This window comes from Nicotiana sylvestris, chromosome 9, assembly GCF_000393655.2.
Source record: "Nicotiana sylvestris chromosome 9, ASM39365v2, whole genome shotgun sequence".
NCBI lineage: Eukaryota > Viridiplantae > Streptophyta > Magnoliopsida > Solanales > Solanaceae > Nicotiana > Nicotiana sylvestris.
This window is the reverse complement of record NC_091065.1, coordinates 86818200-86962378: the sequence shown is the minus strand read 5'-3', so window position 1 is coordinate 86962378 and position 144179 is coordinate 86818200. Positions and strand designations below refer to the sequence as shown.

At 39.0% G+C, this 144179-nt stretch overlaps 3 protein-coding genes across 11 annotated transcripts; 2 read left to right on the top strand and 1 right to left on the bottom strand.

Annotated features, from left to right (window-relative positions):
- Nucleotides 1–39458: 39458 nt before the first annotated feature.
- Nucleotides 39459–100596, top strand: LOC104242093 (uncharacterized). Of its 9 annotated transcripts, XM_070156399.1 has the most exons (20): nucleotides 39459–39990; nucleotides 45153–45387; nucleotides 46189–46294; nucleotides 46387–46528; nucleotides 46691–46955; nucleotides 47247–47614; nucleotides 48763–48818; nucleotides 49225–49375; nucleotides 49599–49773; nucleotides 51640–51862; nucleotides 54253–54756; nucleotides 55480–55537; nucleotides 69148–69235; nucleotides 91533–91607; nucleotides 92610–92693; nucleotides 93228–93371; nucleotides 98476–98557; nucleotides 99656–99738; nucleotides 99891–99945; nucleotides 100085–100596. In XM_070156399.1, the coding sequence occupies exons 1-20, from the start codon at nucleotides 39714–39716 to the stop codon at nucleotides 100139–100141; spliced, it is 3228 nt and encodes a 1075-aa protein (XP_070012500.1). In that variant the 5' UTR covers nucleotides 39459–39713; the 3' UTR covers nucleotides 100142–100596. The 9 variants fall into 9 exon arrangements, 8 of the variants coding, with proteins under 8 accessions (XP_070012500.1, XP_070012499.1, XP_070012501.1 ...); XM_070156398.1 differs by having other exon boundaries at nucleotides 99656–99945; XR_011402333.1 differs by lacking the exons at nucleotides 98476–98557; nucleotides 99656–99738; nucleotides 99891–99945; nucleotides 100085–100596 and adding exons at nucleotides 94775–95008; nucleotides 95969–96380.
- Nucleotides 100597–117054: 16458 nt separating this feature from the next.
- On the bottom strand, nucleotides 117055–118802 carry LOC138877883 (uncharacterized). Its single transcript, XM_070157529.1, has 4 exons — nucleotides 118606–118802; nucleotides 117981–118419; nucleotides 117597–117827; nucleotides 117055–117279 (listed from the first exon to the last, which is right to left on the bottom strand). The coding sequence occupies exons 1-4, from the start codon at nucleotides 118800–118802 to the stop codon at nucleotides 117055–117057; spliced, it is 1092 nt and encodes a 363-aa protein (XP_070013630.1).
- Nucleotides 118803–140266: 21464 nt separating this feature from the next.
- On the top strand, nucleotides 140267–140800 carry LOC138877882 (secreted RxLR effector protein 161-like). Its single transcript, XM_070157528.1, has one exon. The coding sequence runs from the start codon at nucleotides 140267–140269 to the stop codon at nucleotides 140798–140800; it is 534 nt and encodes a 177-aa protein (XP_070013629.1).
- The last annotated feature ends 3379 nt before the right edge of the window (nucleotides 140801–144179 follow it).

Genomic DNA, 144179 nt, shown 5'->3' with positions numbered 1-144179 from the left:
TTGATTAGAAATGTGTACAAAATAGTCCCAAAGTCTCACAAGTTGTGCTTGATTGCAGATTTGATCAACAAGGTGACAAGATGTCAAAGATCAGCTCAAAAAGGAGTGAAACTTGCCCAAGTACCAAGACAAGTAAGCTCAGGAAAAACAAGGCCAATGCGGCCGCACACCATTCTATGCGGTCCGCACAAGTGAGGTTCAGAGAGTATGCAACTCAGGCAAAACATGCAATGCGGCCACATGGGATTTACTGCGGTCCGCATTGGAGTCACTGCGGCCGCACTCGATTTAGTGCAGTCCACGGAGCCAAGAACCAAAGAATTGCCAGTTTGGAGTTTGAAGCCCAATGTGGTTCACGCTCCATTTCATGCGGACTGCACTAGAAGCCACCGCGGCCGCACTCCATTCTGTGCGGTCAGCATTGCCCGACTTCAGAGATCTGGATTTTTATGTCAAGAGCCTTAGTGCGACCGCACGTGATTTTGTGCGATCTGCACTAGCCCCGAAGGGGTAGTTTTGTCCAAAATTTTCAGCTTAGTATAAATAGCTTCTTTTCCCATTTTTAGGTCATCAGATAGTTTATGTACTGAGCTGCGCTCGTGACTTCGATAGTTTTAGTATTTTGAGCAATTTTAGCTTCATTTCAACATTGAATCCTTTAATTTATCTTAGCAATTAATTAATATGAGTTTTTCTTCATCTATTTCTTTGTTTTCTTCTCTAATTATGAGTAGCTAGACCCATAAGCTAGGGTTGTGGCTCAATCCTAGTGTGGGTAATTGATGGGTCTTGTGTTTTAGGGCTAGGTTGACTATGGGTATTTGATATTTGGGCTAATTTCATGTTTAATTGCTGAATTGGTGGTTGCAAACACTAGTTTATGTTTAGTTGACTTTGGTTCTTCTTGAGAAAGAGAGCCTAAGTCTCTGAAATTGGTCCAACAAGGAATTGGGGTGTACTCAAGAGATTGATAGCCCCAATTAAAGGGTTAAACCTAGAGATAGTAATACCCGACTTGAACCTTGATTGCTTGTGCAAATTTGCATACCCAATTGGTCTTGAGAAAGTCAATTCGAGCAAAATCATTCGAACCACCGAGAAGTGTAGAGGGTGTAGAATCGTGCAACGGTTATATCATACTCTCCAAATATGTCAATCATGCCTTAGACTCAAGTATCCGTCAATTGACCACCTATGTGAAATTCACTACCCTAGTGCCTTTTAATCATTAGAACTACTCGCAATAGTTTAATCTTAGCTTACTTTAGTTTAATTTAGCATTATAGTTTTATATAATTAGAAGTAAATCAAAAACCCATAAATGTTAAGAAGTGCAATTTGGAACACATAAACAACTCTCAATTATATAGACACTCGACTCCAACTTCTAGCTCCCTGTAGAAATCGATCCCGACCTTAATCGGGTAAAATCTTCTTCGACCCTCTTTCGCTACTCAATAGTAGTGCAGGGTTGGCTTCGATTAGCGTGCACCCTGTGAATTGTGACTCTGTTGTTTCCATGGCACTGTGTAGTGATCCTATTTTGTTGATATCTGTATTTTCACCATGTGATAAAGTAACTGAACTGTCAATCATGCTATATATCATGTTTAGGCTTTATGCTGATATTGTTAGGACCCATAGTGGTCATTTTTTGCGGTCATCTTACTGATTTCATTGTTATTTTGTACTCAGTCATATTCATGCATTCATATCATTTCTCAATCTCAATTGTTGTTTATTGATACATCAATCATTATTGTCAGGCTGGTTTCATAACATTGTGAGCCCATGAATGAGACTGGAGAGATTGATGATTGTGTGAGGCCGAGGGCATGAGTGAGAGTGATACTATAGGATCGGGCTACACGCCACAGCATGATATATTGATTATATTTTATGGGATCGGGCTGCATGCCACAGCGATATAGTGCTTGGGCTAAAGGAGCCCCACTAAAGTCTGCACACCCACAGTGAGCGCAGTTGATTATATATTTATATATAGATCGGGTTGCACGCCGCAACGAGTATTATGGCTATTTATATATATGGATTGGGTTGCACGTCGCAACCAGCCTTATGGATGTTTATACATATGGATTGGGTTGCACGCCGCAACAAGCCTTATGACTATATATATGTGTGGATCGGGTTGCACGCCGCAACGAGTATTGTATAGTGTTGAGTGATTGAGTGTGCTGAGTGTTGACCACGGTAAGAGAGAAATACAAGATAGTGAGATTGAGTACTCTGAGAGTGTGAGTACATGATCTTATCACTGAGAGGCATTGCATTTGCCACGCATACTTGAGATACATGCATAGAGATGCATTTCCTTTTATTGCCCATTTTTGGTGACGTTCATGATTTTACCTGTATCTTGACATGTAGGCATAGAGATTTACTTTCTTCATGCTATCTGAAATTGAAACATTTACCTGATGAAAGGTTTTTGGGAAAAATTACAGTTTTCAAACTCACTCATATTTTTGACGATTTCGGTAAAGGATTTGGGTTTTCACTGATATACTTGACAAGCTGAACTATTTTTGGAAAACTATGAAAAGGCTGAGCATTTTATCTCTGAGTTACTTCTTTATTTAGTTTCTTTACACTGTTATGATCTACTATTGGTTATTAGTGTTGGATCGGACCCATATTTTAGCTCGTCACTACTTTCAACCTAAGGTTTGGTTTGTTACTTAGCAGTATATGGGGTCGGTTGTACTGATACTACAGTTCTGCATATTGCGTGTAGATGTTGGATGTTGTTGTTGCTGTGTTCGATGGTCGCTGGATTTGAAGGTGTAGTTGCAGCTGCCTCTTGTTCATGGTAGCCTTAGATTTATAAAACTCTATTTATGTACTTTTCAAAACAGAAGATGTATTTACTTCATTTTAGCTTTGTAAACTCTATTCTTAGAAGCTCATGATTGGTACTACTAGTTCTTGGGAAATGTATAAGTTTCAGATAATTTCTTCCCTTTAGTTGTTTTATTAATTTCATTGGAAATGGATAATTGTTAAATGGCTTAGCTAGCGGGTTGGGTTAGATGGCATCACAACTAGTTGGATTTTGGGTTGTGACAAATTGGTATCAGAGCTCTAGGTTCATAGGTTCTACAAGTCATGAGCAAGTTTATAGTAGAGTGTTACAGATCGGTATGATGACGTCCATACCTATCTTCGAGAGGCTACGGGGCATTGAGGATATACTTCCCATCTTTCTTTCCTTATCGTGCAGCATTGATTCAGCTTTAAGCATAATCCTTTGAATTCTTTCCATGTACTCGTATGCGCACATGAGCGCTCGGTATCAACTATGCATCGATGGCTTGTGATTCCATGGATGAGGTGTGAGATATGATTTCAGTGCGTTGATGATGGGCTAGTCTGGAGGACTTGAGGTCGGGTTTTGACTACAGCTTGAGCTTAGAGATGTTGATTGTGTGAGCACGTGCTTTTGGACTTATACGTCCGGTAGTGTCCCTATTAGTGGAATTTGTGGCTCGATGAGTGGTAAGATGGCTATATGATGAGTATAATGTGACTGCGGGATATGTACAGATGGATTTAGTGTGACGAGAAGAGTTTGCTTGAGATGTAAAAAGGACTATCGGATGCTTGATTTCAGTCTTGATGGGACACATAGTTTCGAGTTATGAGTATATTGGAAGGTCTTTCATGTTGTTCAATTATGGGACGAATAGGATTCTCATGTCTTGTTAATGAGTTCAGAATCAAGAAGATTAAGTGATTGCATAATGGTTACGACTGTAGAAGGGTATAGAGAGATGTCAGCTTGAGGCAAAGCATGTGGGTTATCTCCTATAGAGTGTCCTGAGGGTTGTGTGATCCCTATGTTATTTTGTAGCGAGTTCTCTTTTACCAGTGAATTATATGTGTTGCAATTTGAGTTTGGATCGCTTATGAGAGTGGGCTTGAGTGTTACAAGGGTGAATGTGAGATTTGCAGATGATTTGAAATATTGGATGGTTTGTGTTGCATGAGCTTATGAAGGATTTAGTTGAATCTCACTATGGTATTATGGCAGTAATAGAGTATGGGCATTGTGAGCTATTATATGTTTTAATCTATGGCTTTGATCCAAGTGGGGGAGTCTGCTATTGATAAGTTGATTACTGTGAGTACGTGATTTTTGCCTCACAAGAATTACTCCAAAAAGAAATCACAAATAATTTTTTCTTTGTGTGCAAGTTTGAATTTTTCGTGGCATTTTATCTATGCATATTTATTTTATTCTAATTAAAGAAAAATACAAAAAAAAATAATATGTAGGTGCATGTGCATTTAGGAATTAATGTTGCATTTTTACAATTAATTAATCATTGGTTTATATAAAAGGATAAAATACAAAAATACATTTAGGAATTAATTAACCATAATTTGGTTAAAAGAAAATCACAAAAATATGCATATGTGTTTCTTGTCATTGTGTTGATTTTATTTAATGTTTAATTTGTGTGTAATTTTATTTTTGATTTTACAATTTATTTAGGATTTTTTGTTTAATTTTTGTAATTAAAGAAAAAGGGGAAATGGGTAAAGTAGTAAGGAAATTCGGATTGGGCCAGGTGAAAAATTCAGGCCCAAAGCTCATCCCTACCCCAATCCAGACCAGCTGGTCTCAGAGACGGACGAAACGACGTAGTATGATGAAACTACCTCGTTTCGTCACCCGTCAATCTCAGCCGTTCAATCACCCAATCCAACAGTCCAAGATCCCTTTCAGTAACCCGTCTCCAACCCGACCCATTTGTCTCCGGTTCGAACCGACCCCCAACCAAAATCAAACGACACCATTCCTTTTAAGTGAATTGATCTGGGCCATTGATCTCAGTAGATCGAATGGCCCAGGATCAATTCCCTCCCCCGTATATAAGCCTAACCCATCACCCCCACGCCCCCTAGGCCATACCCCTCATTCCACCTTTGTCTCTGATCTTCAGAGACCAGATGATCCACCACCGCTTACCACCATCAACCACCGTTAACCACCCACCGGAAATCGCCTCACGACAGTTCTGGTGGTCCAAACGACCCCAGTTTAACACCCTCGACTCCTCTTGACCTCCCCATTCCAAATCCATAACCCATATCCTTCGAATCAGGCCCCAACTCTTCGAATATTAAATCGAAGGTTGGCCTGAAAAACCTCATCTTCTCCGATGGCTACCAAATTAACACCACAGCTTCTCCTGACCACTCTCGTCATAAATCTGGTAATAGTTCAGTTTGAATATTCCTGGAACTTCTCAAATCTTCATTTGAAGATTCGAGCAAAACCTAAAACTGCCCCAACCTACCCCAAAATCATACCAGTTACTCTCCTGACCTCACTCGTAACCAAACCAAGCTTGGTTTGGTTCGAATCTGCTTAGAAATGATCAAACCCTAAATCTGAGAAAAACGGAACCCTAAATTCCAAATCATGGAATCTGTCAAAAAATTAAAGGAAGGGTTGGGGTCTAATTGACCTTAATCGAAGTGTTCTCAGTTGAGAACACTTCGACTAAGGTCTGTTCGATCTCAAAGTGTCTGAATCCGAGTTTCGAGCCTAGGTCCGTATAGTTCTGGTATTATGAGGTATTTCTTCTTCTTTCCTTTGTATTTGTTCATTTTTTTAAACCTTTGTGTATCTGTTTATTTGTTGTATCGTTTTTAAAATTCTTTTGGTCAATTGACTCTGTTCATATCCAATGGACCTTTTATTTGGCCTGATTCTGTCATTTGTTTGCATTTGCTTTAATTGTTATGTGTTATAAATTGTGTAATCAATTCATAAGTTGCATCGATTAATTAACTTCTTGTTAGTCTATGATTTCGCCAATAACACTGTTTGCCTATTGCTTTGTTACTGACTTGATTAGTGTCAATTGTAATACGTAATCGATTAATTAAGCTTCGTCGATTAGGTCGTTCGTATAGTTTGAATCATTCGGCATTCTGTTATTTATAGTTTTCAAATTGTCCCTTTTATGTTGTGTTTGGTCCTTTTTCTCTTAGTTTTTCATCATCTTTCTGCATATGAATGCCTTTTATTCTCGTTCAATGTGTTTACAATATTCATATGTTTTCTTGATTAGGTTTTGTGTTAGTTTATTCCTGTATATATGCCAAGTGTTACCTTAGTTAGTTCAATATGGTTATTTCCTGATTCAATGGTCTTTATTCTGATGCTACTCGATATGATTTGAGTCCTGGCTTGAAATGTTGTTTGAATTTGATAATTTGAAATGGTTATAGCTGTTAGTCAGAGGTAGTTTTAGATAAGTATTAGATTAAACAGATTTTATAATTAAAAGTTGTAGTACAGTTGAAATTGTGTTAAGAAGTCAGTAATATCAAAGGGTTTTCAAGGGTGATTTAGAAGTGAAATAGTTAGGATTATACTTTATTGTTAGTGATTTGCTAATTGGGGTATTATTTAATGCACTAATGGGAAACAAAAGGGAATGGGGGCTGAAATTAAGGAAAAACCTTCCTTAGTGGGATTTTAAGTGGAAAATTCAGACTTAGTGGGATTTTAGTGGAAAATTCTGATTTCAATAAGAAAAGGGGGTCGGGCAGTAAGTTGAAAAGGGGGCAGATTTGTATAAAAGGGTTGGGGGACTGATTTTAAAAGAAAAATAGGAATCAGTAGAGAATAAAAAAGAATTCTGGAACAAAGAACTCTAATATTCAGAAAAATCAAAATTTGTGCATTAAGAGCTAGAGTTAAAGTATTAAGGCTGAACTTTTGCATTCAAAGTTTCAGGCTGTTTTCCTTGAAGTGTTTGATAAAAACAGAAAACTGCTGTTTCATTGGATCTGTTTGTGTTTAGCTTTGGTATTGCTGGGCTTTTCAGTTTAGTATTTCCTGGGTTTATTGGTTGTTGCTGCTGCTGTGTTGCTGTATATGCTACTGATGTGTTTCTGCACTGATCTTCCCCTTTTCTTCTTTTGTCCATACCAGGTACACTTCTACAAATCATTTTGATATACACTTTGAAGATGAAAATGAGATGCAGAATTTTAGCATGTTTTAGATAGACTTTAATTATGTTGTTAAATGAATGTTAGACATTTGTATAAGTATGACTATTTCTTCTATAAGATCATGTTATTAGCAATAAGTGATAAGTAACTTTAGATTGTGGAATTGAATTCTTTGAAAAATATGAGCATTAATTAGTATAATATGTGTGTTTAATTTGAGTAAGATGTAGGTATTTTGAACTCTTTAGTCTCGCGTGAGTTTCATAGTTAAATAATGTCATTTTGTTAATGTGTGTCATCAAATACCTTAGTTCGGAATCATTTGGGCAAATAATCCATGTAGGATATCAATTTTATATTGGTTGGTTAACAAAAATCTAGTTTTGAACTCGTAATTTTGTAATTGTTGAATCTTTAAATAACAAAGACCCGCAAATTTAGGCAAACATAGGGACTCTTAACTTGTATAATTAGCAGGTTTAGTATATTTGAAGAAGTGAATCAATATAGCAAGGCTAAGAGCATTAATCCAATAGACATGAGTCGAGTTCAAAAAATGAGTTAATATTGAAGTTCAAAAGAGCATTAGCGATTAAAGTTAATTCTAGTTGCCAATATTTGTAAGTAATTAATACCCATGGTTTGTTCATTTAACAAAATGGGTTTAGGATAGTTATAAGACGTTTAGCTTTTTTACTGCTTGTCAATTTTGTACTTTATTTATAATTTCAGCTTTGGTGATATTTACTTTTCAACAATGGTCGTAAGTTGGTAAATAATAAACAACGGACCGATTAAGCATGTAATTAATTAGGATTTTTATTTTATTTTTATAGACTAATTTAAATAGAAATGTAGTCACTTTAGGTCCTTAAAATAAAGGAGGCGTGTCTTGCCACAGTAAATCACAAATTGCAGGGCCCTCAATAAAAGGACTCAATAACCGGATAGACTTTGGAGTTGGCCGTCTAATGAATTTTCATGGCCTCCTCCGAAAACAACAATACGCTAGTCACTCTAGGCGCGTCTTTAATAAATTATTTTTTTAAATACGGGTGCGCATTCATGTGGCCCAAAATCCAAATTCCGACGGAGTCGAAATGTGTCGATAACCACTGGTGCATTGACTGTGACGTGGTTCGAGATACGTTTTCACAACGTTGCAATTCTTCGTAAAATAATAACAATAATAAAATTGATAAAGGCGGTTCAAAGTTAAAATTTGCATATAAGTTCTTAATTGTTAAAATCAGATAAAATAAGCCAAATATAACAGTTGAGCGACCGTGCTAGAACCACGGAACTCGGGAATGCCTAACACCTTCTCCCGGGTTAACAGAATTCCTTATCCGGATTTCTGGTGCGCAGACTGTTAAACATAGTCAATATTTTACTCAATTCGGGATTCAACCGGTGACTTGGGACACCACAAATCTCCCAAGAGGCGACTCTGAATTACATAAACAAATCCCGTTTCTATTGTCCTTTAATTGAAAAAACTCCCTTATACCCTATGGGGTGTAGGAAAAAAATGAGGTGTGACAGCTTTGGCGACTCTACTGAGGAGATAAAGTCTTACCCAGAACTACCGGTTCAGGGTTAGAAATTCGAGCTTGATAAATTGTTGTATTTTGGCTTTATTATCTGATTTCTCATATGATCTGTGCTTAATATGCAAAATGTTGCTTACTACTGCTTTGATATTATTTGAACTGTACATATAAACTGTGTCGAAACCCTTCTCTTCTTACCTCAGGGGATGTGCTTACTGGTTGAGGCTCCCTATTCTGTTAGTGTCATACCCTAAATAAAAGAGGCTCGAAAAGTTTCTAAGTCGGCTGGCCTTTTGATTCCCGGAAAAGAGCTACTTCCTCAACTCGAGTTGTCCGCTCGGGTGCACTGTCTAGAACATATACCCCGGTTGAACCTAGAATAACTTGACTTCATGCCGGATCCCTAGTAGGAACGTTTATTTGCATCATGCTGCATTTGGCTTAGGGGACTCAACACAGGGGTTGGGTCCGTCTAGCACAAGCAACCTAAAGTGAAAAAGACCATCCTGCTGCATCTTGTTTGTTTTGCATATTTATTTGCTTCAGATCTGCATGCTGACCGGCTTCTGAAATAGGGAATTTTTTTCAAAAAAAAATTTTGTGAAAAAAAAAAGAGAAGTGAAAAAAGAAAAGAAAAAAGGAGTATATAGCAGTATAGGGAGATAACTACTTATTTTTTTTAAGGAAAAAAAAAACAATAGCCAAGTAGTGTCAAAACCCCGCCAAAATTTTGAATTTTTTTTAGTTTGATTTATTGGGAAAGAAAGGAATATTGTTTACAAAGTTCAGTTTATGGGCGAACTACGCTGGTTTGATTCTCACAGGGAGTGAGATACGTAGGCAACCCTCGTCGGGTCCAACCGCCCATTTTGCAAAAATAGCCAAAGAAAAAAAAAAGAGGTGTCAAAATTTTAATTTTTTGTCATAGAATCGGGTGATGCCGTTTTTATTAAAAAATAGCCGAATGTTCCCAAAAGGAATGCCGGAAGGCTGACTTTGTATAAATGGCCCCTTCTGTCATTTTTTTTATTGGTTAACTCGCACAACCTTAAAATCTTCGTCCCTGAAGTGCTGAAAGGTCGTGTTCGGAAGATCTATTTTTTTTTTAGGAAAAATGATCAAATCGTTTTGAGTCAAATAAATTTTCTTTTGTTTAATCATATTAATAAATGTGCAGAATGAGCACGACTCAAAATGAACCTTTTTCAATCATGAATAAAATCCCCCTCTAGTTGCGGCTATGGTGGAATGATTTAGGCAAAGAAGGGCATGACGAAAACAAGAAACATCTGAAAGGTCTCACGAGTTTGTTGGATATCAGGCCTCGAGGAGATATTATAAGGGCACTGGTCCCTTACTGGGACCCTGCGCACAATGTCTTCCACTTCTCGGACTTTGAACTCACCCCAACTTTAGAGGAAATAGCAGGGTACATCGGCAGTGCTGAGGTTCCGTTGAAGCATAAATAACTGGTTTCTCCAAGAGCCGTAGCAGTGCACCGGTTTTTGGACTCGTTAAAGATAGTCAGAACAATCCATAACCCTGATTTGGCAAAAGGTTTTTGCACTTTGAGCTTCATATACCAAAGATACGGCCACATAGGAGGATTCGACAAGCCAGAAAACAAGTTGTGCAGCAAAAGTAACCGTCGAAAGTGGGATGAACATAGACGGGTTGCTTTCATGATAACCTTCTTAGGGCTTTTAGTGTTCCCAAGAAAAGACAGGAATATTGACATAAAGATAGCTGGGGTCGTCAGTACTTTGCTCACTCAAAAGGATAGCACGCTTGCGCCCATGATTGTATCTGATATATTCCGAGCTCTCACGGCCTGCAAAGCCGGAGGAAACTTTTTCGAAGGGTGTAACTTGTTATTGCAAATATGGATGACCGAACACCTATGTCACCGAGCCCAGTTCCTGAGCCATGGATCTTCTGAAAAGACCTGCATAGAGGAGTTCTACACCAGAATTAATGAGGTCCGCCTACCTGAAGGAGTCTCGGCATGGACCTCATATTTCCGGACCCTCAACGCCAGTCAAATACAGTGGACACTGGGATGGTTACCGATCGACGAAGTCATATACATGCCAGCAGCTAGGCCCCATTTTCTCTTGATGGGACTTAAGAGCATTCAACCTTATGCGCCGTATCGGGTTTTGAGGCAACTTGGGAGGTGTCAGATAGTGCCGAAAGATGAGGATCTAAGCACCCAAGTGATTGAGATCAGTCCCGATGGCCAGTTTCCTGAAGCAAGGGTCCGCCAGATTTGGAGCCAATGTCAACACTTAGAGGCAAATACTTGTGTACTGAATCAGGCAAGAGGGGAAGTTTCACCCGGATATCAGGCTTGGTACAAAGGGAAAATGTTGTCTGGAAGGCCGGCTAAAAGACCTCACCTTCAAGAATTTGCCAAGTCCTCACAAGAGCATTGGGACTGGTTAACCAAAGAACAAGAATATCTTGCCGAAATAGGCAAGCTGAAACAACAGATTAAGGATCTAAAATTTGAAAACAATGTGCAGGTTGCTGCCGACGAAGGAGAAAAGAACAAATTAGCCAAAGAAAGCGAGATCCTCAAAGCTCAAATCCGAAAGATGAAAATGGATGCCGACAACCAATGGAGAAGTCGGGCCGATAAAAGGTTGATAGCAGGGTTAAGGAATCAGGTCGCTAAAAGCTGAAAAAACGTGGAAAGATCCGAGGCTAGCATAGCAAGAATACGGGCCAGATGGGAAAAAGGCACAGCAGCACAGAAAAAGCACCTATGGAAAGTGAGAAGGGATTATGAAGGGAGCGTTGCAATATTAAGAGAAATAAATTCCACTCTCAGTGATCGGGTCTTAAAACAAGCCCGAGATGCTAGAACGGACAGGGAACGCTGCTATGATTCAATAGCCCGAATGGAAGAACAAATGGAGAGGTTCCAAGATCAGCTCATTGACAACACTCGAGTATTGGGACTAAAGAATCAACGAATAGAACAGCTGTGCATAGAAAGGGATAGAATCAGGGGTAGGATCAATGAGATTGGGCGCTACATCACCACGAAGTGCCTAGTATGTGAAGAAATGCCCCGTGATACCCTTTTTGCCTCAGTCATGGGTTATGTCCACCGGATCATGGAGGAATTAAAAAGCTTGCAAAGAGGCCTGACACCAAAACCCGCAGAAAGGCCGAACGATGCCTCGCGGGCACCAAAATTCAAGGCTTTAATATATCCCTAATTCAAGCCTGCACGTGTTTGTTTTAAGAGTGTTGTCTACCCCTTTTGTTCTCTTTTCATATCAAACAATGTTAACAGTGTGGATTCTGTATTTCGTTTGTTTTTCTTTCAAATGATAGTTTGTAATAGCATATTTTGGTAATAGAATGCAAAATTGTGTCTTACTTATGGCAGAACTACGCCCGGTCTGATTCATGCGGGGACATGATACGTAGGCAATCTATATAAGATTCGACCACCACTAAAAGATAAAAAGAAAGGGCAAAGTGAATAAATAAAGGACATAAGCCGGAATGACGCATGCAATCGAAGCAAAAACATGTTAGAAATGGTTAAACTGCCTAGGAACATTGCATTCCCCAATTGCACTATGTGTTAAGCTCTAACGCTAACAAGTTTGTTGTTTATATCAGAGAAAGAGATTTCAAAACAGTTAGCTCGTTAGAACGTTCTAGCAGATTACCATTACCACACAAGATCAAAAGGGCCCATTCCGGAAAGTATGTCTGGTTCGGACAAAAGTGTTGAGGAGGAAAAGACGGAGATGCAAATGATGAAGGAGGAAATGGACAGGTTGAGACAAGAGATTGCCGGGATGCACCTAGCCTGGGCTACGGGACAAACACCACCAATACTTCCCCCTACTCCTACCCTTTCACCAGCTCGAACTCCGGAACACCCTTCCACTGGTCCATCAGCGAGCTTCCCCATTACCCAATACTATCAAGGGGAAACTTCCTATAATCCCCAAGCTTCACCACCTAAACAAAACCCTCCTCCACCAACTGTTCCTATTTTTGTGGCACCTCCACCCGCCACGTTGCAAAAATCACCTGATGAACCAGTGTTTCAGGTTCAAGACAATAAATACTATCCTCCTGAACTCACCTTCAAAGCACCCGAGCCATACACTTACACTCCTCACCTTCAGTTCCCTACAGAAGCTGAGAGGCCAGCTAAGAACCCGGAGTAGGATGAAGTGCTCCGTAAAGTGAAAAGCCTGGAGCAATCCTTCAGGAATATGCATGGATTGGGCAGCCAAGTTAGTGTGGCCTACAAAGATCTGTGTCCCTTCCCCGATGTTCAATTGCCGGCAGGTTTTAAGATGCCAAAGTTTGACTTATATGAGGGACATGGTGATCCCATGGCACATCTACGAGGTTTCTGCAGTAAGATGAGAGGAGCAGGTGGAAAGGATGAGTTGCTGATTGCTTATTTCGGTCAAAGTTTAAGCGGGTCCGCATTAGAATGGTACACGAGGTAGGATCCCAGTAGGTGGTATACTTGGGATGATCTAGCACAAGCATTTGCAGGTCATTTCCAGTATAACCTTGAGATTGTCCCTGACCGTCTCACACTGTTAAAACTTGAGAAAAAGCCCGGAGAAAGCTTTAGGGAATTTGGATTCCGTTGGAGAGAACAAGCAGCAAGAGTCGATCCACCAATGAGGGAAGGTGAAACGGTGGACTACTTCTTGCAAACGTTGGAGCCAACCTACTTTGGTCACCTGGTGACGTCAGTTGGTAAATCTTTCAATGAAGTAGTAAAAATGGGCGGCATGGTTGAAGAGGGACTCAGGTCCAACAAGATAATGAGTTATTCGGCGATCAAGGCCACAACTCAGGCTATCCAAAGCGGCACGGGAGGTGCGCTCGGGAAAAAGAAGAGAGAGGAGGTCGCAACAGTTGAAGCAGGTACTTGTCTAGGTCGAGAGGTCCAGCCCCTCGCTATCAAACCAGACCCTATTACCAAAACTATCCACACAATCCATACAACCCTCCACAACTATATTATCCACCACAAGAGCCCCATTTCTCCGTCCATCACGCCTAAACTTACACCTAGCCTCTGGCTCGTCCGCAATGGCGTGCACCGGCTCCCCAACATACATATCCACCTCCAAAAAACACATATCCACCTCCACAAAACACATATCCACCACCGAGAGCATACAGGAATCCTTCAGGGCCAAGCTTCCGCGGAAATCAGGCTTTCAAGAATGAAAGGATGCAGAAGCCGAGAACATTCACTCCGTTGGGAGAAACCTATACTACTCTGTTTCACAAGTTGAGGCAGATAGGCTTATTAAGTCCTGTTGAACCCAAATTGCCAAATCCTCTTCCCAGAAATTTGGACCATTCAGTAAGCTGTGAATATTGTTCAAGAGCTCTGGGGCATGATACTGAGAAGTGTTAGAAATTGAAGACTGCCATACAAGATCTTATTGATACAAATAGGATCGAGGTTCAGGCACCAGAGGCACCCAACATCAATGAAAACCCATTACCGGTGCACCATGAGGCCCACATGATCGAGATAGTGCATGAAGGAGGGAAACTTAAAACACCCTCACAAACGGTAATGATGATTCGTGCCAATTCGAACGAAAATTCGACCAATGGAAAGGCAGTGGTATGGTTGGAAAAGGCAGATGATAAGCCATTTGTGGTAATAGGGAAAGATTCGTCTGTTGCTGCGAAGAAGCCAGAGCCAGCCAAGGCAGTGCTGCAGGGAGTATCAAGCACACCAGTGTTGGTGGTGAAGGGGTACACGTGGAACCAGTTGTTATCAGGCCAGTCATGCAGTTGCCGATAACAAGTGAGAAAATTGTGTCGTGGAGCTACAGTCAAGTGACAGTGATGCATAAGGGAAAGGAGGTGGTGGAAGAAGTATGCGAAACTCAGGGACTAACTCGCTCGGGAAGGTGTTTTGTTCCCGCAGAATTGAGAATGGTCAATCCTGTAACAATAAAGAAGCCAGTAATGGAGGAAGAAGCAGAGGAGTTTTTAAAGAAGATGAAGGCACAGGACTACTCAATTATAGAACAGTTGAGGAAGACCCCAACCCAGATTTCGTTGCTTCTTTGTTAATCCATTCAAACGATCATTGTCAGGCTTTAATGAAGATTCTGAACAAAGCCTATGTCCTGGACAAGCTCTCAGTGAACCATTTGGAGAAAATAGCGCACAAGATCTTTGAAGTAAACCGAGTAACATTCTCTGACGATGAGTTACCGGTAAAGGGTACTGAACACAACAGAGCACTCTACCTGATGGTAAAATGCGAAGAATCGGTGGTCACTCGAGCACTAATTGATAATGGGTTAAGTGCCAATATCTGTCCTTTGGCCACTCTGAACAAACTAAAGGTTGCTGATGATAGGATCCACAAGAACAGTGTCTGCGTCCGAGGTTTTGATGGGGGCGGTACTGACACAGTGGGTGATATCGTACTAGAATTAACCATTGGTCCAGTCGAGTTCACCATGGAATTTCAAGTGATAGACGTGGCAGTGTCTTACAATCTTTTGTTAGGATGACCCTGGATCCACGCAGCTAAAGCAGTGCCTTCTACACTGCATCAAATGGTCAAATTTGAATGTGATAGACAAGAGATTGTGGTACACGGGGATGATAGCACACATGCCGTCAGTGATACTATTGTGCCCTTCATAGAAACCGACGATGATAAGGGCCCATGGGTTTATCAGGTTTTCGACTCAGTCTCAGTAGACAAAATTCCTGAGGGTGGGGGCCTTCCACTTCCCAGAATCACAGCTGCAACCCTCATGATAGCCTCAGAAATGTTGAATAGTGGGTTTGTACCAGGGAAAGGTCTGGGGATTGATCTGTAGGGAATGATCCAGCCAGTTTCCTTGCCTAAGAACTTGGATACTTTTGGTTTGGGATTCAAACCTACCACAGCGGATGTAAAACGGGCCCGCAAATTGAAGAAAAGAGTCTGGGTCCTTCCTAAGCCAATCCCACGCCTGTCTAGATCATTTGTCAAAGCAGGGTGCAGAAAGTTGCCAGTCTCGGAAGTCCTTGGACCCTTGATAGGGCCAGATGGAGATTTGAATGAGGGCTTTGAAAGAATGTTCGCAGATGTCAACATGATAGAAGCTGGAGAGGGTTCCAGTAAGGCAGACATATAGTTTGTGGGTCCTAAGTCCAAGGTCAACAATTGGATAGCTACTCATCTTCCTACTCGGAGGGAGTCCTGGTAGTTGGCTCTGATTTTCCTTTTTGTTTTCTGGATTATTCCAGGGTTGTAATCCAGATTCCTTTTTATTGTGTTCAATAAAGTGTAAAACCTTGTTATCCCATAATTCAATAAAACGAAAAATTTCCTCTTTATTTCTTATTATATGTTATTTTTAATTTTGTTTCCTTTATTTCTTTTTCTGAACAGTTCTTTTCATACTGGTTCTAACGACATGGCATGCACAACGGATCTTCAACCTAGTCTAAAAGATCAATCTGATTCCGAAATAACTATACAAGAGATCGATTATGATAATGAATCGGAATACGATGAGGATGAAGCATTCGAGGAGATAAACAGGGAGTTAAGCCAGTTTGAAGAAAAATCCAAGCCCAACTTAAATGACACAGAAGCCATCAATTTAGGGGATGTCGGCAATATCAGAGAAACTAAAATAAGCATCCACATTGCACCAAATATCAGGGAGGAATTGATAAAAACACTTATTGAGTTCAAAGATGTTTTTGCTTGGTCATACGACGACATGCCGGGGTTAAGCACAGATTTAGTGGTTCATAAATTGCCCACTAACCCGGCATGCCCTCCCGTCAAGCAGAAATTGAGGAAGTTCAAAACAGATATGAGTGTGAAGATTAAAGAGGAAGTAACCAAGTAGTTGCAAGCAAAGGTTATTCGTATCACTAGATCCTGATTGGTTGGTTAATGTGGTGCCGGTGCCAAAGAAAGATGGGAAGATCAGGGTGTGTGGCGATTACCGCAATCTGAACAGGGCAAGCCCAAAGGACAACTTTCCTTTACCCAACATTCATATCTTGATCGACAATTGTGCCGGACGTGAGATCGGATATTTTGTAGATTGCTATGCTGGGTATCATCAGATTCTGATGGATGAGGAAGATGCGGAAAAGACAGCCTTCATTACACCGTGGGGAACTTATTGCTACCGGGTAATGCCATTCGGTTTGAAAAATGCTGGAGCAACGTACATGAGAGCGATGACCACTGTGTTTCATGACATGATCCACAAAGAAATTGAGGTGTATGTGGACGATGTGATCATAAAATCCAAGCATCAGGGAGACCACGTAGCAGACTTAAGGAAGTTTTTTCAAAGACTTCGAAGGTATGATATTAAGCTCAACCCGGCCAAATGTGCATTTGGAGTTCCATCTGGAAAGTTGTTGGGATTCATCGTCAGTCGGCGAGGTATTGAACTGGACCCGTCAAAGATCAAATCTATCTAAGTTTTGCCCCCGCCGAAGAACAAGACAGAAGTAATGAGTCTATTGGGAAGGTTGAATTACATCGGCAGATTTATTGCACAACTCACAGCAACCTGTGAACCCATATTTCGGCTTTTGAAGAAGGATGCCGCGGTAGAATGGACGGCGGAATGCCAGGAGGCATTTGACCAGATCAAAGGATATTTATCAAATCCACCTATATTGGTTCCACCTGAGCCAGGGAGACCGTTAATTCTTTATCTAACGGTCTTAGCGAATTAGTTTGGCTGCGTGTTGGGGCAACACGACATTACAGGAAGAAAGGAGCAGCCATCTATTATCTCAGCAAGAAGTTTACAGTATATGAGGTTAAGTACACTCAATTCGACAAGACATGTTGCGCCCTAACTTGGGTGGCTCAGAAATTGAAGCATTATTTGTCCTCATATACTACTTATCTCATTTCACGCCTGGATCCATTAAAGTATATTTTCCAAAAGCCTATGCCCACAGGGAGGTTAGCAAAATGGCAAATATTACTCACGGAGTTTGACATTGTCTATGTGACGAGGACGGCCATGAAAGCCCAAGCGCTGGCCGATCACTTGGCTGAGAATCCTGTTGATGAAAAATACGAGCCGTTGAGGACGTATTTTCCTGATGAGGAAGTAATGCATATAAATGAGTTGGAATTACCTGAGGAACCAGGTTGGAAGCTTTTCTTTTATGGAGCCGCAAATGCAAAGGGTGTTGGAATAAGAGCGGTACTTATTTCTAAAACAGGACGTCATTATCCTGTTACAGCTCAGCTGCGTTTCTATTGTACCAACAACATGGCTGAGTATGAGGCATGCATTTTGGGTCTGCGACTGGCTGCAGACATGGATGTCCAGGACATTTTGGTCATGGGAGACTCGGACCTCCTGGTGCATCAGATTCAGGGTGAATGGGAAACACGGGATTTGAAACTCATACCATATCGACAATGTTTGCACGATCTGAGCAAGAGATTTCGATTAGTGGAGTTCAAACACATCCCGAGAGTTCACAATGAGGTTGTCGATGCATTGGCCACTTTAGCATCGATGTTGCACCACCCAGACAAAATTCATGTTGACCCGTTGTACATCCAGGTTCGTGATCAGCATGCCTATTGCAACATGATAGAAGAAGAAGTGGATGGCAAGCCATGGTTTTATGACGTCAAAGAGTACCTCATGATGGGGATATACCCGGAGCAGGCCACCAGAAATCAGAAAAGAGCCATTCAGTGATTGTCAAATGGATTCTTCCTCAGTGGAGGAGTGTTGTACAAAAGAACCCCAGATTTGGGATTGCTGAGATGTATAGATACCAGTCAAGCCACGACAGTTATGACAGAGGTACATGCTGGAGTTTGTGGGCCACATATGAGCGGATATGTATTGGCGAAGAAGATTCTTCGAGCATGGTATTATTGGCTCACTATGGAGCGTGATTGTATCAGTTTCGTGCGGAAATGCCATCAATGTCAGATACACGGAGATTTGATTCATTCTCCGCCGACAGAATTGCATACAATGTCAGCGCCATGGCCATTTGTTGCATGGGGCATAGATGTCATTGGACCTATTGAGCCGATAGCCACCAACGGTCATAGGTTCATTCTGGTGACCATCGACTATTTCACAAAGTGGGTTGAAGCTAAAACTTTCAAGGCGGTAACCAAGAAGGCAGTGGTGGACTTTGTTCACTCCCATATAATCTGTAGATTTGGGGTGCCAAAAGTGATCATCACGGATAATGGTGCTAATCTTAACAACAATTTGATGAAAGAAGTATGTCAACAGTTTAAGATTACACACCGTAATTCCACGCCATATCGTCCCAAGGTGAATGGAGCAGTTGAAGCAGCCAACAAGAACAGCAAGAAGATACTAAGGAAGATGGTAGAAAGATCCAGACAATGGCATGAAAAATTACCATTTGCATTGTTGGGTTATCGCACTACCATCCGGACTTCAATAGGTGCAACCCCTTATTTGTTGGTATATGGAACTGAAGCAGTAATACCGGCGGAAGTTGAAATTTCGTCCCTTCGGATTGTGGCTGAAGCTGAGATTGATGATGATGAGTGGGTCAAAGCCCGGTTGGAGCACTTGAACCTAATTGATGAAAAGAGATTGGCAGCTGTGTGTCATGGCCAGTTATATCAAAAGAGAATGGCGAGAGCCTACAACAAGAAAGTGCGCCTCAAAAAATTTGAGGTAGGGCAGCAGGTGTTGAAACAAATCCTGCCACATCAGGCCGAGGCAAAAGGCAAGTTCGCCCCAAATTGGCAAGGACCTTTCATTATAACCAGAGTATTGTCCAATGGCGCTTTATGTTTAACAGATATCGACGGGAAATGCGTCGACATGGCCATAAATTCTGACGCAGTTAAGAGATATTATGTATGATTTCTTTTGATTATAATTGTTGTTTGTTTGTGGTCGGCATTTATCGGAGAATGAAATGACGGAGGCAATTCTTTCATATATCCAAACACTTTATCCTTTGCTTCCCTTTTTGAGCTTTATTCATTCTTTCATATCCCTCTCTTGGAATCAGTAATTAAAAAAAAAAGAAAAAGAAAAAAAAATAATGATAATAAAGACAAAAGAAAAATCACAAGAAAAACAAAGGAATTGGGAACTACGTTTGACCTGATTCCTCAAAGAAGGATACGTAGGCGCCTCACGGCTCGGTCATAGTGTAACAAAAAATAAAAATTCCACAAGCAAGAAAACTGGGGCAAAAGTTATGTTTTAAAGTTTCAAAAAAGGTTTGATTCCAAGAGTTGTAATGCTCCACCCATCAAAGTTATTTTTGAATTTTTTATAGCCTTTTCTTTTAGCCAGACGCGAAAACCCATATTGATGTCCAAAAAAGACCTCCCGATTAGTATCTGAGAAGTGCCAAGTCATGCAAACAGAAGACGGGAACAACACTCTGATCCCCAGCAAAGAAGAGGATCATAAATCGGAAATGAATTAATAGCCGAAAGAATCCCCATCAAAGAAAGTCATATCGACAACACTCCAATCGCCAGCTGAAAAAAAAATAAAAAAAAATGAGAGAGTCTTATCGGTGAAAACCTTCACAGGCACCATGAGGCGACGGGAGTTGAGAGAAATGAGAGAGTCTTATTAGTGAAAACCCCTCGAAGGGCACTATGAGGCGACTAGACAAGATTGGCGGAAAGGATCCGCATTTGGCAAAGAGTTGAGTGCATGTTTATCCCCAGCAACATGAGGTCGTCTGAAGGGTTGATTGATACAAATAGACTGGGTTGATTAATCCGGAATGCACGACATAATCGTTGGGATCAGTTATATCATCTAGATAAGTTCTTTTCTTTCCTTTTCTCCAGCATTTGTTCAGAAAGACTTCTTCTTTTTCTATTTCTTGAAATCATCACTTTTTCAGTTCTTGGGTTAAAGACTTTACATTCCCAGCAGTTTGATTTTGAAAAGGATTTTCAGAGCTTACTACCAGTTGCCAAAATGGCGCAAAGCAAAATACGAATAGGACAGGCCAAAGATAAGGCGACAAAGCAAAAAGAAGTTGGTCGCAAGACCCAATGATGAATGAGTCTAGATCCCAAGAGGACCAAATTTCCAGGGGACGTTGGAGAAAAAACGGAAAAAGCAACAGTTAAAAGGATATGAGGATCCCCAGCAGATTTGCGAGATACAGGAACAACTCCGACATATTCTTGACCAAGTTCCACGATGATCGGACAACACAAGAGCGGGGAAGGAAGAGAAAAGAAAAAAACCACCCCCAGCAGGAATATCATCCCCAGCAAGTTTTGTAGCAAAGCAGGGAAAAGAAAAAGGGAAAAACCACCCCCAGTAGAAGTGGAACGACCACTCACCACATTTTAAACTAACAAATTTTTCTTTGATTTAAAGCAGGAAAAGGAAATATTATTGACAGCAGGAAGCAGGGCCACAAAAGAAGATTATTAAACTGGGGCAGAAAATTTTCTTTCATCACGAAAATTTAAACTTGAAATCAGATAGCCATTTGGAAAGAGAGAAGATAACACAATTTCTGAGAAAATAAAATCCCCAGCAGTATATAAGAAGAGAGATACAAGTTTTAAAAGAGAAGCAATCTTGGAAGAGGCAAGATAACCCAAAGTGGTAAAAACAATGACCTTTGAATCAATATCATCACCACCATTGTTAAAAGGAGGAAGATAATTCCCCAGCAGTGTTATTCCCGACAGGCTTCAGGGAAGTGAAAGCATTAAGCTTTAAAGGAAATAGTCTTTGAAGAAAGAAAATGACATATCGATGTTATTCCCAGCAGTTATCAGAGGAATAAAACACCGGTTTGGAAGGAAGCAGTTATTGAAGTCAGGAGCCCGCCTGGAGAATGGAGGTGTTATTTTTTAGGAATGGAAGAAGTCAGGAGCCCGCCTGGAGAATAGGTGTTACATTTTCAAAGTTGTGGAAGTCAGGAGCCCGCCTGTAAAATGGAGGTTGTTACTTTAAGTCGGAGAAGTCAGGAGCCTGCCTGGAGAATGGAGACTGAATTATTTTAAGAAATTTGCTGAAATCAAGAGCCCTCCTGGAGAATGGAGGTATTACATTTTAAGAAATTGTTGAAGTCAGGAGCCTGCCTGGAGAATGGAGGCTGAAATATTTTAAAGCTGTTGTTGAAGTCAGGAGCCCGCCTGGAGAATGGAGACTGAAATATTTTTAAGTTGTTGTTGAAGTCAGGAGTCCGCCTGGAGAATGGAGGTGTGATTTTTCGAAGTTGATGATGATGTCAGGAGCCCGCCTGGAGAATGGAGGCTGAATTATTTTAAGTTGGAATAGTCAGGAGCCCGCCTGGAGAATGGAGGCTGAATTATTTTAAGTTGGAGTGGTCAAAAGCCCGCCTGTAGAACGGAGATTGTTAAATTTTAAGTTGGAGTCATGAGCCCGCCTGCAGAACAGAGGAAGACGTTTCAAGATCTAACATAAGTCAGTAATGAGGAGGGGTACAACAAAAATCTCCAGCATAACAAGCTTTAATGTAGGAAGCAGTATCCCCATCAGACAGAACAGAATAATAAAGCTTGTGCTCAGAAAGGCAAAAGGCCAGTGTCCTCCCCAGCAATTTTCGAAGAAAAACACCAGAGGAAACACAAGCCGACAAAAAGGCAAGGCAACCAGAGTAAGTGGAAGATAGATAAGATTTTGTACTTCCTATGTTTAGTCTAGCTTCTTATTTTCTTTTGGCACGGTGTAATAAGGAGATCGGTAAGCAATAGCAACAGCGTGCAACAGCAGTAACAACAATTCCATGGTAGTCCCAGCTACCCAAACTTCCCGAACTACATGGACCCGATTCCCTTTTATCCAGGGATATGTAGGAAACCTTTGAAGCAAAGGTTCAGTCAAATCTTTCAAAAATGCTTCACACGGAGTAGTCAAACGAGCAAAAATCGCTCGTATCCGCTCACTTTATCTTTGCACGAAAACTCTTCGTGTTTTCGGACAAAGAGGGGCAGCTATGAGTACGTGATTTTTGCCTCACAAGAATTACTCCCAAAAGAAATCACAAATAATTTTTTCTTTGTGTGCAATTTTGAATTTTTCGTGGCATTTTATATGTGCATGTTTATTTTATTCTAATTAAAGAAAAATACAAAAAAATTAATAATATGTAGGTGCATGTGCATTTAGGAATTAATGTTGCATTTTTACAATTAATTAATCATTGGTTTATATAAAAGGATAAAATACAAAAATACATTTAGGAATTAATTAACCATAATTTGGTTAAAAGAAAATCACAAAAATATGCATGTGTGTTTCTTGTCATTGTGTTGATTTTATTTAATGTTTAATTTGTGTGTTAATTATTATAGGTTAAATAATATGTGTGTAATTTTATTTTTGATTTTACAATTTATTTAGGATTTTTTGTTTAATTTTTGTAATTAAAGAAAAAGGGAAAATGGGTAAAGTATTAAGGAAATTCGGATTGGGCCAGGTGAAAAATTCAGGCCCAAACCTCATCCCTAACCCAATCCAGACCAGCTGGTCTCAGAGACAGACGAAACGGCGTAGTATGATGATGATGAAACTACCTCGTTTCGTCACCCGTCAATCTCAGCCGTTCAATCACCCAATCCAACGGTCCAAGATCACTTTCAGTAACCCGTCTCCAACCCGACCCATTTGTCTCTGGTTCGAACCGATCCTAAACCAAAATCAAACGACACCGTTCCTTTTAAGTAAATTGATCTGGGCCATTGATCTCAGCAGATCGAACAGCCCAGGATCAATTCCCTCCCCCATATATAAGCCTAACCCATCACCCCCACGCCCCCTAGGCTATACCCCACATTCCACCTTCGTCTCTGATCTTCAGAGACCAGATGATCCACCACCGCTTACCACTGTCAACCACCGTCAACCACCCACCGGAAATCGCCTCACGGCGGTTCCGGTGGTCCAAACAACCCCAGCTTAACACCCTCGACTCCTCTTGACCTCCCCATTCCAAATCCGTAACCCATATTCTTCGAATCAGGCCTCAACTCTTCGAATCTTAAATCGAAGGTTGGCCTGAAAAACCTCACATTCTCCGATGGCTACCAAATTAACACCACAGCTTCTCCTGACCACCCTCGTCATGAATCTGGTAATAGTTCAGTTCGAATCTTCCTGGAACTTCTCGAATCTTCATTTGAAGATTCGAGCAAAACCTAAAACTGCCCCAATCGAACCCAAAATCTGAGAAAAACGGAACCCTAAATTCCAAATCATGGAATCTGTCAAAATATTAAAGGAAGGGTTGGGGTCTAATTGACCTTAATCGAAGTGTTCTCAGTTGAGAACACTTCGACTAAGGTCTGTTCGATCTCAAAGTGTCCGAATACGAGTTTCGAGCCTGGGTCCGTATAGTTCTGGTATTATGAGGTATTTCTTCTTTTTTCCTTTGTATTTGTTCATTTTTTTTAAACCTTTGTGTATCTGTTTATTTGTTGTATTGTTTTTAAAATTCTTTTGGTCAATTGACTCTGTTCATATCCAATGGACCTTTTATTTGGCCCGATTATGTCATTTGTTTGCATTTGCTTTAATTGTTATGTGTAATAAATTGTGTAATCAATTCATAAGTTGCATCGATTAATTAACTTCTTGTTAGTCTATGATTTTGTCAATAACATTGTTTGCCTATTGCTTTGTTACTGACTTGATTAGTGTCAATTGTAATACATAATCGATTAATTAAGCTTCGTCGATTAGGTCGTTCGTATAGTTTGAATCATTCGACATTCTGTTGTTTATAGTTTTCAAATTGTCCCCTTTATGTTGTGTTTGGTCCTTTTTCTCTTAGTTTTTCATCATCTTTCTGCATATGAATGCCTTTTATTCTCGTTCAATGTGTTTACAATATTCATATGTTTTCTTGTTTAGGTTTTGTGTTAGTTTATTCCCTGTATATATGCCAAGTGTTACCTTAGTTAGTTCAATATGGTTATTTCCTGATTCAATGGTCTTTATTCTGATGCTACTCGATATGATTTGAGTCCTGGCTTGAAATGTTGTTTGAATTTGATAATTTGAAATGGTTATAGCTGTTAGTCAGAGGTAGTTTTAGATAACTGTTATATTAAACAGATTTTATAATTAAAAGTTGTAGTACAGTTGAAATTGTGTTAAGAAGTCAGTAATATCAAAGGGTTTTCAAGGGTGATTTAGGAATAAAATAGTTAGGATTATACTTTATTGTTAGTGCTTTGCTAATGGGGGTATTATTTAATGCACTAATGGGGAACAAAAGGGAATGGGGGGCTGAAATTAAGGAAAAGCCTTCCTTAGTGGGATTTTAAGTGGAAAATTCAGACTTAGTGGGATTTTAGTGGAAAATTGTGATTTCAATAAGAAAAAGGGGTCGGGCAGTAAGTTGAAAAGGGGGCAGATTTGTATAGATGGTTGGGGGACTGATTTTAAAAGAAAAAGGGGAATCAGTAGAGAAAAAAAAGAATTCTGACACAAAGAACTCTAATATTCAGAAAAATCAAAATTTGTGCATTAAGAGCTAGAGTTAAAGTATTAAGGCTGAACTTTTGCATTCAAAGTTTTAGGCTGTTTTCCTTGAAGTGTTTGATAAAAACAGAAAACTACTGTTTCATTGGATCTGTTTGTGTTTAGCTTTGGTATTGCTGGGCTTTTCAGTTTAGTATTTCCTGGGTTTATTGGTTGTTGTTGCTGCTGTGTTGCTGTATATGCTACTGATGTGTTTCTGCACTGATCTTCCCCTTTTCTTCTTGTGTTCATACCAGGTACACTTCTACAAATCATTTTGATATACACTTTGAAGATGAAAATGAGATGCAGAATTTTAGCATGTTTTAGATAGACTTTAATTATGTTGTTAAATGAATGTTAGACATTTGTATAAGTATGACTATTTCTTCTATAAGATCATGTTATTAGCAATAAGTGATAAGTAACTTTAGATTGTGGAATTGAATTCTTTAAAAAATATGAGCATTAATTAGTATAATATGTGTGTTTAATTTGAGTAAGATGTAGGTATTTTGAACTCTTTAGTCTCGCGTGAGTTTCATAGTTAAATAATGTCATTTTGTTAATGCGTGTCATCAAATACCTTAGTTCGGAATCATTTGAGCAAATAATCCATGTAGGATATCAATTTAATATTGGTTGGTTAACAAAAATCTAGTTTTGAACTCGTAATTTTGTAATTGTTGAATCTTTAAGTAACAAAGACCCGCAAATTTAGGCAAACATAGGGACTCTTAACTTGTATAATTAGCAGGTTTAGTATTTGAAGAAGTGAATCAATATAGCAAGGCTAAGAGCATTAATCCAATAGACATGAGTCGAGTTCAAAAAATGAGTTAATATTGAAGTTCAAAAGAGCATTAGCGATTAAAGTTAATTCTAGTTGCCAATATTTGTAAGTAATTAATACCCATGGTTTGTTCATTTAACAAAATGGGTTTAGGATAGTTATAAGACGTTTAGTTTTTTTACTGCTTGTCAATTTTGTACTTTATTTATAATTTCAGCTTTGGTGATGTTTACTTTTCAACAATGGTCGTAAGTTGGTAAATAATAAACAACGGACCGATTAAGCATATAATTAATTAGAATTTTTATTTTATTTTTATAGACTAATTTAAATAGAAATGTAGTCACTTTAGGTCCTTAAAATAAAGGAGGCGTGTCTTGCCACAGTAAATCACAAATTGCGGGGCCCTCAATAAAAGGACTCAATAACCGGATAGACTTTGGAGTTGGCCATCTAATGAATTTTCACGGCCTCCTCCCAAAACAACAATACGTTAGTCGCTCTAGGCGCGTCTTTAATAAATTATTTTCTTAAATACGGGTGCGCATTCATGTGGCCCAAAATCCAAATCCCGACGGAGTCGAAATATGTCGATAACCACTGGTGCATTGACTGTGACGTGGTTCGAGATACGTTTTCACAACGTTGCAATTCTTCGTAAAATAATAACAATAATAATAAAATTGATAAAGGCGGTTCAAAGTTAAAATTTGCATATAAGTTCTTAATTGTTAAAATCAGATAAAATAAGCCAAATATAACAGTTGAGCGACCGTGCTAGAACCACGGAACTCGGGAATGCCTAACACCTTCTCCCGGGTTAACAGAATTCCTTATCCGGATTTCTGGTGCGCAGACTGTTAAACATAGTCAATATTTTCCTCAATTCGGGATTCAACCGGTGACTTGGGACACCACAAATCTCCCAAGTGGCGACTCTGAAGTACATAAATAAATCCCGTTTCGATTGTCCTTTAATTGAAAAAACTCCCTTATACCCTATGGGGTGTAGGAAAAAAAGGAGGTGTGACAATTACAACGTTATGTTTTGTATTAGTTTTGGTTGAGGTATACTTGTGAAGTAGTTAGGGCTTGTATAGGTTGATTTTGATGATGAATTAATCAAGGAACTTCTGGATATTGAGTTGTTATTAGTAAAGGATGCAGTGTGCATGGAGTAGGTATTCACTCGGTTACTTAGAAGTGTGGATTACTTCTTAGGGTGTTAGTGTGCAAATAGGGCACAAGTCATTCGGTCTATTTGATCAGTTTAATTGAGATTTGAGCAGAGTGGATGACTCTCGAGAATGGTTCTAATGGATTCAAGATTTATATGTAGCAATTGAGAATCTTCAGGATGTGTATATGTCTAGAAACTGAGATTTACATTGGATGGTGTTGAGACTTGTGGCATTTCTATATCCTTATGGATTCTACATTTTAGTGTCAAGAAGGTGAAGGAAACAACTTTAAATTCATAAAAGGTCTCTTTCGAGTAGTATCTCGGTTGTGGTACTTTTGGGGTGCTTAAGAGAGCATTCAACGGCTTATGAGCCTTAGGACAGTATGATCTTATGCCAGGGTCTCGTGGGGCAAGTTTTGGTTAAGGATAACAGTGTTCTAGCGTGGAGAAGTATCAATTTGAAGGGAATTCGGGAAGAACTCGAAGAGTTAGGACAACTTGGTAGTAGGTTGGATCAACACAATAATGGATGTAATCGGTTCCTTGGGCACTTATGATGTGGCTAGTCTCAACAGGTGTCTTGTGGTAATGTTCTTGGGTCATTGGTGACCTGCGTAGCTTGGTTGAGTTAGAGAGATTTAGTTCTGATGGCTTGATTATGTGCAAATGAGTTTCAAAAAGTTCTCAATGGTTTCTACCACGATTCGAGGAGTATATTTCCTACTGGCGTGAGGAGCATGTGATGTATAGTGATTTTCTCCAGATAAAATCAAATGAAAAGTTCTTGGCTAATTGAGTATGTAGTTGCTTGTGACTCGGAGTGGATTATGAAGTTCTCGTATTTTTATATGATGGCATGGTATATGCGGTAGTGTTGTATGGGATCAAGATTTGCATATGCATGGTCGTGGGTTAGTTTTGGAGCAAAAGACATGAATTCTTAGGCAGCATGGACGATCTCAGATGACTAATTAAATGATATTACTATTTGATATGGCTTGACGTGAGTGTACATTTCAGAAGGGGCACTGTTTTTTATTTATTATGGATACTTCATTGGTATCGTGGCACCCTCTTAGTCAATCGACTATTGATATTCAAATCTTGCTTTGTGGCACGGAAAAATTATAGAAGTATTCCTCATGGCATTATCGTGTATGGGAGATGTGTTAGACATTCGGGCTGTGGAGTTGGAATTAGATATGGTAATTCTTGTGTTCTATGGATTTGGAGACTGGAGTTCTCAAGAGTAGATTGTTTCATGGTGCTGGCTTGTGAAGTTGTGGCCGAAGCTAGCCAGATGATAGTATGTGTTATGATTCAGTCATTGTGGACTTTTGGAGGATTATGAATCTATTTATGGGTGACTAGAGCTGATTTAGGGGTCCATTGGTAGGCCCAGTTAGGACGTGTATTCTATATCGAGTCGGATTGGTTGGCTCCATACTGCTATTATTGAGGGATATGCCATTCAGTTGTTTTTGAGCTTATTCGTATTCCAAAATGATGCGTGAGTTACTCTCTATGCTATGAGGGTTGCTATTCGTGGGTTACATTCATACTTGGTGCAGTTCTATTTGAGCTTTATAGCGGAATTCGAGCGAGATGAGTATTTGGGTATTGCATGATTGATTACAAATTGGATATGTTCTTTCCGGATTGTGGTATTGTGTTAATTGCTCTCCGTGGTTATGGTAATGCACTTTGGGCACTTGATATCGAATTTTGCATGATTATTGATTTTGAGCAGGGTGGCTCGAGGTATATAATATGGACTAGTGTTTGGATGGGGTCACGCATTGTAGCGGGTTTATATTGAGGTATGATCCTTTGTGATAGATTTGTGTGTTTTGGTTCACACGATGTGTGATGGGTTCTTAGCATTGCGTTATGGTGGTACCCATTGAGCTTGCGGAACGGTTCTCTTGTTTGAGTAGATTGGAATATTGCTTATTGGTACACGGATTGCACGAGTTATGGCTTTAGATTGTATTGATGTTTCATGTCACTAGAGTGGTCGTGTTGGATGAGATGAGGTCATTGGACCTAGAATAGATATTATCGGAATCGATTACAGCATGGTTGGAAGGATAATATCGAAAGTCGGCTTAGAAATTTGCTATAGTTCTTGTCAAAGGAGAGGGAGCTCCATGACTTGTTGATCTAACGAATAGTTATGAGTTTCTATGTGTTTATTTCATCATTGGCAGTATATGAAGGTTTTAGAATAAGACTTTGTTTGATAAGAGGTTCATTACCGATATTGGGTTATTTTGAGCAGCTACTGTGATTGGAAATTATTGCTATGAGTATTTGAGTTTTGCGGTATATCATGTGATTACATCTTGGGTTATGAATATGGCTTGATACAACTTGTTCAGACTTATACAATGTGTAGATTCGAGGTTCTGATCTCATAGAAATTCTGGATGTGGGAATTGGATTCTAAGGCTTATGGGATGGGTTAAATTAAGAAATTTCAGATATGTTGAGTTATCAGACCTATGGATAGGGTGACATGGGATCACCCCCTGGTATGTGCATGGTAAAGTTACACTGCAGTTTGATGGCTTTAGGATCAACTCTAGGCACATTCGAGGATGAACGTATGTTTAAGTGGGGGAGGATGTAACAACCCGACCGGTTATTTTGAGCATTTGCACTCTGCTCGGTTGTTTGATGGCATGAATAGCTCCGTATGATGCATTATGACTTATGTGAATCGTCGGTTTTGGTTTTCAGGTTATTCGGAATCAATTTGGGAGAGTGATTCTCAACTAGAAGCTTTAAATTTGAAAGGGTTGACCAAGTTTGACTTTTTAGTAGTTGACCTCAGATTGGATTTTTGATGGTTCCATTAGCTCCGTTGGGTTATTTTGGACTTAGGAGCGTGTTCGGAAAATTATTTGGAAGTTTATAGTTTAATTAGGCTCGAAATGACTAAAACGAAAATTCAAGTTTGGAAGTTTGACCGGGGAGTTGACTTTTGATATCGGGACCGGAATCCGATTATGGAAATTGGAATAGCTCCATTATATCATTTATGACTTGTGTGCAAAATTTGAGGTCAATCGGACGTGCTTTGATGGGTTTCGACATCGAATGTGGAATTGAGAAGTTCATAAGTTCTTAAGCTTGAATCGACTGGTGATTCGTGTTTTGTCCTTGTTAGGTGTGATTTGAGACCCCGAGTAATTACAGAACTTGTTGGTATAATTAAACGGGATCCTGAATGGCTCGGGTGAGTTTTGGGGTGAGTTTTGAGCAAGTCCTGGCATTTTGGCACTCTGATGTTGTTACAGAATGTTGGAAGTGCGGACCACACAATTTCATATGCTGAGGCACATTTTTGAGTACTGTAGCGGATGAAAAAGTGCAACATGAGATGAAAATGTGCTGACCATAGAGGAAAAGTGCGGACCAAACAATTTTGTCTGTTGCCGCACTTCAGGGTGTTCTGCAGGTTTGCTGGTTTTGGAAGCTTATATCTTTTGATCCGCAAGAAATTTGGAGATGATTCAAAAACAAAAGCTGTATCCCTTCGTGTCTAGTTTCCAGAAAGATAAAGAAATCATCATGTAGACATTTGTACAGAAAGGTATGGTCATTTTACTAAATCCTGGTAGGGCAGAAGTTGTTGAAGTGCGGCTGCACAATTTGGATTGCGGCTGAAGGACCTGGGATGTGCGACCGCACTTGAAAATGTGTGTTTAGCACTTTGGAAGGAAGCTTTGGTACTATATAAACAAGGGTTAGGGTATTATTTCACATTTTGGACTTTGGGAGCTCATTTTTACGATTTTTCGTGGGGTTTTTCAAGAAAATCGTCGAGGTAAGTGATTCAAACTAGAATTTGGTTAATATACATGAATATATCTGTGATTTCATCATTTAATTAGTACCTTGAGACGAAAATTTAGAAAAAATTGTAGAGACTTCATAAACTATAAATTGGGGATTTGAAGGTCGAGTTGCGATCGGAATTGGCTAATTTTGGTATGGTTAGACTCGTGAGTGAATGAGTGTTCATATTTCATGACTAAGGATTTGATCTTTATCATTTGGAATTGTTTCCTTGGGCTTTATTTGATATATTTGAGTTGCTTTTGGTTAGTTTTGAGCCGTTCGTAGATCGGTACGCGCGATATGGCATTTTCGAAGCATCGCTTGGCTTGCTTGTTATTGGAATTGGCTTGTTCGAGGTAAGTAACTCTTCTAAACTTAATGCTGAGGGTATGAAACCCCGAATTACGTGTTGTGTGACTAGTATTTAGGTGATGCACATGCTAGCTGATGGGTGTCTGGGCGTGCACCCTGTGATTGCGACTCCGTTGTTTTCATGTACTGTATAGTGGTCCTATTGTGTTGATATCTGTATTTTCACCATGTGATAAAGTAACGGAATTGTCAGTCATGCTGGATATCATGTTTAGGCTTTATACTAATATTGTTAGGACCCATAATGGTCGTTTATTGTTGTCATCTCACTGATTTTATTGGTATTTCGTACTCAGTCATATTCATGCATTCATATCATTTCTCAGTCTCAACTGTTATTAATTGTTAGGACCCTTTGTGATAGATTTGTGTGTTTTGGTTCACACGATGTGTGATGGGTTCTTAGCATTGCGTTATGGTGGTACCCATTGAGCTTGCGGAACGGTTCTCTTGTTTGAGTAGATTGGAATATTGCTTATTGGTGCACGGATTGCACGAGTTATGGCTTTAGATTGTATTGATATTTCATGTCACTAGAGTGGTCGTGTTGGATGAGATGAGGTCATTGGACCTAGAATAGATATTATCGGAATCGATTACAGCATGGTTGGAAGGATAATATCGAAAGTCGGCTTAGAAATTTGCTATAGTTCTTGTCAAAGGAGAGGGAGCTCCATGACTTGTTGATCTAACGAATAGTTATGAGTTTCTATGTGTTTATTTCATCATTGGCAGTATATGAAGGTTTTAGAATAAGACTTTGTTTGATAAGAGGTTCATTACCGATATTGGGTTATTTTGAGCAGCTACTGTGATTGGAAATTATTGCTATGAGTATTTGAGTTTTGCGGTATATCATGTGATTACATCTTGGGTTATGAATATGGCTTGATACAACTTGTTCAGACTTATACAATGTGTAGATTCGAGGTTCTGATCTCATAGAAATTCTGGATGTGGGAATTGGATTCTAAGGCTTATGGGATGGGTTAAATTAAGAAATTTCAGATATGTTGAGTTATCAGACCTATGGATAGGGTGACATGGGATCACCCCCGGGTATGTGCATGGTAAAGTTACACTGCAGTTTGATGGCTTTAGGATCAACTCTAGGCACATTCGAGGATGAACGTATGTTTAAGTGGGGGAGGATGTAACAACCCGACCGGTTATTTTGAGCATTTGCACTCTGCTCGGTTGTTTGATGGCATGAATAGCTCCGTATGATGCATTATGACTTATGTGAATCGTCGGTTTTGGTTTTCAGGTTATTCGGAATCAATTTGGGAGAGTGATTCTCAACTAGAAGCTTTAAATTTGAAAGGGTTGACCAAGTTTGACTTTTTAGTAGTTGACCTCAGATTGGATTTTTGATGGTTCCATTAGCTCCGTTGGGTTATTTTGGACTTAGGAGCGTGTTCGGAAAATTATTTGGAAGTTTATAGTTTAATTAGGCTCGAAATGACTAAAACGAAAATTCAAGTTTGGAAGTTTGACCGGGGAGTTGACTTTTGATATCGGGACCGGAATCCGATTATGGAAATTGGAATAGCTCCATTATATCATTTATGACTTGTGTGCAAAATTTGAGGTCAATCGGACGTGCTTTGATGGGTTTCGACATCGAATGTGGAATTGAGAAGTTCATAAGTTCTTAAGCTTGAATCGACTGGTGATTCGTGTTTTGTCCTTGTTAGGTGTGATTTGAGACCCCGAGTAATTACAGAACTTGTTGGTATAATTAAACGGGATCCTGAATGGCTCGGGTGAGTTTTGGGGTGAGTTTTGAGCAAGTCCTGGCATTTTGGCACTCTGATGTTGTTACAGAATGTTGGAAGTGCGGACCACACAATTTCATATGCTGAGGCACATTTTTGAGTACTGTAGCGGATGAAAAAGTGCAACATGAGATGAAAATGTGCTGACCATAGAGGAATAGTGCGGACCAAACAATTTTGTCTGTTGCCGCACTTCAGGGTGTTCTGCAGGTTTGCTGGTTTTGGAAGCTTATATCTTTTGATCCGCAAGAAATTTGGAGATGATTCAAAAACAAAAGCTGTATCCCTTCGTGTCTAGTTTCCAGAAAGATAAAGAAATCATCATGTAGACATTTGTACAGAAAGGTATGGTCATTTTACTAAATCCTGGTAGGGCAGAAGTTGTTGAAGTGCGGCTGCACAATTTGGATTGCGGCTGCAGGACCTGGGATGTGCGACCGCACTTGAAAATGTGTGTTTAGCACTTTGGAAGGAAGCTTTGGTACTATATAAACAAGGGTTAGGGTATTATTTTACATTTTGGACTTTGGGAGCTCATTTTTACGATTTTTCGTGGGGTTTTTCAAGAAAATCGTCGAGGTAAGTGATTCAAACTAGAATTTGGTTAATATACATGAATATATCTGTGATTTCATCATTTAATTAGTACCTTGAGACGAAAATTTAGAAAAAATTGTAGAGACTTCATAAACTATAAATTGGGGATTTGAAGGTCGAGTTGCGATCGGAATTGGCTAATTTTGGTATGGTTAGACTCGTGAGTGAATGAGTGTTCATATTTCATGACTAAGGATTTGATCTTTATCATTTGGAATTGTTTCCTTGGGCTTTATTTGATATATTTGAGTTGCTTTTGGTTAGTTTTGAGCCGTTCGTAGATCGGTACGCGCGATATGGCATTTTCGAAGCATCGCTTGGCTTGCTCGTTATTGGAATTGGCTTGTTCGAGGTAAGTAACTCTTCTAAACTTAATGCTGAGGGTATGAAACCCCGAATTACGTGTTGTGTGACTAGTATTTAGGTGATGCACATGCTAGCTGATGGGTGTCTGGGCGTGCACCCTGTGATTGCGACTCCGTTGTTTTCATGTACTGTATAGTGGTCCTATTGTGTTGATATCTGTATTTTCACCATGTGATAAAGTAACGGAATTGTCAGTCATGCTGGATATCATGTTTAGGCTTTATACTAATATTGTTAGGACCCATAATGGTCGTTTATTGTTGTCATCTCACTGATTTTATTGGTATTTCGTACTCAGTCATATTCATGCATTCATATCATTTCTCAGTCTCAACTGTTATTAATTGTTAGGACCCTTTGTGATAGATTTGTGTGTTTTGGTTCACACGATGTGTGATGGGTTCTTAGCATTGCGTTATGGTGGTACCCATTGAGCTTGCGGAACGGTTCTCTTGTTTGAGTAGATTGGAATATTGCTTATTGGTGCACGGATTGCACGAGTTATGGCTTTAGATTGTATTGATATTTCATGTCACTAGAGTGGTCGTGTTGGATGAGATGAGGTCATTGGACCTAGAATAGATATTATCGGAATCGATTACAGCATGGTTGGAAGGATAATATCGAAAGTCGGCTTAGAAATTTGCTATAGTTCTTGTCAAAGGAGAGGGAGCTCCATGACTTGTTGATCTAACGAATAGTTATGAGTTTCTATGTGTTTATTTCATCATTGGCAGTATATGAAGGTTTTAGAATAAGACTTTGTTTGATAAGAGGTTCATTACCGATATTGGGTTATTTTGAGCAGCTACTGTGATTGGAAATTATTGCTATGAGTATTTGAGTTTTGCGGTATATCATGTGATTACATCTTGGGTTATGAATATGGCTTGATACAACTTGTTCAGACTTATACAATGTGTAGATTCGAGGTTCTGATCTCATAGAAATTCTGGATGTGGGAATTGGATTCTAAGGCTTATGGGATGGGTTAAATTAAGAAATTTCAGATATGTTGAGTTATCAGACCTATGGATAGGGTGACATGGGATCACCCCCTGGTATGTGCATGGTAAAGTTACACTGCAGTTTGATGGCTTTAGGATCAACTCTAGGCACATTCGAGGATGAACGTATGTTTAAGTGGGGGAGGATGTAACAACCCGACCGGTTATTTTGAGCATTTGCACTCTGCTCGGTTGTTTGATGGCATGAATAGCTCCGTATGATGCATTATGACTTATGTGAATCGTCGGTTTTGGTTTTCAGGTTATTCGGAATCAATTTGGGAGAGTGATTCTCAACTAGAAGCTTTAAATTTGAAAGGGTTGACCAAGTTTGACTTTTTAGTAGTTGACCTCAGATTGGATTTTTGATGGTTCCATTAGCTCCGTTGGGTTATTTTGGACTTAGGAGCGTGTTCGGAAAATTATTTGGAAGTTTATAGTTTAATTAGGCTCGAAATGACTAAAACGAAAATTCAAGTTTGGAAGTTTGACCGGGGAGTTGACTTTTGATATCGGGACCGGAATCCGATTATGGAAATTGGAATAGCTCCATTATATCATTTATGACTTGTGTGCAAAATTTGAGGTCAATCGGACGTGCTTTGATGGGTTTCGACATCGAATGTGGAATTGAGAAGTTCATAAGTTCTTAAGCTTGAATCGACTGGTGATTCGTGTTTTGTCCTTGTTAGGTGTGATTTGAGACCCCGAGTAATTACAGAACTTGTTGGTATAATTAAACGGGATCCTGAATGGCTCGGGTGAGTTTTGGGGTGAGTTTTGAGCAAGTCCTGGCATTTTGGCACTCTGATGTTGTTACAGAATGTTGGAAGTGCGGACCACACAATTTCATATGCTGAGGCACATTTTTGAGTACTGTAGCGGATGAAAAAGTGCAACATGAGATGAAAATGTGCTGACCATAGAGGAAAAGTGCGGACCAAACAATTTTGTCTGTTGCCGCACTTCAGGGTGTTCTGCAGGTTTGCTGGTTTTGGAAGCTTATATCTTTTGATCCGCAAGAAATTTGGAGATGATTCAAAAACAAAAGCTGTATCCCTTCGTGTCTAGTTTCCAGAAAGATAAAGAAATCATCATGTAGACATTTGTACAGAAAGGTATGGTCATTTTACTAAATCCTGGTAGGGCAGAAGTTGTTGAAGTGCGGCTGCACAATTTGGATTGCGGCTGCAGGACCTGGGATGTGCGACCGCACTTGAAAATGTGTGGTCAGCACTTTGGAAGGAAGCTTTGGTACTATATAAACAAGGGTTAGGGTATTATTTCACATTTTGGACTTTGGGAGCTCATTTTTACGATTTTTCGTGGGGTTTTTCAAGAAAATCGTCGAGGTAAGTGATTCAAACTAGAATTTGGTTAATATACATGAATATATCTGTGATTTCATCATTTAATTAGTACCTTGAGACGAAAATTTAGAAAAAATTGTAGAGACTTCATAAACTATAAATTGGGGATTTGAAGGTCGAGTTGCGATCGGAATTGGCTAATTTTGGTATGGTTAGACTCGTGAGTGAATGAGTGTTCATATTTCATGACTAAGGATTTGATCTTTATCATTTGGAATTGTTTCCTTGGGCTTTATTTGATATATTTGAGTTGCTTTTGGTTAGTTTTGAGCCGTTCGTAGATCGGTACGCGCGATATGGCATTTTCGAAGCATCGCTTGGCTTGCTTGTTATTGGAATTGGCTTGTTCGAGGTAAGTAACTCTTCTAAACTTAATGCTGAGGGTATGAAACCCCGAATTACGTGTTGTGTGACTAGTATTTAGGTGATGCACATGCTAGCTGATGGGTGTCTGGGCGTGCACCCTGTGATTGCGACTCCGTTGTTTTCATGTACTGTATAGTGGTCCTATTGTGTTGATATCTGTATTTTCACCATGTGATAAAGTAACGGAATTGTCAGTCATGCTGGATATCATGTTTAGGCTTTATACTAATATTGTTAGGACCCATAATGGTCGTTTATTGTTGTCATCTCACTGATTTTATTGGTATTTCGTACTCAGTCATATTCATGCATTCATATCATTTCTCAGTCTCAACTGTTATTTATTGATACATCATATCATTGTTGTTGGGCTAGTTTCATGACATTATGAGCCCGTGAGTGAGACTTGAGAAATTGATGACTGAGTGAGGTCGAGGGTCTGAGTGAGAGTGATACTATGGGATCGGGCTGCACGCTGCAGCATGATATATTGATTATATTTTATGGGATCAGGCTGCACACCGCAATGATATAGCACTTGGGCTGAAGGAGCCCTTCCGAAGTCTGCACACCCCTAGTGAGCGCAGCTGATTATATATTTATATATGGATCGGGTTGCACGCTGCAACGAGCCTTATGGTTGTTTATATATATATGGATCGGGTTGTACGCCGTAATGAGCCTTATGGTTGTTTATATATATATGGATCGGGTTGCACGCTGCAATGAGCCTTATGGCTATACATATGTGGATGGGGTTGCACGCCACAACAAGTATTATATAGTGCTGAGTGATTGAGTGTGCTGAGTATTGAGCGTGGTAAGAGAGAAATGCGAGATGGTGAGATTGAGTTCTCTGAGAGTGTGAGTACATGAGTTTATCACTGGGAGGTATTGCATTTGCCACGCGCACTTGAGATACATGCATAGAGATGCATTTCCTTTTGTTGCCCGGTTTTGGTGACGTTCATGATTTTACTTGTATCTTAATATGTAGGCATAGAGATGTACTTTCATCATGCTATCTAAAAACGAAACATTTACCTGATGAAAGGTTTTTGGAAAAAATTATAGTTTTCAAACTCACTCATATTTTTGACGATTTTGGTAAGGGATTTGGATTTTTACTGATATACTTGAAATGTGAAACTACTTTCGGAAAATTATGAAAAGGTTGAGCATTTTATCTCTGAGCTACTTCTTTATTTAATCATTGTTATGAACTGTTGTTGTTTATTGGTGCAGGACCCGACCCATGTTTCAGCTTGTCACTACATTCAACCTAAGGTTAGATTTGTTACTTACCAAAATATGGGGTCGGTTGTACTGATACTACACTTCTGCACATTGCGTGCAGATGTTGGCTGTTGTTGTTGCTGTGTTCGATGGTTGCTGGATTTGAAGGTGTACCTTGTCCCTGTTGTAGCTGCCTCTTGTTCATAGTAGCCTTAGATTTATATAACCCTATTTATGTACTTTTCAAAACAGAAGATGTATTTACTTCATATCAGCTTTGTAAACTCTATTCTTAGAAATTCATGATTTGTACTACTAATTCTTGGGAAATGTATAAGTTTCAGATAATTTCTTCCTTTAAATTATTTTATTAATTTTATTGGAAATGGATAATTATTAATTGGCTTACCTAGCGGGTTGGTTAGGTGCCATCACGACTAGTTAGATTTTGGATCGTGACAAAAGCTTCCTAGTTGAGAATCATTCTTCCAAATCAGTCCCGAGTAACCTGAAAACTAAAATCGACGGTTCACACAAGTCAGAATACATCATACAGAGCTACTCACGTCCGTAAACTACCGACTGAAGTGCAAATGCTCAAAACGACCGGTCGGGTCGTTATAGACAACTACAGTTAGTCCGCTCTATAACAATATCCCTATATAACAACCATTCATTATAAAAGTTAAGTTTTCCTCAACTTCGATTTTTAAGTTATATTGTACCTCTCAATAATAAATTTTTAGCTATAACAACAATATTCATATTTATAGTTGAACGTTCTTTGTAAAATTACCCCTCTATAACGGGTATATTAATTCTTTAAGATTATAATAATAATTTTAAAAATATGCACACAATCAGTTTCTTTGAACAAAGTTTCTATCGTGCATAAGACATAAGATTTGAAGATTTACATATGACATATATTTTATTGAATACCTTGTTGCTGAAAATTTGGACACGAATCTTTGCAAATTAAAGCGTTATATCAGTAGTAAGAGAATGAAATCTATGAAACAACTACAATACAAAATTCTTCCATCAATCTTGAAATATTTTTTTTTCTAGTAGCTTTAAAGTGTGTGCGTTAGAGTTTAAATCCTTGTACGTTTAGTTCTAAATTTATTGATATTGTATTAGCTTTCTTCAATATTTACCTAGTGAAATATACATATATTTTAAGATCTTAAATTTGAATAATTTTTTCATCTTTTATATGTAACATTAAAAAAAATTAATTTTTGAATAACTTTTATTTATAACCCGAAAAAAATATTTAAACGTCAATGTTGTTATATTATAAAAACCAAAAAATTATAGGAACAAATGATGATGTTATAGAGAGGTTTGACTGTATATATACCCGCGATACAAGTGGTATCATTAAAGAAGTTAAATAAATTTTAGGATTTATAATATTAGTACTTTTTAAATTTGTAAATAATTCACATAAAGTTCTACCTATTTGATGCTTCAAACTCCGAGCTTTTATTTCCGGAAATAGTTTCCATTAGATGGAGGGATTACTTTTCGGTTGCAGTCCGTGCACAGAGCCGACGTATTTTGATTATGTGAAATAACCCGCAAGACCCACATCCTTATAAAGCATCGTCTGTTCAAATTCACCGCGCGAATCTTGTTCTCTTACTCTCACTCCTCTCAATTTCTCTCAATACCATGAAACTCCTCTTCTTCAATTTCAATTTCTATATGAACAGAAACCAGAAAACAGAATGAATTTATGCAAATTTCTCGCCTTCGTGTTGGGGTTTGTTCTTTGCGTGAGTACTTGTACTTCCGGAGAATCGTCGACATGTTTGACGGTGTATAAAGAAGGCGGTGCACCTGCCGTATTTCAATCTCCAAAATGCCCTCGCTGGAAGCTTCCAGATCATGGTTCCGAATCCAAATCGCCGAATGTGAGGTGCCAAACAGCCTTGCATCAAGGTCGCCGCAAGTCTCAAGAAGATCGAATTCTCTGTGCACTCGATATTCGCATCCCTTTCCCCGGTAAATTTTTTTTTTTCAACTTCTACCCTCATCATGTGAAATATGTGAAATGTTACTCTATTCTGATCTAAAAGTATGTGTTTGGATCCAGGTAGACACTTTGAAACTATTACATTAGTTTTTATTATTGTTATCTTTTGATAATTTAGCAAGTACCTTGACTTCTATAATTCTATTATATGAATCCAATTTTTAATTTGATAATGACATAAGAAGTAAGAACCTATACTTGAAAACCTTACTTATTTTCATGTTAGGGCGTGTTTGGTATGATGAAGCTCATTTTCTATTTGCTGGTGTTTAAGTTACCAGAAGGAAAATATTTTCCATCAAAAGAGGGAATATGACTTCCCTCACTTATGTGCAAAAGTCATTTTCAGTACAGCTACCTCAATTTTTAACTTCACATTACTTGCTTTAACTAACATTTAAGACATTATTATTACTCTTCAATACTCGATTTATTAATAATACCATTAATCCTTAATATATGGAGTACTATTTTTTTTGAAAATATATTTTTCACTCATAAGCTAAACACCGGAAAACATTTTCCATGAGAAAGTTCTTTCGCAGTACCAAAGACCAGGGGCGGCTCAAGAAGATTGGTGGCCTAAAGCCAATTTTTAATCCGGGGCCTTTCAGAAGAAAAAAAAAATAATTCATCTATATTTTTAATTGAAGTCTATTTTTCAAGCTTTTTAAGATGTAAAATTGTTGATAGTTTCTTTTTATAAATAATTTAATCTCTCATAAGATATTTTTGATCTTAGATAATAGAACCAAATTCAAAAAGTTGATAACTTGATATCAAAATAATTTTTGATGTTCTAATATACTTGTTGAACACTTGAAACCTAAGGGGAAAAAGGGAAAAAAGAATGCGAATATAGTTTTATTCAACGGTACTCTTCAACTCTTATTTTTTATAGAAAAAATAAAACTCTTTTCTTTCTACAAAGAACAATACAACAACAACCCAGTAAAATCCCCACTAGTGGGGTCTGAGTTTCTATAATGAACAACTTTTAATTGGAGAAAGCGAATCACTCCCCCTGAACCCTTATCGCGAATATAGAACTTTTTATTATTTAAATTTTACGATTAACATAATTAGTGAAGTACATTTCTCACTAAAAAAAGTGTAATAAACTTTTAGAATCCATTTTTTGGTATCTTCAATAGTCCAAGTCTTATTTTTTATCTTTACCTTTTATAAAATGTTTTACTTTTTTATTTTAAAATACCGAATATATTTAGACCCTACCTCTAAAGATTACTGTGAGATGTATATGATCCAACTTACTTAATTAATTAGATATATTGGGTTCGAGTCTTGTGGTTAAACAAATTCTGTTAAAATGTGTTATCTCTTTTACTAGGCCTTATGTGGTACGAATCTAGATTAGCCGGGATCTCAATACAAATACGAGTAGAAAACAAAAAGAAAAATTTGGGGTCCTAAAGCCTTTGCTTTAGTGGCTTGACCCTTGGGCCGCCCCTGCCAAAGACACTCTTATTTTGTATCCATTATTCCAGTTAAGTATTGAAAGAAAACTGGTAAAGTGGAGAAAGGATACCCGGAAAAGCTTTTATGTGTTAATTATCAAGAAAATGAAAGCCTCTTATGTGTCTTATCGAACTTCAAATGGAAATTGCGGGTTGGTTGCAGCTTGGTGGAGAAGAACTTGCATTCACTTCACTAGATTAATTATTAGAGATAAACAAGAGGTTTTTTTATGAGCGTGTAGCTGATGTCAAAATCTGATTCTATCCTTGACGTGGAATTCTAGTTTTTTTGTCCTTTCGATTTGATTGACTGAATTTGACGCCACTGTTATTAAAAGAATATTTGAAAATATTAAATATTTAGTGTTCCTTCCACTTCAAATTGAATGTCCACCATTTATTATTGGTGTGTTCCATGATAATGTTCGGCTTATTGGGAAACGAACTTCTCACGCGTATAGTACTCATATAGAGTTACACACCTACTATTACCTTGTTAAATACAATTTTATCTCTACTATATTTAAGAAAACTAAAGCACTTACATTTTACCCACATTTATGCGGGGACAGTTGACTACTGAAGCCATTCACATTGTGAGGAGATTGGTGGAGCAGTATAGGGCGATGAAGAAGGACTTGCATATGGTGTTCATTGACCTAGAGAAAGCCTATGACGAAGTCCCATCAGAGAGGTTCTATTGAGATGTTTGGAGGCTAAAGAAGTGCCTGTAACGTATATTAGAGTGATCCAGGACATGTATGATGGAGCTAAGACAAGACACGGGTTAGGACAACAGAAGGAGACTCTGAATACTTCCCGGTTTAGATGGGGTTGCATCAGGGATCAATACTTAGCCCGTTTTTGTTTAACTTGGCAATGAACGCATTGACGCGATATATTCAAGGGGAGGTGCCTTGGTGCATGTTATTTGCAGATGACATAGTCCTGATTGATGAGATGCGAGGTGGTGTTAACGAGAGGCTGGAGGTCTGGAGACATACCCTCGAGTCTAAGGGTTTCAAGTTGAGCAAGACCAAGACATAATACTTGGAGTGCAAGTTCAGCGGTGTTACCCAGGAGGCGGATGAGGATGTGAGGCTTGATACGTAAGTTATTCCAAGGAGAGAGAGTTTCAAGTATCTGCGGTCTATAATTCAGAATGATGGGGAGATTAATAAGTATGTCACACATTGTATCAGAGCAGGATGGATGAAGTGGAGGCTCGCTTTCGGTGTCTTGTGCGATAAGAATATGCCGTTGAGACTTAAGGGTAAGTTCTACAAGGTAGTGGTTAGACTGACTGTGTTGTATGGGGAAGAGTGCTGGCGAGTCAAGAACTCCCATGTCCAGCAGATGAAAATAGCTGAAATGAGAATGTTGAGATGAATGTCTGGGCATACTAGGTTAGATAGAATCATGAATGAAGTTATTCGGGACAAGGTGGGAATGGCCCCTGTGGAGGAAAAAATGCGAGAGGTGAGGCTGAGATGGTTCGGACATGTTAAAAGGAGAAGCACAGATTCAGGAGGTGTGAGAGGTTGGCCTTGGGGGATAAGAAGAAAGGTAGAGGTAGGCCAAAGAAGACTTGGGGAGAGGTGATCAGGCGGGACATGACGCAGTTTGAGCTAACCGAGGACATGACCCTATATAGGAGAGTGTGGAGGTTGAGGATTAGGCTAGACGGTTAGTAAGTAGTCGTGCGTTTACCCTTGTCTTCATTAGTTCGATAGTATTAGTTTTAGTGTAGTACCCTTTTTATCCGTAGTTTGCTATTATCGCTTATCTTGTTTTGTTATTACCAGTGTTGTGAAAAGCGCTCACTTTAACGCTTTAAGCGTGAAGCGAAGCGAGGTGGCCACTGTGTCGCTTCTGTAGGTTGAAGCGTCCGCTTTTGCGAAAAAAGCGAGAAGCGCTAGCGAAGCGAGAAACGACGGAAGTGCTCGCTTCTGTCTTTTAGGTCACTAACAAATAAAAAAGCTCAGTCAGTTTTTACATAATCAGCGAGCAGTAGAGCAAACAACCACTAGGGTTTCAATTTTCAAGCCCAAGAATGTTTTCTTCTTCTTCTCCTTTCAATGCTTAAAATAGCTGCTGCTGATTTTTTTTTCCCCATCAGTTCTTCTTCTTTTTCTCATTCTCTTCTTCTTCTTCTTTTTATTTTCGTTTCAGTCCTTAAAATTGCAGCGAAATGTTGCCAAATTTTTTCTTCTTCAGTTCTTCATCTTTTGTCCTTAGTCTCACTGCCAATTTTTTAGTATTGGCAGTTACATTTTTTGTATGTAGTTACATGTGTAATATTTGTTGTCTATGCAATATTTATTTTATTATTTCTTTTAATTCCGCGTCACTTCAAAAAAGCGAGCGCTTCGCTTCTCGCTTCACGCTTTAAGCGAAAAGAGGCTTATCGCTTTTGCTTGCTTCACGCTCACAATACTGGTTATTACTTGCCATCAGTATTTCCTTAATTTGCTATTAGTACTTCTTTCATATTCTCTGTTGCTATCTTGGATTTAGTCTTCTAAATATATTGTCTTGCTATTACTTGCTATTGCTACCTCTTTCATATTCTCTATTGCTATGTTCGATTTAGTTTTCTAAATATATTGTCTTGCTATTACTTGCTATCAGTGCTTCTTCCATCTTCTTTAGCCGAGGGTCTATCGGAAACAGTCTCTCTACTCTTCTAGGGTAGGGGTAAGGCTACGTGCATCCTACCCTCCCCAGACCTTACTTGTGCGATTACACAGGGCTGTTGTTGTTGTTGCTGCCCCTAAAAATGTAAAGTTTCCACACATGGTAGAAAATCATATGAAAACATTTGATATGTGAATATGTGGAGCAACATGGTGTTTGTTTAGTATTGAAGAATGGAGTACAAAAAGGTTTTATTGAGAAGACTAAATGTTGATCATGCTAGAAGAAATAATGCAAAAAGAAACTAAGTGGGCGTTTGGACATAAGAATTGTAAAATTTCGAAAAAAGTGAAATGTTTTTTCAAGTGAAAATGATATTTGAAAATTAGAGTTGTATTTGGACATGAATATAATTTTGGGTTGTTTTTGGATTTTTGTGAACGATCTGAGTGAAAATTTTGAAAAATAACCCTTTGGAGTTTTTCAAATTTTCGAAAAATTCCAAAATTCATCTTCAAGTGAAAATTGGAAATTTTATGGCTAAACACTGATTTCGAAAAAAGTGAAATTTTTTCGAAAAAAAGTGAAAAAATTTTCATGGCCAAACGGGCTCTAAATGTGGATGTGATGCAAATTTTTTAAAGTTAATTATAGTTGAAAAGATAAAAAACATCCTTCTTGAACAAAAAGTAAAAATTATTTTGGTATGGACCAAAAAAGAGAAGTGGACTTTCTATTTGATGAATTCAGTAAATCAGAGATATTTAGAACTATTACAGTTATTAAGCATAGATATGGTATGTTTTTGAGCTTAACCCAGGCTTTAACAGTTTAAAGAGTCAATAAATCGGTTGTAACTTCTAGACCCTACCCAGCAGTACCAGCTCCATATAGCTGTATCAGACTCAGACCCTAACCTATTGTAAGACCCCATCTTACTTACCATGGTGGGTGCACATACAGTCTTACTTGTCCTTGTGTTGCACTGTTGTCTCTAAATTATCTTTATGGTGCAGGTGTTAAAGGTATTACTGAGGTTACAGTTGGTGTTGTCGCAGTTTTTGATGGTCATAATGGTGCTGAAGCAAGTGAAATGGCATCAAAGCTATTACTGCAGTATTTCACGCTGCACACATTTTTTCTTCTTGATGCAACATTTTCAGTTCTTTCAAGGAAAATGATTGGACTCTTGCCAAATGAAAGAAGACAGAGTACTCTGAACTGGAATCCGGATGAATTGAACTTGGGGAGGTGTCTCCTACTCTCTGTTCCTTCTCGTCGTCCTCTTGAAATAGTAAATGTTTTAAAAAATAATTAAACTAACTCCTACAAGTTCTGATAACAAAAACAATGAAATTGTTGTTTGTTTGGCAACATGCCATTAAGTTCCCTTTCTTTATGCTAACACATGCTAAACAACAAACATACTTTTAAGCTATGTTGCGCGGACTCTCCAAAATGCTGCCGCATCCGTGTCGGATCCTCCAAAAATACACCACTTTTGAAGGATCCGACACGTATCCGGCGATATTTTCGGAGTCGGAGCAACATAGCTTTTAAGAATTGCTAAGGACTCCCCTCTCTTTCCCACTACTCTAAAGAAAACCCACAGAAAGGAAAAGCACAAAAAGGTAGGGCATCATGTCTTTTTTTAAATATATTCAAGGCTTACACTAAGATGAGCAAAAGTTCCTGATTCCTTTTATGGTGTCTCTTGAAGGCTATCACATCATTGATAGTTTACACCTATATACAGGAACAGTGAGAGTAGATTCCCGTCCTTGCTTAGATCCTCAATATTACTATGTCAAGGGGAAGAATATATTTATTATATATATGTATCTTTAACTGCAAGCGAAAGTGATTCTGTAAAATGATAAATAAGCTACAGTCTACTTATAAAAGAATGATATCTTTGGCTACAGTCTACTTTTTGATTTGATTTGCTATTACAGGGTGTCATCTATCTGTATTCACTTATCTAATAGCATTTCTTATTGTCCAAAAAAATTTACATGATGTAAATATCCAAGGAAAAATGTCATTATGTAGGTTCAAGCTGACTGTGTCTTCAATCATTGATCGATCTTTTCACTTGGAAATATTGAGGGAAGCATTGCTAAGGGCAATTGATGATATTGATTCTGCATTTTCAAGGGTAACCTCTCAAGTGGCATCTTTTTCGTCAGGCCAATCAGACTTAAATCTTTGTTATGCATTGTCTTAATATTAACTTGTCTGCTTCTGAAGGATGCATTTAGACACAATTTTGATTCTGGCTCTACCGCCACAGTTATACTTATGGCAGAAAATCAAATTTTAGTTGCAAATATCGGAGATTCAAAGGCATTTTTATGTTCTGAAGAATATAAATCTCAAGAAGAGGCTAAAGGTCAGAAGTTCTCCCCTTTGGGCTCTATGTCAAGTAACAATCTTCATGGTGTAGAATCATATTTGTAATGTCTTTATCAAATAACATTTTTATATAATGTATGAGTTGCTTTTACATGAACAGTTCGAAGAGATGTTTATTTCAATTCTCTTTTGGTTACAGCTAATTTATTGAGGTTATATAGGCAAACAAGAGGCTTTGGGGTTTTCGAACCTGTGAAGAACTTCAATAGCTTCAAGTTGGCAGCTTCTGACCAGTGGCCTTTTCTGATTTCCAAGGAATTGACTAGAGACCACCACCCAGATAGGGATGACGAGAGGTCTCGAGTGGAGACTGCAGGAGGACATGTCTCTGAATGGAGTGGCGTAGCTAGGGTTAATGGTCAATTGGCTGTTTCAAGAGCAATAGGTGATGTGTCTTTTAAAAGGTAAGGTTCACATTATGCTGGAGGATTTCTATACTAATATGTCATTCCCCACGTTGCTTTATTTGCAGATTTAACTTGTGGACTTGGACGCATGCATTAATTTTTGTGCATCTTAATTGGTGAACTTGGATGCATGCTTTGAGTCGTGTGTGTTTTCAACTTTTGAACTAGAAGACACGCATTAATTCATCTGCTTAATTTTCCTGCAGTGCTAGTAAAATCTTTGGAAATTTCAAAAGACTTTTATTTTAACCTGAGAAATGACTTATCAACAACTTAATGTGTTATCAGTTATGGCGTTATATCCGCACCTGAGGTCACTGATTGGCAACCTTTGACAGCCAATGACAGCTATTTGGTGGCTGCTTCTGATGGCGTTTTTGAAAAGCTTAGCTCACAGGATATTTGTGACATATTGTGGAATTTACATGCTGATTTCACTGTGCGATCGGAACTCACTTATTCATGTTCATATTCCTTAGCTGATTGCATAGTAAATGCTGCTTTTGAAAAGGGAAGTATGGACAACATGGCAGCTATTGTCCTTCCATTTGGATTGAATGGTTCATTGCAAAGGTTGGCGAAGAAAGCACATGCAGGAATGAGAAAATTCGATTGCTCATCTTCAGGGGATAGCAATTATATTTCTCAACATTCAGGTAAAATTGAGTGCTCTTCCGCTTTTTACTCACGACACCTCAAATGGCTATGAGATAGAAACAGGAAATTAGGGAATAGACAACTAAGTTGCTCCGATACGGCAGTTTAGGTGGTGCAGTGGGTATGGGATCCGTACCGGATTTGGTCAAACAATTTTGGGTACTTTGACCACGACAAACGAAAAAATTCGAGACGAGGTACAATTTGATTCCCGAAATCAGAATCAAAACTAGGGTAAATTTGAAGAAAATAGCATATCTTATCTAAGAGATCAATCCTTTACTTATCTACAACTTGATAATAAAAAAAAAATCCACACTTGACAAGCTATACGTAAGTATTCCACAACACTTCTCATAATTTAGAGACATTTTTATATATATATTTTTTGAAATAGTTTTAGCCAAATCCCTACCCCCGTATCCGTACTTGGATCCGTATCCCCTAATCTTAAAATTTACATCTAGAAGGATCCGACCTCTAGATCCGCACCCGTGTCGGACACCCGCACCCGTGTCGGACATCCGCACCCGTGTCCGAGCAACTTAGATAGACAATGGAGTTTAGAAGTTTGTGAAGCAATGTATAACAGATAAAAGAGAGTTCTATCGTGGCAGTGAGTTTTGAAAAGCGGGACTCATGCATTGGGTTATATTTTCAAAATTTAATTCTGCAGTTGATAATTTTCTGAAATTTGAGTTCTGTCTTCTCTCTGCATGTCCGTTGTATTGGTTTCTGAAGGATCATACTCAGACACGCCCTTTATTTAATGCAGGAGCTCCACCGTTGATTTAGCTTTGATTGTTAACCCCATCCTTTGGAGTAAAATGACTTTACTTTACAAATATTATATTGCAGTATGTTCTTTAATGTTGTAATTTGAGCTGCAAATTTTGCTTAACTGAAACTCAGTTAGCCATTTCATTTTTTGGAATCACCCTTTATCAGCTGTATTCCTGACTTGATTGTAGATTTCCTTGGTGCACAATTCTTACGAGATGAATAGTATTTTAGAACTCCAATTTCTTATTGTCGTGTATTTATGTAGCGGCATCCTTTTTCTTGTCAAGATTATGATCCTTCAGATCGTCATTTCCTAGTGTGGTTCTTGGACCTAGCTCATCTTATTTTCATTTATGATTAACAGTGCTTACTGAGGAGGAGCATGGTCATCCTCTTGTTTCCAATTTTGGCAGATTATTGGTAAGACCGAAAACAACTGGGTTGATCTTTTTATTTACTAATGCATCCTCTTTGATCTTGGGGCTGGGAACTGAGGATACTTGTGTATGATTTGATGCATTCGCTTCTTTTTTATGACATAGCATTATAGTTTGCTTGTTGAGGGCCTTGAGGCTGGGTGGGGATTTCCGGGCAGTCTGCTAATTCAGCAATCAATAGTTCAACTTAATGGTGTGCGGAGTGTGAAATCTTCGTCAATGGGGTGAAAGAGCAGGGGAAGGGCATGGGTAGGAGATCTGCTGTGACCGTAGGGGCATTTTTTCATGTAAAATTCACTGTAGCATTAAACAAATTCGTGATCTGCAAGCATTTCTTGGCTCATATAAAAGGATGCTAATAGCTACATGACTTCTTCTACTCGTCTCAGATTGAAGGAAAACAGAGCAATTATGGATGTTTCTATCTATCTGAGAACCTCGATGTTAATGATGAGTATACATTCTGGGTTCAGAAGGACGTCCATGAGTATGAACATGAGCTCCTTCATGCTTTACCTGATAGCATTGGTCAGAATCCAGGTAAGCAGTGAAGTTCCTGCGCTTTCATCATGTGGTTGTTTCTCCTGTGTGAATCTGTATGAAAACTGCTTTGTTCTTTTGACATTTACACATCATTTAGCCCCTCTTCTTTTAAGTGCAGTTTGGCTCTTCACTTTTCTGAAGACTGCATCTGAAGTCCGCTATCAGTAAAGCTGCTTATGCACCACAATAACTAATTTTCCAGTTGCCTTGTTTAATGTAGGTGGAGCTTTGGATTTATATAATGATCAGCACATGTGTGTTCATTTTGGGATGAACTTTAGTGAGAACAAGGACCAGTGCATTAATCCTGAAGGCTTTGCTAGGTTCCTTGGTTTGCTCGAATCTATTCCGTTCAATGATAGCAGTACAAATGATCATGCCAGAGTAGATTCAAGGTACTTTTCAGCAAATCGTTTTGGTTCATGTTGCATTCACTATATACAACAATAACATACCCAGTATTATCCCACGCCGTGGGGTCTGGGGAGGGTAGTGTGTACGTAGACCTTACCCCTACCTTGTGAGGATAGAGAGGCTGTTTCCAATAGACCCTCGACTCAGGAAAGCATATGCACCACATTAATGAAAATATAGACAAGAAGGGACAGTACCAAAAAGCCATATAAATGCAGAATAAAAACAACAAGATAGTAAGGTGATCAACAATGAAAGAAAACAACAGAAACCTACTACCAACAGAAAGCGAGGCTGCGTGCCAATACTACTGTTATGAACACTTTAGACTACTTACTCTACTACCCTAATCCTCGACCTCCATACCTTCCTATCAAGGGTCTTGTCCTCGGTTAGCTGAAGCTGTGCCATGTCTTGCCTAATCACCTCTCTCCACCTCTACCTCTCCGTAGGCCCTCCAATGTCAACCTCTCACACCTCCTCACCGGGGCGTCTGCGCTCCTCCTCCTCACATGACCAAACTACCTAAGCCGCGCTTCCTCCATCTTGTCCTCAATAGGGGCCACACCCACCTTGTCGCGAATAACCTCATTTCTGATCCTATATAATTTGGTGTGCCCGCACATCCATCTCAACATCCTCATCTCTGCTACCTTCATCTTCTGGACATGAGCAATCCTGATTGGCCAACACTCAACCCCATACAACATCGTTGGTCTGACCACTACTCTGTAGAACTTACCCTTAAGTTTCGGTGGCACCTTCTTGTCACACAAAACACCAGAAGCGAGTCAACATTTAAGGTACTTAAAACTCCCTCTCCTAAGGATGACCTGTGAGTCCAGCCTCACCTCCCCTTCCCCTCCTTGAGTCTCGTCACTAAAGTTACACTCCAAGTATTCTGTCTTGGTCCTACTCAACTTGAAACCTTTAGATTCTAGGGTCTGCCTCCATACTTCTAATTGCGCGTTCACACCAGTCTCGTGTCTCGTCAATCAATGTAATATCATCTGCAAATAACATGCACCACGGTTCCTCCCCTTGGATGTGGCGCGTCAGTACGTCTATCACCAGAGCTAACAAAAAAGGGCTGAGTGCCGACACCTGATGCAACCCCTTCATAAGCGGAAAATGGTCTGAGTCCCCACCCACCGTCCTCACTTGGGTCTTTACTCCATCATACATGTCCTTAATCAACCTAACGTAGGCAACATGTACACCTCTAGCCTCCAAACATCTCCACAAAACCTCCTTATAAACTGATATGCAGATATATTAGTCTCTGTTTGAATTGGACTGCAAGCAGGATAAACTACGTGTGTTGCTCCTTATGACACAAAATGGACCCGGAATGACTAGCATATTCTATTCGAGTGGACCGACTGTTGTTTTGCTTGATCAGTAACTATCTCATGTATCACCTTCAAATGATAATATATGTGATTTCACAGAGAATTTTACTTGGATTGATTGGAAATAAACTTATGCTTGTACTCTCTCACATGCTAAAATAGTTGTCATGGGTTTTTCTTATTATACTTCTTCTATTTCCACCTGTAGAACATATGGCTTCTTTATCACCTGCTTCAGTCTTTTTTCTTGATGGCTTGTTGACCAATGTGTTTTCATCCTACTATCCTCCCTAAGCTGTATGTGCAGGTTCTATACTTTTTTTCTGTATGTTTTTTGTTCCTTATGATAAGTGCTTGATCTGTATCTTTCTTTTTATGTCAAATTAATTTTATATCATTAGGTACATTCTAAAGAAGAAATATGTTTTTTGTTCCTTATGATAAGTGCTTGATCTGTATCTTTCTTTTTATGTCAAATTAATTTTATATCATTAGGTACATTCTAAAGAAGAAATATGATCGTGGATCATATGGTGAAGTTTGGCTAGCTTTTTACTGGAATTGTTCTCATGTCGTCAAGTCTTCAAAAAGTAACAATTTCTCAGCTAATATTACGGAGAGAGGGGCGAATAATGAAAGAAGGAAGGATTCATCATCTGCTGATGCCTGTGATGATGGCCCTTCTGAAGGAAGCATGTTCATTTTGAAGCGTATCATGGTAATGTTGCTATCCTGGTGTTGAATCTTCAGAGTATTTCTTAGAATTGGTTTTGCTGTATCGTGCTGGTTACCTCTTTTATCCTTTACCTAATGACGGTTGATAGCATCAGAACTTTATCAAAGGTGATATTCATGTCGATTTGGTACAACGAAATTCGCATTTGAACTTATTTTTCCCTTGTATCCCCCTTCCCCTCTTTAACATTTCAGGTAACTGACCTTCACAAGCTCTTTTTTCCCGTTTGTTCAAGAACAATGCTTTATGGATGACTCGATAGATGATAGTCTTTGTGAAGTCAAGACCAAATGTTTTAACTTAGTTAATGTTTCAATCTTCGTTCTGGTTTATCATTTCAAGCTGTATACTCGAGCATGGTACAATGTCTGCAAGAAGTGCTTAACCTGTTTGCGTGTTTTTCTTGTCTCCTCCATCCCCCGGGGTATATGCAGTTTGCTCTTCGTTTCTAAGAAACTGTGCTCACCACGATTGTTGATTCAGTGGACAGAATTCAAGGTGTGTTTGAGATTTTAAATGAGTAATAGCCGCTTGTTGGGGCAGTATCGACCTAGGTGGATTTTGGATTAAAGAGTAGGTTTAATTTGGTAGGTTTTGGTTTCAGAAAACAATGTGTATTTGTGTTTGGATTTGGAAGATTTGGTTAGGAGAATAGTTAAAGAAGCTGCTTTAATGATATAAGCTCATATGTGGCTAGAGTTGTGGCTTGGTGTTCAACTTTCACACTTGATTTTGCCAACATATATTGCTTCTTTCCTTTTCAAGTAATCGATTATCTCCAAACAAGTTGCGCTATCCGAAGGTGGATAGTCTGTATCAGAATACCCAATAATCTATGCATGTCCTCTGTCCTGGTATAACAGTTCTTGTCCAGGAGACCTCTTATAATATACTTTAGAATACGGATTACAGCATTCTAATGACTTTCACAAGGTGAGAAATTAACTAACCACACTAACTAGAATGAGATATTGGATCGCGTAACCGTAAGATAATTAGATTTGCCTGTAGGTCTGTGATATTGACATGCGTCTTATATAGGCTTCCTTTTCTAGGAACAAGTTTAGCATTTAGATCTATAAGGGTATCATTAGTTTCTTACTGCAGCATACCAGTTTCTTTCGGCATATCCAATTTATGTTTTCCTTGGAAACCAACATGTGAACCAATAATACTACTGCTTGATTGTGCAACTTTGGTGCCTCCGGAGTATTTCAGTTTCTACGAGTCTTCTTGGTCTGGAGTTGTCCAATGAGATGTCTATGTTGAATGGTAATTTCATAATTCTCACATGTTATAACAATGTCATTAACACAAACAATTAAGAAAATACAATTGCTAATACTGAATGATCTTCCTCACTTTGAAGCATGCCAAATTGCCGGACAATAGAACTAAATCGGCCAACCATACTCTTCAAAATATTTGAGGCTATATAGGGATTGACGTAGTCGACACACTAACCCAAACTCTCCATGAGTGACAAACCTGTGGTATAAACTTCCTCTTCATGCAAAATAAATAAATAAGTGAATAAATAAAATAGATAACATGCAAAAGAAATAAATAAATGAATAAATAAAATAGATACATGGCTTTTGTCCAGCATTTACAAGCTTATCCGCGTCCTAATTGGCAGGAGCTAGGTTTTCCATCTCTTCTAAACTTACCCTGGTCTTCGGCCTTTGCTGTATGAGACAAAAACTTGTCCGGTACGGTTCAAAGGTGAAGTCCCACCCAACAATAAGATTGCGACGTAGGTCAACTAGCACAAAAAAGATACAGTTCACTGTATCCCACAAGTGAATCGAAAGTTGGATTACATTGGATCTCACCAAATTGTTCCATCTATCCTTCTGAGGGGAAGCTTGGTTTCAAACCTCGGTTCTAACAGGAGGACTACATCATGGTAATGTGCCTTGGATGATCCACATCTCAGATTCTTTAGAAGAAATATGGCGTCGTGATTCTAGCAACAATATGCTTTTCATATTCCAAATCTTGAAGTCCAACGGGAGAAATCCTTGAAGTGGAAATCCATAAAAAAGCACCACCACTAATGTTGAACAACTTTGCGATCTAAGCATCTGTTTCCAAATTTCTCTAATATTTTCTCAGAACCTTGCTATGGTGTATAGCATGTGGTGATCTTTTCTATCAGACCTTTAGGCTTCTTTTCTTATGCCTTTCTTGCACCTTGATTTTTAAGTTGTTTTCCTTTTGTTTTTTCTGGCTAGCTGTACATCCTGATTTTAAGAACTTTTGCTTTTGTTTTGGTTAGTGTACACCTAGATTAGCATGAGACTGGTATTCAGTTCTGCTGTATTGTTATCGAAGCATTTATGTTGATTAAGGTTTGCCACTGCTAACAGGTGGAGAAAGGCACCTCTGTCTATTTAAGTGGGCTACGGGAGAAATATTTTGGTGAAATTTTCTTGAATGCTTATACTGTTCTTGGAGGTTCATTGCAAGCTGAAGAATCAAATTCCCTCCTGTTAAATATACGACTAGATTTTCATGTTCCTGTGGAAAGAAATGCCGCAGTGGATCTAGGGATCCAGGGCTCCTTGAAGTTCGATAAAGTATATGGTAAAAAGAAGGAAACGCTGAGAGCTGCCCCTGAGGAGGGTCTTAATCACATTGCCAGATATGTCGAGTCTTTTGAGTCTCGATCCAATGATATATGGCTTGTGTTTCGCCATGAAGGGATATCCTTATCAAAGTTTCTCTATACCGCTGAAGAAGTGATAAATAATTCGGAGGAAGGAAATGAAAATGTAAAGCATATTCAGATATTGCATCCTTCAAAATGGTGGAAATGGTTGAAAACAACAGAAGCAGGGCAAGAGGAAATGCGTGATCTGATTTGGCAATTGGTATTTCCTTGATGTGCTATTCCAATCCTTCTTTTTATCATTTTTTCCTCTCTGCATTAAATAATTGTTGAGATGTTGTTCCTTATGTTCTAGTAGCTTTTTTCATCCTTACTTTGGCGTAGTTGTTAATAAGATCTTCCATTTGACATTTTCTAGATGATGGTATATGCAGCTATAGTGCTATATTCTACTGTAGATAGTTAATCTTTTTCTGTTCCTTATGGATTATAGTCAGGAGCTTGCTGGAAATTTTTGGGATTTCCTATGTTGAGGTGGCTGCAACCCAAGTGCCAGACTGCTTGCAAAAACATTTTTTCTGTTGATTGCCACATTGTCAATCATAACGTCCCAAAATGTTCTTATTTCCACTATCATCTGCAAGTTTAATCTAAAGTGCTAAACATTCTTGCAAAAACATTGTTCAGTTGATTGCCACATCGCCAGTCTAAAATGTTCTTGTTTCCAATGTCATCTTCTGCAGGTTTAATCATCTAGAATTAGTCATGTAGTAATGAAAGCTGGGGTTTTGCCTTGCGGGAATTTTCACATTTCATATGAAAGTAACTACTACTAATAATCGGAATATCATGTTTTTGATTACTTTGCTTGCGCCATAACTATTTTCTTATTTGAAAGGCTCCTCCAAGTATCTTATTCCATCCTGATGAATGATCTTCCATTTCCTCATGAAGCTATTCATTTCAATATTTCTGTTCTATGCAGTTGATGGCACTTAAATCTTGTCATGATCGTAATATCACCCATAGAGATATAAAACCCGGTAAGAGTTTTTCATTACATGCACTTCTGTAATTTTTTATAGCTAATTTCTCTCTAAAAGAAAAGATATTGTCACTTTTGTCTTTGTGGTAGCTATCTGTTATACTAAACTGTTTGCTTGGACTGTCCTGAATAGACTAAGAGACTGCATGCCAAGAGTCCTATGTGTAGTACTCACAGTTTACTGTGGAAAGGGGTCTTACTTCTGCTCTGTTACTGTTGATTAGCATGATACAAGGAGACTTGATTAAGGAGTGTTAATTAGCATGATTTCAGGAGATTTGATTATATTTAGGAGATCTGATTTTATTCTGATTTGATTTGATTTGATAGCTGGATTGATTGTATACATTTATTTTATTTCCTTAATTAGCATTAGGAGCTTTGTATAAATTCCCTTGCCCATGGGATGTAAATATACACATAAATACAAGAAGCTTTTTCTTCTTCTCAAAATCTACATGGTATCCGAGCCATTGTTGCCCTTTTGAGGTGAGTTATCTCCCTCGCAGCATTAGGGTTCCTTTTTTATTAAAGAAGTCGAGTTTCTCTCTCTTGTTGGCTATCCACAACACAAACTCCTTCTGATTTCCTTCTGATTGGGCTGAAATATGGAGACATTCAAGGAGACGGTTTCTGAAGAAATTTTGTCTTCAGCTTCTCCGTCGCCTCCTAGCCAAACTTGACTCCGCTAATATTGCCACATCCAATCATGTGCAATCAGGTACTGCCTTTGTTGATAACTTTAATTCTTGGATTGTCGAATCTGGTGCAAATAGACACACATGCTCTTCTAAAGGCATTCAAAACTATTCTACGTGTCCCAAAGGAGATAATGTTAAAATAGCCAATGGTTCTTTAACACCTATCTCTGGAACAGGTTCTGTCATTTGTACTCCTAATATTAAACTATCATCCGTGCTCCATATCATTGAGTTCCCTATCAATCTTTTATCTGTTACTGCCATGACCAAAGCTCTAAACTGTAAAATCGAGTTCTTTCCCGATCATTGTATTTTTCAGGATCTTCAAACAGGGAAAATGATTGGCAATGGTAGATTGCGTGATGACTTGTATATATTAGATGAGATTCAAAACTCTAGTCAAGCCTTTTTTGGGGAAAGTAAGGATGTCAACCAAGAAATAATACAACGGCATAGACGGTTAGGACACCCATAATTGTTTGTTTTGAAGAAGTTATATCTCGATTTGTTTTCAAGGACTCGATTTGAATCTTTGTTCTGTGATGCGTGTGAATATCCCAAGCATACTAGAAACTCTTATTCTGTGAGTGATAATAAAAGCACAACTCCGTTTCTGACTATTCATTCTGATGTATGGTCCTACCCACACTGTTTCTTTGTTTGGTAGTCGATGGTTTGTTACTTTCATTGATTGCTGCACTAGAATGACTTGGGTATACTTGTTAAAAGCCAAAAGTGAAGTTTTCTCTTGTTTTCAGTCATTTGATAAGATGATTTGTACTCAGTTTGATGCCAAAATAAAAATCTTGAGAACTGACAATGGCATCGAATACATGGATAAAAGATTTGGTGCTTATTTGGAGTCCAATGGGATAGTCCATCAGACTAGTTGTCCTTACACTAGTGCACAAAATGGGATCGCTAAAAGAAAAAATAGGCATCGGTTAGAAGTAGCAAAATCTCCTATGTTCACCATGCATCTACCAAAATCTTATTGGGGGATGTTATTCTAGCGGCTGCCTATCTTATCAACAGAATGTCACTTAAACCCCTCAATTTTCGAAGTCCTCTGGAAACTTTAAAGTGTAAGAACTAATATATTGTTCCTCCAAAGGTGTTTGGGTGTATTTGCTTTGTCCACACTAGAAATTCTGGAAAACTTGATCCTAGAGCTATAAAGTGTGTTTTCATTGGGTATTCTCCGACACAGAAAGGTTACAAATGTTATCATCCTCCCTCTAGGAGATCTTTTGTTAGCATGGATGTTACCTTTCGAAAATCTGAGCCCTATTTCAGTATTACCTCATCACCTCTTCAGAGGGAGAGCAGTAAGGAGGAAGAGGTGATTCTACCTAGTTCCATTACTAGACCTCTTGATGACATTGTCACAGGGGAAAATGAAATTTGAGAAAGAATTCAGGGGGAGACTATTGGGCGTTTGGATAGGCCTGATTTGAAAACTTACTCACGGAAAAATAGAGCAGAAGAAGCTATCATGCAATCTACCGAAGCTGAGCCTTCTTCTACTGGTGAATTATCTAGATTTCCTAATGAGTTAGATGAACCTATTGCTCTCAGAAAAGGAGTCAGATCTTGCACCACCAAACACCCTTTATCTAATTTTGTCTCCTATAATTCTTTGTCTCCCTTATATAGAGCCTTTGCCTTGTCTATTTCTTCTGTGTCTATTCCCCATAATTGGAGGGAAGCTTTTGCAGATCCTAAATGGAAACAAGCTATGATTGAAGAAATGAAGGCCTTGTCAAAAAAGGAGATATGGGAACCTGTCACTTCACCACCAGACAAGAAGTTGGTTGGTTGCAAATGGTCTTTACTGTGAAGCACAAAGCGGATGGCTCGATTGAAAGATTCAAAGCAAGATTGGTGGCTAAGGGATTCACTCAGACCTATGGAGTGGATTATCAAGAGACATTTGCCCATGTTGCTAAGATGAACACTGTTAGAATTCTTTTATCTTGTGCACCTAATCTTGATTGGGACTTGCAACAGTGTGATGTAAAGAATGCATTTTTTCATGGAGACTTAGAAGAAGAGGTGTATATGAATATTCCTCCTCGATTTGATACTGCACAAAGTCAAGGAAAGGTATGCAGATTGAAGAAAGCCTTATACGGACTGAAGCAATCCCCCAGAGCTTGGTTTGACATATTCAACAAAGCAATGATCTCCTTCGGTTACCAACAAAGCAATGTTGATCATACTATCTTCATAAGACATCAAACGGGCAAACTCACTCTTCTCATAGTTTATGTTGATGACATAGTAATGATAGGAGATGACAAAGAGGAGATGTCTCGATTGAAGAAGTTGTTGGCACATGAATTTGAGATCAAAGGTTTAGGAAAATTGCAGTACTTCTTGGGAATTGAGGTTGCTAGATCCGAAAGAGGAATCTTTATTTCTCAAAGGAAGTATATTCTGGATCTTTTGAAAGAAACTGGTCATAGTTGCAAACCTGCAGAATCGCCCATTGAAAGCAATCACAAGTTACAAAGCGGAGTTGGAGAATCAATTGATAATGAGAGATATCAGAGGCTGGTTGGAACTCATTTATCTCTCTCACACTAGACCAGACATAGCCTATTCAGTTAGCTTGGTGAGTCAGTTCATGCATGATCCCCGAGATCCTCATATGCAAGCTGTCTTTCATATTTTGCGGTATCTGAAATCTGCACCAGGGAAAGGTCTACTTTTCTCCAAACATGATCACCTCCAAATAGAAGCCTTTACAGACGCGGATTGGGTCGGATCTTTAGATGACAGAAGATCAACATCCAGTTACTGTACGCTCGTAGGAGGAAACTTGGTTACTTGGAGAAGCAAGAAGCAAAGTGTAGTTACTAGATCAAGTGCGGAGGTAGAATATTGAGCTATGGCCCAGGGTGTTTGCGAACTGCTTTGGATATAAAAGCTACTACAGGAATTGAGACTGTATGAAAAAGGAAAACATTCCTTGTACTGTGACAATAAAGCTGCCATCAGTGTAGCTCATAATCCAGTCCAGCATGACCAAACAAAGCATGTGGAAATTGTTCGACGCTTCATCAAAGAAAAAGTTACAATTGGTGTCTTGAGTTTGTTTCATGTACCATCGGAAAAACAACTAGCTGATGTGTTTACCAAAGGTCTCAACAAGCGACTTTCCATACTTTGAGCTTTGCATGTGCGACATCTTTGCACCAACTTGAGGGGGAGTGTTGATTAGCATGATTCAAGGAGACTTGATTTAGGAGTGTTAATTAGCATGATTTCAAGAGATTTAATTATATTTAGGAGATATTCTGATTTTATTTGATTTGTTTTTATAGCTGGATTGATTGTATAGATTTATTTTATTTCCTTAATTAGCATTGTGAGCTTTGTATAAATTCCCTTGCCCATGGGATGTAAATAATACAAGAAGCCTTTCTTCTTCTCAAAATCTACAATTACACATCAGTTGATGGTTGAAATACCTGTGGGTAATGTGTCACCGGAATATGTCCAAAACTTCAGCTGCGTTTTGCCCGTTAAGAATTGAAAAAGCTTCGTACAATATCAAAAAGGATCGGAAAATACACTCTAGAGTTATAAATTTATAATTGTAACAGCTGACACATAGCTAAGGCCACAATGAAATTCTGAATGCTTCACAGTGTACTCACTTCAGCACTGGTTTTGCATGCTGCTTAACATCATCTTCAATCAACCTCAGCCATATTTTCAGAGGAAATAGGTCGAGTAACAACAACAACAACAACAAGCCCAGTGAAATTCTACAAGTGGGGTCTGGGGAGGGTGAAGTGTACGCAGACCTTACCCCTACGTTTCGGGGAGAAGACCTTTCTCAGCTTCAGAGTGGTTCGAAACAATGATTTTACAAAATGACAAGGCCTGGTATCACTTCACATCTTGTATCCTTATAAGTATAATATCTGCTAAGAAAATGTATGTTGAGCCTAACTTAAATCCAAAAGCTAGGTCAAGTGGTGAAGATTTTCAAAACTAGATAAGGAGACTTCTACACACACTTAACCAGTGTGGCATTTAATGCCACCCTGCATGTTAAGGTGTTAGCGGAAACGTAAAAGAAAGAACACAAGATTTAACGTGGTTCAGATCAAAATAATCCTACGTCCACCAGAGAACAATTGCCCTTTTAACATTAACAAAGGAAGGGGAGATTTCCCAATTACACTTAAGATAATTTCTCTCTTAAGTCTCTACTCACTACAATGTATTGTATTATTTTGGGATGATTTCTACAAGTGAAGGAGTGCATCTATTTACAGAGGTAAAGACCTCCTTTTGATGTCATTGGTGACATCAAACTACCTCCTCTTGATGTCATGGGTGACATCAAAGGAGGAAACTTCCTCCTAGCATCCACACCAACTCTTTCCACCAACTCTTCCAATTGGCATGCCATTGTTGGCTAAACATAAACCAACATTTTCAGCATGCCATTGTTGACTAAACATAAACCAACATTTTCAATCTCCACCTTGGTTTGCGTTTCGAGCGTGTGAACAACTCTGGCCAAAACTTCTAAGCTTACTGGGCAACCCCGTTGTAAGAAACAAGAAGAATCAAACCATTGTTGAACATACCACCTCCACCTAGCAACTGTTCTCTTCGGAGTTGCATCAGTTGATGCACACCCCCGCCAAGTCCTTGCAGTGTGCAAACTTAGCGAGCGGGACTATCTTGGTCAACATGTCTGCAGCATTATCGTCTGTGATAACCTTCACGACCTTGATAGTTCCCTCATCAATAACATCTCGAATAAAATGAAATCTGACATCAATGTGTTTAGTGCGCTCATGAAATCTCTGATTTTTCATTAGATGAATAGCACTCTGACTATCACATCTAAGAGTTGATTCCAGCTGAACCAAACTCAATTCCGCTACTAAACTTTTCAACCAGATAGCTTCCTTTACCGCCTCCGCTGCTGCCATGTATTCTGCTTCTGTCGTAGACAAAGCGACAATCGACTGCAAAGTCGACTTCCAACTGACGGCACTGCCAACGAGGGTAAAGATGTATCCAGTTGTGGACCTTCTTCTGTCAAGATCTCCTGCATAGTCAGAATCCACATAACCGAGAATTGAAATACCTGTACCACTTTTTCGAAAGGTAAGACCAACACCAGAAGCTCCTTTGAGATATCTCAATATCCACTTGACAGCTTCCCAATGCCTCTTTCCTGGGTTGGACATGTATCTACTTACCACACTTACAGATTGAGCAATATCTGGACGTGTGCATACCATAGCATACATAATACTACCAACTGCACTGGCATAAGGAATCTTTGACATATGCTCCACCTCATCCTCGGACTGAGGCATTTGTGACTCTGAAAGTTTAAAATGAGGAGCTAATGGTGTACTTACAGGCTTGCACGTTTGCATATTGAATCTCTCGAGAACCCTTTCAATATACCTCTTCTGAGAAAGATGTACAACATCGTCTTCTCTTGAAATCTCCATACCAAGGATTTTCTTTGCAGCTCCTAAATCCTTCATGTCAAATTCCTTACTCAACAGTTTCTTCAAAGCATTTATCTCTGTAATGTTGTTAGCAGCAATAAGCATATCATCAACATACAACAGTAAATAAATCATTGAGTTACCAGACATCTTCTTGTGATACACACAGCTATCAAATGCACTCCTTGAGAATTCATGTGTAGTCATGAATGCATCAAACCTCTTGTACCACTGTCTAGGGGATTGCTTCAAACCATACAAAGACTTCTTTAGTTGGCATACGTGATCTTCTTTTCCCTCAGCTAGGAAACCTTCAGGTTGATCCATATAGATTGTCTCTTCTAGATCACCGTGTAAGAAAGCAGTTTTGACATCAAGCTGTTGAAGCTCCAAGTCAAATTGGGCAACCAATGCTAGTAGCACGCGAATTGAGCTATGCTTCACGACTGGAGAGAAAATCTCATTGTAGTCAATTCCCTCCTTCTGACTGAATCCTTTTGCAACCAATCTCGCCTTGAACCTAGCATCTTCCACTTCAGGAATTCCCTCTTTCTTTCGGTAGACCCACTTGCATCCAACTGTCCTCTTCCCCTTTTGTCTTTTCACTAAGACCCATGTCTGATTCTTGTGAAGAGACTCCATCTCTTCAGTCATGGCTAACCGCCATTGTGCGGCATCCTTGCAAGAAGTTGCTTCAATATACGAGGAGGGCTCCAGATCTTTAATCTCTTCTTGTGCAGCTACGAACGCATATGCAATCAAGTTTGCTTGATTTATAAGGCGTTCCGGTTCTCGTGTTTGCCTCTTCTCCCTCCCTTTCGCAATTGTGTATGGTTCATTGACAGCAAGTTCTTCAACGCCTACATCTTCTGACTCATCTTTAACCTGAGTCTCTTGATCCTTTTCCTTGGCAAGCTCCACCGGAAGCTCCACCTGCTCGTTGTTCTTGTTTCCTGAAAACTCCACGGAAACTTTACGGGGATCAAGTATAGAGGATTCATCGAAGGTGACATCTCTACTAACTATAAATTTGAGTAAAGACAAACACCAAAGTTTGTACCCTTTTACTCCATCCACATACCCTACGAATATGGCCTTCTTAGCCCTTGGTTCAAGCTTTCCTTCATTAACGTGATAATAAGCTGGACACCCAAATACTCGTAAGTATGAATAGTTAGAGGGTTCACCTGACCATACCTCATTCGGAGTCTTAAAGTCAATTGCCGATGCTGGAGATCGATTGACAATATGAGCAGCAGTGTGAACTGCTTCAGCCCAAAATACTTTGGACATTTTGGCTTGTAGGAGCATACAACGAGCCTTTTCAAGAAGAGTTCTGTTCATTCTCTCGGCAACTCCATTCTGCTGTGGGGTATGCCTGACAGTCCTATGTCTTGAGATCCCATGAACCTTGCAGAATTCATTAAACTCTTCATTGCAAAACTCCAAGCCATTGTCTGTGCGAAGATACTTGATTTTCCGCTCCATTTGATTTTCAACCAAAATCTTCCACTCTTTAAATGCTTCAAAAGCATCACTTTTTGCCTTCAAAAAATACACCCAAACCTTTCGTGAGAAATCATCAATAAAAATGAGAAGATACCTCTTTCCGCCCTTCGATGGAAGTTTAGAAGGACCCCATAAATCTGAATGGATGTAGTCTAGCACTCCTCTTGTCTTGTGTTTGCCAGTGCTGAAGCTGACCTTCTTCTGCTTCCCTAGAACGCAGTGCTCACAGAAGTCAAGCGTGCTGATCTTCTCACCTTCCAAAAGTTTACGATTGCTCAACATCTCCAGTCCACGTGCGCTCATATGACCCAGTCTCATGTGCCATAGTCTTGCCTTGTCATCATTAGATAACTGCACTGTAGATGCATTTGCAGAGCCAACAATGGTGCTTCCGGCCAATGTGTAAAGGCCGTTCTCCAGCTTGCCTTTCAGCATGACTAAAGAACCTTTAGTCACCTTCATAGTTCCTGCTTCGCTCATGTACCTGTAGCCTTGTTCATCCAGAGTACCCAAGGAGATCAAATTCTTCTTCAGATCAGGAACATGACGGACTTGTGTAATAGTCCTCACGATTCCATCATGGCAGCGAACCCGAACTGAGCCAATGCCAACTATTGCACAAGTTGCATTATTGCCCATTACTACGGTTCCTCCACTTTTCTCGTAGCTGCTAAACCAGTCTTTTCGGAACGTCATATGCAGAGTACAAGCAGAGTCTAACACCCATTTGTTTTCATAACTACTATTATTATTACACGATGTTGTTAGTACATAATCATTATCAAAATTATGTACCTGTTCAACTGTAGATGCACTCGCCTTTTCCTTGGACTTTGACATTGGGCAATCTCGTTCAAAGTGCCCCTTCTTGCCACAACCCCAACACTCTGTATTCTTCTTGTTCACACGAGACTTTGATCTGTGCTTTGATTTGGTCTTTCCCTGTTGGCTAGTCCGGCCTCTTACAAAGAGGCCACTTGCCTGGTCATCTCTATCTCCTTCAATGTGCCTCCGCACATCACTAGAGTTAAGTGCCTGCCGCACTTGCTCAAGCTTGATAGGCTCCTTGCTATACATCATTGAATTCTCAATATCACGATATCCTGAAGTCAATGAAAATAGCAAAGCACATGCAAGCGTCTCCTCCTCCCTTTTAATTCCTGCAATCTGTAAGTCCATGACAAGTTTATTAAACGCATCTAAATGATCTTGTAACGAAGTACCTGACCCCATCTTAAATGTGTGAAGACGCCGTTGTAACAACATTCTTGTTGTCACTGATCGGTCTTGGTATAGCCCTTCTAGCTTTTCCCACAACTGTTTGGCCGTCTCTTCGGTACCCGTACTCACTTCACAAAGCACGTTAGGTGCAAGGGATAGTTGGATTGCACTCAATGCATCCCCTTCAATCTTCTCCTTGTCGGGAGCTGATATATCCGTAGGATACTTTCCGTCAATAGCATGGATTGAACCTTCCCTCCGCAGTAACGCCATCATCTGGATCTTCCAGATATTGAAGTTGTTGCGTCCATTGAATCTATCAATTTCAAACTTCATGGAACTCATCTTTGCTTGTTCTTCCTCCTTGGATCGTTAAAGAATCCTGTCGCTCTGATACCAATTGTTAGCGGAGACGTAAAAGAAAGAACACAAGATTTAACGTGGTTCGGATCAAAATAATCCTACGTCCACCAGAGAACAATTGCCCTTTTAACATTAACAAAGGAAGGGGAGATTTCCCAATTACACTTAAAGAATTTCTCTCTTAACTCTCTACTCACTACAATGTATTGTATTATTTTGGGATTATTTCTACAAGTGAAGGAGTGCATCTATTTATAGAGGTAAAGACCTCCTTTTGATGTCATTGGTGACATCAAACTACCTCCTCTTGATGTCATGGGTGACATCAAAGGAGGAAGCTTCCTCCTAGCATCCACACCAACTCTTTCCACCAACTCTTCATGCCATTGTTGACTAAACATAAACCAACATTTTCAGCATGCCATTGTTGACTAAACATAAACCAACATTTTCATAAGGCTTGCAAATCTGGAAGCGTGGAGTAACGGGTGCCCCATTGTTGGGTAGCCCAACATCAGAGGTAGGTCTGGCTCAGAAATCATGTTGATTTGTGTGTCCATCTCATCTAAAAGATCAAGGTGTTAAATAGTGCACACCTTTTTTTTAATAAGGAAAAGTGTAGAAGGCAAGGTTCAAAACACCTTTATTACTTGATAAATGAAAGCACACCTTTATTTACTTAATTATTACTTCGACACATCTCACGTGCAAGAATGAATTTTTTTTCATGGGTCAAGCACGTGAAATTTTTTATTTAATAAAAGGTGGTGGTTAGACTTGAACCAAAGACCTCTGTCTGCTTTAAAACCATGTTTTGAAAATAGACCTTACCTCTAACTCAATCCCAAAAGTTAGCTCAATTGATGAAAATACAAGGCCATATAAGTAGATTACATCTCATACACTTAACCGACATGGACTATAATGCACTAAAGGAGTTGTTTTTCTTCTGGCCTTTCTTATCTAAACTTTGTGCAATATAACTGATGAGATCAACAACCATGAATATTAGAAGATATGTTATTGTTGGAACAGGATGATGTTGCTTCAAAACTAAAGAACTTTTGGAACATCATTCAATGCAACTCAAACAAAGAGTGAAGATAAAGGAGTACCAGAAATAAAATCAATATATGTTCGTGATTATTCCAACCAAATTGAATTGAAGAACAGTACTATTTCCTCTGTTTATCTTTCTATGGTTCTTAAGTTACATTTGAGCTTTGATTCATGACTGGTTGGCTGGGTGGTTGAGACATAGGAGTAATAACCTGGAGATTCCAGGTTAGCTTGGTGAGTCAGTTCATACATGATCCCCGAGATCCTCATATGCAAGCTGTCTTTCATATTTTGCGGTATCTGAAATCTGCACCAGGGAAAGGTCTACTTTTCTCCAAACATGATCACCTCCAAATAGAAGCCTTTACAGACGCGGATTGGGCCGGATCTTTAGATGACAGAAGATCAACATCCAGTTACTGTACGCTCGTAGGAGGAAACTTGGTTACTTGGAGAAGCAAGAAGCAAAGTGTAGTTACTAGATCAAGTGCGGAGGTAGAATATTGAGCTATGGCCCAGGGTGTTTGCGAACTGCTTTGGATATAAAAGCTACTACAGGAATTGAGACTGTATGAAAAAGGAAAACATTCCTTGTACTGTGACAATAAAGCTGCCATCAGTGTAGCTCATAATCCAGTCCAGCATGACCAAACAAAGCATGTGGAAATTGTTCGACGCTTCATCAAAGAAAAAGTTACAATTGGTGTCTTGAGTTTGTTTCATGTACCATCGGAAAAACAACTAGCTGATGTGTTTACCAAAGGTCTCAACAAGCGACTTGCCATACTTTGAGCTTTGCATGTGCGACATCTTTGCACCAACTTGAGGGGGAGTGTTGATTAGCATGATTCAAGGAGACTTGATTTAGGAGTGTTAATTAGCATGATTTCAAGAGATTTAATTATATTTAGGAGATATTCTGATTTTATTTGATTTGTTTTTATAGCTGGATTGATTGTATAGATTTATTTTATTTCCTTAATTAGCATTGTGAGCTTTGTATAAATTCCCTTGCCCATGGGATGTAAATAATACAAGAAGCCTTTCTTCTTCTCAAAATCTACAATTACACATCAGTTGATGGTTGAAATACCTGTGGGTAATGTGTCACCGGAATATGTCCAAAACTTCAGTTGCGTTTTGCCCGTTAAGAATTGAAAAAGCTTCGTACAAAATATAAAAAAGGATCGGAAAATACACTCTAGAGTTATAAATTTATAATTGTAGCAGCTGACACATAGCTAAGGCCACAATGAAATTCTGAATGCTTCACAGTGTACTCAATTTAGCACTGGTTTTGCATGCTGCTTAACATCATCTTTAATCAACCTCAGCTATATTTTCTGAGGAAATAGGTCGAGTAACAACAACAACAACAACAAGCCCAGTGAAATTCTACAAGTGGGGTCTGGGGAGGGTGAAGTGTACGCAGACATTACCCCTACCTAATGAAGGTAGGGGTAAACTGATTCGTTTCGGGGAGAAGACCCTTCTCAGCTTCAGAGTGGTTCGAAACAATGATTTTACAAAATGACAAGGCCTGGTATCACTTCACATCTTGTATAATATCTGCTAAGAAAATGTATGTTGAGCCTAACTTAAATCCAAAAGCTAGGTCAAGTGGTGAAGATTTTCAAAACTAGATAAGGAGACTTCGACACACACTTAACCAGTGTGGCATTTAATGCCACCCTGCATGTTAAGGCTTGCAAATCTGGAAGCGTGGAGTAACGGGTGCCCCATTGTTGGGTAGCCCAACATCAGGGGTAGGTCTGGCTCTGAAATCATGTTGATTTGTGTGTCCATCTCATCTAAAAGATCAAGGTGTTAAATAGTGCACACCTTTTTTTTATTAAGGAAAAGTGTAGAAGGCAAGGTTCAAAACACCTTTATTTACTTGATAAATGAAAGCACACCTTTATTTACTTAATTATTACTTCGACACATCTCATGTGCAAGAATGAATTTTTTTTCATGGGTCAAGCACGTGAAATTTCTTATTTAATAAATGGTGGCGGTTAGACTTGAACCAAAGACCTCTGTCTGCTTTAAAACCATGTTTTGAAAATAGACCTTACCTCTAACTCAATCCCAAAAGTTAGCTCAATTGATGAAAATACAAGGCCATATAAGAAGATTACATCTCATACACTTAACCGACATGGACTATAATGCCCTAAAGGAGTTGTTTTTCTTCTGGCCTTTCTTATCTAAACTTTGTGCAATATAACTGATGAGATCAACAGCCATGGATATTAGAAGATATGTTATTGTTGGAACAGGATGATGTTGCTTCAAAACTAAAGAACTTTTGGAACATCATTCAATGCAACTCAAACAAAGAGTGAAGATAAAGGAGTACCAGAAATAAAATCAATATATGTTCTTGATTATTCCAACCAAATTGAATTGAAGAACAGTACTATTTCCTCTGTTTATCTTTCTATGGTTCTTAAGTTACATTTGAGCTTTGATTCCTGACTGGTTGGCTGGGTGGTTGAGACATAGGAGTAATAACCTGGAGATTCCAGGTTTTGAGTCTCAGTTACAACACTGAGTCTGAGCCAATGTACTCCTAGCTTAGTGGAAGGCGACACCTTTGCTTGTTGCTTTACCAGCTGCCTGGTGAATCACCTGAAATGCGCCAAGCTGGCCAGATACAGAACGTCAATACACAAAAAGATTACGTTTCAGCCTTGAAGAGAAAAATGGACAAGGACTATCTCAGCATAAATTAGTGTTGGAGCTTAGATCTTCATGTCAGACTCCAGTTAAAGTTTTAGGATGAATTGTTTTGTTATAACTTATAACTGAGACAAAAAGGAACAGTAAGAACAAAATGATATGCTTTCGATATGCCGGCCCAGTCTAATTGAGTTTAAAAGAAGTTTCGAGAATGTTTGATGATGGTTCTCGTGAGTTGTTGATTATAAATTTTGATTGTCAGCTGTCTTTTTTTTTTTAGCTTCTACTTTCTCACTGTTGCTAAATTAAACATCCATTAAGTTCATGCTTATACACATTGCTGATCTCGCTCTTTCTTTCTCAGCTGATTTAAAGAATCTGGTTTATGTAATTTCTTAGCTTTGTTTAACTTTAAAGTATCCACTGTCCATATGCATATGAAGTACAGTTGTCAATTCTTTGATTGTTCTAGGACTTAGGCTTTCCACTTTTAAGTTTTCTATGACATATCAAAGAGTCTTTTATATATAGGATGGAATTTTATACTAGTATGCTTTCTGATTGTCTTATGCAAGAGAATATGGTCGTTTGCTTTGAGGATCAAGATTCTGGGAGGTGCTTGAAAGGGCATCCAAATGAAGATGAGAATTATATAACTAAGATGTACGTCAACTTACCTATTTCTTCCACATCTTTTGTGTTGAGTTGTCTTCTACATTATAGTCAACTGCTAATACTGCGGGATGTTTATTGTAGATTCTTGAGTGAAATCTCAAATACATGCCCTCATGTTTCAGGTGAAACCCTGTTGCAGCAAAGTGGCTGTCTTATTTGCGTCCTTTGGGTTCCCACTTCGTGATACATAATGAACTGTCTGGGAAAATAATTTATGTGCTGAAAATGTACTCTTTTTCCTACTTCCAGGGATTTAAGTTCACTGATTTAGTCTCAGTGACAGTCTCTCTTCTTTCCTCGGAATTGTTGAGAAACTAATTTCCATGAAGACAACATGGTCTTTGTTAGTTTGATAGTTAAGTAGTAGTAAATAACCCTAATCCCATATGTATTAGGAGTAGGACACGTATTATATATATATAGGGCTCATTGTATCATTGTGAATATTAATCAATAATATATTTTTCTCCCGTGCATTCTCACATAGTATCAGAGCAACCGTGAGAAATTTATCGCTGTGCATAAATTCCAGCGACTCCGGGAAGAGAAAACAGTCAACCGGAAGCCCTTTTTCCGGCAAAAACAGGTCTATCCGCAAGAATCATACTATCCGTCAGTGTTGTGCAAAAACCAACACCACGGGGAAGTAGATCAGAGCTCGGCGACCAACCCATTAAAAAATCTCCGGCAGAAAAGGCTGCACGCGCCCCCACGCGCCGCCGGAAGAATTTCTCCGGCGAAGTTCCGACGCCCACGCGCTAGCACGTGAGGCAGTTTCCGGTTAGAATTCGGTAAAATTCCTTCAGGGGGCAGTGTCTTCACCTTGCAAATCCGAGCATACCCATCCAATTCAAATCAAATTCAAACCACTTTTATATTTTTCCGGCGTGAACGGTGATTTTTCCGACGTGAACAGTAATTCCCAAAATATTTCTGCTTTTTCGGCGCAACATTATAATGGCATTCGTATCAGAAGCCTTTAACTCACAATCCGTTGGATCCAATTCATTAAATCCAATCCAGATTATATTGAGTTCCTTCAGTACAAAGCACATAAACACACATCTTCAAGATTAGCCTCAGTTGTTCCAACAGATAGTAACGTGACTTGTGTCTCCCAATCTTCAACTTTTGAGTCTTGGGTCATTGATTTAGGTGCATCTGATCATATTTCTGGTAACAAATCTCTTTTCACTAGTATTTCATATTCTCAATCTCTTCCAAAGTCACAATGGCCAATAGGTCTCAAGCTATGGCAACTGCAATAGGTCAAGCAAGTCCACTTTCTTCCTTACCTTTAGACTCGGTTCTTTATGTTCCTAGTAGTCCTTTTAATCTCATAGCCGTTAGTCGCTTAGCCAAATCACTTAAATCTGTTGTTTTATTTCTTGATGACCTTGTTTTTATACAGGAACACAGTACAGGGCGGATCATTGGTACCGGACGTAAATCAGATGGACTTTATTACCTTATCCTTGCAAAATCACATGGACTCGCATCTTGTCTTCCTCCAATAACTTGTCCCGTTACCGATTCACCAGATTTATTACATAAATGGTTAGGATATCCCAGTTTGTCAAAACTTCAGAAAATGGTACCTGGCTTATCTCACTTATCCACTCTAGAGTGTGAGTCATGTCAGCTCGGTAAGCATACCCGCTCCCATTTCCCGCGGCGTCTTGGTAATCGAGCAGAGTTACCTTTTACTTTAGTCCATTCAGATGTTTGGGGTCCTAGTCAGGTCAGATCTACCTTGGGATTCTGCTACTTTATCAGTTTCATTGATGATTATTCCAGGTGCACTTGGATATTTTTGATGAAAAATCGATGTGAGTTGTTTTCTATTTTCCATACCTTCCATGCTGAAATTCAAAATCAATTTGAGGTTTCTATCCGCACATTTCGTAGTGATAATGCCCTAGAGTATTTGTCTTCCCCATTTTAGCAGTTTATGAACTCACATGGGATTATTCATCAAACATCTTGTCCGTACACATCGCAACAAAATGGGGTAGCTGAAAGAAAGAATAGACATCTTATTGAAACTGCTCGTACCCTACTCATACAATCTCATGTTCCGCTGCGTTTTTGGGGGATGCAGTTCTTACATCTTGTTATCTTATTAATCGTATGCCATCTTCAGCTATCCAAAATCAAGTTCCATTCTCTGTCCTGTTTCCCCACTTACCTTTGTTCTCTCTTCCACCCTGTGTCTTTGGGAGTACGTGCTTTGTTCATGACCGCACTCCAGGAAAAGATTAGTTAGCTCCTCGTGCTTTTAATTGCATATTTCTGGGTTACTCGAGAACGCAAAAGGGTTATCGATGTTATTCTCCTGACCTTCAGCGATTTCTTATGTGTGCTGATGTTACCTTCTTTGCAACCCAATCATACTTCACAAGTCCAGTTAATCACTTAGATATTTCTGAGTTGCTACTAGTTCCTTCTTTTGGAGATTCAGTCCCTATCTCCTATTCATCTTCCTCCATAGCTCCACTACCTACAGTTCCAGTTGCAGCTCCACCACCTATAGCTCCAGTGGCACCATCGAGTCTAGTGCCACCACCTAGTCCAGTCCCACCAACTGTAGCTCCAGTGCCACCATCTAGTCCAGTTCAACCTTCTACAGCTCCACCACTCCTGACTTATCATCGTCGTCCGCGTCCAGCATCAAGCCCAGCTGATTCACATCCTGCACCTGACCCTGCTAATACTGCGGACTTGTCTCCTCTTAATCAACCGATTGCACTACGGAAAAGTATATGGTCCACACTTTGTCCTAATCCTCATTATGTTAATTTAAGTTATCATCGTCTGTCATCATCCCATTGTGCATTTGTGTCATCTTTGTCCTTTGTTTCCATCCCTAAGTCTACAGGTGAAGCACTGTCTCACCCCGGATGGCGACATGCTATGATTGATGAGATGTCTGCTTTACATACGAGTGAGACTTGGGAGCTTGTTCCTCTTCCTTCGGGTAAATCGACTGTTGGTTGTCGTTATGCAGTCAAAGTTGGTCCAGATGGCCAGGTTGATCGACTTAAGGCTCGTCTTGTTGCCAAAGGGTATACTCAGATATTTGGACTCGATTACAGTGATACTTTCTCTCTCGTGGCTAAAATTGCATCAGTCCGCCTTTTTCTCTCCATGGCTGCTGTTCGCCATTGGCCTCTCTATCAGTTGGACATTAAGAATTCTTTTCTTCACGGTGACCTTGAGTATGAGGTTTATATGGAGCAACCACCTGATTTTGTTGCTCAGGGGAAGTCTAGTGGCCTTGTATGTCGGTTGCGCCGGTCCCTCTATGGTCTAAAGTAGTCTCCTCGAGCCTGGTTTGGTAAGTTTAGCGCAGTTATTCAGGAGTTTGGCATGACTCGTAGTGAAGCTGATCACTCTGTATTTTATCGACATTCTGCTTCAAATCTCTGTATTTATCTGGTCGTTTATGTTGACGATATTGTTATTACTAGCAATGATCAGGATGGTATTAGTAAGTTGAACCAACATCTCTTTCAACACTTTCAGACTAAGGATCTGGGGAGATTAAAGTATTTTCTGGGTATTGAGGTTGCTCAGTCTAGCTCAGGTATTGTGATCTCACAACGAAAGTATGCCTTAGATATTCTTGAGGAGACGGGAATGATAGGTTGTAGACCTATTGACACTCCGATGGATCCGAATTCTAAACTTCTGCCAGGACAGGGAGAGCCTCTTAGCGATCCTGCAAGATATAGGCGGTTGGTTGGAAAATTAAATTACCTCACAATAACTAGACCAGACATTTTCTTTCCTGTGAGTGTTGTTAGTCAGTTTATGGATTCTCCCAGTGATAGTCATTGGGATGCAGTTGTCCGCATTCTTCGGTATATAAAATCAGCTCCAGGCAAAGGCTTATTGTTTGAGGATTGAGGCCATGAGCAGATCGTTGGATACTCGGATGCTGATTGGGCAGGATCACCTTCTGATAGACGTTCTACGTCTGGATATTGTCTTAGTAGGAGGAAATTTGGTGTCTTTGAAGAGCAAGAAACAGAATGTGATTGCTTGGTCTAGTGCAGAAGCAGAATATCGAGCAATGACTATGGCTACATGTGAGCTAATTTGGATCAAACAGTTGCTCAAGGAGTTGAAATTTGGTGAGATTATTCAGATGGGACTTCTGTGTGTTAATCAAGCTGCTCTTCATATTGCATCAAATCTAGTGTTCCATGAGAGAACTAAACACATCGAGATTGACTGTCACTTTGTTAGAGAAAAGATACTCTCGGGAGATATTGCTACAAAATTTGTGAAGTCGAATGATCAGCTTGCTGATATTTTTACCAAGTCCCTCACTGGTCCTCGTATTAGTTATATATGTAACAAGCTCGGTACATATGATTTATATGCACCAGCTTGAAGGGGAGTGTTAGTTTGATAGTTAAATAGTAGTAAATAACTCTAATCCCATATGTATTAGGAGTATGACATGTATTATATATATATAGGGCTCATTGTATATTGTGAATATTAATCAATAATATATTTTTCTCCCGTACATTCTCACAGTCTTATTTCCTCCTTCCAGGAGTTTCTTAATTCTCTGACATAAATATTTGCTCCTGTGAGAAAATAAATAAATAAAAGATATTTATTGATGATTTGATAATTTACTGAATACAAGATGTTCTATTTTATAGGTGTCAACACAACACGTATGATATTTATCGATGTGGGATGATACTCAACCTAAGAACTTAACTTTCCTAATGGCGCTTATAGTTCTAGCACAGGAACACCTCACTTCTAATATCTCCTTTCTGTATTTTCTTTGGTCTTAGTGACAGTTGATTGTACATAAAAGTATCTTGTTTCCTTGTAATGGTGGAGAAGTGTATGCACACAATTTACTCTTGTTTCCTACATTCAGGAATTTCTTATTCCACTAATTCAGAGATTTCCCTTGATTCAAGAAACTTCTGTAGTCTCAGTGAATTTTCACTGTGTGATGAAATTGAGAAGAAGAGAAGCTTCTTTGTATTTCAATGTATTTTACATCCTACTGATGCATGCCTTTATACAAAAGTTCTACAGCTATTCTAGGAAAGTAAATAAATGAAAATAATGAGAGAATATTCAGCTCTAATACAATTTTCCTACAATAAAACTATCCTACAATCTAGCTATTAATTACAGATTTGATTCTCTGATTTTTCTCCTATAATTAAGCTGGTCAACACTCCCACTCAAGTTGGTGCAAAGATGTCACACATGCCCAACTTGCAAACCAGTCTATGGAAAGTCCTTTTGTTGAGACCTTTGGTAAACACATAAGTTAGATGCTTTTCAGATGACACATGGAACAAACTCAAGACACCACTTGTAACTTTTTCTTTGATGAAATGTCGATCAATTTCAACATGCTTTGTTCGGTCATGCTGGACTGGATTATGAGCTATACTAATGGCAGTCTTGTTATCACAATACAAGGATAATTTTCCTTTTTCAGACAGTCTCAATTCCTCTAGTAGCTTTTCTAACCACAAAAGTTCACATACACCCTGAGCCATAGCTCTGTATTCTGCCTCTGCACTTGATCTAGCGACTACACTTTGCTTTTTGCTTCTCCAAGTAAATAAGTTTCCTCCTACGAGTGTACAATAATCGGATGTAGATCTTCTGTCATCTAGATATCCAGCCCAATCCGCATCTGTAAAAGCTTCTATTTGGAGGTGGCTATGTTTGGAGAACAACGGACCTTTTCTAGGAGCTGACTTCAAATACCGCAAAATGTGAAAGACAGCTTGCATATGAGGATCTCGGGGATCATGCATGAACTGACTCACCAGGTTGACTAAATATGCTATGTCATGTCTAGTGTGGGAGAGATAAATAAGTCTTCCAACTAGTCTTTGATATCTTTCCTTATCAACTGACTTTCCAGTTCCGTTTTGTAACTTGTGATTACGTTCAATGGGTAATTCTATCGGGTTGCAATCTGTCATACCCGTTTCTTTCAAGAGATCAAAAATATACTTCCTTTGAGAAATAAAGATTCCTCTTTTTGATCTAGCAACCTCAATTCCCAAGAAGTATATTTTGGATCCCAAGAAGTATATTTTGGATCTGTTGGATCTCTTTTTGATCTAGCAACCTCAATTCCCAAGAAGTACTGTAACTTCCCTAGATCTTTGATTTCAAATTCCTGTGCCAACAACTTCTTCAATCGGGTCATCTCCTCTTTATAATCTCCTGTCATTACTATGTCATCAACATAAATTATGAGAAGAGTGAGTTTATCCTTTTGATGTCTTATGAAGAGGGTGTGATCATCATTGCTTTGTTGGTAGCCGAAGGAGATCACTGCTTTGCAGAATCTGTCAAACCAAGCTCTAGGAGATTGCTTTAGTCCATACAAGGCTTTCTTCAATCTGCACACTTTTCCTTGACTTTGTTTGGTATCAAATCCAGGTGGGATCTCCATATACATCTCTTCTTCTAAGTCTCCATGAAGAAATGCGTTCTTCACATCAAACTGTTATAAGTCCCAATCAAGATTAGCTGCACAAGACAAAATGATTCTGATAGTGTTCATTTTGGCAACAGGGACAAATGTCTCTTGATAATCTATTCCATAAGTCTTAGTGGATCCCTTAGACACTAATCTTGCTTTGAATCTTTCAATTGAGCCATCAGCTTTGTGCTTCACAGTGAAGATCCATTTGCAGCTAACCGACTTTTTGTCTGGTGGTGAAGTGACAAGTTCCCAAGTTTTATTTTTTGATAAGACCTTCATTTTTTCAATCATAGCTTGGTTCCATTTAGGATCTCCAAAAGCTTCCCTCCAATTCTACCGAATAGACACAACAGAAATAGACAAGGCAAAGGCTCTATAAGAGGGAGACAAAGAATTATAGGAGACAAGATTAGATAAATGATGTTTGGTGGTACAAGATCTGACTCCTTTTCTGCGAGTTGTAGGTACATCTAACTCATTTGGAAATGTAGATAACTCACCAGTAGAAGAAGGTTCAGCTTCGGTAGATTGCATGATGACCTCGAGTAAGTTTTCAAATCAGGTCTATCCAAACGCCCAATAGCCTTCCCATGTATTCTGTCTTCAATTTTACTTTCCCCTGTGGTAATGGCAGTGGTTTCAACAATAGAACTCGCGAGATTCATCTCTTCCCTTTTATTCTCCCCCTGAAGAGGTGATGATGTAATACTAAAATAGGGCTCAGATTCTCGAAAGGTAACATCCATACTGACAAAGATTCTCCGAGAGGGAGGATGATAGCATTTGTACCCTTTCTGTGTTGGAGAATACCCAATAAAACACACTTAAGGGTTCTAGGATCAAGTTTCCCAGAGTTCCTAGTATGAACAAAGCAAACACACCCAAATACCTTCGGAGGAACAATATTATCATTTTTACCCTTTAATACTCCAGAGGAGTTTGAAAATTGAGGGTTTTTAGTGACATTCTATTAATGAGATAGGTAGCTACTAAAATGGTACCCCCTCCCCCCGTAAGGTTTTGGTAGATTCGTGGTAAACATAAGAGATCTTGCCACTTCTAACAAATGCCTATTTTTCCTTTCTACAACCCCATTTTGTGCACTAGTATAAGGACAAGTAGTTTGATGGATTATCCAATAAGGCTCCAAATAAGCACCAAAAATTTTATCCATGTGTTTTGTGCAATTATCAGTACGCAATATTTTTATCTTAGCCTCAACTTAGTGCAAATCATCTTATGAAATGAATGAAAGCAGGAGAAAACTTCCTTTTTGGCCTTTGACAAATACACCCAAGTCATTCTAGTGCAACAATCATTAAAAGTAACAAACTACCTGCTACCAGATGAAGAAACTGTTTGAGCAGGACCCCACACATCAGAATGAATAGTCGAAAATGGAGTTGTACTTTTATTATCACTCAAATAATAAGAGTTTCGAGTATGCCTGGCAAATTCACAAGCAATACAAAACAAAGATTCAAACTCAATTCTATAAAACAAACTAGGATATAACTTCTTTGAAGCAAAAAATGATGGTTGCCCCAACTCTCTATGCCACCGTATTATTTCTTGGTTGACATCCTTATTTCCTCCAAAAAAGGCCTGGCTAGAGTCTCGAATTCCATCAATCCAATATAAGTCATCATGCAATGTACCACTGCCAATCCTCTTCGTTGTTTGAAGATTCTGAAAAACATAATGATCAGGAAAGAACTCGACACTATAGTTTAGTTTTTTGGTGATTGCGCTAACAGATAACAGATTAACAGGAAACTCAGGGACATGGAGAACAGATGATAATGTAGTATCAGGTGTATAAACAACAGAACCTGTTCCAGAGGCAGGAGTTAGGGAGCCATTGGCTATTCTGACATAATCCCCTTTGGAACTGGGAGAGTAGTTTTTAAAGCCTTTAGAGGAGCCTGTCATGTGTCTATTCTCACCAGAATCAATAATCCAAGAATTAAGGCTAGCATTAAAGGCAATACCTGACTGCACGTAATTGGAAGTGGCAACATTAGAAGAGTCAAGTTTATTCAGGAGACAACGAAGATGTTGAACTTCATCCAAAGAAAAAGCTTCTCCAAAAGCAGTTTTCCCGGATGTCTCCACATTTTCTGCAAAATTAGCCTGAACCCTTGATGGACCTACACGTTTTCCTCCACGATCTCTAGTTGGTCTACCATGTAATTTCCAACATGTCTTCTTCGTATGCTTTGGCTTTCTATAGTAATCACAGTGCATGTGATCTTTATCAGAAGTGAACGCCTTTGGTTGTTCATGAGACACAACTAACCCGGACTTCTCCATTGGTGCTGAATAAAGCATTACTGGTCGTCGACTCACTTCCCGTTAAACATAAGAGTATGCATCCTCAAGAGAAGGAAAAGGAACTTTACCGAGAACTCGAACCCTGATCTGATCATATTCTTGGTTCAAACTGGCCAAAAAATCATACACCCTTTCCTTTTCAACCAATCATTGAAAGAGAACTGCATCATCAGTACACTTTGCTTGGAAATCCTGATAGTAGTCAATCTCCTGCCATAACTCGTTTAACTCGGAATAATAATCAGCAATAGTCAACTCACCTTGCTTAGTCGCATGAATTTTATTTCGAATTTAAAAAATCTGGGCATCATTTCCCTTGCGAGAATAAGTGCGCTTGGCTGAATTCCAGATTTTTTCAACAGTGTCAAGCAACAAATATTGCTTAGAAATTCGAGGGTGCATAGTATTCAAAAGCCAAGTCATAACAAGGGAATTATTAGAATCCCATTGACTATAAGTAGCATCAGTCACAACAGGTTGTTTCTTTTCTCCGGTAATATAACAAATCATCTTCCTGGATTTAATAAACAACAAACAAGCCCTTGACCAGGCAAGATACGAACCAGCACCCTCCAATTTTAACATACTAATACCATGTGAAATAGAATTATTGTTATCTACTGTTTTTGAGTCCCCCATATTTTTGAACAATCCGAAGCACAAAAAAGAAATTTCAGAATATAAATTCTAAAGAGAAGAACCTGGTAACCCAAAAACAACCTTTAGAATTTGAAAAAAAGGCTCCTGGAACTAACTGGTTACGCCGGACTTGTCTTCTGGTGTTCGGAAAAATCTGAAACTTGTTTGGGTAGGTCGTACAGTAGGTATAATCCTTCCAGTGATACCAGTTTTTGTACAGAACTGGTCGAGGGTGAAAAAAAGGCTTCGGACAGAAACTTTAGCAAGAAAACTATAAGAAAGAGGGAGAAAACTCAACCTATGGAACCCTAGTGTTGCAGAGGGAGAAAACTCACCTCAAAAGGGCAACAATGGCTTCTGATACCATGATGAAATTGAGAAGAAGAGAAGGCTTCTTTTTATTTCAATGTATTTTACATCCTACTAATACATGCCTTTATACAAAAGTTCTACATCTATTCTAGGAAAGTAAATAAATGAAAATTATGAGAATGCACGGGAGAAGAATTTACTATTAACAAGGATACAATGAGCCCTGTATATAATACATATTCTACTCCTACTATATATGAGACTAGGACTTATTTTACTCTTACTACATATGGGACTAGGACATATTTTACTCCTACTACATATGAGACTAAGACTATTTACACATAACTATCTAACAACCCCCCTAAAGCCGATGCATACAAATCATATATACCGAGCTTGTTACATATGTAACTAATATGAGGACCAATGAATGACTTTGTGAAAATATTTGCAAGCTGATCATTCGACATACATGGTCGCTAGACTCCCCTGAGCAACAAAACCAAGTGGTTGCTAATAAGCACAAGTTGGCTGCAAGGCCGCCAGAAAAATTACAAAATAGGTTCTAAAACACCACCAGAAAACAGAAACTTTTCTGGAAATTACTGTTCACAAATAAAAGTTGTCAAAATTTGATGTAATTTATATGGGTAGGCTCGGAATCACTGGACGAGTAAGTTGTCCTTAAGAAGTTTTGCCAGAAAGTGGCTGGAATGGCTCACACACGCCGGAAAAGTTATTGTAGCTTGTCGGAACCCTAGTTCTGGCGGCGCATGGAGGCGCGTGAGGGACTTTCTGCCGGAGCAATTGACTGGGGTTTTGTTGCCCGACTTTTCCGAATAAAGATGGTAGTATTGGTGTCCGCACAACACTTACCGATGAGGAGATAACGCAAATCAATCTTGAGTCGTCAACCGGAAAGACGCACAGTGACCGACTTTTCTATTTCGATGGAACTGGAATTTCTGGGGTTTGGTCGCACTAGGGTTTCGGATTTGGTGGTGGTACTGGTATATGCACAATACCACTGTTGCAATGATGAACCCCGAAAACAAGACAAAGTTGCCGGAAAATTGAACGACGACGAGATCTTTCTTTCCGAATGTCGCTAGAATGATGCACAACGATAATTTTCTCACTGAAGCTCTGATACCATGTGAGAATGCACGAGAGAAAAGTCTACTATTAACAATGATACAATGAGCCCTATATATAATACATATTCTACTCCTACTACATATGGGACTAGGACTTATTTTACTCCTACTACATATGGGACTAGGACTTATTTTACTCCTACTACATATGGGACTAGGACATATTTTACTTCTACTACATATGAGACTAGGACTATTTACATATAACTATCTAACAAAAATAATGAGAGAATATTCAGCTACAATACAATTTTCCTACAATCAAGCTATTAATTACAAATTTGATTCTCTGATTTTTATCCTATAATTAAGTTCGTCAACAATATCTAATATTTGTTTCCTCAGAATGTGAGGTTTGACAAGAAAAAGAAGGAAAAAGAGGCCAGGGTGGGGATGACGGAATTTGGGAAGGGAGAGGACAAAATGGGCTAAGAAGAAGAAAAAAAAAAGAGGATTCTTTTAGCCTGTCTTTTTGGATTGGAAAGAATGTTTCTCTACCTTGATTAAAGGTTAAAGTTGTATTTTTGAGTCATAAAAAAAAAAGAGGAAGCACGAATATTCCCAGCCTCTAACTAAAGTTTAGTCATTACTTAATAAAATATTTGTCCCATATTGGACATTGTGTCACGACCCTGGTTCGCCCTCCGTGAACCATCGTGACGGCACGTAGTCTCTACGACTAGGTAAGCCTAAATTGTGGAAGAAAACCAAAATTTGCGGAAGTAAACAATTCAAAACAGAAATAAAGCTGTAACATTGTTTAAATGTGCCACTCGGCATACACCATGTTTAACTCTCAATACGAAACATGAATCCAAGACCCGGAAACCCATGAATCACAAGCTAAGACAAATAATACACAGCTTTAACTCCGGAATGTCTAAATAATAACAGAAAAGTACAGAAGGGCTAAATACTAAAGGCAGGAATAGAAAGGGACTCCTTGGTCTGCGGACGCAGCAGATGTACCTCGGAGTCTCTAAAGCAGTCGCCTCCCTCAACGATAGTAGGCCTGATCAGCGGTACCTGGATCTGCACATGAAAAAATATGCGCAGAAGGGGCATGAGTACACCACAGCGGTACTCAGTAAGTGCCAAGCCTAACCTCGGTTGGGTAGTGACGAGGAAGGTCAAGGCCCTACTGAGATTAAATAAGATATAGGGGTTAACAGTGTGGAATAAAACAGTACAAATAAGTACAACAGCAAGAAATAACATAGGATTGAAAGAACAACAACAACTAGAACAGAGTCAGAATAAATCACGGAAGGGAAATACAGCTCAACACAGAGATAACAATTGAGCATCTTCCAGGATACCGTCCTGTAGTCCCAATCACAACTGTCCCGTGGATCTCCTGGGATACCGTCCCGTAGTCCATTATATATATGTCAGAAGGATCTCCTGGGATCCCGTCCCGTAGTCCAACTATTAGTGTGCGGGGGATCTATCGGGAATCTAACCCGCAGTCCCAAATGTAAATACCCAGTACTGGGGGAATCTACCGGGTGCATTCCCGTAGTTCTATATAACTGTGCAGGGGGATCTATCGGGAATCTAACCCGCAGTCCCAAATGTAAATACCCAGTACTGGGGGAATCTACCGGGTGCATTCCCGTAGTTCTATATAACTGTGCAGGGAGATCTATCGGGAATCTAACCCGCAATCCCAAGGTAAACAGACAAGGGGGAGCTACCGGAATCCCACATCCGTAGTCCCAAAATAAATACACGGCAGCAGCAGCAGGAAGATATACAAAAATGGTAATATTTCATATTAAGACAACAAGTGATTCTAGCCTAGCATGCTGCACAGAATTCAAGTAAGGCAGGTTGAACAAATAAAGCAATTAAGTCACTTAGACATGGTTTCCTAAGCTAACAACAGGCTTAATATTGCAAGTAATAGAAACAGGAAAAGAAACATGCTAGTAATTACTTAAAGAAAATTGGATTTCCAACACTTTGCACAAGTACGTACTCGTCACCTCACGTACAAGGCATTTCAATTACCAAATATATCAATCCTAAGGGGAAGGTCCCCCACACAAGGTTAGACAAGCCATTTACCTCAAACCGACTCAAAGTCAACCTGAAACCACGCTCTTGCTACGAGTACTCGACTCCAAATGGCCCAAATTCTATTTAATTCAATTTCATAATGTAAATAACACTTCAAGCAACTGATTCTACGATTAAATTCTAAGCTAATACGTGAAATTATGTAAAATGACCAAAACTCCCCTCGAGCCCACGTCTCGAAATCAGGTAAAATTTACATTTTCAGAAACCTCGTACTCTCACGAGTCTATACATAACAAGAACACTGAAATCAGAGTCCAAGTGACCCCTCAAATCCTCATTTAAAGGCCTCTTAAACTCAAACCGTAATTAACCATTTTTCCTAAATTTCTCCATACTAATTAGGTCTTTAATCACATAAAAACGAGTTATGAAGTCAAGGACGTTACCTCCAAGTGATTCCCCTTTGTTTTCCTAAAAAATCTCTCTCAAAAGCTTCAAACCCGGATGAAAATGGTGAAAGAATCCCTAAATTTCTCGAAGGCAACTATTTATATGTTCTGGCCAGTGATTTCCGCATCTGCGGCCCTGGGACCGCATCTGCGGAACAAATGTCGCATCTGCGACTTTCACTTAAGGGCCCAATTTTCGCATCTGCGGAACATTAACTACAGGAGTGGTTCCGCTTCTGCGAACCTTTAACCGCAGATGCGAAAATATTAGAAGACCAGCTGCTGCAGCAACTTCAACTCCAAAATTTCCTCCGTTAACCATCCGAATTCATCCCGAGGCCTCCGGGACCTCAACCAAAGGCACCAACAAGTCACAAACCACTATTCAAACTTGTACCAATCCTTAAAACACATAAAACAACATCGAAACCTCGAATTAACCATGGATTTAAGCCTAAGAACTCCAAATTTCTCAAAATACGCTTTCGATCAAAAAGTCTACCAAACCTCGTCCGAATGACCTGAAATTTTGCACACACGTCCCAAATGACACAACAGAACTACTGCAACTCTCGAAATTCCATTCCGAACCTCGGATCAAAATCTCACTATCGGACCGGAAACTTCAAAAATTCAACTTTCGGCATTTCAAACCTAAATTAGCTACAGACCTCCAAAACACACCCCAAACACGCTCCTAACCCCAAAATCACCCAACGGAGCTAACGGAATCATCAGATTTCCATTCCGAGGCCGTCTTCACACTGTTCCGACTACGGTAAACTTTCCAACGCTTAAACTCTCATTTAGGGACTAAGTGTCCCAAAAACTCTCTGAAACTTGAAACCGAACATCTCGGCAAATGAAAATAGCAGAAATAAACTTGGGAAAAGCAGTTAAAAGAGGATCAGGGCATTAATTCTTAAGACGACCGGCCGGGTCGTCACATCCTCCTACACTTAAACATTCGTTCATCCTCGAACGAGCATAAAGACATACCTGAAGTAGTGAAAAGATGAGGATAACGGTTGCGCATATCCTGCTCGGTCTCCCAGGTTGCCTCCTCGACCGGCTGACCCCGCCATTGGACCTTTACTGATGCAATGTTCTTTGACCTCAGCTTTCTAACCTGCCTGTCCAATATTGCCACTGGCTCTTCAATATAAGATAGATCCTTGTCCAACTGGACTGAACTGAAATCCAACACGTGCGACGGATCGCCGTGATACCTCCGGAGCATCGAGACATGAAATACCGGATGAACTCCTGCCAAGCTGGGAGGTAAGGCAAGCTCATAAGCAACCTCCCCAACACGCCTCAATATCTCAAAAGAGCCAATAAATCTCGGACTCAACATTCCTTTCTTCCCGAATCTCATGACGCCACCCGAAGCAGAACCCGCTCTCCAACCATATAGGAAACATCACGAACCTTCCGGTCCGCGTAACTCTTTTGTCTGGACTGGGCTGTACGGAGTCTATCCTGAATCACCTTAACCTTCTCCAAAGCATCCTGAACTAAGTCTGTGCCCAATAATCTAGCCTCACCCGGCTCATACCAGCCCACCGGGGATCTACACCGTCTACCATATAAAGCCTCATACGGTGCCATCTGAATGCTGGACTGATAGCTGTTGTTGTAAGCAAACTCCGCCAATGGCAAGAACTGATCCCAAAACCCTCCAAACTCAATCACACACGCTCAGAGCATATCCTGAAGAATCTGAATAGTGCGCTGGGACTGTCTGTCCGTCTGGGGGTGAAATGCTGTACTCAACTCCACCCGAGTACCCAACTCATGCTGAACGGCCCTCCAGAACCGTGATGTGAACTGAGTACCTCTGTCTGAAATGATGGACACTGGAATACCATGCAGACGAACAATCTCCCGGATATAAATCTCCGCCAACCGCTCCGAAGAATAAGTAGTGCCCACAGGAATGAAATGAGCGGACTTGGTCAGCCGATCTACAATCACCCAAATAGCATCGAACTTTCTCAAAGTCCGTGAGAGACCAACTACAAAGTCCATGGTGATCCGCTCCCACTTCCACTCCGGAATCTCTATCTGCTGAAGCAACCCACCCTGTCTCTGGTGCTCATACTTCACCTGCTGACAGTTGAGACACCGAGCTATGAATCTAACAATATCTTTCTTCATCCGCCTCCACCAATAGTGCTGTCTCAAAATCATGATACATCTTCGCGGCATCCGGATGGATGCAATACCGCAAACTATGGGCCTCCTCTAGAATCAACTCTCGAAGCTCATCAACATTGGTTACATAAATTCGACCCTGCATCCTCAATACCCCATCATCACCAATAATCACATCTCTGGCATCACCGTGCTGAACCTTGTCCTTGAGGACAAGCAAATGAGGGTCATCATACTGTCGCTCCCTGATACGGTCAAATAAGAAAGACCGAGAAACCACGCAAGCTAGAATCTGACTGGGCTCCGAAAGATCCAATCTCACAAACTGGCTGGCTAAGGCCTAAACATCTATCACCATAGGCCTCTCTGATGCTGGTAAATATGCCAAACTCCCAAACTCTCCGCCCGGCGACTCAAGGCATCAGCCACTACATTGGCCTTACCCGGGTGATACAAAATAGTGATGTCATAATCCTTCAGCAACTCTAACCACCTCCTTTGGCGCAAATTTAGATCCTTTTGCTTGAACAAATGCTGCAAGCTCCGATGGTCAGTATAAATCTCACAGGGAACCCCGTATAAGTAATGGCGCCAAATCTTCAGGGCATGAACAATGGCAGCTAACTCAAGGTCGTGAATAGGGTAGTTCTTCTCATGTATCTTCAACTGTCTAGACGCGTAGGCAATCACCCTACCGTCCTGCATCAACACCGCTCCGAGGCCAACCCTCGAGGAATCACAATAGACCGTATAAGACCCCGAACCTATAAGCAGTATCAAAATTGGGGCTGTGGTCAAAGCTGTCTTGAGCTTGTGAAAGCTCGCCTCACATTCCTCCGTCCACTAAAACGGAGCACCCTTCTGGGTCAACCTGGTCATAGGGGCTGCAATCGATGAAAACCCCTCCACAAAACGACGGTAGTAGCCAGCCAAACCAAGGAAACTGCGGATCTTGGTAGCTGAGGATGGTCTGGGCCAACTCTGCACGACCTCTACCTTTTTCGGATCCACCTGACCCTCTCGATACCACGTGGCCTAAGAATGCCACTGAATCCAACCAAAACTCACATTTCGAGCATTTAGCATATAACTTCTTCTCTCTCAGAGTCTGAAGCACAGTCCTCAGGTGCTGCTCATGATCTTCCTGACTCCGGGAATACACCAAAATATCATCAATAAAGACAATGATGAACGAGTTAAGATACGGCCGGAACACACTGTGCATCAAATGCATAAAGGTTGCTGGGGCATTGGTCAGCCCAAATGACATGACAAGGAACTCGTAATAACCATACCGAGTCCTGAAAGCAGTATTCGGGATATTTGGCTCCCGAATCTTCAACTGATGGTAACCTGAGCGCAAATCAATCTTAGAAAACACCCGTGCGCCCTGAAGCTGGTCAAACAGATCATCATTACGAGGCAAAGGATAACGGTTCTTCACTGTAGCCTTATTCAGCTGGCGATAATCAATACACATACGCATAGAACCATCATTTTTCTTCACAAACAAGACAGGAGCACCCCAAGGTGATACACTGGGCCTAATAAAACCCTTATCAAACAATTCCTGTAACTGATCCTTCTAACTCCTTCAACTCAGGAGGAGCCATACGATACGGAGGAATAGAAATGGGCTGAGTGCCCGACAAAAGATCGATGCCAAAATCAATATCTCTATCAGGCGGCATGCCTGGAAGATCAACTGGAAACACATCGGGAAAATCCCGTACTACTGGGACTGAATCAACTGAAAGGTATTAATACTGACATCTCTCACATAAGCTAAGTACGCGTCACACCCCTTCTCAACCATATGCTGAGCTTTAAGAAAAGAAATAACTCTACTGGAAGTGTGATCTAAAGTACCCATCCACTCAATACGCGGTACACCTGGCATAGCCAGCGTCACGGTTTTGGCGTGACAGTCAAGAATAACATAATGGGACGACAACCAATCCATGCCCAAGATAATGTCAAAATCTACCATGCTGAGCAACAATAAATCGGCTCTAGTCTCAAAACCACTAAGAGCAATCAAACACGACCGATAGATGCGGTCCACAACAAGAGAATCTCCCACAGGAGTAGAAACATAAACAGGGGAACTCAAAGAATCCCGAGATACACCCAAATGCGGAGCAAAATAAGAAGACACATAAGAGTAAGTAGATCCTGGATCGAATAGAACCGATGCATCTCTGTGGCAAACCAATATAATACCTGTGATGACAGAATCGGAGGCAACAACCTCGGTACGGGCAGGAAGGACATAGTATCTGGCCTGGCCTCCCCTCTAGGGCGACCTCTACCTCCCTGACCTCCACCTCTAGCTGGCTGAGCAGGTGGGGTAGCAATTAGAGCTGTAACCATAGCCTGAGAACTCTGCGGGGCACGCTGTGGCTGAGAAGTCTGTGGAGGTGCACCCCTCCCAAGTCTAGGGCAATCCCTCACCATATGACGTGTGTCACCACACTCAAAACAAGCTCTGGAAGGACGTGGTGGTTGTGACTGGCTCGAGCCAGGTCTGCTCTACTGACCTCTGAAAGCACCCCACGCAGGAGGCGCGCTAGAGACCGATGGTGCATAATAAGGCTCCTGAGGCCTAGGAGGAGCTGGAGCACTACTGGCTGCTCGAAGAGCTGAATGAACAGGGCGACTTATATAACCTCTACCATGGCGACCTGCAGCTGGGGTACGGGCACCAGAATAATGGCCCGACTCTCGAGACCTCTTGACCTCCCTCTCCTCTCTCCCTAGCATGCATACCCTCAATCCTCCTAGCAATGCTCACCACAACCTGATAAGAAATATTCATCTCCAACTCACGAGCCATGCTAAACCTGATGCTGGGAATAAGCCCCTCAATGAACCGGCGAACTCTCTCGCGGACAGTAGAAACCAAGGCTGGTGCGTGCCTAGCCAAACTGGTGTAACGGACAGCATACTCTGAGACAGTCATAGCACCCTGGTGCAAATGCTCAAACTCGGTGCGCCATGCGTCCCTGAGGCTCTGAGGAACATACTCGCTTAGGAACAGATCTGAAAACTGAGTCCAAGTCAGTGAAGCAGCCTCATCCGGACTGTCTAACTCATAGGTGCGCCACCACTCATAGGCTGCTCCTCGAAGCTGGAAGGTAGTGAAGGAAACCCCGCTCGATCCTAATATACCCATGGTACGGATAATGCGGTAGCTCTCATCTAGAAATCCCAGAGCATCCTCTGATGCTAGACCGCTGAATACAGGAGGCTTGTACCTCTTGAAAGCCTCAGCTGCTCCTCCTAGGAAGCCGCTACCCTGTCCTCGGGCTGAACTGGCACTACAGGCATTACATGAATAATCTCAGGGACCTGCTCAACATGCACTCGCTGCTCAGGGGTGCGGGCGACGGGAGTCTGTGCTCCTCCCCCGGCCTGAGATGTGGCTGCAGCAAGGGGAAACAATCCTGCCTGAGCCAAAGTGGTGTACATGCTCATGAACTGTGCCAAAGTCTCCTGAAGAGTTGGAGTAGTTGTAGCAGTAGGCGTGTCAGGTGTCTGGACTCCGGCTGGAACTGCTGGTGGTACCTCGGCGGCAGCTCGCGCAGGTGTTCTTGCTGCACCACATGCGCGTCCTCGGCCTCTACCCCGGCCCCGGCCTCTGACGGCTGCAGTAGGGGGCGAGGGTGCCTGATCATCTCGTGTAGCACGTGTCCTCACCATCTGTGAGAGAATAGAAGACAGAGGTTTAGAATTGTGATGTCAAAAATATCGCACGACAAGGAAATCGAATGAAGTAAAATTTTCCTAACAGTTACATAGCCTCTCGTAGATGCGAGACTCTAATAAACCAGCTTGTGATCCATGACTCCTATGAACCTAGAGCTCTGATACCAACTTGTCACGACCCTGATTCGCCCTCCGTGAACCATCGTGACGGCACCTAGTCTCTACGACTAGGTAAGCCTAAATTGCGGAAGAAAATCAAAATTTGCGAAAGTAAACAATTCAAAACTGAAATAAAGCAGTAGCAGTGTTTAAATGTGCCGCTCGGCATACACCATGTTTAACTCTCAATACCAAACATGAATCCAAGATCCGGAAACCCATGAATTACAAGCTATGACAAATAATACACAGCTCTAACTCCGGAATGTCTAAATAAGAACAGAAAAGTACAAGGGCTAAATACTAAAGGCAGGAATAGAAAGGGACTCCTTGGTCTGCGGACGCGGCAGATGTACCTCGGAGTCTCTAAAGCAGTCGCCTCCCTCAACGATAGTAGGCCTGATCAGCGGTACCTGGATCTGCACATGAAAAAACATGCACAGAAGGGGCATGAGTACACCACAGCGGTACTCAGTAAGTGTCAAGCCTAACCTCGGTTGGGTAGTGACGAGGAAGGTCAAGGCCCTACTGAGATTAAATAAGATATAGGGGTTAACAGTGTGGAATAAAACAGTATAAATAAGTACAACAACAAGAAATAACATAGGATTGAAAGAACAACAACAACTAGAACAGAGTCAGAATAAATCACCGAATGGAAATACAGCTCAACACAGAGATAACAATCGAGCATCTTCCAGGATACCGTCCTGTAGTCCCAATCACAACTGTCCCGTGGATCTCCCGGGATACCGTCCCGTAGTCCATTATATATATGTCAGAAGGATCTCCCGGGATCCCGTCTCGTAGTCCAACTATCAGTGTGCGAGGGATCTATCGGGAATCTAACCCGCAGTCCCAAATGTAAATACCCAGTACTGAGGGAATCTACCTGGTGCATTCCCGTAGTTCTATATAACTGTGCAGGGGGATCTATCGGGAATCTAACCCGCAGTCCCAAGGTAAACATACAAGGGGGAGCTACCGGAATCCCACATCCGTAGTCCCAAAATAAATACACAGCAGCAGCAGCAGGAAGATATTCAAAAATGGTAATATTTCATATTAAGACAACAAGTGATTCTAGCCTAGCAGCTGCACAGAATTCAAGTAAGGCAGGTTGAACAAATAAAACAATTAAGTCACTTAGGCATGCTTTCCTAAGCTAACAACATGCTTCATATTGCAAGTAATAGAAACAGGAAAAGAAACATGCTAGTAATTACTTAAAGAAAACTGGATTTCCAACAATTTGCACAAGTACGCACTCGTCACCTCACGTACAAGGCATTTTAATTACCAAATATATCAATCCTAAGGGAAGGTCCCCCACACAAGGTTAGACAAGTCACTTACCTCGAACCGGCTCAAAGTCAACCTGAAACCACGCTCTTGCCACGAGTACTCGACTCCAAATGGCCCAAATCTATTCAATTTAATTTGATAATGTAAATAACACTTCAAGCAACTGATTCTACGATTAAATTCAAAGCTAATACGTGAAATTATGTAAAATGACCAAAACTCCCCTCGGGCCCACATCTCGGAATCGGGTGAAATTTACATTTTCAGAAACCTCGTACTCTCACGAGTCTATACATAACAAGAACACTGAAATTGGAGTCCAAATGACCACTTAAATCCTCATTTAAAGGCCTCTTAAACTCAAGCACTAATTAACCATTTTTCCTAAATTTCTCCATACTAATTAGGTCTTTAATCACATAAAAACGAGTTATAAAGTCAAGGACATTACCTCCAAGTGATTCCCCTTTGTTTTCCTCAAAAATCTTTCTCAAAAGCTTCAAACCCGGATGAAAATGGTGAAAGAATCCCTAAATTTCGCGAAGGCAACTATTTATATGTTCTGGCCAGTGATTTCCACATCTGCGGCCCTGTGCGGTCCCGCTTCTGCGAAACAAATGTCGTATCTGCAACTTTCACTTAAGGGCCCAATTCTCGCATCTACGAAACATTAACCGCAGGAGCGGTTCCGATTCTGCGAACCTTTAATCGCATCTGCGGCGCCGCATCTGCGGTCCCCAAATCGCAGATGCGAAAATACCAGAAGACCAGCTGCTGCAGCAACTTCAATTCCAAAATTTCCTCCGTTAACCATCCGAATTCATCCCGAGGCCTCCGGGACCTCAACCAAAGGCACCAACAAGTCACAAACCACTATCCAAACTTGTACCAATCCTTAAAACACCTAAAACAACATCGAAACCTCGAATTAACCATGGATTTAAGCCTAAGAACTCCAAATTTCTCAAAATACGCTTTCGATCAAAAAGTCTGCCAAACCTCGTCCGAATGACCTGAAATTTTGTGCACACGTCCAAATGATACAACGGAACTACTGCAACTCTCGGAATTCCATTCCGACCCTCAGATCAAAATCTCACTATCGGACCGGAAACTTCAAAAATTCAACTTTCGGCATTTCAAGCCTAAATTAGCTATGGACCTCCAAAACACACTCCGAACACGCTCCTAACCCCAAAATCACCCAACGGAGCTAACGGAACTATCGGATTTCCAATCCGAGGCCATCTTCACACTGTTCCGACTACGGTCAACTTTCCAACACTTAAGCTCTCATTTAGGGACTAAGTGTCCCAAAAACTCTCTGAAACTTGAAACCGAACATCCTGGCAAATCAAAATAGCAGAAATTAATTTGGGGAAAGCAGTTAATAGGGGATCGGGGCGTTAATTCTTAAGACAACCGGCCAGATCGTCACACATTGACTCACACTAACGCGGATATTATGAGTTAATAATTTGGTAGATGGATAATAGTTGACACTTTTCTTGCCTATTCTGAGTAGCCTTACCAATTTTCAGGCGTATTATTGACTTTGGTAGCGCTGTGGATGATTTCACATTGAAGCACTTGTATGGGTCTATTGGGCCTTCAAGGTATCATATTTGCCGAATCTTTCTTTTCGGCTCTTTTTGCTTTTCACTGAATGACATCTAGGCACTCTGAACTTGTAGCGTACATTTACTTGTAAATCCTAGTCATAGAGTGGTGTTTTTTCTCTTGGGTGCGCCGTCTATAGTGTCATGTGACTATATGCCCGCCAACTAAAATCAAATATTGTCACCTGATATAGAATTTAGATTTCATTTCCAATCATGTTTGTATACCATCTGCATTATGCAGCTATTGACTGACGACACTACTGAGTTCTTTATATTATTGATGTTTATTTGCTCCCAGTAATCGATCATGGTGTGGTCGTCTTTGTAACCCTTGTCTATTATGTTGATATAAGATGAGGAGCATTGTTGATCTCTCCCTCCCTGTTTGCTGGCTGAGTGTTATAGTAGCATGTATATTTGAACTAAACAAACACTGTAATCAGTGGTTCCACCATCCACCCTAGTTGTCTGCCTATGCATATACGGCACTTAAAGTAATTTTAAATCGGTTGATCTAAAGGTTAAAAGGTTGGTATATCAAAAACAACAAGGATGACACATCACGGGACATGCAACCAAAATAAGACATTGCCACATGGAAAATGTATGGTTGTTTCAGTGTATCACTGATTAATCTTGTTCTTCAGTTATCCTGCTAGCGCCTAGCATTAGGTTACTAGTTGTCCATTTGATCCAAGCACTGGGATAACCAGTTGAGCATTACCATTTCCCTACTTTCATATGGGCTAATCACAGGGCTTCCAACAATCTCTCGAAGTATGGGCTGAACATGAATTCATTAGGGAAGTTTGTTGCCCAAATGATGGAATGTTTGTCTTCTACTTTTTGTGCTGAAAAATGTATACTTAAAAATCATATGATCTCTTTTGCTGCTCCTAGCCATTTTTTCTGTGATATATAGAGGAATTTCACCACCTTTTTATATTTTTACATTTTTTATATTTCTCATTTTTATTTCCTTTTTCTTTTTCACAGAGCTGAACAAACTTATGAATATACTCCACCTGAAGCTCTTTTGAATGCCAGTTGGTATCAAGGGCTGACTCTCACTACTATGAAGTATGTCAGGTTCTTGTTACTTCTGAATTTTAGTTTTGGTTATATGCCTGTTATTATGTTTCCACAGTTGTATAACATAAGTTGTGCATTCGTCATATAAGTCTTTTGAATATCTAATGTGTAATTTGGAACTGAATGACTCCTGAAGACAACCAGATTTTTATTCATCATTATGACTGGTATTCACTTAATGTAAATTCATTCATTAACTCAAGAAAATCAGCGCACCCAAGGGTGTGGCCTAGTGGTCAATGAAGTGGGTGAAAACCATGAGGTCTCAGGTTCAGATCCCAGTAGAGGCAAAAAACACTAGGTGATTTCTTCCCATCTATCCAAGCCTTGTTGCTGGAGGGAGGTGGCAGGTTTCCCGTGGAATTAGTCGAGGTGCGCGCAAACTGGCCCAGACACCACAGTTATCCCCCCCCCCCCCCAAAAAAAAAAAACCTCAAGAACATCAGCTTAATCACAAGTGTTTATTGTAAATGTTACATGCACTAGTCTCACAGAGCTTCTCATTATGTTTGTGTTGAACAGGTATGACATGTGGAGTGTTGGTGTAGTGATCTTAGAACTGGTTTTGGGTACTCCAGACGTGTTTCAGGTGAGTTCTAGGACGCGTGCTCTTTTAGATCAGCACCTAGAGGGTTGGAGCGAAAGCTTGAAGGAGCTAGCTTACAAGTAAGTCCAGTTTAGAAATGATTATGCCAGCTCGATAGAGTACTTTTTCGACTTCTTGGAAAAAAATTAACGTGGTTAACCATATATGTTGCATTTTATTTTGATTATTTTTCCACGTGGAAGGTGATTGGTATCTTGTTTTACAATACGGTAGTATATATAAGTATTACATCGTCTTCAGTTAATCGTCCACAAAAAGATGTAGTCGATCTGCCTTAAGTACCACTGAAGACAAGGTGTCTGATTTCTGCACAACTGAAATCAGAACCTTGAGGATTAAAAGTTGATGAAACTATGTCTTAACCATGACTTATATTTCTGCAGCAATCTGTGTTTAAGGTGATGGGAATATGGAGAAAGAATAGAGTTGTACTGTGAGAGAATTTTAAGAGAATAGAAGATGTATTAAATACCTGATGATTTGATGAATATAAGACACCTATTTATAGGTGTTAAATACAATACATGTTATATTTTTCAATCTGGGACGTCTAACACAATTACATTACTCTTCTAATACTCTACTCTGACATTATATCGCTAACAGTTAACATTCTAACACGAATCTGAAGTTACTCTTCTTTGTAGTTGACTTGCAATGTGTACCTTAATCATAAGTTAAGCCACAGCCGGGAATTTTGATTGAAATATGTGGTGTCACTTTGGTAGCTAATAACAACTGATTTAGATTTCAAATTTCATTTGAAATGACTACGATTCATTAGAAAATAAAAAGGAAGTTAAATTCCTGTGTTGACATACAAGTTGTCTAGCACATGTATACACATGTACTACATCATAGCTAGCACATGTATATGAGTTGTATAGTAGGTGTAATACAAGTTGTGTAGCACATGTATACACATGTACTACATCATAGCTAGCACATGTATATGAGTTGTATAGTAGGTGTAATTAGGTGTATGACAACTAATAGATTAGGTGAATTAGTATTATAAATAGGCCTTGTAATCTTCTCTTCTAGATATGAAATATAGAACTTCTTTGGTTTCTAACATGGTGTCAGAGCATTGAAGTTTTTTTCATCAGTTTGTTGTTGAGAATTTTTTTTTTCCCCGTTCGAATTATTTTTGTTCAGAACAGTCTTTCGCTGCTTTGATTTTATTTCACTATTTCCGGCCATTTTTTGCTCCGGCCGCTTCTTTACAGATTTTTCTACTCACTATTCCGACCAAAGTGGTACTGTCAGAATTTTTTTTCCTGACAACTTTCATTTTCCAAGATCACTGTTCCGGCACTGTTCACTGCACTGTTCACTGTTCAAATATTACTATTCACTGTTCACTGTACTGTTCAAATATCACTGTTCACTGTTCACTGCACTGTTCAAATTTCACTGCACTGTTCTTGACTATTTGATTCTGCTATTATTTGGGTGCAAGATGACTGAAACGAAACCTACCGTTGATGTCATTCCGGTTATGTCCAAAATTACGGAGAATAAGTTCATGGGTTCCACTTACATGGATTGGAGTAAGACGATTCGTCTCTATTTGCGGAGCATCGACAAAGAGAACCACTTGGTTGATGATCCACCCAAGGATGAGACTAAATCAGTCTGGTTAAAGGAAGATGCAAAATTGTTTCTCCAAATCAAGAATTCGATGCACAGTGAGGTAAATGATCTAGTTTCTCATTGTGATTATGTGAATGATCTAATGGATTATTTAGATTTTTTGTACTCTGGCAAAGGAAACTTGTCTCGCATGTATGATGTGTGCCAGACATTTTACCATCCATCCATGCAAGATCGCTCTCTCACCACTTACTTCTCAGAGTTTAAGAAGGTGTATGATGAGCTTAATGTTATATTGCCGTTTAGTCCAGATGTGAAGGTACAACAGGCTCAGCGTGAACAACTGGCGGTCATGAGTTTCCTTTCTGGTCTTTCTCCCGAATTTGAAGGGGCCAAATCGCAGATTTTATCTGGGACTGCTATCTCTTCCTTGAAAGAGGCCTTTACAAGAGTGTTGCGTACTGAAAAGTCTCATCCAGGTCCGACAGCCACGATCGATAGTGGTGCTCTGCTTAGCCGCGTCCAAAAGAATAGGAGTCATAGTAATCGCAATCGGAGTAGCGATAGTCGAGACCTAAAGCAAGGGGAAGTTGAATGTTTTTATTGTCATGAGCTCGGTCATACCATACGTTATTGTGTGAAGCTTCAGAATAAGAACAAAAGATCTCAGTATGCCAACATCGCCACTTCCGAGACTATTTCACCATCTCAGTCATCATCTCCTCCTATCAATACTATCCCCGAGTCAGGTAAAACCACTAAGTGTCTCCTCTCTTCGTCATCCAAATGGGTCATTGATTCTGGTGCCACAGATCATATGGCAGGTAACTCTAAACTCTTTTCCACTTTTCAGTCACATACCCAATGTTCCACAGTTACTTTAGCCGATGGGTCTACCTCATATGTTTTAGGGTCTGGCACTGTTAACCCAACATCTTCTCTTTCCCTTAGTTCCGTCTTAAATTTGCCTGATTTTTCTTTCAATCTAATATCTGTCAGTAAACTTACTCGTACTCTAAATTGTTGTGTCTCATTTTTTCCCAATTATTGTCTTTTTCAGGATCTTACGACGAAGCAGATTATTGGTAAAGGTTCTGAGTCTGGGGGTCTCTATGTTCTTGAATCACAGGTGCCGAAATCCATTTCTTGTTCAACTGTGTTGTCTCCCTTTGATGTACACTGTCGATTGGGTCATCCATCCTTGTCTAGTTTGAAGAAGTTATATCCTCAGTTTCAGAGTATTTCCTCTTTAGATTGTGAGTCATGTCAGTTTGCTAAACACCATCGCCTTCCTAAAGTTTCTAGAGTCAATAAACGGGTCGACTTACCTTTTGAGTTAGTTCACACCGATGTTTGGGGTCCATGTCCTATTATCTCTAAAACTGGTTTTAGATATTTTGTTACCTTTGTGGATGATCATTCTCGTGTTACTTGGTTATATTTAATGAAAAATCGTTCGGAGTTGTTTTCAATTTTTTGTGCTTTTTGTGCTGAAATAAAAACTCATTTTAATGTTTCCGTTCGTAATTTAAGGAGTGACAATGCAAAAGAATATTTTTCGGATTTGTTTAAAGATTATATGGCTACAAATGGTATTCTACATCAATCTTCTTGTGTTGACACCCCTTCTCAAAATGGGGTTGCAGAACGAAAAAATAGACATCTTCTTGAAGTAGGCCAAGCACTCCTCTTTCAAATGAAAGTGCCAAAATGTTTTTGGGCTGATGCCGTCTCTACAGCTTGTTTTTTAATAAATCGTATGCCATCTTCTGTATTTCATGGTAATATTCCTTACAAGATTCTTTTTTCCTCTAAGCCATTATTTCCTAATGAACCCAAAATATTTGGTTGTACTTGTTTTGTTCGTGATGTTCGTCCACAGGTAACTAAATTAGATCCAAAGGCCCTTAAGTGTGTGTTCTTAGGGTACTCACGTCTTCAAAAAGGTTATCGATGTTATTCTCTAGATCTCAAAAGGTACTTAGTGTCTGCCGATATCACATTCCATGAAAATATACTCTTGACTTGTTGCTGAAACTGGAAAGTTGGGATCTAAACCATGCAGCATGCCAATGGTTCCTAACACACAACTCGTGAAAGAAGACGGTCAGTTATTCGAAGATCCAGAGAAATATAGGAGATTGGTTGAGAATATGAACTATCTTACAGTAACTCGTCCCGATATCGCATGCTCTGTCAGCATTGTGAGTCAGTTTATGTCTTCCCCAATAGTCAGGCATTGGGCGCGGCTCTGGAGCAGATTCTTTGTTATCTAAAGAGATCTCCAGGACGGGGTCTAGTATATAAGAATAATGAACACACTAACATTGAGTGTTTCACAGATGCAGATTGGGCAGGGTCAAAAGCCGATAGGAGATCCACGACAGGATATTGCGTTTTTGTTGGTGGAAACTTGATTTCGTGGAAGAGTAAGAAACAAAATGTCGTATCTCGATCTAGTGCGGAAGCAGAATACAGAGCTATGGCACAATCTGTGTGTGAGGTTGTATGGGTACATCAACTATTAAGTGAAGTTGGCTTCCAAACTACATTGCCAGCAAAGTTGTGGTGTGATAATCAAGCTGCTCTTCATATCTCCTCTAATCCTGTATTTCACGAAAGGACTAAGCACATTGAAATAGATTGTCACTTTGTTCGTGAAAAGATTCAACAAAAGCTCATCTCTACAGGTCATGTTAGAACTGGAGATCAATTGGGAGACATTTTCACAAAAGCTTTGAATGGAGCTCGAGTTGAATATATCTGTAACAAGTTGGGCATGATCAATATATATGCTCCAACTTGAGGGGAGTGTTGACATACAAGTTGTCTAGCACATGTATACACATGTACTACATCATAGCTAGCACATGTATACACATGTACTACATCATAGCTAGCACATGTATATGAGTTGTATAGTAGGTGTAATACAAGTTGTGTAGCACATGTATACACATGTACTACATCATAGCTACCACATGTATATGAGTTGTATAGTAGGTGTAATTAGGTGTATGACAACTAATAGATTAGGTGAATTAGTATTATAAATAGGCCTTGTAATCTTCTCTTCTACATATGAAATATAGAACTTCTTTGGTTTCTAACATCCTGAAACAATCTCAAGCCAATTGGCAGGTGCTGAGTGCTTGGTACTTAAGTCTGTTAATGGAAAACATCATATTATGCTTCGTATATGATTGAGTATTTGTAAGGAAAAGTTCATCCATAAACCCCATAAGATTTCGGGCTTTTTCCTTACAAATCACCAACAGTCTTATTACAACTGAATTTCAATTTTTTCCCACTCGTATTAATTTATATAAGATACTTCAATAGAGATTTGCTCTAATCAATTTGTGCTACTCCTTGTTAGACGTTGCATTGTAGAGGAAAGGTTTTTTACTTGGTATCAATTAATAGAGGAAAGGAGCTTTACACATTTACATGGTCTGTCTGATGATGGGAGCATGAAAAAGATAATTTTGGTTTGAAGGATTGCTCTTACTCTTTCCAGTTAGGTTGGCATTCTGCTAAATATAGCGGCAATATATGTTTTGACAGGCTTAGATCTTTCATGGAAATGTGTATTCTGAGCCCTGGAGTTACCTCAAAACTTCATCAAACTAGAGCAAAATATGACCAGGTGAGTGGTCTTCTTTCTAAATCTATTGGTCCACTGTGTTGCCAGGGTTTTGTCCGAGAGATTTATTTTTGACAATGACAATGACAAGTATTTTTATTGCTTGATGCTACTGCTCTTTTCTCATTTTCCTCGTGCCGAGGGTCCACTGGAAACAACCTCTCTACACTCACTGTAGGGGTAAGGTCTCCGGACTATCTACCCTCCCCAGACCCCACTTGTGGGATTATGTTGGGGTTTTTGTTGTTGTAATGACAAGTATTTCTTAGTCTGTTTCAATGTGATAAAGTTTTGACACTTATTTGGAACTATTGTAAAGTGGGTTTGTTTTAGTTGTGTATTGAGCTATCAGTACGTCATTAAAGATCACCTTAGTTCAAGCTCTTGCAATTATGTTCAAGTTACACCAATACGGATTAGATTTATTCAATGTCATCCAACTGATTCTTCATTCTTCTATCTCATTTTTTCATTTTTCCCCTTTATTTTACCAATATAAGTGGATGTTTGTCTTATACCTGTTTATGGCAGGAGATATTAGGTGGTGGAAACGTATTTCATTTTCATATCTAACCTGTGAAAAATGCTTTCCTGACATTTCTGAAGCCTACTAGTTTTGGCAGTTTTATACGGTGTAAAAGAACATCTCACATGTAACAGGAAGTATTAGGTGGTGGAATATTGTGATTCAGTTTCACATTAAATCCGTGAAATGCTTTTCCCAAATTTCTGAGCCTAATGGTTTTGTGACGCATCATTTGTCTGATAAGTAGACTGAATTAGTAGAGTCTCACTTCTCCACATTTGCAGTTGGAAAAGCTAGCTGGTGTCGGTCAATATTTTCAGATTTTATCTGTCAAAATGCTCTTTTCACTTTTATTTGCTTTTTTATGATATTAGTTTCTTAGTCTAACTACTGGAGTGAATCATTCACATTTCACATCTTTCCACCTTCTATTCTGAGAGCTTATTCAATGTTTGAGGTATACCACTAAACGTGTACCTGTGTTATAGCCGTGATAATTTTTAGAGTTTGGGAATGATTAACTTCAGTGTTTTAGAGCTCATCTACATTCATTTAAATTCTTATTCTTCATTCAGGCCTCAGTTTCACCAGCTCCATGGAAATGTTCTGAAGAGTTCTTTTCTCGTCAAATAAAAAATTGGGATCCTCTGAAGATAGGGTTTGTATTCATGTCTGCTCTCCGGACTCCCTACCAGAATCCCGATGCCTTTTACCCTGATCAAATGCCTTTTACCCTGATCAAAAGGACAAACTACGAGGCAACAAAGTTTCAAGTTGCTAGCTCACTGAGAATAGTTTTTATTGCTGCAGGTTCCCAAACATATGGGCGTTGCGACTAGTACGTGAATTATTACAATGGAATCCTGTAAGCTCTGTCTTCAAATAGTCTAACGCCTAAAATTTACATGTGATGCATCTGTTGTCTATTTGGCATTTCTCCTTGTTAATTGACAGATGAAATTAGTATCTGACTCTGTAGTCTGTTAACTGCATCGTCATTTCAGGAAGATCGACCTAGTGTCGATGAGGCTCTAAAACACCCATACTTCTCGCAAAGGTAATCAGAAATACCAGGTGGGACAACTGTTCCGGTATGAACAGCTAAAAGCCAACAAAACCTGCACACATGTACTTACCCAACGGTTTGTGATTCGAATGCTCGTGGCCATCTACATGTCGATGTCAAGTTTCTTTTTCTTGAAATAGCTTTATGGGATGTTGTGGCCTCACACTGCACTCAAGGTTATTTCGTTGAATTTATTGTCCGGAGGGTAAGCTGGATGAATTAGGGAAGTTGGCAGCAAAGAATGAAGAACCGGGAGAAATTTGATCTTTCTTCACTTCTTGCCTCTGCAATGAAGCACACAATTTCATGTAAACCAATATCAAAATATCTTTTTTTTTTAATTATCTCAAGAGGATAAGCATGTCATATCTTTTATGATTTAAGTTTGTGTATACGGATAATGTAAAGTATTCACAATATCAATGTATCAATGTAGCTTAACCAGTTGTAGTTACAGAGAGTCGTGGGAACTTTAATTCTTTGGAAGCTCATGGCAGTATCTTTCCGAAGATTTATCCCCTAATCCCTTTGCAGTTTCAGCTTCATGAATGATTGCCTGCAGTTGATGACTGCAAGAACCAAAAGACCCAGAAGCAGCACACTCATCCATCAAGTAGGGCAGGATGTAACTGATAAAATTATGTCCTTCAAGGTGAAAGCAAACTCACAAGGTAATGAATCATTACGTTTTAGCTAGTGGAGGACACTTGGATTACAGGCAAATGCTAGTTAAATTGAAAATAGATTTACCACTACAGGTTGAAGCGGGATGGTAAGTATCATTCATTCTCAACCAGAATGCTCGGTTCGAACTTCGGGAATAAAGTTGCCTTTGTTAAGGAATATTTTACCCTAAAATGGGATCCCTCGTGCGAATTAGACTTAATCGGCCCTAAAACGAGTATCGAATATCGAGAGAACCAAAAAAAAAGAAAAAGAAAACAGATTAAGATATAATGAAGTAGTTTTAACACATAAAAATCTCCATAAATATGATTGGAGAGATGTTTGCTTACACCTTGCTTTATATTGAAAGGGGTAAGAAGCTTGCTTACAGTAATACTTCTTGAAAAGGTCCCCTATCATTTAGTAAACAACTTTTTGCTCCATTCCGCTTAAGGAGGTGCATCTTAGTCCTATAAGCTTTATGCCCATACCAGTTTTCCCTAAAAATATTCATAATAAACCACTTTTAAAAAGAAAAAATTGGGTGGGATGGTCATATATTGGGCCTACTATGAGTTTTTAGCCACTATTTGAAATGTAATAAGGAAATAGCCACGAAAATAAAATTTCACGGAAGAACTGCTAGGGGACACGAATGACTAAAGGAGTTTGAACATTTATTAGATTAAATCCCATAATGCTGGAGTTCTAACTTTAAAAGGTCTGAACTCCAAATATCGGTGGTGGAGTTCACATTAGTTGATTTTTGAACTTTAACCTAATATATTGGGTTTCACTTGTCAAAACTTTGTTGTTTCGTGTTTTAATGTTGGGGGTATTTCCAAACTTTTTGTGCAAAATATAAAATTGTGCAAAATACAAAATTGTCGGTCAATCAGAATTAATTGCATTCACTAGCCAAAAAACATATTAAAAAATTTATATTTTGTTCGCTATTATTTTTATAGCGGCTAAAAGTATATATTCCTCAAAAAATATCCATGTCAAAAGATGCTAAAATTTGAGTAGTGATAGAAAAAGGTAATTATTACTAACTTCTTCCTTTAACTAATCAGCAAAATCTTTTTTAAAATTGTTGGCCCACAAAAACCCCTAACATTCAGCGCACTAGAACTCCCAATATGCATTCAACTTAGGGTTCTATTTACTTTTGCTACCATAATAGACCAAACCTACGCTCTACACTGCAATTGCAGACTCCATCTCTCAACCTCTTGAGGAAGTACATCTTCGACTTCCTATAGATTCTATTTTGCGTTTTATGTGCGTATCCAAATATTTTAAGAACCGTACAAATACCTATGAGTTTGCTATAATTCAACTCCATGAGTCCTTAAACTACAACTTCAGCCTCAAAAATTCCCTCATCAACAGTTCTAATTTTTTTGTAGTTGTGGAGAAGTATTCTAATTTCAGTACGTCTCAATAAAACCGTGGCAGCAAGTCAAATTTTAATAAGAGTCTTTTTTTGTTCTTTTTGTTTATAATTTAGTTATCTTACAAAATATAATATTAATATTTATAGTGATTTCTCTTTTTCTTTCTTTTTGTATGTAATGTAGTTATCTTACAAAATATAATATGAAATATTAATATTTATATTGGTAAGAAAATTCAAGTTAATAAGATGTTAGTAGTCACGTATTTATAACCTGTTAGCTTAAATCTTATTATAAAAATATTATTTACCAATTCGAAGAATTGAATAGCTTAATTCAAAGTTCTAAAATATTTCTATTATTAAAAAATAGACATTCTTTCTTTCTACGGAAAAGGGTCAAATATGTCCCTCTACTATTCGAAAATGTTCACTTATACCCCATTATACTATTGGTCCACCATAGCCCCTCATAAAACTGATGCAAAAATACCCTCTACCGTTAGGACCCTCCACCATGACAAAATTATCCCATGGCCTGACATATCGTTGAGGTGGATGCCACGTGGCATGCCACCTCATCGCACCTATCCCATTTTACTCCCTCCCCTACTTTTTCTTCGCACCTATCCCATTCAATTAGGGGTCGTAAGTGAAAGTACAAAGGGGAAGGGGGAGTTGAATTGCTTATTTTTAAAAACTTTTATAAGTAGTTGACTAGTTTATCATTTAGTCGACTTGAAATAAGAATAGTATATAATAATAAATGTAGGAATAAAGTGCAGGAATTAAAGACACTAGAATTTTTATACTGGTTCGAATTCAGTGTGAATCCTAGTCGAGTCCCCTTGGGTTGCAAGGGTGTTCTTTTTCAGTGATCGATGTTTCTTGAGTACAAAATGAATGGCGTAGCTTTACACCAATAGCTTAGTCTCTATGTCTCTCTTCTTTTCTTGATGCAATGCCTCACCCGTGTTTATCTCTTTTTCTTCTCTTACTAGTTACACAGCAGATCTAATGAAACTATAATGCTTGTTTAGATTAGAACAAAAAGAGAGTAGATGGTTCGATCAAAGTATATGAAATTATGTCAGGAGCATCTGTATATATATGAGGCCTTCGCGAGTCTTGAGAGATTACAAACCCAAGGGATTGATCCCTGAAAGGAATCATAGATTGATTCTTTCCAAGAATAAAGTCAAGTTCTCGTTGATCTTTCTTGATTAATGGCTTTGACGACTTTCCATCCGTTAGGCATATCTGCTGGATCCCTTGATTTATGCCTTCATTGATTTCCAATGATCTTGATTTTCTTTGATTTCGTGACCTTCCAGTAATAACTTCCATCAATCTCTGATTGATTTCTCTTGCCATATTTTCGCTACTTCTTTCTTGTTGATCATTGATTCTTTTCCTTGTTGGCTTTCGTCAATCTTCAATTGATTTTATTCTTGCCGGATCTTTACTACATCTTCCTTTTTGCATCGTAGATCATTAAGTCGTGTTGTTTGATCTATTTCTGACCAGTGTTGTTTCTTTGTTTCCTTGAGTCCATGTGATCCTACATCAATTATAATATATTATTGTTTATCATTGAAACTTATACCTAACAATCCCCCCTTTTTGATGATGACAAAAATAATATATATTATATATATATATATATATATACAACAGTTGACTTCCCTGTTGTCGACTCTCCCTAAATGAGTGCAATAAAATGCATTCGACTCCCCTCAATGAGACTCCCCCTCAATGAGTACGACAGAGTTCAGTTGACTCCAACCTTGTACCTGCAAAATATGTATAGCCTTTCTCTCTTTTTTTGACATCAGCAAAGAGGGGATAAAAACAAGCACATTATAGATACTAAGGGAAATTTTGTAGGCATGCAGAGTTATGCAAAATAAAGCAAAAAAAATCTAACGATTGGTTATCCAGTCCAAAAAAGCAAAACACAAAAAATTATTTGAAACTTCCACACTAACAACGCAAGAAGTAAGTAAGAGTGTTGCAAATCGCCTCCTGCAATTGTTCAAAGATGGCATTGGCTAAAACTATCACTCTATCAATCGTGTCGTGTACTTCCTTGAAAACTTTGACTGTGTTTTCTCTAAGTCTAAGAATTGCAATTCTTATCTTTGAAACATCAGACCATGTCTCCTTGCAGATTACATGGATATCCCAACAGTAGACTGAGTGGTAGCAAGGAGCTCCTTGATGATGGTCAGTAGCTTGATAATGGCAGTCAGTTTCTTAGCAAGATCAGGATCACTTACATTGTGATGGGAAGCAGAGGCTTTGGTCTTGGGATCAGATTGAACATGCTTGATTTCACCTTCCTGTTTCTTAACCCAGGAGCCCTTTATACACATATATCCCATACTAGCAAATGCCCTAGAATTGTAGGATTTTGAAACAGAGACGAAGGGGTATTCTGAGATAGAGATGTTATGAGCTTCTAGGATGTGAGTGATAGCCATACCATAAGGCAAATTGGTGGGTCATCAGCACTTTCTATCATGAAGTTTATGACCCAAGAGGATAATTTGACCTTGAGTGTGGTCACAAGACAGTAAACAAGAAAGGTATCTCTTTGAGAGAAGGTGGAGAAAGATCCAGTACGAGGAAGCAAAGTAGTTGCAACAATGTGAGCTAGAACTCGGGTTTCAAAGCTAACATCACTGGGACCTAACTGATTAGGGAGGAATTCGGATGGAAACTCAGAAATACAACATTTCGCTTGATCAAAGGAGATTTCAAAATCATCAGGCCAAGAGTTTTTGAAAAGCATTGGAAAACCAGAGCATTTACATTGAAAAATTGAGTCGAACACAGCACAATCAAAACAATGTGTTTACCTAAGTTTAGGGATTCCAACTTGTCAGATTTGCTAGAACAAAGATTTGCATAGAACATTCTTACCAAGGGTTCATAGACTTAAGGAGGGGGAACATATAGAGACAAATTCTTTACCTTACAATTTAGAGCTTCCAAGTCATCAAGGTCGACTACTCTGCCATGAGCGATTGGCTTGTCTTTCAAAGCAACGAAGAAATCCCTATTAGGAGTGTCCCAGAAATTGAGGTCAGATTCTAAGGAACTTAAAAGATCATATTTTGGATTCTTCGGTGTAAAGGATTCAGGAGGGTCTTCTAAAGGCCTTTTCCTAGGGCTTTTTATCCTAAGTGATGAGAGTGATCTGAAATTTCTGCCTGAGAAGAGGCGAAACCTTCTGAGTGGCCGAACCCTAGGTCTACTTATTCAGAAGGTTGAGAAGAGGGTTTTCCTCTGGAACAAGTACTTTTCCTAGTGAAGGCAAAGAGATTTTTGGAGTGTTTGGCCATGGAAGCAGTTATTGGGAGAGAGATTAACTGGTTTCTAGGCGATGAGAACGATGGGGATTGAAAGGAGTGGTTCATTGATTAAAAAGGGGATTCTGACAATTGAGTAAAGAAAGGAAAGGGTGTTAGTGATAAGTCGTGATGATTGGTTTTCCTTTCTTGAAAGCTGCAACTGATGGGAAAAGAGAGGAAAATTGGAGGCGCTACATTAATGAATACAAAGAGGCAAAATTGAAACATTAGGCATACAAGACTTAAAATTATCACATAGGTCCTAATATTAATGATTAAGGGAAATAATGTCATGCAATTCTCTTAAAGATAAAAATCTATCTTCAAGTAAGGGCTTAGTGAAAATATCTGCTAATTGATCAATAGTGGCAACAAATGATTATTCTATATCTCCCTTAAGAACATGATCTCTAATGAAATGATGTTTGATGTCTATATGCTTAGCCCAAGAGTGATGCACAATATTCTTTGAAAGACATATGACACTTGAATTATCACAGAATATTTGAATAGGTTTAAAGAATAGTTCATAGTCACCCAATTAATGAGAAATCCATAATAATTGTGCACAACATTGTCCAATGGCAATATATTCAGCCTCCATTGTGGATAGTGCAACTGATCCTTGTTTCTTACTGTTCCAATATATTAGTCCTTTTCCAAGTAATTTTTTTTCAATCCGCTAGGCAAGCGCCTAGGGCTAGTTTTTTTTATTAAAAATAGAAAAGAAAATACAATAATTAGGAAATTGTCATTGTCTTCCTTCAATGAAAGGAAATAGACTTTGCACTCTAATGTAACGTATTATCAAAATTGAGCATAATACTCAAATTGATATCACATTATGCCTACTAAAACTTTGTAGTTGTCAAAAGAGCCCAAGTGAGTCCATGTCGACGTTGTATCTCCAGTCCAAAGCGTCCCAGTTCTAGATTTAAATCTGATTTGCGTGAATAGCCCCTTTTCAGCAACTTCACGTCGACTCCACCAATTTGGTAGCCCGGTACTGTAGCACCTGATCATGTGATGTCCCCTTGAGATTCCCACACTATTGAGGGGGCCAAGGTCCTTGGCATTTGCACCCAAAGTAATGCACATGCCTACAATGTGCTTGTCTGCATTATTAACTTCATTGTTTGGTATTTGAACCCATGCTTTACATGTTTTTGCTCCTTTTGATACATGAGTTTGTATTTCCAAAAAATAACCAGCAACATGCTAATGTCTTGATGTCCTTTCCATGTGCTGCAAACCTTTCCATTGCATTTCCAAAAGAATGAACTACATGCGTGCGTTGTATCCTGGAGAAAAGTGTTGTGCATAAACATGTATACACACTGCCAGCAACTCGAATTAGGTGTGCTCGCACAACACCCAACGTTACTAATCCATGCGTGCATGCCTACACTTTCTAGCTTTGTTCTTGTAAATTGCAGCCACGCTTCTAAGCTTTTCGTTTGCATCGATGACTCTTTTTAAGCATGAGTCTTGTTAAGCATTACATTGGCAAGCCTTTGTTTACCAGGCGTGGCACGATTCCTCTGTCCCCATATCTTAGTGCTTGTAGGTAGCGTGAACAATTCATTGTCCATCTTTCGTTACACTGCCAGCTACCAATTGCATGTCCTATTTTTTTTTGTCGAATTCCCATGCGCATGCCTTCTTTCCCATGTGTATGCCAGCGTGCAAATCCTTTTGAAAACAGGCGTGCATCCCTGTTGGAATTTAAACTATCCTCCCAATTGTTGTAGCTCGTCGACCGAGTAATCTCCAGGACCCAAACATCTTGAAGCATTCATTCATATAGTAATGCTAGAAGCATGCGTGTATTCCATGTCTCTGATTACATCCAGTTTTGTTATCCCAATGTGCATGCCTTCATATTCTCTCAAGCTGCTGGACGCCTACTTACAAAAAAGCTCGAATTTTGCTTCTAACGATGACTCCTCGATCCCATGCAGTTGTTCCAGGCATGCCTGCCTTTGTCGTTCCTTTTGTCTTGATGGAAAACAAGACATTCCCAATTCATTGCCCATATATGCATTTTAATTCTTGGCTTTCTGAAAGCATAGGATAATATACTCGTAATGGCACCTGCACGAGAGAAAAGATAGTTAGAAATACCAACCATTATATCCTCCTCCCTTAGGATTTGAATATATTGGTCGATTAATTTGACATGGCTCCTGCTTTTCCTTTTCTCTTTGCTTCTTATCTCCTGTCCACCTTCACCCCTAGACTTGGACATTGCAGCTTGTCTTCATTAACTAACCTCCTTCCATGTGCATCTAGATGCCAGAATTGTTGGCATTCTATTTCTCCATGATCTAAAGCATAATTAGCCAAGTGATCTGCCAACTTGTTGCCCTCCCTATGAATATGAGTAACTGTGTAATTGCCCCTATTCATTAGTTGCATCATTTCCTCTACCTGCTCAGATATGATCCATGGTGGTTTCCAGATCCCATCCATTATCTTTTTAATAACATTGAGTCAGTTTGAAGCCATACATGAGAGTATTGATGAAATCTGCAGAACCTTAGTGCTTCTACCATGGCCTTCGCTTCAGCTACTGTGTTTGTTGTCTCCTCAATCTCCTTCCCTACTGACTTGACTATGTCACCATTTTCATTTCTTATATAAAAACCTATTGAGCTCCTGCCTGGATTTCCCCTCGATGCACCATCCATATTAACTTTTTGCCATCCTGCACTTGGAAATTCCCACATGACTTTGGTAACCTTAAGTTTAGGAGTGAAATTTTCCATCATAGCTAATAGATCTTGCCATTTGTGAGGTACCATGTCCATCCCAGGCTTTCTCACTTTCACAAATGCCTGGAGATTTGATGAAACTTGATAAATCACCCTGCTAGTTGTCACAGCATCACCATACTTCATAGTATTTCTTCTTTTCCAGAGTTCCCAGACTACACATGAGGGGAGTGCTTGCATTACTGGTTTGAGCCTTAAGCACACATTTGCAGTCCAACATTTTGTGATTGCTTGGTGCAATGTTAATCCCTCCACAGCTATTCCTGCCCTCGATAGAAAATACTTCCAAGTTGTCCTTGCAGTTTCTGATCTAAAAAACAAGTGCTGAAGAGATTCCTCGTCAGGCTGTACACAACACCAACATTTTGATGGCATGCAGTAGCCTACCCTTTTCAAGAAATCATCTAAAGGTAGCTTTGCTTTCCACACTCTCCACATGAAAAATGCTATTTTAAAAGGCAGTCCCTTTACCCAAATCATCCTATAAGCTGTTCTTGGTTCGTCTCTTCTTCTCGTATAATCCCATGTTGACTTAACACTGAAATATCCTCTTGTTTCCAGCATCCAACAAGGCATGTCAAGAACCTGCTGAGGTGAAGGTAGTTTGATTTTCTCCAGAATGTGTACTGCTAAGTCTTCAGGAAGCATTTCAAATAGCCTGTCCACATCCCACTCACCATCTAAGGTAATATCATGTACATTATGTACAGTTTCATCAATGCCAAAGTCCTGAGGAACTAAAAAATATAGTGCCCCAAGACTTGTCCAGTTTTCAAACCAAAATAGTGAGGATCCCCTTTTTGTTTGCCAAAAATTTTGATGTTCAATCAGATCTCTGCATTCCAACATTTTTCTCCAAATGTAAGACCCCCTTTTCCATGGAACAATTACAGAATTCAATTTTTTACATTATTTCTGACATACGAAAGAGCTCCATAGGCTTGGTTTTGTTCTGAAATTCCACTACAACTTGCTGAATAATGCCTTTGCTACATCATGCAGTGACCTGAAACCTATTCCTCCTTCCTCAACTGGCATGCATAAGGTATTCCATGAAACCCAATGCCTACTAGTTCCTCCTACAGAGCTGCTCCAGAAAAACTGAGCAAACAATTTGTGCAACCTATTTATCACATAATTTGGAGGGTTTATAGCTGATAATAGATGCATAGGCATGCTTTGCAGTACATGGGATATGAGAACTGCCCTGCCCCCTACTGAATAACTTACCCTTCCATGATTGCAGTTTGTCCATTACCTTAGTAATTAGGGGCTGATAGTATTCCAGCTTTCTCCTTGCATAAAATATAGGACAACCTAAATATATGATAGGAAAATCATTCCTATGAATGCCTGTGATCCTTTCCACCTTACTGACCACTTCCATGTCTGTTAAATGATGCAGGTACACAGCTGATTTGGTCTTGTTAACAAGTTGCCCAGATGCAGCTTTATATGCATTCAACACTTGCATAATCAGCATCAGAGATGTTTCATCTAAGAATGAGAAAATAATCATGTCATCTGCATACGCCAAATGATTGATCTTTGGACTCCACTTTGGCATCCCAAATCCACAAAAATATATGTGAGTATGTAGTGCATTGATACCCCTAGATAATGCTTCTGCTGCCAAGATAAACAAAGTTGGAGATACAGGATCACCTTGTTTTACTCCCTTTGAGGACTTAAAGAACCCATGAGCTTGATCATTGATAAGAATAGAATACCAATTGTTTGAAACTAATCCAAAGACAATCCCTATCAACCTTTCTGTGAATCCCATCTTTCTCAGTACCTTGGTTAGGAATAGCCAAGATAATCTATCATAAGCTTTGGTCATATATAGCTTCAGGATGACATTAGGTCCAGCCTTAGTTCTAAGCCTAATATCAGTCACTATCTCCTGAGTTAGAAGGATGTTTTCTACAATATTCCTGCCCTTAACAAAACCTGATTGTTCCTCCGATATCAGACTTAGGAGAAATTTCACTAGCCTTTCATGTACCACCCTCGATATAAACTTATTTGAAAAGTTACTGAGACTTATTGGTCTTAAATCAGAAAAAGTGGTAACTTCTTTTTTCTTTGGTAGCAGAACTAGGTTGGTGTGTGTTACACACTTGGGTAGCTCATGACCATTGAAAAAAGCCCTCACCATGTCGTACAGGTCATCCCCTATTATGTCCCAACAAGAATGATAGAATTTGCCTGTCATACCATCTGCCCCCCCCCAGCACTACCACCATTAAGTCCGAGTACTGCCACTTTAACCTCCTCTTTTGTTGGCTGCATAATCAATTCTTCATTCTGCTCAGTGTTAATCAGATTAGGAAAATGCTCTACTATATCAAATGATGAAGGAGTAGCTGCTTCTATGAACTGTTCCTCGTAGAATTTGATAGCCTCTTCTGCAATTTCTTGTTCTTCTTCAATCCAGGTTCCTCCACTATTTTGTATTCTGTTAAGCTGAAGTCTTTTCCTCCTACCTCCCACTTGTGCGTGGAAGAACTTAGTGTTCCTATCCCCTTCCTTGAACCAAGTGATGCCTGCCTTTTGTTGCCAATATTTCTCCTCTAGTGCAAGACATTTGATCAATTCTGCCTGAACCTTTTGTAGCCTTTCCCTGTTCATCCCTGTAGGATTTGCTTCAAATTCTGCTTCATGAACCATCACTACCTCCTCCATGCTTGCTATCTTTTGGAAAATATCTCCAAATGTAGCCTTACTCCACAATGAAAGGGCCTTCTTTAATTTTTTTAACTTGTGATTAAAAAGAATATAAGGATTTGCACTAAAATCAGCTGTCCAATTCTCTTTCACCACATCTTTAAAAGTTGCATGTTCCACCCAAAAATTCAAGAACTTAAAAGGCTTTTTTATTGGTTGAGTCTCAATATCACACTTCAGATACATTGGACTATGATCGGAACCAGTCTTTGACAAATGTTGCACCTCTATTCCTGGAAATGTTTGTTAGAACTGAAGATTGGCCAAGCATCTGTCTAGCCTTTTGAATATACAGTCTTCCTCTTCTCTCCCATTCCACCATGTAAATATGCTACCTTTAAATCCAAGGTCGAAGAGATTACAAGTGTTGACGCAGTGTCGAAAATCATCAATTTCATTCAATGACACAGGTAACCCACCAAACTTTTCTTCTTCGTCCCATATTACATTGAAATCTCCTTCTACAAGCCATGGTGCATCCATATCCCTTGACATTGCATATAGTGAATCCCATAATTCTATCCTCTCAATTACATCACATTTAGCATATATCAATGTTAGGACAAACTCCACATGCGATTCAGTATGAAACAATCGTAGTGTTAATTGTTGCACCATATTGTACATAACAGTTACCTCAAATACCTCATCTATGAAAGCCCAGATCTTGTTGGAAACATTTGAAATTGCTTGTGCAAGTCCTATCTTGTTTCTATACCTTTCCAGTTTTTTTGCTTTGGCTCCATTAATCCTACAAATTCATAGTGATTTTGCCTGTGCACTTTTGTCAACCTTTCAAAGTCCTGCTGTGTGTTGACTGACCTTATATTCCAAATGAGAGCATTCATCACTGATTGTTTGATTTAGTTAGCGTTCTCCTTGTGTGCACCCCAGGTTTTTGGGCTGCAAAATTATCTTTTTGTTGCTTCTTCTTACCTTTTGCTGTTGATTTTGCCTTTTCCACTTGTGTAGGTGATAAGTCACCTTGCCTTGCAGCATTCATAAGGTGTTGGGTAGTTGATTCGTGATCCATGTCGTATCCTGATCTACCAGGTTTTTCTCCTTCTTCATTGTCTTCCTTCCCTCCTGATGTAGCTCCAAATGCATTCTTTTTAGGGACCAACGCCTTCTCTTCTCCTCGTTTTTAACAGCTGCAACAGCTTTTTCTCCAATGTAACAATAACCTTTACTATTTCTGTTTTTTGTTTTGGCTGTTTCTCCTTCTCTGTTGTGTTGTGTCCTTGTGGGTCTTCTTGTGATTTCTGAAGTTTATCATCTTCTGTTCCTCCAGGATCACTTACCTCTAGGCCTCTTCCTTCATAGTTTCTAATTTCTGTGACTTCTGCTATCTGATAATTATTGTTGTGCTCAACAATTTCTGATCCTCCCATTATTAAAAAATTACCAGTTTTATTGTTGTCATTGGCATGGAGCTCTCCATTTACACTTTGCTCGTTTACACTTTGCTCATCTTCTTCTTTGTCCTTCTCATTTGGTTCCTCATCAGCTTGTGCTCCTAGTGGTACTTCGTTCTCCTCTAAATCGTATTCCCTTTGTGCATCCCATAGCCTGCCTCCACAACCTTTCACTCTTTCTTTAAATGTAGACGATTTTGACCCTTCAGCTTGAGAATTTGGAGTTTTATTAATTTCCTTGTTCATTAATGTATCTTGTGATGGGATTTCCTGGCATGATGTATTGATCTTCACTATTCCATCTCTTGTTTTATCCTTGAAACTTCTTTCTACCCATTGTGCAATATCGTTTTTTGCTTTTGATTCCTCCTTTCCATTGACTAGACCATTAGTCGAACCATTCCCCGATGAGTTAAGATGAAAAACTTGTGCTGCTGGATTTAGCTTTCCCTCATTATTGACCATATGTTTTGGTTTTTGCTTTCTAGATGTTTGGTTATGAACTGCTGGACTATTTGTTGTTGCATTAGCTGCCACCATTGCCAATTGATTAACAGGTTCTTCCTCTTTATCCATCCTTTGTAATATTGCAAACTTGTTAGCTACTTGAACATGAGCATTATCTTCATTGTCTACTGCCACCAATTCCTTACCACTGTTGCTTTGTGCTTCTGCTTGTCTATCTACAGTGTTTGTACCCTCCTTGTTCTTATTGTTTTCAAGCTGCTTAGCTGGTGCTATCTCCATTCCATTATTATTGAGACTAGTATTTTGATTTACTACATTTCTAACTCTGTTGTCCTTCACTTCCTTCCATTGCTCTTTTGCTGTAACATTCACATTACCCACGGCCTTTCCATTAGATAAAATCATTATAGGCTGTGAGTTCCCTATGTCCTGCTTCTTAGCTGTATCTACTTGGTTAGCATTCTCCTTCTCCACATATAGTTCAGGGTATATCCTCCAACATTCAAATTGATCATGTCCTTGAAGTTTACAATGTCTGCAATATTTAGGCAGCATGTCATATTGAATTCTCACCCATTCAGTTCTTGTTGTTCCATTAGCTTCATTGAATATGTCCATCCTCACCTTTTTAGGCAGATCTGGAAGTAGATCAACTAGTACCTTCACCCTAGCACAACTAGGTCTAGTTTTATTAATTGTTGCCATGTCTAGATGCATAGGTTTACCTACTGCTGTAGCTAGAGAAAATAGACATTCCTTCACAAAAAGGTTGGCAATAGACCTGGGAATGAAATCCAAGCCATTGCCTTGGGTGTTTCTTCATCTGCTCTAAACTTTGAGTCGTAAATCAATGGCCTAAGCTGATATTAATAGCCATCCCTGTCCTTTATGTAATGAGTTTTTGATGAGAAATGAAGATAGTCCTGCCTTAATGTCATTCTAATCAAAATGTGCCTATCCCTTAGAAATCCAATGTTACACTCACCTTTAATTTCGCATTGAATTGGTATTAACTTACGCAGTTGTTGAATTTCTAGGCTGCCATAAGAACATTTACCAACTATTGCATATTGTAATCCTTCAATAATATCCATCCTTTCTACTTCTGCTTTTATGAACTGAATAACATGCTCTTCATTCAATATTGTAGGTAGACGAATGGGAATTGGCTCAATTTCCTGTGGCTCATGCATTGCAGCATTTAAAGTGCAAGGTTTCAGAATTTTGGAGTAATCCATCGGTTGTTTGTTGTTATTTGTGTTCCCTGTTATTTGTGCAATGTTTGGAGGAGGTTGGGTAGGAAGCGCAGCCACAAAAGGTGGCTGGCCACCTACCCGTGTGTTCATTACAATTGTAATTCTTTAGCACTTTAATTATATGACAAAGGTGCAGCAGCTTTGCAAGAAAATGATACTACTGTAATTCGAATTAGCTTCACGTTACTTACTTCTTATGGCTGTGAATCCAATTTCACAGTCCAAATTGTAAAAAACAGTAATTTCGATTTAAAATGAAGCTTAGAATTCAAACCAATCTTACAAGAGAAGAGAACACTTTCACGTTATCAAAACAAGCTGTTGTGCTGAAAAGTAGCACTGGAATTAGCTGAATCGCTGAAATTGAATGAAGAACACTGTCTTCTACAGTAACTCGTGAAAATGAAATTAAGATCTACAAAAATTGACTATAGATCTGAAGTTGAAACCAATTGGGTATTATTCGTAAGGAAATTATGTATCTTTTGACACCAAGTTTGGTTAGTTCCACCACCGGATGTCGGAGTTATGACCGGAAAATGATGACGAATTATACGGTTCCGCTGGTGCTTTTTCTGTCTTCCTTATCACCTGCAAGATCATCATCTGAAAAGCCTTCTAATTTAAAATTGTTAGAGCATGGATACCATAATCTGTAGGAAACCGTTCCAATGAGATAACAAATTATTCTCTTTACGATAGTTAGATGTGATTCTTTAGCAGCTGACTGGAACTTGGTACATTTACAAACACTAAACATAATATCTGGTCAACTAGCAGTTAAGTAAAGAAGAGAGCCAATCATTCTACTATATTTAGTTTCATCGACAGGATTTCCCTTTTCATCTTTGTCAAAATTTATTGACGAGCTCATTGGTGTGTCAATAGCTTTAGCACTGCTCATACCAAACTTTTGTATTAGCTCATTTGTGTATTTTGTCTGACATTTAAACATTCCTTCTTCATATTGTTGGATTTTAAGTTCAAGAAAGAATGTTAGCTCTCCCATCATACTCATTTCACACTCACTTTGCATAAGATTTGCAAATTCCTTGCACAGAAGAGGGTTAGCACTACCAAAAATAATATCATCAATGTAAACTTGAATAATAAGATTACCTTTAGATGATCTTTTAATGAAAAGTGTAGTGTCTACTTTACCTCTTGTGAACCCATGATCAAGTAGAAATGAACTGTGTCTTTTGTATCATGCTCGTGGAGCTTGTTTAAGTCCATACAGTGTTTTAGTCAATTTGTACATGTGGTAGGAGAAATTTGAATCTTCGAATCTAGGAGGTTGTTTTACATATACTTCCTCCTCAATGAAATCATTCAAGAAAGCACTTTTGAAATCTATCTGAAAAAGCCTAAATCTCTTAAAAGATGCGTATGCAAGAAGAATTCGTACTGACTCTAGTCGAGCTACTAGGGCAAATATTTCAACGTAGTCGACTCCTTCCTGCTATGAGTAACCTTGAGCTACTAATCTGGCTTTGTTTCTCACCACCTTTCCATCCTCATTCAGCTTATTTCTAAAAATCCATTTTGTTCCAATTATAGTAGTGTCTGCAGGTTTAGGCAGAAGTTTCCACACTTGATTTTTGTCAAATTGGTCCAATTCTTCCTGCATTGCTTGTAACCAGCTTGAGTCTCTTAGAGCTTCCTCTATTTTCTTTGGTTCAATCTGAGAAATGAGTGCTATATTTGCCTTCTTCTTGAGAGTTTCCCTGGTTTTCATTCCTTCGCTTGGATCTCGTATGATAAACTTTTGAGGATATTCTGGTTCACTTTTCCATTAATTTGGACGAGTTGCACTCGTGTGAGTAGTTGACTCCTTCTGTGATTCTGATTGACTGTCGCTAATCTCATTAGTTGACTCCATGACACTGTCAGGTTCGTCGACTCTTGAGACTTTCTTGACTTAGGAGTTTCTTGAATATGATCTTCATCACCTGCAATAATTCCTTTCTCGACCGTAGTATTTTTTTCATCAAATATAACATGTACTGATTCTTCTACACATAGTGTGTGTTTATTATAAACTCTAAAAGATCTACTGTTTGTGGAATAGCCTAGAAAAATACCTTCATCACTTCTTGGATAAAATTTTCCAAGATTATACTTACCATTGTTGTGGATGAAACATTTACTTCCAAACGAGTGGAAATAGCTTATATTGGGTCGGTTACCTTTTCATAGTTCATATGGAGCCTTCTTCAAGATATGTCTTATGAGATATCTGTTGAGAATGTGGCAGGCTGTACTTACTCCTTCTGCCTAGAGGTGATTTGGCAAGGAGTTCTCCAATATCATAGTTCTCGCCATACCCTGCAAAGTTCTATTTTTCCGCTCAACTACTCCATTTTGTTGAGGTAATTTTGGAGCTGAGAAATTATGGGTGTATCCTTGATCGTTGCAGAAATCTTCGAATGCTCTGCTTTCAAATTCTTCTCATGATCACTTTGAATGGTTGTAATAAGATACCCTTTTTCCCTTTCGACTCTTTTACAGAAGATCTCAAAAAAAAATTCAAAGTTTCATCTTTGTGAGATAGAAAAATCACCCATGTAAAATGTGAGTAATCATCAACAATAACAAAAACATATCGTTTTCCTCCAATGCTAGTAGTTCTGGTAGGTCCAAACAAGTCCATATGAAGCAATTGCAAAGGCTTTGATGTAGATACAATGTCTTTGTTTTTAAAGAGTTTCTGGTTTGTTTACCAATCTGTCATGCATCACATATATGATTTCTAGAAAAATTGAGTTTAGGTAACACGATAATTAAGTTATGCTTGGAGAGTTTTCCTATAAGATGCATGCTTGCATGACCAAGTTTCTTATGTCATAACCATGGATCATCAGATATGGATGTTAAGCAAATATGACCATCTAGAGTTTCAAAACCATCAAGAATATAAGCATTTCCATACCTTTTTCTTGGGAGGATTATTTTACCTATTTCATCTTCAATAGCACAACCTGTTTTCTTGAACTTTACTTTATACCCTGAGTCGCATAGCTGACTTATACTCAAAATATTGTACTTAAGTCCATCTACAAGATAAACCTTAATAATATCACAATTGTTAGTGAATGGAATTGTGCCAGTGCCTACTATTTTTCCTTTTGAATCATCACCAAATTTAACGCTTCCTCCATATATCTTTGTAACTTCTTTAAACAGGTTTTTTCACCTGTCATGTGATTGGAACACACACTATCTAAGTACCATTTTCCTTTGCGGCTCTTCCCATGGTGTTCTTGCAAAAAACAATTATCACTTCTTTTTAGGTACCCAAGCTTGCTTGGGTCCTTGTTGGTTAGTATTACTAGATTCAAGATTGTTTTTAGGTTTCCAAATCCATCCCGAAATGTTGGATTTACGAAATCGACAAAAGGAATATTTGTGTCCACTTTTATTACAGTAGTGACACATAGGTCCTGATCCACTTTTGGATCTTTCAGTTGTGTTAGTACTAGTGGACTCTGTTCTGACTGATGTTTTTTAGTTGACTTGTAAGTCGCCTGGTTCGACTTGAAAGAACTATGACTGGTGGTTTTGCGCATGCCATTGAGTTGCATTTGCAATTCCTGAAACTCATCTTGAAGTACTTCCTTTTCAGTTTAGCATACTTCAAACTTAAGTTCCCAGTATTTCTTTTCTCTGTTGAGTCTCTTTAGTTCATTCATCTTTTTTGGAGACTCTTTTAGAGTAAGGTCAAGAATGTCCTGCAATTCATTACATCTTTCACAATTATAAAATCTTACCTCGCTTGTCTCACCTCTAGCCATAAAATAGTTCTCATTATTGTCTTTGCATTCATTGTTTGATGTATCCTCATCTGTCCGGCACTCCGAGAGTTTATTCATGTCATTTTCCAGGATTGTCATGAAGCATAGATTAGCTACCTCTTCGTGTTCTGAACTGTCTTCATCACTCCAACTTCCAAATGATTCATTTTGGTTAAAGCCTCTGGAAACTTTTCTCTTAAGATCTGGGCATTTAGCTAGAACATGCCCATATCTTCCACACTTATAACATTTACCATCATTTTTGTCTTGTTCATTATATTGCCTGATTCGCCTGGGTGGTATCCTGTCTCTTCTTGTGTTTCTGTATCTTCTTATTAGACCATCCATGTTCCATGATACCATGGCGATTTCTTCTTCAAGATCTTCAGGGTCGTCATCAATATCATTGTATGCTCTTTCAGTTGTGGCTTTGAAAGCAACTATTTTCTTCTTTTATTCCTGGCTTGTTTTCTTGAGATGAGTTTTATCGAATACTATAAGTTGTCCTCGAAGTTCATCATAACATAATTTGTTCAGATCTTGTGATTCAAGTATAACCACTTTTGTCTGCCAAGTAATAGGTAGACTTCTCAGAAATTACCTAACTTGATCACCACTTGAATATGGTTTCCCAAAAGCTTTTAGATCGCTAATGATTTTGCTAAACCTGGCAAATATTTCTTCAATGGATTCTCCTTCTTTCATCTGAAAGAGTTTGTAGTCATTGATCAACATGTTGATATAGGCCTCTTTTACTTTACTGTTTCCTTCATAAGTAACTTTGAGTTTATCCCACATTTCCTTGGTTGTTGATAAGTAGGGATTTTGACCACTTATTTGCTCTCTTTTACTTGCGTTTTAGCTCAAAAATGCTTAAAGGTATTCCCGAAAACTAACAAAATGTGATTACTTGCAGGAACATTGAAAAATGAGCCAAATAAGTCAAAATCAACTCGTAAAGGAGTAAAAAATGAACAAGAGCCAAAACTGGGCAAAGAGGCCAGCCGTACTGACCACACAATTCTAGTGCGGCCGTAGAATAAGGTTCATAGAGGATGCTTTTAGACAACTTAGACAATGCAAACCGCACCAAAAATATGCGGCCGCAGAAGGACAAATGCGACCGCAATCATTATTATGCGGTCCGCAAGATTGAAGAATCAGAGAGTTGATCAAAGTCCAAATACTAAAGAGTGCGGACCGCGACACTTTTGTGCGGCCGCAACCAGTTTTATGCAGATCGCAAAAGACTTCAAGTTCCAGCCCCAAGTTCCCAAGTGTGAGGACCGCACTAGAATTGTGTGGCCGCAGAAGGCCCTTTTGCGGTCCAACTCAGAATTATATGGTCGCATAACCTCCATCGGGGCATTTTTGTCAGATATTTTCAGCTTAGTATAAATACATCTTTTTGTTATTTTTAGGTTAAGTTTAGTTTGTAGAGGTGCACCTAACGTTTTCCTTTGCTTCTTTAAGTAATTTTGTAATAGATTGGCTTCTTAACACTAGATTTTTCTTGTTTCATCTATGATTATGCATTTTACCTTAATGTAACGACCCGACCGGTCGTTTCATGAATTACAGCTCCGTTTTCCCCATTTCTGCTTCTTATTGCCTTATTCAGCTGCATTTTGTGTTATCGGGTTGGTTGGCTCAGGTTCGGAGAGATTTTGGTAAGGTTTGAAACACTTAGTCTCTTTTGAGTAAGCTTAAGTTGAAAAAGTCAACTAGATGTTGACTTATGTGTTAAAGGGCTCGGATGTGAGTTTCGATGGTTCAGATAGCTTCAGGAGGTGATTTGGGACTTAGGAGCATGATCGGAATGTGTTTTGGAGGTCCAGAGTAGATTTAGGCTTGAATTGGCGAAATTAGAATTTTGAAGCGTTTTCTGGTTGAGAGGTGAGATTTTGATATAGAGGCCGGAATCGAATTCCGGGTGTTGCAGTAGTTCCTTTGTGTCATTTAGGATGTGTGTACAAAATTTCAGGTCATTTGGACGTGGTTTGATAGACTTTTTGATCGAAAGCGGAATTTGGAAGTTTTTGGAATTCTTAGGCTTGAATCCGATGTGATTTTGGTGTTTTGATGTTGTTTTGGTCATTCCAAAGGTTGGAACAAGTTTGAATTAGGTCATGGGTTATGTTGGCATGTTTGGTTGGGGTCCCAAGGGCCTCAGGTGAGTTTCAGATGGTTGAACGGACCATTTCAAGTTAAAGGAAATTGCAGAAATCTACTGTAGTGTTGCAGACAATTTGTGCCCACAAAGCCCTCAATCGAGGAGCCTCTCACCTTGGAGCTAAAACCATTACCCCCGCACCTCTGGTATGAATTCCTTGGCCCTTACTCTACTTTACCAGTTATCCTTTCTTCGTGCTTAACTAACGTGCAGGTAGAGTTAACTTTGGAGGTCCTACAAAGGAGGAAAAGAGCAATCAGTTGGACTTTGGCGGATATTCGGGGCATAAGCCCTGCCTTTTGCATGCACAAGATTATTTTGTAGGAGGATGACAAACCTTTTGTTGAACATCAAAGAAGATTGAATGAAGCAATGCAAGAGGTGGTGAAGAAGGAGATAACCAAGTGGTTAGATGCGGGGGTTGTGTACCCCATTTCCGATAGTTCATAGACTTCTCCGATACAATGTGTCCCAAAAAGGGGGCATGACTGTGTTGAAAAATGACAAGAATGAATTGATCCCAACAAGAACCATTACCGGGTGGAGAGTTTGCATGAAGTATAGGAAGCTCAACAAAGTTACACGGAAAGATCATTTCCCGCTTCCATTTCTTGACCAAATGCTTGATAGGTTGGCCAGGTGTGCTTTTTATTGCTTTTTGGATGGATACTCTGGTTATAACCAAATCTTCATTGCTAATGAGGACCAAGAGAAAACCACTTTCACTTGTCCCTATGATACTTTCGCATTCTCGCAGATGTATTTTGGGTGTGTAATGCACCGTCGACTTTTCCACAATGTATGATGGCTATTTTCACCGATATGGTGGAGGACATTCTTGAGGTCTTTATGGATGATTTTTCTGTGGTTGGAAATTCATTTGAAGATTGTTTGAATGGTTTGGATAGGTTGTTGGATAGATGTGAGGAGACAAATTTGGTGTTGAATTGGGAGAAATGTCACTTCATGGTCGAGGAAGGCATTATCCTCGGCCACAAAATTTCAAAGAATGGTATTGAGGTTGATAGAGCCAAGATTAAGATGATCTCCAAACTCCCTCCCCCTACGTCTGTGAAGGGAGTGAGGAGCTTCTTGGATCATGCGGGTTTCTATCGCCGATTCATCAAGGATTTTTCCAAGGTGGTGAACCCATTGTGCAAATTTTTGGAGAAGGATGCCAAGTTCCATTTCAATGAAGATTGTATGAAGGCATTCGAGTTGCTCAAGTTCAAGTTGACTACTAGTCCTATTATCACCGCACCGGATTGGAGCTCACCTTTTGAGCTCATGTCTGATGCTAGTGATGTTGCAGTTGGAGCGGTGTTGGGGCAAAAAATTAACAAAATCTTCCATTAGGTCTAGTATGCTAGCAAGACAATGAATGATTCCCAAGTCAACTACACAGTGACCGAAAAGGAGCTACTTGCTATTGTGTTTGCCATGGAGAAGTTTTGGTCATGTTTGATAGGTACTAAGGTGATTGTGCACACCGACCATGCGATGCTTCGGTATTTGATGAGTAAGAAAGATTCTAAGGCAAGGTTGATGCTGTGGGTGCTTCTTTTGCAAGAATTTGATCTAGATATTCAAGACCGCAAGGGTAGTAAGAATCAAGTGGTCGACCACTTGTCCCATGAGGAGGGGAGGCCACATGACGGCCTTGAGATTAATGATTTATTTCCCAACGAGCAACTCCTCTCTGTTTCAATGATCGGGATGCCATGGTTCGCTGATCTAGTCAACTATCTTGCGAGCGGCATTGTACCAAATGAGTTCTCTTCAAACCAAAGGAAGAAGCTCAAATGGGATTGTTTGGATTACTATTGGGATGAGCCATATCTTTTCTGAATATGTACCGATGGTGTGATTCGACGTTGTGTACAGGAGGAAGAACAAATGGGAATTCTTGAAGCTTGCCACTCTTCACCGTATGGTGGTCACCATGGTGGAGCGAGAACGCGTACAAAAGTTTTGACTTGTGGATTCTATTGGCCTACCCTCTACAAAGACGTTAGTGATATTGTAAAGCATTGTGAAGAATGCCAAAGAGCAGGTGAAATTTCTAGGAAGAATGAGATGCCCTTTACCACCATTTTAGACATTGATATCTTTGATGTTTGGGGTATTGATTTCATGGGACCGTTCATGAGCTCTTGTGGGAACACTTTCATTTTGGTAGCTGTGGATTATGTTTTAAAATGGGTTGAAGCCATGGCTTTGTCCAATAATGAAGCTCAAAGTGCGGTGACATTCTTGAAAAAAACATCTTCACAAGGTTTGGTACTCTGCGGCCATTATTAGTTATGGGGGTTCGCACTTTTGCAATCGGGATTTTGATACCTTACTCACCTAGTATGGTGTCACTCATAAAGTCTCCACCCCTACCACTCTCAAGCAAGTGGACAGGTTGAAGTCTCCAATCGGGAGATCAAGAGCATTTTGTCAAAGACTGTGAATGCCAACCGGACTGATTGGTCAAGAAAACTAGATGATGCTCTTTGGGCTTATAGAACGACCTACAAGACGCCGATTAGGATATCTTCATATAGATTGGTGTTGGGGAAGAAGTATGATTTTCTAGTAGAACTCGACCATAAGGTCATGTGGGCTTTGAAAAAGTTAAACATTGAGTTGGATGTTGCTGCAAACCTAAGAGTGGCACATTTGAATGAGCTTGATGAATTCCGGTATGCCTACAAAAGTTTGTCCCTTTACAAAGAGAAGATGAAGTACCTTCATGACAAGTATATCCATAACAAGGAGTTCAAAGAAGGTTATTTGGTGCTATTATTCAATTCCCGATTGAGGATGCCTCCGGGCAAGTTGAAATCAAAATGGAGTGGGCCCTTTGAAGTAGTGAATGTAACCCCCTTTGGTGCTCTAGATTTGAAAAATAAAAATGATGAGGTTTTAGAGTCAATGGGCACTGGGTTAAATATTATCTTGGCAAGGTTGATGATGACCACATTGTGGCAGTTATCCATTTCTCATGATTGGTTATCTGCATCGTGACGCGATGTTAAATCAGGCGCTTCTTGGGAGGCAACCTATGTCTTTTTTATTTCTTTCATTTTTCTTCTTTTAGATAGGCTTGGTTTTGTGCTAACCACTTTTGAAGTGTATGTAGGAATGGGCATTTGTTGCAGGGACTGTGTATGAAAAATTTGGCTAAGTGTCAAAATGCATAGTCTCTGAAGTTGGCCAGTCAAAATTGTTTAAGAATTTGCGGCCGCACACATTTTTGTGCGGTCCGCAATGATGCTGCGGCCACACTCATTATTGTGCGGTCCGCAGCCAGTCACCTCAGAGGCTAGGTAAAGAGTGCGGTACACATCAAAATTATGCGACCGCACTCATGTGTAAGACCGGGTCCCACGGGTAAAAAGTATAAATAGAACACCTCTCTCCTATTTACACTTTTCGCTCATCTTAGACCTAAAGCGAAGCTGGCACTATGAATTCCCATTTGCACTCAAATTGTTCCTTCAAATTCATCACCTGCGTCTTCATCATTGGTATGTTCAATTCCTCATTGGATTTTTTATCTTTTATTTGTTTTTGTTCTTAGATTTAGGGTTAACTACATGCTCAAATATGTCAATATTTCATTGTTTCTGCTTAGAAATCATGTGGGTAGTTTTTGTATGATACTTGGGATTTGGGTAACAAGTTAATGAGGATTGATTTCTAAGACCATGTCCATTTGAGACCAAAAATTGCATGAAACCTAGATCAGTACTGGTGCATTTTGAATTATCATTTTTGTGTAGTCTGCAATGGAGGTTGTACCGCCTCACTCATTTTTGTGCGGTCCGCAGTCCTCTAAGTTAGGCAACATGTGAGCTTCACTTCTGCGGTTGCGCTCATTTTTGTGCGGTCCGCAATGGCCTGGTGCCATTTTTGTGCGTTCCGCAATGATAGAACTTCAGACACCCCAGTAGTCTGAACTTAGGGCTCTACGACCGCACTCATTTTTGTGCGGTCCGCAATAGGTATTCTGCGGCGCACTTATTTTTGTACGGTCCGCAATGGGCTATTTGCGGCCGCACTCATTTTTGTGTGGTCCGCACTGCCCTTCTGCGACAACAATACTGTAGTTTCCATCATGATTTTAAATACACTTTGAGCTTCAATTGTGACTGATCTCTAATACTTATGTGCTACAGATAATGGTTCACTCACGTGGTATAGGAGATATACCACAAGGAAGGGCAGAACCCTCCCGAGGCCGGGGTAGGGGCAAGAGCAATCTACTTCTTGCAATTCAAAAAGCTATCAGCAAGAAAGCAACCGCCGATAGAGCCCCGAACACTTTGGAGACCAGTGAGTATGTCCCATACGGGGAAGATTCTGAGGGTAACTCCATGCAAGCATAGCCGGAAGCCCAGTCACAACAAAGACAACAATTCCCTGGGAGACTTCATTTGGTTGATGAGTCCTCATTTGCTACTAGCTCATCCAAGGGTTCGGAAGAGGGTAGTCAAGATTCTGAACCCTCTTCCTCACATGCTCCCACAACTCCAATAAATATTAATGACGATGATGATGTTCGAGATGATGGGATAGGGGGAGAACTGCAGTGACAGGGTTAGAGAGGTCAAGGCTACCATATAATTGGGAGGACCAGTTTTTCAGTGCAACAACCTTTGCCAAGTTCCGAGAATTGTGGCCACAGAGGTCTCTCACTCTTAAGCGACAGTTTTTGATGAAAGACCTGAGCAAATACAATCCCAATGTTCTCAGGAAATTCCAAGAGCAAAAAGGTTGGAGCTAGTTTACCAACAAAGTTCTAGATGCCAATTAGTACCTGGTCAAGGAGTTCTACGCAAATGTTGCTCACATCAAGCAGGGTACAAAGGTTACAAAAGTGTGGGATCTGAATATTCTCTTTTACTCCTGTGCACGAACCAGTATGTAGGGTTTGAAGAAGTTGAGACAGTGTAGTATTTGGAAAAGCTATACATGGGTGATGCAACTCGTCTGTGGTTGGTTGAGATCCTAACAATTCCAAGGTCTACTTCTCTGTGGATCACAGTTGGAGTTCCAATTCTTCGGGCCACCCTAAAATTTGAAGCAAAAGGGTGGTAAATGTTTGTGTGTAGCCTACTTGACCCATGCCTCAATGAAAACATGCTCTCAATCCCTCGTGCAGTTCTGGTGGCCTCGATTATGGCTGGATATCCAATAAATATTGGTGCCATCATGTCCACCAATATCATTCAAGCTGTTCAAAAAGGTGAGAGATCTTACCCGTACCCAAACTTCCTCATCGAGTACTGCAAGGATCAAGGGGTGGAGTCCAAACGCTATGATACAGATGTGAAGGCCAAAAAGCCTTTCTCCTAGTACCACCTTCAGGGAGCTGACAACCCTAAGTTCAAGGGTAAAGTCACTACATCCACTTGCCAGTCTGAGGAGCCAGCAGTGGTGGTTACTAATTCAACTGTCGAGCCTTCCACAGTAGTAGGTACCTCTACTGGGACAACAGCTATGCCACCATCTTCATTCTCCGGTCCACCAGCTTCAGCTAGACTTTCAGCACCATTGCCAGTGCCAGCTTCATCGACCTATCCTCAGAATGCGCTGCGAGTCTCCCAAACATTGGCAAGTCTCAACAATTAGATGCAAGAAGCTATTATAAAGCTGACTGCTATTTCCAATGCTATTACAGCATAGTCCTTAGTCCCAGCAGCTCCAGCACAGCCACATGTACCTCCGTCAGTGGAGGAAGCATTGAAGAAGATTCTAGAAAACCAGAAGATTATTACCAATATTCTAGAGGCTCATGGAAAGGTCATTGCAGACCTGACCAAGCAGGTTAGGAAGATGATGAAGTCTCAAGCCTCAAAGAAGTCCGTGGAGAAGTTGGCCAAGGAGGTTTAGAAGATTGCACATGCGGGGGATTTGCCAATGGACCTACTCATGGAGTCTACTATCCTAGTAGCACAGGCAGCACCAGAGGCAGCAGTCAGCCAGTTTGATGAGCCGGGTGCCACTTCCCACACTGCTGAGGAGATGATCTGGATGCTCAACAACCCAGTTGGCCCTCAGTCTGGTGATGATGAGATATAGCTTGAGGCTGAAGTTGTTGAAGATCCTATGCATACAGAGACCACATAGGGAGTGCTCTTAACTCTCTACCCTTTCCTTGTTCTTATTTTTAGTTAGCATTGTGGACAATGCATTTTCATTTGGGGGGTGGTCTATTCTGGTGATTTGACATTTGGGATGTAATAACTCTGATACTATTTTTATTTCATCTTTATTTTCATTTGGCATGTACATATTTTCTCATTTGATGTAAATATTCATTCCCCTTATGTATATATTTTTCTATCTCATGTATATATTCATTTGACTTCGGTTTATATATTCTTTTATCTCGCTTTCTGTAGTCTATTTAATAACTTCTTTAGTTTGCTTTTCCTTAATAGTATATCTTCTTATTTACTTTAGTAGCTTCTTTTTTATTTGCTAGCTTCTTTTTACGTTTTGAGTGAACAATAAGCCTTTGGTTTTCTTAATATCACGGTTCTTTCCAAAGGTGGATTTTTGTGTGTACCGAGTGACTCTTCCCAACGATGATTGGCGTGACAACCTTCTTAAGGGATTGATTCTGTTTTCTTTTATGTTTTGGTAAATATAGTAGTAATGAATAAAAGGAGTTTCAAGCATGCTTCACTTGGTACCAATACATTTACCTATGATCGTATGGTTAAAAACAAGTTGTTGGCAGAAAATAGCTCTAGTTGTGACTTTTTTGACTTTCATGTTGACTTAAGCAGTCATCGAGTGGTTCAAAGCGAGCCATTTGTGATTCTCAATCTTAGCTAGGATTGCTGTGGGCTCTCGACTCTGTTCTCTTTAGTAATCCAAAAATATGAAAGGTGGGATGTCTTAGTTACAAGTCCAAGTACCCATGCTAATGGTATACAACTTGCCCCAAATGTTTGTCTAGGCGAAATTCTAAGTATAGCTTGGCTTGAGAAATGACCGCAGGCTCTCCTTGATCTGATTTGAAATTTGAAATCTTCCATGGACTACCAATGTGATATCCCTAGTCAACCCCTTATTTGATTTACCTTAGGCTAGCTGAAGTATCTCTTTTTCTAATGGAGGTGGGAATTTCTTTATTTGTTTGAGGGCAAGCAAAAGCTTAAATTTTGGGGAGTTGATAAGTAGGGATTCTGACTGCTTATTTGCTCTTTTACTTGCATTTTAGCTCAAAAATGCTTAAAGGTATTCCCAAAAACTAACGAAATGTTCTTACTTGCAGGAACATTGGGAAATGAGCCAAATAAGTCAAAATCAACTCATAAAGGAGTCAGAAGTGAACAAGAGCCAAAATTGGACAAAGAGGCCAGCAGTGCTGATCGCATAATTCTAGTGCGGCCGCAGAATAAGGATCAGAGAGGAGGCTTTTAGACAACTCAGACAGTGCGGACCGCACCAAAAATATGTGTCCCCAGAAGGACAAATGCAGCTACAATCATTATTATGTGGTCCTCAAGATTGAAGAATCAGAGAGTTGATCAACGTCAAATACTGAAGAGTGCGGACTGCAACATTTTTGTGCGGCCACAGAATCCTAGGTGCAGCCACAACCAGTTTTATGTGGAACGCAGAAAACTTCAAGTTTCAGCCCCAAGTTCCCAAATGTGTGGACCACACTAAAATTGTGCGGCCGCAGTCGACCTTTTTACGGTCCACATCAAAACTATGTGGCTGCATAACCTCCGTAGGGGCATTTTTATCAGATATTTTTAGCATAGTATAAATACAATTTTTTGTTATTTTTAGGTTAAGTTTAGTTTGCAGAGGTGCACCTGAACGTTTTTCTTTGTTTCTTTAAGTAATTTTGTAATAGATTGGCTTCTTAACGCTAGATTTTCTTTGTTTCATTTATGATTATGCATTCTACCTTAATTTCTTCTTGTATTTTTTCAGTTTCTATGAGTAGCTAGATCTTTAGCTAGGGTTGTGACCCAACCCTAGTGTGGGTACTTAATGGGTATTTAATGTTAGGGCTTGTTTGTGATTGGGTTAGTGATATCTAGCCTTGTTTATGCTTAAATTATAGAATTAATGGTTGCAAACATTGATTCATGCCTTTTTTGACCTAGTCTTTGCTTGAGAAAGAGAGACTAGGTTTAGGAAAACTTGGCTAGCAAGGAATTGGGGTGAATTTAAGAAATTGATAGCCTCAATTAAAGGGTCAAATCTAAAGATAGTAAGACCCGACTTGAGCATATATCACTTGATTTGTGCAAATACCCATCTGGGCTTGAGAAAGCTAAATCGGGCAAATTCACTCAAACTACCGGGAGGTATAGAGTGAGTAATTGCGTGTATTTGCTATTCCACAAACCCGATAAATCAAACTTTTTCTATAGTTTACAACCCGTTAGGTAGCCACTTAGGTGGAAGTCACAACCCTAGATTCCTTTATCAATTGAAAAACATCTCAAAACCAAAAATATTATCCTTTAGCTTTATCTTTGCAATCAATAGAGTAAAGTAGAAGTAATACACCAATCAACATTGTGGAAGTACAATTTAAGCCAAAACTTGCAATCAACATAGGTATACACCTAATCTCATATTCTAACTCCCTGTGGATTCAATCCCGACCTTTGTTGGGTTATTATTGCATCCACTGCCTCGCTATTTAATTGTGGTTGGATTTGGCCGAGATCAACTATATCACAACTGGAGATTTTTTCATATTCTTCTCCATTTATAGCATTATAGAGTAGGTATCTTGCTTTAGCATTGACTTGAACAACTGCCATTTGCTCATCTGTGTATACATCTATATCTTCTGGATCAGTAAGTGGTTGAGCAGTTGCAGGTAGTGGATAGTTGTCCTTTTTTATAACTCGCCAAACCTTGACGTCATAAGACTTTGCGTATATTTCCATACGCACTTTTCAGTGAGATAAATGTTATCCATTGAAGTACGATGGCCTAAGATGTGATGTTCCCTCTTGAAAGAGTGCTCCGCTAATAACTTGATTTTCCATGATCTTTTCTCACAAGCTGCTAAGCAAAAAGATATGAGTCTAGCTCTGATACCAATTGAAAGTACAAGGAGGGGTGAATTGCTTATTTTAAAAAAAAATTATAAGTAGTTGACTAGTTTATTAATTAGTCGACTTGAAATAAGAATAGTATATAATAATAAATGCAGGAATTAAAGATACCAGAATTTTTATACTGGTTCAGATTCAATGTGAATCCTAGTCCAGTCTCCTTGGGTTGCAAGAGTGTTCTCTTTCAGTGATCGATGTTCTTGAGTACAGAATGAATGGTATAGCTTTACACCAATAGCTTCATCTCTATGTCTCTCTTCTTTTCTTGATACAATGTCTCACCAGTATTTCTTCTCTCACTAGTTACACAACAGATCTAGTGAAACTACAATGCTTGTTTATAGTAGAACAAAAATAGGGTAGATGGTTCGATCAAAGTATATGAAATTATGTCTGGAGCACATGTATATGTATGAGGCCTTCACGAGTCTTGAGAGATTACAAACCCAAGGGAGTTGATCCTTGAAAGGAATCCTAGTTTGATTCTTTCCAAGAATAAGGTCAAGTTCCCGTTGATCTTCCTTGATTAATGGCTTTGACGAACTTTCCATCCACTAGGCATATCTGTTGGGTCCCTTGATTTCCTCCTTCATTGATTTCTAGTGATCTTGATTTCCTTTGATTTCAAGACCTTCCAGTAATAGCATCCATTAATCTTTGGAAAATAAATCGGAATTTATTGATCGAAGGAATCTCATTTTCCGGTTTATTATCTATTTGTTACATGAATAATTTTGTTAATTAATTTGCGATAATTAATTAGCAACCAATGAAGTCATATACATGTTTGAACTAAGTACTAGAGACTCTGGATATATGGAGGAAGCCTTTGGAAGCAGGTTTCTTTTGGGAATTTATGCTTAAAGATATTTAGGTAGATTTTACAGGCAAATGTTATTCCTCTGCTGTGTATTTCCTTTTCTATCGATGTGTGCTCTAAGTAAATTATCATTAACATGTAGGTCTCTTCCATAGGCAAATAAATCCAACAACATCATTTTATTGTATGAAGGAGGTATTACTAAAAAAAATTAATTCAATTTGATTTTTGGTGAAAGAATGGTTTTTTGATGATGGTTAAGACTAGTGGTTTGTTGGTGGTGAAAGAATAGGTTCGTGTTGCAAGAGGAGGTGATGTTGGTGGTGGTTAGGTGAATAGGGAGTTGGTGGGGGAAAAGAAATAGGAGAGGGATTAAACTGGGATAGATGCAATGAGGTGGTAAGCCACGTGGCATCCACCTCAGTGATATGTCAGGCCACGTGGGATGTTGGGGATTCTAACAGTAGAGGGGTATTTTTCTACTAGTTTTATGACGTTGGAGGCTATGATGGACCAATAGTATAACGGAGGGTATAAGTGGATATTTTTTAATAGTAGAAGAGCATATTTGACCCTTATATTTTTGGGAAAGGGCCTCCCCTTTATGTCATTTTATACCTTCTCTATAGTTTCCCTCTGCTCCGGATCAATTTCCCCAAGAGAGTTTAAAAATTCGATCAAATGAGCTGATTATGTCACAATTATCCTTGGTTCCTACCATGGGCTTTTGTTGATAGACACATAATAATTCTTCAAACACTAATTCCTACGACAATGTGTCATTGTATTTCCCTAACTGTGATCTTAGCTTCTAGAATCCTTCCACGAGGTATCACAAGAAGATACCCCTTCATAAATCAAAAATTAGGAATAGGTTTTCTGTGGGCATTAGATATGATCTCCTGCATATAAGGTTGTCCATACTGGATCTAATCCTCATCATGTTGAGATGTTTGGCCTAAACCAGAATACCTGGAGAGCAATTGTATGAGAGGTTCATATCTTAATGGACAACTAATCACATCTTGAATCTTATAAGAAGTATGATCTAGTCTTAAGAAATCGAATGAACGAATAACAAGGCGTGCTAGATATGAACCCCGAGTCATTGTGGCAATTGATCTTGGTATTGACACTTTGAATGTACAGCTTATACAAGCTCCCCCCTCTATTGAAAAATCATCCAAAATGTTTCTGATGATTTTGGAAAGCACTCTCTGTACTATTCTATTTCATCCCTTTAAAAAAATTACGAAGACTTGGGTAATGAAGAAATATGGAGTTGAGGACTCCTGGAAAATGAGAATGGCAGTAGAAGCGACAGAAGAAACTTCTCGTGGTGATTCATATGGATAAAGAATTCCATTTCCAGTCACCTTAGCATATTCTTAAAAAGAAGATAACATTATTTTCGATCATCATGGTCATAGGTTCATTTGGGATAGTAAATAGAGGGTGAATTAAGGTTTGATAAAAGGATCCTTAATACTCAAGTCTTTCCAAGCACTGGTTGTAACGTTTATATGGGAAGCTTGGTTCCCTACACTTTTGAGGAGGACATAGAAAACCACCATTGTGATGAGCCCAAAGAAGAGGTAACATGATTATACCTATTAATCTCATTTCACGTGATCTTTTCTATATTAGGTTCTCTATTAACATAAATTTGTAGTCTAGGTTGAAAATCTAAAATTCTAACATGTGAAATAATGTTATCTGAATTATAAATCAACTCATTTTATCATTTAGAAAATTAATACGAGTGTTAGAAAACTGCATTAAGAACTGCAACAGTCTAAGTGTCTTAAAACTGTGTAGCAGTTATTTACTGCATAACAGTCATTTAGTTTCTATGTTATCACTAATTTGTAGGAGCTGATTTTTTATTTTTAGTTGAGTTTGTAAACTCTATAAATTTGTCTGAAGTTTCTAATAAATAAGTAAGTTTGCTTTCATTATCAGATTCCTGATTTTCTTTCAATCATGTTCAACTTGTTTAATTGCTAGTAAATCTGATTTTTCTATTCTTTATTCTCTGTAAAACCTATAATTGGTATCAAAGCTTTCTTTTCTTAAGGGATATGTGGGTGTTATTAAACTCAAAACTCTCAACAAGACAAATTTGTCAAGCATGGAAGCAGAATCAAATTTCTCAATAATGGCACCTCATGTTTTCAATGGTGAAAATTATCAAATTTGGGCTGTAAGGATGGAAACTTATTTGGATGCCTAAGATATCTGGGAGGCAGTCGAAGAAGATTATGAAGTTCCTCTGCTACCCATCAATCTAACTATGGCCCATATTAAGAACCATAAAGATAGGAAAACCAGAAAATCAAAGGCAAAGGCTTGTCTATTTTCATCAGTATCTTCTATAATTTTCACTCGGATTATGTCTCTAAAGTCAACCAAATTCATCTGGGATTATCTCAAAGTAGAATATAAAGGGGATGAAAGGATCAGAGACATGCAAGTTCTAAATCTCATTAGAGACTTCGAGATGCAGAAGATGAAAGAAAATGAAACCATCTACGATTACTCTGAAAAGCTCCTAAACATAGCAAACAGTGTAAGATTACTTGGTTCCGAGTTCAGTAATTCTCATATTATTGAAACAAATCTGGTAAATGTGTTAGAGATTTGAAGCAAACATAACCACTTTGGAGAATACAAAGGATCTATCATAGATCACTTTGACAGAGTTGTTGAATGCTTTACATGCTCAAGAACAATGAAGGGTTATGCGAGAAGAAGGAAATAATGAGGAAGCATTGCCAGCCAAACACCAAGATGGTGGCAGAAACAAAAAGAAGAAGAATAAGAAGAATCAACCAACAAATAATGAAGGTATTTCGGCAAATGCCACCAAAGGTAAAGTAGGAAACTCAAAGAGACGTTATCCTACTTGTAAGCATTGTGGCACAAAAGGCCATCCACCATACAAGTGTTGGAAAAAGCCTGATGTCAGGTGAAGTAAATGCAATCAACTTGGGCATGAAGTTGTTATTTGCAAGAACAACGGTCAACAACAAGAAGCAGACACTCAGATTGTTGATGGAGAGGAGAAAGATCAAATCTTTGTTGCAATATATTTTTCAAGTAGATCGTCGAGCGAATGTTGGTTAATTAACAATGGATGCACTAACCACATGACAAATGACAAGGCCCTATTCAAGGAATTGAAGCCCACAACCATTACTAAAGTCAGAATAGGTAATGGCGAACATATTATTGTCAGAGAAAAAAGATCAATTGTTATTCCAAGTCATTCAAATACTAAAACAATTTCTGATGTGCTTTATGTACCTGACATAGACCAAAACTTGCTAAGTGTTGGTCAGTTGATGGAAAAAGGCTACAAATTAACTTTTGAAGATAAACATTACTTGATCAAGGATGTGTCAAATCAAGAATTATTTAAAGTAAAAATGAGAGGCAAAGTTTCTCATGAAATCCATTTGAGGAGGAGCATGTCATTTTTTCAGCGAAAGAAAGTGCGGCAAAAATATGGCACAAGAGACTTGGACATTTTCACTATGAAGGGCTGCTCAAAATGCAAAAATTGAAAATAGTTGAGGACTTACCTGTGTTGGAAGTGAATTTTTCAAACTGTAGTGCTTGTCAATACGGGAAGCAAAGCAGACTTCCATTTTCAAAGACAACTTGGAGAGCCTTGAAGAAATTACAATTGATTCATACTGACATAGCAGGCCCTCAAAGGACTCCCTCACTAAAAGGTAGTCTTTACTATATCATTTTTGTTGACGATCTAACCCGCATGTGTTGGATTTACTTTCTCAAATACAAGTCAGAGGCTGCTAATATATTTCAGACGTTCAAGCAAAAGTAGAAAATGAGAGCGGTTGTAAAATTTAGTCGGTAAGATCAGATAATGGAAAGTAATATACTTCTCAACAATTCAACTTGTTATATGAGGAAGCAGTGATTAATCATCAGCTTACTACTCCTTATCCTCCACAACAAACTAGAGTAAGTGAGAGAAGGAACCGATATATTATGGAGATGACTAGATGCATGTTGCACGGCAAGAACTTGCCAAAGAAATTCTAGGCAGAGGCAGCAAGTACAACAGTGTTTCTCCAAAATAGGCTTCCTACAAAAGCAGTGAAGGATCAAACTCCTTTTGAAGCTTGGCATGGATTTAAACCATCAATAAATTTTCTTAAAGTGTTTGTTTGTCTCTGTTTTTCCTATGTTCCTCAGGTTAAACAAGATAAGTTAGACAAAAAATCTGTCCCAAGCATTTTTATTGATATAGTACAATTTCAAAGGCATATAAGGTGTTCCAACCACTAACTGAGACTATAATCTTCAGTACGGATATGTATTTTATGGAGAATGAAGAGTGTGTTGATACCCAGTTTTTCCCTATATATTTTAGTATGCATAAATACTTTCAAAATAGTATATATATGAATATATAATCATGCACAAGGTTTGTATAATTTTTCTATAATTTTAAAGATTTTAAATTGATTTATTTCCTTCCCTTTTACTCATAAAATCCCCAATAATTATCCCTCAAATTATTGTTGGGGTGATTTAGTCATTTAAATTCTATATTTATGCCAAAATATTTCTAAAGTATTTTTAATGCATTTTTATAATTGCATTTTGTATTTTTAAAGTTAAATTGCATATAATTGCAATACTAGCCTTATTAATGTATCATTACATTTATATGCACAAAATTGATCTTCTATATTTTTAAAATATTAAATATCTATTTTAAATCATTTTAGTATACAAAAATTATCTATTATTTATTATAAATTATATAGGGATAAATTGGCTATTTAAAATATAGTCATATTGCATTTCAATCATAGCCTCAATTAAACCCAATACCCTGCCTAATTTCAGGCTAAAACCCGAACAAAACCCTAACCTGCCTACCCTACCCAGAACCCATTAAATTATAGCCGTTGATCTGAGAGATCAACGGCCCGTATTAAATCTTGCCTTTTTAACTCTAAATGACCTCTAACCATAATTCATTCTCCCAAACTCGCCGCCTCTGTATTCTCTCATCTCCTCTCCTCTCTCAGTAACTCAACCAAACCCTAGCCCTTCAAACCGCTGACCTCTCTTCTCCGGTGATATCCCATCAACTCCTAAGCCTTCAATGGCTTCTCTAATGCCATGCTTGCCTTCTAATAAGGTCTTTAAGGGCCCAGGGCCACGCCGACTTGCACCTAGGGTTCGTCACTTGTCTATTCTTGGCTACGCTGTGATTTCGAGCAAAATCACGCCGTATTTATTACGATCCTTGGGATTCTAGACAGGTTCTTTCATCTTCTGAAACCTTAATTTCTGCCTACATCTCCTAGATCTGTACAAATTTAAAATGATTTGAGTTTGTTTCTTTGATGTTTTGCACTATCCTTGGAACTCTTTACGAGAATCATGTGATTTCAAGTGTTTTCACCTTCTTCTAAAAATTAGAGTTTCAGAACTTCTTTTAAAACTTTGTTTAAACTGATTTTTTTTGTTTAAAACTCTATTTCTTGCATGCTTCGACCGATTCTATGATTTTACTACCTTTTGAACTCGCCTATGTTGAAAGCCTAATTTTCTAGATTTCTTCGTTTGGTTCTGTGTATTAGCATGACTGCTTGTTTCTTGTTTGAGTTTTTGTGACTATCTTGCCTCGAATATGTTCTTACTGAGTTTTTAGCCTAACTTATATCACCTTTATGTGCTTATGTTCATCTTGATTGTTCAAGACTTGCCTCTTTCTATCAGTGCTATTTAACTTTCATGTTTGCTACGTTTGGTTATACTACTCTATTTATATGCTGAACACTGAATCATGACCTTCTCTTTGATTGATTCTGGATTCCCTATTTCATGGTTTGATTGGAAGACCTTCATTTAAACCTTTAATTTCTACCATTTCTATTCAAATTAACTGATTCACCTACCTTATCTGTTGTGGTACTTTATTCTTACTAAATATTTCCTTAATTAGAGTTTTCTAAACTTATCCCTAATTGTTTACCATATACTTACTGAATTTGAAATCTTTCCTTATTAGCCATACACTGATTTCTTTCCTTATTTGTTACTTGTTCTTACCGTTTGAATTGATTCCCTTAACTTAAGGGAGTACTTGTCCTGATTTTTCTCTAATTGGTTCTGAGTTCCATAATTACTATACTATTGTGATTCTTGCCTTATTTTTACCTTGTTTCGAACTACTATATATACACACTCTTTCATTAACACTAACACACGAACACATTGGTTTAAAACTCTCTCTCACACAAAAAATCTCTTCTGCCCTCTTTTCTCTAGTTACTTGCTATTGTTCTAAGTCAGCTGGCTGCAAGCCAAGGTTGATTACTCTACTCTCTTGCTCCACACTTCGTGTTTACTACCTTCTTTACTGGTATGTTCTAATTTCAATTCAAGTTCCAAAAATAATATGGTCCTTTTATTACTTCAATTCATCTCGTTTCTAGTTTGCTTTTACTTATGGTTTTGCTGTGAAATCTGTAGTTAATATGTTTACATGATTAGCATGTTATGTGCTCCCCTTCATTAGGATCAGTATGAACATGTTACCCCTCTATGTGGTCTGTCTCCATGTGATCTTGCTCTATCTTGTTTCTGGTATGAATCTCCTTGTAAAGTAGTCTGCACTCCAAAACTTATATGATTCTGGGATTGATTTTAAATCATGTTGGTCCTATACTGAACCCCTTGAGCATTGCTGATTCTGTGACTATGCCTGATCAGTGTTTCTGAGCATGTTTGTACCAATTTCAAAGACTTATGCCTGCTATGTGTTTACCATTATGGGCTTTACCTATCCCCAATTCCCACTTACCCCTGTGTGAAGGCTTGTGGTGCTAAACCTGTCTTGGTTCTTTGTTCTGTGTGTGATGCTGAACCTGTTTTGGTCTTGAGGTTGGTCTGTTGTTTGTTGATTGCCCTACTCTTTTTAAAACTGTCTCATTGAATAACTCCTCTGTTGTTTTACTAAATTATTTCAAGCAAACCTTTTTTTAATACTGTTTTCCCACTAAAACCTTTCAAACTGTGTCAAGCACTCTCACTCTACTCCTAAGTCATTAGGTTCTGCCCCCTCCAATGTGTGTACTGCTTTGGGATCCTCTTGAGAACCCTCTCAACTCTGGCACACTGAGGCTAGCACTTCCACACTGCACTTACTCAATTTGGTTACCAAATCTAGGTGTGAGCACTGTTCGGGATCCTTGAGATCCTTAGGGAACTCGAATGCACCTAGACAATGACATTGTCTATGGAATTTGGGCATTTGAGGCTATTGGAGGCTTTGGATCTGGGCCTATTTGTAGGCTCCCTATAAAATAACTTCTTATTTTTCTTATCTACTTATGTAATTCATTCATATGGTCTATAATAATTTGTAAATGAATATTGGGGCAACTAGTGAGAAGGGTGGATAGTTACATGTTTATGGGATAATACGGGTAGAAACCATTCCTATAGGACTTTATATTTTGCAATGATTGCCTTACCAAGTAGAAACCATGTCTATAGGACTTTATATTTTGCTATGTTTTCCTTACCAAGTAGAAGCCATGCCTATAAGACTTTATATTTTGCTATGTTAGAAATCATGCCTATAGGTCTCAAGTGGTTCCAATAATAAAAATCATGTTATAGGTCTTAAAATCAACTTCACAAGTAGATATCATGCCTATAGAATATGATCTAGTCCAACTTCTGTTATAACAGATATTTATATGTGCTTTCATTTGTTATCATGCCTACCAGTTTCTAAAATCAGTTTTAAACAACAAGATATCATGCCTATAGGGAACACCATCAAAAACTCTGCCTATATCTAAAATCAGTTTAATTTAAATAAGTCAATCCAGACAGCGATTGGTTCACTTCGAAACTAGTTTAATTAGTGTTTTATTTTCCCTGAAATGATTTCTTTCAAAAACTGCCTTAATCTATCATTAGACAGCATGCCTATAGGGATTCAAGAGTCTATTTTAAAATCTACCCTGTTGTTACTATATAAATGTAATTATCATTATTCCGCATGTAGGCAAGCCTATAGGGCGTTTCCAAATCCTATAACTCTGAAACTGTTTCTGTGACTTAATGTCGTTCTGATTTTTAACAGGCTTTAGAAATCAGTAGGCAAACTAATAGGGCCATTACTTCCGAGTTTATAAAATAAACTGCCTATCTTCTGTGTCTTGATAGAGACATCATGCCTTAGGATACTATTTAACAAAAGGCCCTTATTTGTGCTTGAGTCGTACTGCTTATGTGTATTGTTTGAGGAGGTAAACTTGAGCCTCTAATTGCTCCCTTTTATCTTATGTGCTAAGGTCCTAATTGTTCTTGCCTGTCACCTTAGTATTTTCACCTTTAAAACCTTAGGGGTCTGTCTAGAACTACCTATAGGTAGAGGTCCTAAAATTCCTCTAGGACCATTAAGAAGGGGCGGGTAACAGCCCGCAATAGAAATCGCTGACCAACACTCGCTTTAATGACCACTAAGGGGTGGGAAGGGTAGATATGGGATATGATGACTACGCGCTAATGTCACGTGTATCCCCTTATGGAGGAGTGTTTACTGGACATTGTGTGGGGTGATCATATAGGCTAACCAACTTAGGACCCCTCCTTTCCCAAATTCCTTTTGTTTTAAACTTTTCTTTATGTACACAACTTGTTCAAAAACCTTTGTCTTATTATTTGAACTTATACATCGTCCAACATGCTTTACTTGTAAATTATTTGATTCAACTATTTATTTGTTAATGGACTAATTCGAAAATATAAGTTCGGCCGAGACCCATAGTTGTGGACCAAGAGGGGTGACTAACACCTTCCCCTCGAGGTCATTTCTAGTCCTTACCCTAATCTCTGGTAATGCAAACCAATATAAGAGTTAATCACTCTAGGTGCCCTAACTCACCATAACTCGTTAGGTGGCGACTCTTCAAATACCCAATTCCCAAAAGAAAATGAGTTATTACCTCCCATGAATGTCGAAACCCGGACTTTTCCACGAGGGAAAAAAGAGGGCATGACAAAGTGGTGTTGGGAAGACTCAAAGAAGCCTATCCTAAATTCTCTTGACTCAACACGAAAGGTTCCTGAAAAGCAAATATCAGCCTCATAGTGGGATAAGATGGTTGATCATTCACCAGTTCAATGTACTCGATTTCTCTCTGATATATATCAGCGATGCAACGTAGTTGTATGTGAACCTGCTGGATACAGTGAGGCCAAGAATGATTTGGTAGCTGCAATGAAAGAAGAGTTGTTTATGCTTGAGAAGAACAAGACTTGAGAGCTTGTTTATCAACCTCAAGACAGAATGGTAATTGGGTTGAAATGGGTCTTTAGAACCAAGCTCAATCGTGATAGTTCAGTCAACAAGCATAAAGCAAGACTTGTAGTTAAAGAATATGCACAAATTTTTGGTGTAGATTACTTTGATACATTTGCACTAGTTGCTAGGTTTGACTTACTTCTTGCTCTTGCTGCACAATTGGGCTGGAAAGTGTATGAGATGGATGTCAAATTGGCATTTCTCAATGATTTTCTTTATGAAAAAATTTATGTGGAGTAACCTGAGGTCTTTACGATGAAAGGAAAAGAGGCCAAAGTTTATCGGCTAAGAAAGGCACTTTATGGTCTTAAACAGATACCAAGGACCTGGTATGGTCGAATAGATGACCATTTTCTTGGCCCAGGCTTTGAAAAGAGTCCATCAGAATCTACTTTTTATGTTAAACATAATGGCATTGATATCCTTGTTGTTTCTGTCTATGTGGATGATGTACTAATTACAGGGAACAATACAAGGTATATCGAGAATTTCAAGCAAGAAATGATGCAAGCCTTCGAAATGATTGACCTTGGTTTGATGTCCTGCTTTCTTGGAATGGAAATCAAGCAAGGACAAAATGAAGTTTTCATTTGTCACAAGAAGTATGCCAAGGAGATTCTGAAGAAATTGAAAATGGAAGATTGCAAGGAGATGAGCGCTCCTCTGAACCAAAAAGAGAAACTAAGCAAAAATAATGGAGCAGATATAGTGGAGGAAGCATACTTTAGAGGCTTAATGGGTTGTTTGATATAACTCACAGCTACACAACCCGATATTCTTTATGTAGTAAGCATTTTATCGTGGTTCATGCATTATGCTAGTGAGGTGCATCTAAAAGCAGCCAAGAGATTTATCAGATACATCAAAGGGACCATTAATTATGGTGTCAAGTTTCAGAAGAGTCAAAATCTAAAACTACTTGGGTATTCTGATAGTGATTGGGTTGGATCCGTGGATGACATGAAAAGCACATCGGGGTATTGCTTCAGTCTTGGCTCAAGAATTTTTTCTTGGTATTCAAATAAGCAGGACATTGTTGCTCAATCTACTGCAGAGGCAGAGTTTGTGGCTACAACATCAGCAACGAATCAAGCATTGTGGTTGAGAAAAATATTGGTGGACAACCAAGCTGCGATAGCAATTTCTCACAATCCTGTATTTCATGGAAAAAATAAACACTTGAACATCAAGTTTTTCTTCTTGAGAGATGTGCAAAAGAACAGTGATGTCACTCTATTGTATTGCAAGACTAAGGAGCAACTTGCGGATATCTTCACCAAGTCTTTACCAGCCAAGAAATTTGAGCTCCTTAGGCAAAAACTTGGAGTTTGCATCTCTTAAAGCAAGGATGAGAGTTAGAAAATTGCATTAAAAACTGCAGCAGTTCAAGTACCTTAAAACTGTGTAGCAGTTATTTACTGCATAACAATTGTTTAGTTTCTATGTTATCCCTAATTTGTAGGAGTTAGTTATATTAGATATTGACTAGTGCTAGTTATATATGAAATTAGCTAAAGATATATTTTACTACTCTAGGGGATTCTAATAGACTAGAAGTACTTTTGGCCCCTTGTGACTATGAATTGAATGAATAAATGGATGAAATCAAGAAATAATTCAACTAACAGTTCGAACCAAGAAATGGAAGAATGAAAGTCGTATGGGTTCATAAAGACTCTATGGCTAAAAAGTAAAAAAAGATACATCGAATGAGTTCTGATAGTTTAATAATCTTATTACTTCAATCCGAAGTTCTTAATTACTTCGAGTAGATGAGTCCTAGCGAGGGAATAATTAATTCATAACTCACTGGTTGATTGTATCATTAACCATTTCTTTTTTTTTGGTACGGGGAACTCATCATGAATCCACAAATTTCTACCGCTTCCGTTATTGTTGCTGGATTGGCTGTAGGGCTTGCTTCTATTGGACCCGGAGTTGGTCAAGGGACTGCTACATGTAGAGGGTATCGCGAGACAGCCCGAGGGAGAGGGAAAAATACGAGGTACGGTATTGCTTAGTCTTGCATTTATGAAAGCTTTAACAATTTATGGACTAGTTGTAGAATTAGCACTTTTATTTGAGAATCCTTTTGTTTAATCTATTTATTTTTCATATTTTATTGCCTTCGACTTGTCATTTGATTTTTCAAATTCTATCAATATTTCCCTCCTCCAATTCTTTATTCTTTGAGAAAAGAACCTACGGGAAGGGCTGATTTGCGGATGAGGAATTAGTATACTGACTCGCTTTCATCCTTCCCGTTCATAGACCAAGGGAAACTCTTTTTAGTAAGTGTGAGTGTTCCAATAACCAATAAAAGGGATTCTTTCATTTCTTTGGGCCATTGGCCATCTGCCGGGAGTTTTAGGTTTAATACCGATATTTTAGCAATAAATCCAATAAATCTAAGTGTAGTGCTTGGTGTATTGATTTTTTTGGAAAGGGAATGTGTGCGAGTTGCTTATTCAAGAATAGGCTAGACCACCCAGTTGTACCCTTTTCCGTTATAACTAGGAAAGAGAGGTGCATGATCTCACGAATTACTTCTGAATAAATTCAGAAATTATATGTAAGAACCTTTATTTTCAGTTGAGTTTGTAAACTCTATAAATTTGTCTAAAGTTTCTAATGAATAAGTATGTTTGCTTTCATTATCAGATTCCTGATTTTCTTTTAAAGTTCTTCAACCTCATGTTTAACTTGTTTAATTGCTAGTAAATCAGATTTTTCTATTCTTCATTCTCTGTAAAACCTACAAGGAGTCCAGTCCCTTAATTCTTTTCTTCTAAATGGAATAGAGAACAATGAACATAGTTAGAAAATAAAGTATTTATTTTAACTATATAGTGGACGGAGAGGAAATGCTTAAGAGAAAATGGGGAATAAACACAAAAAAGTTAAGCTGAATGGTACATTTCTCAAGAGCAAAGAATTTGGTTGTCTCATCCGAAGGCGCATGTGGGTTTGTTGCTTCTTCTGGTGGTAGTGTGGGGTCTAATGGAAAATTAGAAAAAGAGGAGGAGGATGTGAAAACTCATTGCTAGAGCTGCTAATGCAGCTATTTTTTCTGCTAGAGCTTTTGCTATCACGCTCAATGTTAAACATAATTACTGCATTTAAGTTAGTTATTCTAGAAGCTTCTAAGTTGTATTGAGAGAACTTGTTTGAGTGAAAAATTGATTCTTTCATTTCCTTGGCATGTTCCGAGCATAGATTGCATATTGTGATTTAAGAGATTTGTCATGTGTAGATAGCTTACCAGATTCTTTAATGTAATGACAAAATTTGAATTTAAGCACAACTTTTTAAAAATTGAGTACATGTGGAATTGTAAAAACAAATAAGTTTGGGATTTTAGTCAACTTCTTAGCAAAACAAATACCAAAATACAAAGGTATAATATTCTGATTTTTGGGGGAGGGGGGGAATTCGAAGGAGCAAGGCATGCAGTTTGAGGAAGGAGAGAGATTTATTGTTGGTCAGATTAAAGAGAGAGGGAGTGTCTTCCTTGCTGTGAGTGAGGGTGAGACAATATTATTGTATTTATCTAACTATAAGATGAGGTGAAGAAGTATAATTAGCCTCATCTGAAGAATTTATAATGGGTACATGTCGATGCTCCAGCTCTCATGTTGTTAACTTGTATTACGCTTTACCTAGTGTCTTCAACTTTCAAACTTCACATTACATTTCAAGTTGGGGCCACTAATAGTTATGAGTGATCATCTGATGGTTCTAACCATAAGGCTATTGTACTCTCCAAAGTCCATGAGTTTCCAAAATAAAATGGTAGATTGATGATGATAGGCAAGAAAATCGTGTTTTAGCTACATTTTGCACTCTAATATTATACTTTCATTGTATTTGAGCCTAAATGTTAGTACTTTGTATTTATTACGTATGTTATATTGTGTAGGATGTGATTTCGAGTGAAGAAGTGAGTTTGGAGATAAAATTGATTATTTGGAGCTTTGAAGTTTGAGTAGAAGCCCAAGAAATTAAATCAGGATCACATTCAGGGTTCGATGACCAAGTCAGGATGTAAAAAAATGTGAGAAAAAGAGATTACTCTAAGAAAAATGCACTATTGCGCCGTGTCATGTGCCGCGGGACGTGCGGAGCTAGTGCAAAATTCCTACAGAGTAAAAAAGATCAACTCTCCGAAAATCCTCACTAATGCGGCGCATGGGGCGGCGCACCATTTTCGCGATCCAATTGTCCCACTTTGGCTTGAAAAGAGTAGTTTTATTCGAGCCCATTCCTACATGGTATAAATAAATCAAAAATACGATTTTTAAAGTACTTTTGACCTTGGGAGCTTTTGTAGAGAATTGGATGCTACAAGACACAGGATTTCATCATCTTTCCATCATATCAATACGGGAGTTCAAAATTACTAGAGCATTGTTTAAATTCAATCCTTGTGGAGACGATAATTTAACTATACTATCTTTGGCTAGCGAGCATCAATTTCGTGTTGTGTTTTGCACTCGTTAATTGAGTATCGGACAATTCATCATATTTTAAATATTTCTTGCAATTAAAAATAGCCCTTCTTGTAGACGAAGAAATCATGCTTTGACACACTAGCTATTAAAAACTAATGTTATGGATTGTTGGGTTTAAGCTTCTTAGACCTTAAAAGAGGGTGAATGAAAAATAAAAGAAAAATAAAAATTTTATTTTCCCTCCTTGACAAAGGGACATTGTCCCATAT

Excerpts from the sequence above, each read along its gene's own strand:
- LOC104242093 (XM_070156398.1), top strand. The coding sequence starts at position 39,714 with ATGAATTTATGCAAATTTCTCGCCTTCGTGTTGGGGTTTGTTCTTTGC. Across the intron at positions 39,991-45,152 it reads TATTCGCATCCCTTTCCCCG|GTGTTAAAGGTATTACTGAG; the intron begins GTAAATTTTTTT and ends TTTATGGTGCAG. Across the intron at positions 46,529-46,690 it reads ATCTCAAGAAGAGGCTAAAG|CTAATTTATTGAGGTTATAT; the intron begins GTCAGAAGTTCT and ends TTTTGGTTACAG.
- LOC138877883 (XM_070157529.1), bottom strand. The coding sequence starts at position 118,802 with ATGTGGGATAAACTCAAAGTTACTTATGAAGGAAACAGTAAAGTAAAA. Across the intron at positions 118,420-118,605 it reads TCAAGTGGTGATCAAGTTAG|AGCATACAATGATATTGATG; the intron begins GTAATTTCTGAG and ends CACAACTGAAAG. Across the intron at positions 117,828-117,980 it reads CTAGAGGTGAGACAAGCGAG|GAAGTACTTCAAGATGAGTT; the intron begins GTAAGATTTTAT and ends TAAACTGAAAAG.
- LOC138877882 (XM_070157528.1), top strand. The coding sequence starts at position 140,267 with ATGCATTATGCTAGTGAGGTGCATCTAAAAGCAGCCAAGAGATTTATC.